Source organism: Nicotiana tomentosiformis, chromosome 3 (genome assembly GCF_000390325.3).
Source record: "Nicotiana tomentosiformis chromosome 3, ASM39032v3, whole genome shotgun sequence".
NCBI classification, from domain to species: Eukaryota; Viridiplantae; Streptophyta; class Magnoliopsida; order Solanales; family Solanaceae; genus Nicotiana; species Nicotiana tomentosiformis.
The window spans coordinates 104469493-104576155 of NC_090814.1; the positions used below are offsets into that span (position 1 = coordinate 104469493).

Here is a 106663-nt window from a genome sequence, read left to right on the forward strand (position 1 = left end):
GGTCTGGAACGTCCATTGTGCGCATCCTCACCATCTGTGAGAGAATTGAAGAAGGAAATTTAGTATACCATCAATTTCACAATAGGAGATGAATAATGAGTGGTTCTGCTAACACCCCATAGCCTCTCGAAGATAAGTGCGAATGACTCCGCACCGATCCGCAAGACTCTACTAGGCCTGCCCATAACTTGTGAGACCTACGTGAACCTAGTGCTCTGATACCATGTGAACAACCTAGTGATTTTCCATCTTTATTTTTTCTTTTGTTTATTAAGAAATTCCAACATTTAGCTTTACTTACATTTAAAGCATCTAATAAATAAAGGATTTTTAAGGCAAACAACGGAAATATCTAAAAGCAGTTTTAATTATCGAATTACAACCCAAAAATCAAAGTCTACTAATACGTGCCAAGATCTGGTGTCACAAGTATGTGGGCAACTAGTAGAATATAAAAAAGATGACTATCCTACTGTCTGAAATAGAATAGATAGATAAAACAAAAGAGAAACTCTGGCATGCTTCTGAACGGCTCAGAAGGGTAGCTCACCGTAAATTCTAGGTCAAAAATCAGGTATGTGCGTCGGGGGGTAACTAGATGCACCACCCTCAGATCCTTTACAATTAAGTACAGAAGCATAGTATGAGTACATAAACAATATATACCCAGTAAGTATCCCGACTAACCTTAAAGAAGTAGTGACAAGGGGTAGACTTGACACTTACTACGCCAATAATAATGTAATTTAAAGCATTATACTAAGTATGGATATCATGAATGATACTGTTAGTTCAACAACAGGAAGAGATAAGTCTTTCTTTCATAATTATAACTTAAATTTTAGTAATACCATTTAGCAACATACATTTCAAGGCATTTAAATAGAATAAACCATGGAAAATTTCCAAATAATTAGCATGCGCAATTATGCCGAGGTCGTACGGCCCGATCCAACAAAATATTTAAAATGTGCACTGCCGAGGGTCGAATGGCGCGAACCATAGATGCATTTATTTTCCCCGCTCGCGAATCATACATGCGACGCGGTCAAACATAAATTTAAGGAATTACCCCGCTTGCGAATCATACATGCAACGCGGTTACACAAAGAATCTCATAAATGTTTATAGTACTCTCCCATTCTTTTCAAAATACAACATTCAAATGAAAACTTTTAAAATCTCGATATTTTTCCTCCATTCCAAATTCCTTTTGAAACATTTAATAAGCACACTCCATTCCACCCTTCTCAAGGCAAACAATATACATAAAGCAATAATCATATCAATAAGGCATGGTGTAAGCCTAAGACTACCCGGACATAACAGGAATAGTAGCTACGTACGGACTCTCGTCACTCCGTGCGTACGTAGCCCCCCACAAACATCAACACATATTCATTTAGTTTACCTATGGGGTAATTTCCCTCTTACAAGGTTAGAAAGGAGACTTACCTCGTCTCAAAGTATACTTCCCAATTCAAGAACGCGCCCAAATCTCCAAATTTGACGCCAAACGACTCGAAGCTAGTCAAACAATACATAAACTAATCAATCTATGCTCAAAGGTTCATAATTCTACCATTTAAGTGATTACCCAACTTAAATTGCAAGATTCCAAAAATTCAAGGGCCCACATGCTCGAATTTGCGGAAATTTTTAAAGAAAGTTATTACCCATAACCTTAGGAATATAAACATATGATTTTTACTAAATTCCATAATGAATTTCGTGGTTAAATCCCGTTTTTATCAAAAACCTAGGTTTTCATCTAAACCCAAAATTTTCACTAATTACATGTTATAATCTACCCATAAACCATGTATTTAACTCACATTTGATAGGAATTACTTACCTCAACTAGTTGATAGAAATCCCCTCTCTAACCAACTCCAAAATCGCCGCCAAGAAGAGTAAGAAGTGAGCAAAAGTGCTCAAAGTCCGATTTAAAACACACTGCCCTACAGCGACTTCCGCACCTGCGGTTAAATTGACGCACATGCGACTCCGCTTCTGCGGACAACTCGCGCAGATGTGGACCAAAGCCAGGCTGCCTCATCTCGCTTATGCACCCAGGTGATCGCACCTGCGGCCACGCATCAGCGACAAACAACGCGCATCTGCGACACTGCCGGCTCCTGCGATGCCTTCCTTCGCACCTGCTCTTTCGCAGGTGCGATCCTTCTTCCGCTTCTACGATGGCTGGGCAGCCTACGCTGGGATGCATCTGCGATCATAGGCTCGCACCTACGAGCTTGCACCTGCATCTGACCAAGTGCAGGTGCGATTATGACAACAGCTAGAGCTTCAGCTTAGGCTTCCTAATTCTAACTTGGTCCGAGCCTCGTCCGATTGACACTCGGGGACCCCCGGGGCCCCGTCCGAACGTACCAACAAGTTTGAAATCAGAAAACGGACTCGCTCAAACTCTTGGAATGCCAAAAACAATATTAAAACTAAGAATCACACCCTAAAACGAATTGAATCAAACTTAAGAACTCCAAGTTCTTCAATTTACTTCCAATGCGCCGAAACATACTTATACTACTCAAAATGACACCAAATTTTGCGTACAAGTCTTAAATGACACTAAGGAACTATTCCCGATCTCGGAATTCCATTTGTACCTTGATATCACCAAAACCCGCTCCAAACCAAATTTTAAAGTACTTCTAAAACCTTCAAGAACCAACTTTCACTATTGGGCGCCAAAACGCTCTCGGGTCATCCAAAACCCGATACGAACATACGCCCAAGTCTGAAATCATCTTACAAACCTATTAGAATCGTCAAATCCCGATTCTGGGGTTGTTTGCTCAAAATGTTGACTGAAGTCAAACTTGACCTTTTCAAACCAACTTTAAGGAACCAAGTGTTCCGATTTCAACCCAAATACTTCCAAATCCCGAACCAACTATCCCCGCAAGTCATAAATTAGTAAAATCATGTACAGAAAGTCTTATTTAGGGGAATAGGGTTCTATAAAGCAAAACAATCGGTCGGGTCGTTACACCGTAGGGCCGCTTTGTATAGCGATTGTGGTATTGTGATACACCTCCACCCGCATATATTGGGATGAGGCAGTAGGGCCGCTTTGTGTAGAGATTGCGGTATCGTGATACACCTCCACCCGCATATGTTGGGGTAAGGCGACAGGGCTGCTTTGTGTGAAGGTGGTTATAGAAGATCCCCGACTTAATATCTATAAATTTTAATGGAAGCTCTTAATAAATTTGCTTGACGTTAATGGCTATCTAAGCCCTTTTATGGTTACCATGATTCATTATATTCATGTTGTATTTACAAGCCCTTGAATAGGTGTATTTGTATTGTGTAAGTAAACACTGTGAATGGTCTATGAAACACACAGGTTATTGTATATGTGATACTATAAACGATCTATGAAACACACAGGTATATTGTATAGGTGATACTATGAACAGTCTATGAGACGCATAGGTGTATAATATGATATGTGAACACTAAGGATGGTTTATGAAATGTATGTGTGTAAAATAAGGGAGGAAGGTGCCACTTTCATTGGCCTTGTTTGTACATGTTTTTACAATTACATTATATTATGTATTCCACGTATAGTTTATATGGCTCAGTTGATCCTAAAAGAAGTTTTGAATGATGCAAGTATAATAAGACTTGTAATGTGATTCTATGGGATGTATCGTAGTTTCTTGATGTACTTTATTTGCCTCTTATTTGAGTTACTGTATTTTCATATGTTGTTTTGACTGTCTTACATACGAGTACTATTCCACATGTACTCATGTCCCTTTTGCCGGGGGCGCTGCATCTTTTAATAGATGCATGTATACTTCTACAGGATGATATGGATCTTTGATAGGGATCTTCTTCACTACTCAGCTTATGGTGAGCCCGCTACAGTTCTAGTGGGTGTTTGGGTCTAGTTCATTTTATGTATTTAGGTATCTATTGTTATAGAAGCTCCATGTACACTGTGGATCATGTAATTAAAGATTTGAGTTTTGTCATGTATTTATGTTCACAGTATTTACAACTATTTATAAAGTTGTGTAACCATCATAAGAAAGAAATTATGGGACATTGAGCCAAATGTATTCAATATGAAAGTCAAGATCTAATTATGTTATGGTAAATCATGCATGAGTAATTATGAGAGGTTAATGTAAATTAGGCTTGCTCGACAAGGTTTACTCGGTTGAGCACCGGTTGCACTCCCTGAGTTTGGGGCGTGACAAACTTGGTATCAGAGCGTGGTTAAGGAGTCCTAAGGTGTCATGGAGCTGTGTTAGTAGAGTCCCTATGATCGGTGTGTTGCGGTCCACACTTATAATAGGGAGGCTACAACGACATTTAGGAAATGTTTCTCTTCTTCTATCCTTGATTGTTCGTTAAGGTTCCGAGTTAGTCTCGGAGTTCCCTTGTTAATTTCATGGAATGTTTGCACGTCATGCTACAAAATGAGAAAGGCCTAAGGATTAAAGGAATGATGCACATAACAGGTATAATGTGTGAGGTTCCCAATTGTCCTCATAATGGAGGAAGGAAAAGTCAAGGATACGACCAAGGTAAGCAAGGTCATAGAGTTAGCCTCGAGAGTCATGGTTGGTGTTGTTTTCATGTATATGGTGCAATGTGGTGTTATTTATGTGTTATTAGGATTGATTTGTTAGATTCTCTGACAGGTGGATAGGCCCAAATACAGGGAAAACTCTGTCAAAATTTCTGGAAATTTGGGGAGTTAGCCAAATTTTGGAGCTATTGGTGTGCGGATAAAGAATTAAGTCACATTAGGTGTCTATGGAGGACTCTAACCCTCATTAGGGGATGAATGATCCTAAGCGGGGGAGAATGTAAGGCCCCGTAAAAATTTCCTAATGACTTAAGATTTTAAAGTGCGTCAGGGGTATTTGGGAATAATGTATTCGAGTATTAAAGGAGACCCATGGGATAGAACCACATCATTTTGGAATGAAAATATATGTTTAAGGTGTGTTGGAACATACTAAGGAGTTTTGTTAATGGCAAGAATTTGTGTGGAACAAGTTGAATACATTAAGTGGAAAGGATGTCCCAATTAGCACAAGACCCGATTTCAAACGAATATAACTCCCTTAATATAAATACATAGGTGGTTATATACCTATATAATTAAAGCCCTCTGAGTCTAGCTTCCAACGCTTCAAACCGTTCGTCATTTGGACATTTCTATAAGAAGTTATGACCAAATTACCAAAGGCTGGCAGAGGAGTGAACTGTGGATGCGAAGCATCCGAGGCCGCATCCGAAAGAAGGGCTGGCAGTGAAGTGCTGCCATAGCATCCGGGGCAGCATCCGAAACCCAGAAATCTGGGACTATAACTACAATTTCGAGGTTCATTTTCCCCACTTCACTTGGACGAATTTTGGAGCTCTTCTCCACTCTCTCAAGACCACCAACTCCCCTCTTCTTCAAGGTAAGCAATCCCCATTATCTTGGTGTGAAATTCCATCATTGCTACACTAGTATTGATGAAATCTACACATAAAATACTTAGATCTTCAAGAAATTTCTTAAAGAACTCAAAGGAGGGCTTTGCAAGATTTTTTCCAAAAGGTAATCCTACACCCTTAGACTTACATGTGTGGATATATTATGTGAATTTGAGTATGAATTAAGTATTGAAACTTATGGTATGGTGATTGGAAACCATAAGTTCCCAATTTAAATACATAACCATTGTAGAGATTGAAAGGTGATTATTTGATGGAATTTTGTTGGTTGGGTGTGGATGGATGGTCATGTATGTGATGTTGGAAGTTATGAATTGTGTAAGAATGATGGTGTGATAAATTTTTGGTTAATGGTAGTAGTTGGATGAACTAATTCTATGATTAAGAGATGTAGAGATTCATGCCTACTAGGTGTTTGATAAAGTGCTTAAATGGCCTAAATTATGGAATTTGTTACTAATATTGGTCACATTGGATGTTGTTATTGTAGATTGAAGTTGCTTAGTGTAGTAGATCATTGTAGTATCATTAAGGGATAAATTTGAGGTATGTTGACTAAACTTCTCTCCCAGAATTGAATCACATGATGTTCTTGTAAGTTCCGAGTTATTCATTATAAATTAACTATTCTGAATAAGCTTTGTGTTGAAAGGTTTATGTTCAAAATGTATTCTGGAATCTCTTATCATAGGATGTTATCCTTCAGGAATGTGTTCAAAGCATGAGTTGGGTATTAAAATGTTATGACTTCAAGTCATATTTCAAGTGAAGGCTAGTATGCCAAATTATGTAAGAAATCTAAAGGTACTTAAGACTCTTAATTGCTCATATGTGTTCTAAATATCGTGATTAGAGATTCTTTGTTGTCGATAATCTATAAAGATGCTTGAAAGTAAAAGTAGTGAATAGTGGATATAAAGTGTGGACAACGTGCCAAGAATGAAAGTTATACATGTGGCCAATAGCGCCAATGAAATGAAATGATGTGTGAAAGATTACGAAATGAGCCTTGGTTCAACTATTCCAAATTGACTCCGAAAATAGAGATTATCCAAAAGCTTATGTACTCAAGTCATGTCCAAATGTGGTTTTTCTAACTAATGCTATGCTTGGTAGGTATTTCCAATATGTTGTGAGTTCTTAGATATTCATAAATTGAAATTGTGTATTGCCTTTTTTGGGGAGAGGTATTTCAAGAGTATTCTATAGGATGATGTTTATGATGATAATCCTTGAAAGAAAAGAAATGAAAGTGTGGAATATGATATACGGCCACAGTTCTATGAATGAAGAATAATATGCATGGCCAAGGGAGCCAATGAAATAATGATGTGTAAGTAGTTGAAAATACTAATGAAGTGATATATTATGTGAAAAGGTTATGAGATGAACGTGTTCGTATTTGTGTTTCCAATGTGCTATAAGCTCCTACGCCCTCATGAAGAGAGGCTAAGGTGTTCCTAAATATTTTAAATGTTCTTGATGTCCTGTGATCACCCATGGCAAGTACAAGTAACTGATAGTATGAACATGAAATGTGACTGTTTGCCAAAATGAGAATTATGAGCGTTTATATGTCCCAATGGCTTCAATCATAGTATGTATGCTTCTAAAATAATTAATGTAAATGACTTCGATGTTAAGTCCCCATGAATCATGAACATAGCTAATGACCTTAAGATGACAAGGGAGTATATAATGAAGTGGAAGAGGGATGTCATATGCTAAGTGACGATAAATGTTATGGAAAATGTATTTGGGCCATGTGCCATTGAAATTGACTTATTTATTTACCATACATGTGCTAATGTAATGAGGTGTATTTCTCCATGATGAGCATGAATATGAACATGAAGTGTTCCAATGATCCGGGAACTTACTTTGATAACCCAAAATGTCATCTTTAAATTTAATGATTAATTTTGCGATCTAAGTACTATTTATCATTACTCGACTTGCGAGCGCAGTCCGTAAAATTTTTTCGGAAAGTTTTTATGTGAAAATGGATTAAAATATGAATTAGAGCTTTAAAACACAACTAAGTTGACTTTGGTCAATATTTTGAGAAAACGGACTCGGATCAGTATTTTGACAGTTCTGGTAGGTCCGTATCGTGGATTGGGACGTGGGCGTTTGCCCGGAATTAAATTCCGAGGTCCCTAGTCCTAGATATGGAATTTTGATGAAAAATCTAAAGTTTAAGGTTAAATAGTGACCGGATGTCGTATTATGTGCAAATGACCCCGGAATAGAATTTTGATGATTCCAACAGCTCCGTATGATGATTTTGGACTTAGGAGCGTGATCGGAATTTTATTTGGAAGTCCGTAGTGGAATTAGACTTGAAATGCTGAAAGTTGAATTTTTGGGAAGTTTAACCGAGGGGTTGACTTTTTGATATCGGGGTCAAAATCCGATTCTGAAAATTTTCATAGCTCCGTTATGTCATTTATGACTTGCGTACAAAATTTGAGGTCAATCGGACTTGATTTGATAGGTTCCGGTGTTGTTTGTAGAAATTGAAAGTTTCAAAGTTCATTAGGCTTGAATCTATGTGTGATTCGTGATTTTAGCGTTGTTTGATGTCATTTGAGGTTTCAAATAAGTTAGTATGATGTTTTAGGACTTGTTGGTGTATTGGGTTGAGGTCCCGAGGGCCTCGGGTGAGTTTCAGATGGTTAACGGATCAAAAGTTGGACTTAGCTGCTGCAATTTTTCTGTTGGAAATGCTGTCAAAATCGGGCTGCCTGCCAAAATCAGGTTGCCTGTCAAAATTGGGCTGCCTGCCAAAATCGGGTTGCCTGTCAAAATCGAGCTCCCTCACAAAATCGAACTCCCTTACAAAATCAAGCTCCCTGACAAAATCGAGCTCCCTGACAAAATCGAACTCCCTGACAAAATCGGGCTGCCTGCCAAAATCGGGCTGCCTGCCAAAATCGGGTTTCCTGTCAAAATCGAGCTCCCTCACAAAATCGAGCTCCCTCACAAAATCGAACTCCCTAACAAAATCGAGCTCCCTGACAAAATCGAGCTCCCTGACAAAATCAAACTCCGTGACAAAATCGAGCTCCCTGTCAAAATCGAGCTCCCTGACAAAATCGAGCTCCCTGACAAATCGATCTCCCTGACAAAATTGAGCTCCCTCACAAATCTATCTCCCTCACAAAATCGAGCTCCCTCACAAATCTGTAAGTTATAAAAACAGGGGACTTCGTCCCATTTGCTTTTTTGACGAATTGGAGCTTGAGGAGAGGCGATTTTGATATATTTTCAAGTAAAAATATTTGGGTAAGTGATTCTAACTTTGATTTGGTCAATATACACGAATATATCATTGTTTTCACCATTTAATTAGTGTTTTGAGATTGAAATTTGGGAACTTTTAGAAATCTCATAGAAATGAATTTTTGAGATTTCGGTGTCGATCCGGAGTCGGATTTGAGTGAAACTGGTATGGTTGGACTTGTAATTGAATGGGTTGTCGGATTTTGTAAGTTTTGTTGGATTCCGAGATGTGGGCCCCACGGGCAATTTTTGAGCTAATTTCGGATTTCATTGAAAAATGTAATATTTTCTTATGAAATTGATTTCTATAAATTTTGTTGACTGTATCGAATTAATTATGAATAGATACGAGTCGATCGGAGTCGAAAAATCCAGGAAAAAGCATAATACTTGGTTAAATTGGAGCAAGTCGAGGTAAGTGACTTGTCTAACCTTGTGTGGGGGAAATTTTCCCTAGAATTGATATTATGTGATTATTGAAATGTGTTGAAAGTCGTGTACACGAGGTGACGAGTATGTACAGGGGCTAAATGTGAAAGATTATATTTTTAAATTGTGTAGATCATTGTTGCGCATTTATTAAATTATTTTATCTTGTTATATTCTTCATCATTGATCTGAGATATATATTTTAAATTTCTTTGACCTTTTCCTGCTAATTGTTTTACATGTTTAATTGAAACTTGGTTTCTTTTATACTGTGCATTATTTGAAGGTTGATTTTCTTTAAATTAAATATTATTAATACGAAAAATTTGACATTTTTAGATTTTGATATTGAAGCGACGTAAAAAAAATTAAAATATTATTTCCTGAATTATTTATTCTTGAATATTTTCGTAAGATTTTTTGGTACTCATTGTGATGGAGCTGTGAGCTCTTTATTGTGGAAAAAAATATTATTGTTGGATTATTCTGGCATGAGCCGTGAGCTCTTTATTATTGAAAAATATTGTTGTTGATTTATTGTGGAAAATTGAAACATTGGGCACTTGAGGTGCAAATTGTGATATATTGTGATATTAATACGCATGCGGTGGTATAAGGTCTGGTTATTGAAATGCATGCGGTGAGATAAGGGTGGATTGATACGCGTGGCTAGTAGGGGTGACTACTAGAAGTTATGCAGTGTGATAAGGGTGGCTAAAACGCGGGATGCTATTTCGGGAAAAATATTTTCTTTAAATAAATCATGAAGGCTCCTGCGATGATATAAGAAAATGAGATATTGTGAAATTATTTATAATTTGGGACTACTAGGCGGTACCTCGGTAGTGCCCTTGTTGATATTGATTTATGGCCATAGTTGCCTTCGATTAATTGTTGTGATTTTTATAAAGTTGAAGAAAATTTTGTTTTGATTCCACGAGATATTATTTGCAATTATTTGGTGTCATTAAATGTGACATACTATTTGATTCATTCCAATGTCATTTTATTTTACTATATTGTTAAACATTTTACCATGCCATTATTATATTCCAGTAGGGCCTCACCTGACCTTGTCACTACTCTACCGAGGTTAGGCTTGGCACTTACTGGGTACCGCTGTGGTGTACTCATACTACGCTTCTGCACATCTTTTTGTGCAGATCCAGGTACATCTTACCAGCCTAGACGTCAGTGAGTTACCTGCGCACGGAGACTTCGAGGTATATCTGCCAGCGTCCGCAGACTTCGGAGTCCCCTTCTATCATTTTATGTTGCTTCCTTATATTTTATTTATACCTTGATATATAGATATATTGAGAATAAATTCTTAGAAGCTTGTGATTTATTTCTACCGGGTTTTGGGAGTTAAAATTGTTTGAATTGTAGTTTATTTATTTCAGATATTTATTATTATTCCACATTGTTAGGCTTACCTAGTTTTAGAGACTAGGTGACATCACGACATCCTACGGAGGGAATTTGGGGTCGTGACACTTACGTCCTCAAAAGTAGCGCTAGTCATGTCGCTTTGGGTTTATATATATGGTCATGTGCATAATGATTCTCTATTTTTACTCAATTATGTTATACCCCCCTTGGGGAGAAAGTTTTCTATGGATTCAATGTGATCAAATTCTAATTCACATATGACGAAATCTTATGAACTTATATTCTTGTTAATATCAAAGGTGCCAAAGGGTATGATTTGAAAGGAAATATTTTGTACTAACTATTATCGTTTGAGAATCCAAATTGTAGTATTGTGGTTGCACCTCCACCCGCATATATTGGGGTGAGGCGGTAGGGCCGCTTTGTGCAGAGATCGTGGTATTGTGGTTACACCTTCACCCGTATATATTGGGGTGAGGCGGTAGAGCCGCTTTGTGTAAGGATAGTAGTATTGTGATACACCTCCACCCGCATATATTGGGGTGAGGCGGTAGGTCCGCTTTGTGTAGAGATTATGGTATTGTGATACACTTCCACCCTCACATATTGGGGTGAGGCGGTAGGGCCGCTTTATGTAGAGATTATGGTATTGTGATACACTTTCACCCGCATATATTGGGGTGAGGCGGTAGGGCCGCTTTGTGTAGAGATTATGGTATTGTGATTCACTTCCACCCGCATATATTGGGGTGAGGCAGTAGGGCCGCTTTGTGTAGAGATTGTGGTATTGTGATACACCTCCACCCGCATATATTGGGGTAAGGCGGTAGGGCCGCTTTGTATAGTGATTGTGGTATTGTGATATACCTCCACCCGCATATATTGGGGTGAGGCGGTAGGGCCGCTTTGTGTAGAGAATGTGGTATCGGGATACACCTCCACCCACATATGTTGGGGTGAGGCGACAGGGCTACTTTGTGTGAAGGTGGTTATAGAAGATCCCCGACTTAATATCTATAAATTTTAATGGAAGCTCTTAATAAATTTGCTTGACGTTAACGGCTATCTAAGCCATTTTACTGTTACCATAATTCATCATATTCATGATGTATTTCCAAGCCCTTGAATAGGTGTATTTGTATTGTGTAAGCAAACACGGTGAACGCTCTATGAAACACACAGGTGTATTGTATAGGTGATACTGTGAACAGTATATGAGACGCATAGGTGTATAATATGATATGTGAACACTAAGGACGGTCTATGAAATGTATATGTGTAAAATAAGGGAGGATGGTGCCACTTTCATTGGCCTTGTTTGTACTTATTGTTACAATTACATTATATTATGTATTTCACGTATAGTTCATATGGCTCAGTTGATCCTAAAAGAAGTTTAGAATGATGCAAGTATAATAAGACTTGAAATGTGATTCTATGGGATGTTTCGTAGTTTCTTGATGTACTTTATTTGCCTCTTATTTGAGTTACCGTATTTTCATATGTTGTTTTGACTGCCTTACATACGAGTACTATTCCACATGTACTCCGTCCCTTTTGTCGGTGGCGCTGCATCTTTTAATGGATGCATGTATACTTCTACAGGATGATATGGATCTTTGATAGGGATCTTCTTCCCTACTCAGCTTATGGTGAGCCCGCTACAGTTCTAGTGGGTGTTTGGGTCAAGTTCATTTTATGTATTTAGGTATCTATTGTTATAGAAGCTCCATGTACATTGCGGGTCATGTAATTAAAACTTTGAGTTTTGTCATGTATTTATGTTCACAGTATTTACAACTATTTATAAAGCTGTGTAACCACCATGAGAAAGAAATTATGGGCCATTGAGCCAAATATATTCAATATGAAAGCCAAGATCTAATTATGTTATGGTAAATCATGCATGAGTAATGATGAGAGGTTAATGTAAATTAGGCTTGCTCGACTGGGTTTACTCGGTTGAGCGTCGGTCACACTCCCTGAGTTCGGGGCGTGACAAGTTGTCCATGCACTTAAGATATGGCGGCATTATTTATATGGTGTTCATGTGGATATATTTACAGATCATAAAAGTCTGCAATATATCTTCAAGCAAAAAGAGTTGAATTTGCAACAGAGGCGATGACTAGAGTTATTGAAAGATTATGACATTAATATTCTCTACCATCCAGGGAAAGCTAATGTTGTAGCATATGCTTTAAGTCACCGATCTATGGGTAGCTTAGCATATGTAGAGGATGAGAAAAGAGAACTATCTAGAGAGCTTCATCAATTGGCTTGTTTGGAGGTTCGGTTAGTAGATTTTGACGATGGTGGAGTTGTACTCCAAAACACTGCAAAATCATATATCATAGCTGAAGTAAAGGAAAGGCAGTGCGAGGACCTGGAGTTGGTCAAGTTGAGAGAGTGTATTTTGCAGCAGAAGAAGCCGCTGATAGAGCTCAAGAAAGATGGGGTTCTCAGATACAGGGGTCGTCTGTATGTCCCAGATGTAGCAGGGCTACGATACAGGATTATGTCAGGGGCACATTATTCGTGGTACTCTATTCATCCTAGGTCGACGAAGATGTATCATAACATTAAGGATGTGTACTGGTGGAACGATATGAAGAAGTGGGAGTAGCCATAATACCGACCGAACCGATAATTTCGGTTTTTTCAGATCGATTTTCTCGATGTTTCGGTTGGTTTGCGGTTTATATTTTTAAAAAGTTCGGTGATAGGTTCGGTTTTCGATTTTAGTGCCCCAATTTTCGGTTAAACCGAAAAATCGAAGCTTTAATGTATAGGTTTTGGGGGGCTCTTCTTCACCTATTAATGTCTATCCCAAGTTTCTTACCCACACTCCAAAGGTTGAAGTCCAAATACCCATTTTTCAAAAGCAAGTACTTTTGTTAGTATAGTATAATTTAGACTATGATTTTAGTTTAACAAATCACATTTCTATTCTCATTCAAGATTAGTTCCAGTTTAGACTAGGGCTATATTCAAGATATCCCTGATGATGGTAGGGGAGAGGGTACATCCATTGGTGTTGAGAGATCAAAGATGAAGGAAATATGAGAAGACATATTTGTTAGTTTGGCTGCTTTAATTGATTTTCGGGTGTGGTGGCCGACGAGATCATTGACGTATGAGAGCCAGTTTTTGTTGAAGGATCTATATAAATACAACCCTGCAGTGTTGAGGCACTTCATATCGAGGAAGGGTTGAATGTTGTAAACTGAGAGAGTCGTGGATGCCAAGGAGCACCTTATCCGCGAGTTCTATGCCAACATTTCACACATCCGCAGGGGGACAAAGGTGACCAAAGTACGCAACCTCAATGTGAGGTTTGATCAGGACACGATGAACGCGTACTTGGGTTTTTAAATTTATTTATTTTTACAATTAGCTTTTTCTAAAAGTTAATTGGACATTTTTTCCAGTTAATTGGTTAAGTACTAATGCACCACAAACTCACAAAGATGAAAAAAGAATGAAACTATACTTTCAACTTTCCTATGAAACTCCTTGGAGAATTTTTAATTTATTCTCATATCTATATAACTAACTTGCAGTACATTTATAACTATGGATATTATTTTAAATATAAATATTTCCATTTCGTCAAAACAAAAATTGGAGACTAAATACGTATCATGAAATATGAATAGAAAGAAATACAACAGTTTGAAACAAAAGGCACAGCTGAATATGTTGTGCATCCGATTATGGAATAGCTGCTGGCTCGAAAGCCTAGCTAGCACTTTCTGAACCCTCAAAAATGAAGTGAGATGATGAACCCACATCCATGGGCTCAGATCTCCCATGTGGCCTGGACTGTGCAACTGCCTGCTCCTCTGGAATAGAAACGGAGTTGCCCTCAGAAGCTTCCCTAGACGGGACATAAGAGCTAGACTCAAAAAGGTCTACACACCTCCCTCTGCCTGATGTGGCCTTCTTCCTGATGGTTTTGGGCATACTGAGGGGCAAGGTACCTCTGACTCGACCCTTAGACGAGTCATCTCTACCTTTTGCAATTTCATCGCGGCCTCGTGATCGAACCATTGTTTGTATCAAAACAAAGAAGATTGTTAGTTGCAAGTCATCATTCAACACAGTCAAGACTCATGTAGGGAAGGGAGACATTGTGGACACAGTTAGGGTACTATAGATTAATATGCTGCGGGAAAATGGGAACTGAGGTCCGCACATTTCTGATGTGCGGCCGCAGAAAGGGAGTGCGGACCGCACAATTTCAAGTGCGGTCGCATTTCTAACAAAAACGTTCAGAGGCTCAAGTGCCTCTTCTCTAAAAACAGTGCAATAGCTAAATGGCGGACACATAATTCATCTGCGGTACGCAGAAATTAAAGTATGGTCCACACTCTTATTTTCTCAAGAGACAGATATCTGATAGACAATGCAGACCTAATGCGTGCATTCTCAGAAGCACTTGCCTTTACCACTTGCCCAAAATAACTAAAATGCGGACCGTACAAATTCAAGTGCGGCCCAGAATTTCAAATTTTCACGAACAATAGTCTTTTTTCACTTAGATTATGCAATTACTTGTACAAATCAGTGTTGCAACATGGTATACACATCAAATCTAACTAACCCAACCTATTTGAGCATGTATTAACAACTACCCATTATAGATCTACCCTATATGAACATATAGATGAACTCTAATAACAGATGGCCTAAAAAGAAACTAAAATTTCAAAAATTAAACTAACACAAAGATTAACATGAGGTGAAGCATACCAGATAAAGTGAGTGTACTATGTGTGTAAGTACAAGTAGGTGTGTGTAGTGAACAGTGAAAATCTCTCAGTAAAGTTTGTAGAGCAACAATGATTGTAAGGAGGGTGAAAAGTGTAAAATGAAATCAAAACTCCTATTTATACGCTAGAGTTATTGAGGTGGAAAAGGACCGAGTGCGGCCACACAAATGCGAGTGTGGTCTGCACTCTTTCACCTAAGCCTGAATTCTCTGTTCCTTATGTGCGGTCCGCACATTTTTTAGTACGGCCGCATAATTTTTCTTGCGGTCGCAGATTAGCCTCGCACTGACAGCCTCAAACTTCAAAGAGTTTGCATTTTGACACTTTGGCAAGCTTCCAATTGTGCGGTCCGCATGTGAAATGTGCGGTCCACATGTGAAATGTGCAGTCGCACAAGCACTTCTGGTGTGCCATACGAAATTCTGTGGTCCGCAGAATTAAAGTACGGTCTGTAGTTCCTTCAACACTTAGCCTTTTTTTTGTCTACTCTTCTTGCGTGTAACACTCAACCCAGTAGCACACTTCAAATCAAGTTATAAAAACAAATAATATCTAACTACAAAAGAAAAAAGAAAAGAATATGAATTGCCTTCCAAGAAGCGCCTGATTTAATATCACGGCACGACGCAATGTCAAAGCATCCTCAATTGAAGTAAATAACTGCCACCACATGGCTATCTCCAACCTTGCCCAAGTAGTGCTTCACCCGATGACCATTGACTCGAAATGCTTCATTGTTCTTGTTCTTCAAGTTTAATGCACAGAATGGTGTCACACCCATAATTTCAAATGAACGACTCCACTTGGATTTTAACTTCCCGGGAAACATCCTCAACCCTGAGTTAAACAACAATACAAGATCGCCCACCTTGAACTCTTTGTTCCAAATGTATTTGTCATGAAGATATTCTATCTTTTCTTTGTACAAGGACGAACTCGCATATGCATAGTACCAGAACTCATCCAATTCATTTAAGTGTGCAACCCGCAAGTTAGAGGCTACATCCCAATCAATATTCAATTTCTTTAAAGCCCACATTGCCTTGTGCTCTAGTTCCACCTGAAGATGACAAGCTTTACCGAACATTAACCGGTATGGAGACATTCCTATAGGTGTTTTGTAAGCCATACGATAAGCTCATAACGCATCATCAAGCTTCTTGGACCAATTCGTCCGATTAGCATTCACCGTTTTTGACAAGATACTCTTTATCTCCCGGTTGGAGACTTTCACTTGCGCACTAGCTTGTGGATGATAGGGAGTCGTGACCTTGCATTTAACACCATACTTGCTAAGTAAAGTGTCAAAATCTTTGTTGCAAAAGTGTAACCCCTCATCGCTTATGATTGCATGTGGAGTACCAAATCTTGTAAAATATTCTTCTTCAAGAAAGTCACTACACTTCTTGCCTCATTGTTAGGTAAGGTGACGGCCTCAACCCATTTGTACACATAATCCATCGCGATCAAGATGTAAGTGTTTCCACAAGAACTCACAAAAGGTCTCATAAAGTCAATGCCTTATACATCAAAAATATCAATATCCAAGATGGTTGTGAGAGGCATTTCATTTTTCTTTGAGATTCCACCGGCCCGGTGACATTCATCACGTCTTTTCACTAAATCACTTGCATCCTTGTAAAGAGTAGGCCAATAGAAATCACAACTAAGAACTTTGGCCGTAGTTCTTTCTCTACCATATGGTAAAGAATGACAATCCCCAAGAATATTGCCTTGCTCTTCTTCCAGTATACACCTTCTAATCATCCCATCCGTACAAATTCGGAAAAGGTATGCTCATCCCAATAATAATCTTGACGATCTCTCTTGAGCTTATTCCTTTGGTTTGAAGAGAACTCATCCGGAATGATTCCACTCACAAGAAAAGTTGCCAAGTCCGCAAACCATGGCACCTTTTTCATTGAAATTGCCAAAAGTTTCTCATCGGAAAAGGAGTCATTGATTTCAAGGCCATCATGCGGCCTCTCCTCCTCCTCCTCCAAACGAGACAAGTGGTCCGCCACTTGGTTTTCGCTACCTTTCCTATCTTGGATATCAATATCCAATTCTTGCAATAAGAGCACCCATCTCATAAACCAGGCTTTAGAATCCTTTTTGCTCATAAGATAGCGAAGCGCCGCATGATCCGTGTGGACAATAACTTTGGCACCCATCAAGTACGGGCGGAACTTCTCAATTGCAAACACAAAAGTAAGGAGCTCTTTCTCCGTAATGGAATAATTGACTTGGGCATTATTCATGGTCTTACTAGCATAGTAGACTGGATGAAAATATTATTGATATGTTACCCCAAAGCAGCCTCAACCGCTACGTCACTTGCATCATACATGAGTTCAAAAGGCAAACTCCAATTTTGAGTGGTAATGATAAGAGTAGTGGTCAACTTGAGCTTCAATAGTTCAAAAGCCCTCATTGAAATGAAACTTGGCACCCTTCTCAAGGAGCTTACACAATGGGTTCACCACTTTTGAGAAATTTTTGATAAAGTGCCGGTAGAAACCCGTATGGCCTAGGAAACTTCGCACACCCTTCACCAAAATCGGGGGTGAAAGCTTAGAAATCACCTCAATCTTTGCCTTTTCAACTTCAATTCCATTCCTTGAGATTTTATGGCCAAGTACAATACCTTCCTTAACCATGAAATGACATTTCTCCCAATTGAGCACCAAGTTGGTCTCTTCACATTTAGCCAACTCTTTGTCCAAATTTGCAAGACAATCATCAAAAGAATCCCTAACCACCGAGAACATCCATGAAAACCTCAAGGTAGTCCTCCAGCATATCCGTAAAAAAAGTTATCATACACCGTTGAAAAATTGTCGGTGCATTGCACAAACCAAATGGCATCCTCTTGAAAGCAAAAGTACCATAGGGACATGTAAAGTTTGTTTTCTCTTTATATTCCAGAGCAATGAGAATCTGGTTGTAGCCCGAGTACCCATCAAGAAAATAATAAAAAGCACGGCCGGCCAATCTATCGAGCATTTGATCTAAGAAAGGAAGTGGAAAGTGATCCTTCCTTGTAACTTTGTTGAGCTTACGATAATCCATACAAACCCTCCAACCGGTCACCGTTCATTTAGAAATAAACTTATTCTTATCATTGGTAACCACCGTCATGCCCCCATTCTTTGGGACACATTGAACCGGAGAGGTCCATGAACTATCGGAGATGGGGTAGACAACCTCTGCATCCAACCACTTAATAATTTCCTTCTTGACAACTTCTTACATAGTCTCATTGAGTCTTCTTTGATGTTCAATGGACAGTTTAGCACCATCTTCCAACTTAATCTTATGCATGCAAAAGGCGGGACTTATACCTCGAATATCCGCCAAAGTCTATCAAATAGCCTTCTTCATCTTTTGTAACACCGCCAATGTGGAATCAACCTGCACGTTAGTCAAATAAGAGGAAACAATAACCGGTAAAGTAGAACAAGGGCCAAGAAATTCGTACCGAAAGTGTGGAGGCAATGGCTTTAACTCCAAAGTAGGGGGCTCTTCAATACAAGGCTTTGTAGGAGGAGTCTTCCTATTCTCAAGATCTAAAGATAATTTCCGGGGTGCATCGTTGTACGACCTCATTCCTTGCAAATAGTTCACATATTTCATGAAATCATCTATATCGTCATCATCAAAATTGAGCAAAAAGGCCTCCAACATATCATAAACATTGATTGTTGCACTTTTATCATCAACAATGACATCGGTCACCAAGTCCTCGAAATAACACACCTCACTGCTATTTGGTTGCCGCATGGACTTACACACATGGAATACCACTTGTTCATCAATAACCCGGAAAGTGAGTTCTCCAACTTCCACATCACAAAGAACATTACCCATAGCAAGGAAAGGTCTACCAAGAACAATAGGCACTTCATAATTAACTTCATAATCTAGAATAACAAAGTCTGCTGTAAGAATGAATTTATCAACCCGAACCAAAATATCTTCAATCACACCCAACGGCCTCTTCATGGTACGATCGGTCGTTTACAATCTCATAGAAGTGTGTCTTGGTTGCCCAATTTCCAAAGTCTTGAAAACCGAATAGGGCATCAAATTTATACTTGCCCCAAGATCACAAAGAGCTTTAGCAAATTCGTCACCCCCAATTGTACAAGGAATCGTGAAAGCACCGGGATCCTCCAACTTAGGGGCCATTGAATTAACAATTGTACTCACTTGATGAGTGACCTTAATAGTTTCAAAATTTATCGACCTCTTCTTGGTCACAAGATCTTTCATAAACTTTGCATAACCGGGCATTTGTTCCAAAGCTTCTACCAATGGCACATTGATTGAAGACTTGTCATCATTTGAATGAACTTCTTAAATTGATTCTCACCGTTTTGCTTGGTAAGTATTTGCGGGTATGGAGGTGGAGGCTTAGGCAATGGTGTCTTCGCCTTTTGCACTACCGATTTTGGTATGTCAATGATGTGTTCCCTAGACGGTTTCACCTCCTCTTGAGTCTCTTCAACACTATCATCAATATCAATCCGAACTTCCTCATTTACTTGAACAACTTTGGTTGGGATCTCTTCTTCTTGCATCACTTGGTCATCATCGACAAGTCGCCTTTCACTTGAGGTGGGTGCATTTTTATATCATTGGTGTTCTTTTTCTCTCTTTCTCTCATCCTTCCATTTATCCACATCTTTTATGTCTAGTTTGCTTTACAACATAGAATCAGATTTCCTTTTTTGTTTATGCAAAAGATTTCAGTTGCTACAAAGATATGACCTACATATCATATCTTGACTGGTTCTTTAGATCCAGATAATGCGAAGTGATGGGTTGGTTATAAGTTCTATAGTTTTTAATTCATACTATGTGGTATGATCTTTTTTAATCCTAACCCTAAAAACCAACGAGTCACACATTAAGCATATCAATTATATCAAATGGTCAATCAAATTTTTATTCAACCTTATAGAATTAAGAATTATAAATATTACCCTTGATTGATTAAAGGACCAAGATCACCTATGAAATATAAAAGATCATTCATACATAGCACAATCCAAGCGAACCCACTTAAAATCTTTACCGAGCTATGACCGTCCATCATATTAGCAAATAAACGTATTTCTGAGTGCGTGCTTCGCAAGTTTTTTACTTTCTTCACACAACAAAATAAAGGCATGATAGTATTGTACTCAATTGCTCGTGTTGTATGGCTCTTCTACATTCTATAATCTATAATATGTTCATTCATACCAATATATGCTAAAAACCCCAATAAATTTTCAACCCCTCTCACAGTCATCGAACTAGCAACACCAAATTTCTCTCTGCCCTCTGTTCGGTAACGCAATTCCTATGCTCACAACCAATTAGAGCAAAAATATCTACCTCCGTCTTTCTCTTAAAACTCACCTCAGTCTCGTAAATGTCCTTCCCAAATCCTAGCGTAAGGTGTATGATCCTCCGAATCCATTGCTGACTTTACCACGATCGATTAGGTGAAAGGTTCTGCAAACTTTGTTTTTTCATACATGCAGCATGGTTATAGTACTCATATTATGCCAGCCATACAATTAGTACTGCATTGGCAGAATTGCTATACACTCTATAAAAAGAGGATTGATAAGCCTTCATGCTCTACAAAAAAATAGAAATTTTCTACCAGTGTATATCGAGAAGCCATGGCCCTCCCTGCTCAAATTCTCGACATTCCCCAGCGACTTGCTGAAATTAACGTTGAAATACAAAATATATAAAAATTTATTTGAAAGACTCGAATAATGTTAAATGGTTTCTTGAGGCATCTTTGCTTCATGAACCCCGCTGCTATTGAAGCCCGAATGGAAGCAAGCCGTCAAAGAATTCGGGAACTAGAAGAAAGACTCTAGGGACTATGCCAGGAGCAGCAGGCACTGATCATGGAGGCAATCTTCCTTGGTGCCTGCACTGATTTCTTTAATTCATTTCTCTTTTATGAATAGTTGGTTGTGTTGGATGATTGATGGGTAGTTTGAAGAACGGTCGGATACTGGAATCTACCCAAAAGTCCTGACGTTTTCGAGGCAGGGCTCCAACCCGTATCTAGACAACTCTGGTACAATAGCACCCTGCCTTAATAATCGCATAGGAATCTGGGCTTGACAAGTTCAAGCAAAACCGTAGAGAGAGTGGGCTACACGAAACCCTACTGCGAGAGGGACGCCTCGCGAGCCGGGCTTTTAGAGATGAGGCCTTTTGGCGAAGCCAAGCATTCCCGCCCCTTCCACTTCTTGTGATAACTGTCATAGCATGCCCCGTATTGTTACCACCCTTTGAGTTCACTACCGTGTCACTTGGTTGTGCACCCTTAGGATGAGAATTTAAAGCTTGAGAGATTTGTCTTATTTGAATTTCTAGATTACGGATTAATGTGTTATGTAAGGTAAGTTGGGCATCTGAATCAGCATTATTTTCCATCATTTTCTTGAACATATTCTTAATACGTCTCATCTCATTGTTTGAAAAACTTGAACTATGGGAAATGATAAGGAGGTGGGTTGTTTGGTTGTTGATACATTGGGGCCTTTGAAAACCCGACCCCTGGTTGCCTTGGTTATTTCCCCAACCACCTTGATTGTTGCCTCCCTAATTTCCTTGGTTGTTTCCGCTCCAATTTCCTTGGTTGTTGTTATTATGCCACTTCCTTTGATTGTTAGAATTCCAATTGCCATGGTTATTTTGTGGTCTCCATTGTTGTTGATTTGAGCCTTGGAAGTTGTTTCTTTGCCCTTAAAAATTGTTCACATATTGAACTTCCTCCACTTGCTCATTATAAGAATCATCTTGATCAAAACTTCCATCATCTTGCACACAGATCTCCACTCGGGGTTGTATTTGTGGACCCTTGGTCCTCTTATTGTTCGCCAAAACATTAACTCCCTCCATAGCATGAACTTGCTTAGGATCTTACACTTGATTGAGTTGGGCCTTTTTATAGTTTAGTCATGGTTATTGTCAATTCAGCAATGGCTTGCCCATGGTCTTGCAACTCTTTGTGGAGGTGTATCATATTCGGATTACCTTGTGGAACATTAGCTCAGAATTGCCAAGCCAATGACATTTTCGCCATCTCATCTAGAATATCACACGCCTCCGCATAAGGCGTTGTCATAAAGTTTCCACCCGTTAGTTGATTCACTACACATTGGTTGGTTGTGTTAATCCCACGATAGAAGGTTTTTTGCAACATGTTCTTCGTTATATCGTTGTTAGGACATTACTTAACCATTATTCTATAGCGCTCTCAAATTTCGTGTAGTGGTTCATTCGGTTCGTGCTTGAATGCCAAGATTTCATCCCGAAGGGTATCCATATAGCCGGGAGAGAAAAACTTAACAATGAACTTGGCCGCCAACTCATCCCATGTATGTATTGAATGGTTGGACAAACGTTCCAACCAATCTAAAGCTTTACCCGTAGAGAGAAGGGACAAAGCCTTAGCCTCAATGCATCCTCGAAAATATTAGTTTGGTTGGTCCCCCAACATGTATCCACAAAGCCTTTCAAATGTTTGTAAGCATTTTGAGTTGGTGTGCCGGTAAAGAAGCATCGTTGCTCAAGCAAAGTGATCATGACATTGGTAATTCGAAAGTTGTCCGCCCTAATACGGGGAGAGACTATTGCACTAGCATAACCTTCGTTGGGCAATATCTGGTGTTGATCCACTTGTGGTTGATGTGGTAGAGGTAAGGGTGGTACGTGCAATTGTCTTGTGGCACCCGACCTCGCCGATTAGGTTGTAGCACTTGAGGTACCTCATCGAGTTGTTCCTCCTCACCTTCCAACTCCCCCAAAGGCATGTTTCTGAGCTCATTGTTTGCCATTTTTGTACCTAAGATTTCTTCAACAAGTTAGTAACACATAAGGGAAAGAAAATATTCCAAAAACACACTCAAATATATAGCTAACACCATTATAAATCCCTGACAACGGCACCATAAATTGATCCACACCCAATTCACACTCAACAATGAGTGGAAATGGTCATTAGAAGAATAGTACCCAACAATGAGTGGGGTTAATTTTCTCAGGTAGTTAAATATGGGTGTTAGGGTGTACACTTGATGAGCGTAGATAAAATAGCTCAATTACACTTCTAAACAAGAGGGTTTTGTGATTTACTTCTACAATCTATACTAGCAATGATTAATTAGAGAAAAGAAACTAGAGATTGAATAATTATTTTTGTTGTTTTTCAAATGGGTAAAAGGCCTAGGGATGTAACATTCACCTAGATGTTAGCCTAATAGGCTAATTATGATAACGCTTGTTTTAGTGATCGGGGTGTATTACAGCTCTCAACTCTAAGTTACCCACTCAGTACCTCTCGGTCATAGAGTGATTTTGCCTAAATTGGCTTCTCAAGCCCAATTGGGTACCAAGTCAAATAGTTGATATGAGCTCAAGTCGGGTTTTTCCTATCTCTAATTCAAACCCTTTAATTAGGCGAGCCAAAATCTTAACTAGCCCAATTTCTTGTTAGCCAAGTTTTTCTAGACTAGGTCCCTCTTTCTCAAGTAAGAACCAAATCAAAAAGGCATGAATCAATATTTGCAACCATTAAATCTAAAAATAATGCATAAACAAGGATAAATAACAAACATCCAATCATAAACAAATATTAGATTAATTACCCATAAGGTTTACACACTAGGGTTGGATAACAACCCTAGAAAATATCTAGCAACTCATAATATAAATGGATGAAAATAAAGAAGAAACACTAATTAAAGTCAAAATACAAAATTAAAATGATAAACTAATATGTTTTAACCCAAATTGGTCACAAATTAGTAAACTACAACGATACAGCTCAAAAACTATAAAACTTGCCCTAAAAAGTGTTTCCCATCTATTTATAGTGGCCCAAATTCGCTAACAAAAATACCTTTCGGGAGGATCGGCGGCCGCACAATTCCATGTGCGGTCCGCACAATTCCATGTACGGTCCGCACAATTTCATATGCGGTCCGCACAATTCCATATGCGGTTTGCACTATTCCATGCGCGGTCCGCACTTTACTTGGTTCTGCAGGTTGAGGAATTCTGCAGCCGCACAGTTTGGTTTGTGGTTGTACTTCAGCTTCTGCGGCTGTACTTTTGGCAAGGCTTCACTCTTTGTTATTTTGCACTCTTTGAACTTTTTGAATTCTTGTCAGCGCGACCATGTTTTGCGGCCACACAATTTGTGTGCGGTCCGCACTTTGCTTTAACTATCATTAGAGCTTCAACACCAAATCTGCAGCTGCAAAGAGAATTCTGCGGTCCGCACTTTCTTCTGCGGACCACATTTTTGGCATGTTGCGCTCCTTCTTGCCTTATGATCTGGAACACTTCTTTTTGAGATAGATTTCTTCATTGAAGTTCAATTCTCCAACATTCCTGCAATTTGCACAATTTTATTAGTTTTGGGAACAGAAATCAACATTTCGGACTAGTTTTCTTGAAAGTTCACCAAGTCCACCTAAATTTGTGAACCTTTCATCAATATCACGTACATCAATAATGTTATTAGCAAGTTCGTTCTCAAGGACACCCAAACTAAATTCATCAAAGTCGTCAGGATATAATTTATCCATTTTCACCATCTTCCTTATGTCAAAATTAGAAAATGAAACAACTGGATTCAGGCAAGCTACTCCTTGAAATAAATCATTTGTCCCCTCACTGAAACCGTCATTAAGTTCTTTAAGTTGCCAATCAATAATCTTAAAAAATACATCCACACGATAATGATCTAAAGTAGTATGATTAACAACTTTACGCCGTGATATTCCATAATTAGCATTGGGCTCATCAAAATTGGGTATTAAAATATCATGCTTGATACAAAATATAGATACCTTATCTTTAAGTGGATCCCATCCATCAACTCTTAACGTCTGAAGTTTTCTTTTTGCTAATTCAACAAGTATCATGGCATTGGCAATATCCTACTCTTTTTTATGGATCGATATATTAGATCATATGCGATTCCCAAAATATCGTTTATCATATGCAACATGAAAGCAACCACAAACGTTTGGCAACTTCTAAGATAACCTGATGCCTTAGCTCTTTCATTTAAAGTTCTTGCATCTTGAACAAGAGTATCGAGTACATCAATAATAGATTCAAATAAAAGTATAAAATTTTCAAACGACTTGTAGTAAGATCCCCAAAGAGAATCACCGGCTCTAACAAGACCGAGCTCTTGATTTAAGCCTTTACCCATTTCTAGCTCACCCATATCTAATGCCTCTTGAAATTTTTCTTTTTGAGATTCTCGAAGTTAATTCATATGTTTAAAAGAAGCCCCTAACACATTCAAAATATTTAAAACCAACAACACAAGTTCTCCCACTTGACCACACTTTTTTGAAACTGCTACAAGAGTTAATTGAAGTTGATGGCCAAAACAATGAATAGAATGAGCCGATCTACTTTCTTGTTTAATCAATATTTTAAGACCATTAATATCACCTTGAATATTGCTTACTCCGTCGTAACATTATTCACATACAGAAGATAAACTTAATGAATGATGAGCAAGTACGTCAACAATTACTTTCTTTAAACATAAAACACTAGTATCAGGAATATGAACAAGCCCAATAAATGCTTCCATCACAAATCCCTTTATATCAACATTTCGTAAAACATTATCAATTTTTTCTCTGCGTGACACATCAAAAGATTCATCGGCTAATAGAGAAAACTAATCATTATTTAGATCCTTTATTATATCCTTAATTATTTCTATTTTACATGCAGTCGCAATTTCTTTTTGGATGTCTGGAGAATCCATTTTATTATTTTTTGGAGCATTCTGCAACACAAAAGGCTTAATCTTTTCACATCTATCTCGATACCATGAAAGAACTTCAAGAAAATTACCCCATTCAATGACGATTCACTTTCATCGTGATCACGGAGTGCCAATCTTGATTCAAGAGAAGTCTTACCACATCAATTGAAGCATTTAAGTTAATCCAATATTCATGTTTCATTTGATCAGATTGTTCGTCAAATGCAACATAAATGGACTGTTGTTGTAACAACCCGACCTGTCGTTTTGAGAATTAAAGTCTTGTTCGATGGTATAAGGTCTCGAGCAGCTCTGTATTATATGTTATGACGTGCATGCGTAGTCAAGTTCGGACATCAGATGATTCGGGATTGATGTGGAAGAAGGATTCGTGTTTTAGAAACTTAAGCGGTAAGAGTTGACTGGAATTTGACTTCTATGTAGATGACTTTGGAATGGAATTTTTATGATTCCAATAGTTTTGTATGGTGATTTTGGACTTAGGTGTATGTCCGGATTTGAATTTCGAGGTCCGTAGGGTAATTTGAAGCATTTCAACGAAAATTGGAAAGTTAAAATTTTTGGAAGGTTGAGAGGTTTGACCGAGAATTTGACTTTGGTGATATCAAGTTTGGAATGCGATTCCGGGAGTTGGATTAGCTCAATTATGTCACTTGGAACTTGCATGCAAAATTTGACGTCGTTCCGGGTTGATTTGATGTGTTTCAGCATGAGTTTACAAGTTGGAGTATTCGAAATTTCATAAGTTCGATTCATGGTGTAATTCATAGTTCCGACGTTATTTGATGTGATTTGAGACCTCGAGCGGGTCCGTGTTATGTTATAGGACTAGTTTGTATATTCGGACGGGGTCCCGAGGGGCCCGGGTGTGTTTCAAACGAGTTTCAGATCTATTTCATATTTTAGGACATGTCTGATTCTGGTGCTTCGCACCTGCGACATTTTGGAGCGCAGGTGCGGCTCCACTTCTGCATGAGCCTGGTCGCTTCTGCAATCATAGTGGCCTGGGAGCTCGCTCGCTTCTGCGAAGGCTGGCACACAGGTGCGAAGGACGCTTTTGCGGTCCAGCGATCGCACCTGCGAAGTGGTTCGCTTCTGCGGTCCTTTGGCGCTTCTGCGGTGTCGTTGGGGTGACTATATTTGACGCAGATGCGCTTCCATGTCTGCAAATGCGGAAGTCCTCGGCAGAATCATATAAGTCGAGGGTTTGGCCATTTTCTTCATATTTTGAGTTGTAAATCTCGGTTTTGAGAGATTTTTCGTGGGATTTTCAAGCAACTCATTGGGGTAAGTGTTCTCCACCCGAATCTTGTTATATTTCATGAATCAATTGCTATTTTTTATCATTTAATTAGTGAATTAAGTTGGAAATTTGGGGAAAATTTGTAAAATCTTTCAAAATGTAAAATGATGATTTGAAGGACGAATTAAGGTCGGAAATTGATAATTTTGGTATGATTAAACTCGATATCGAATGGGTGTTCGGTTTTGTAATTTTGATTGGGTTCCGAGACGCGGGCCTAGGTCAACTTTTTGGAGCGATTTTTTAATTCTTAGCTAAGATCATTATTTAAATTAGTTTCCTATAGTTAATTATAGTATGAAATAGTTTGGGCTAGATTCAAGTTGTTCGGAGTTAGAAATTGAGGGAAAAGGCCTACTAATTGATTGATTGAGCATGGTTTGAGGTAAGTGTCTTGTCTAATTTTGTGGGGTGGGGGGGGGAGGAAACTACCCTTAGGTATTGAGTCTTTGGTGCTGATTGTGTCATGTGAAGCCCGTGTACGCGATGTGATGAGTATGTGCTCGGGCTTATTTGTGGAAAGTTGATCGTTTAGGGCTCTTAGGTTCTTATGTTCATTCGATATGAAGTTGTTTTGTTATGTTAAGTTCCCCCATTTACTAGTTTCACCTCTATGTGTCTTAATTGGAATTATTTGCTTCATGTTCAATCCTTATTGCCTATTTGACTCTTCTGTGCCTTAACCGAATTTGTTGTCTCTTCGATTCCCATGCTATCCTTTCCTAGTTGTTTATCCTTAATTGAATTTGTTGTACCTCTTTCGTAATTGCTCAACCCTAAATGAAGCTAGTCATCCTTGATCGTAGTGGCCTCATCCTTATTTGGAATTATTGACTCATGTTATCTCCCTTGATGTCGGATTGTACTTTCGTGGAATTATTTGTTACATATCATTTCTCCCTTGTTGAGCTATTCTTATTGAAACTAGTATTTTCTATTGTGTTTATTCTTTGTGAGCTCATTCTACTGCTTCTTTGTGATCCAAAGCTCTTGAGTTGATTTACTTGTCGTATTCTAGTGATATTGTTGTTGTTGTTATTGTACTCAGTTTGTTGAGCCGAGGGCTATGCGCGATTGTGGTATTGACACTGTTTAGATGAAATGTTGTGGTATATGGGTACATATTGTGAAAGTCATTCTATCGTGATGTTGTATTTTTGGCACGTGATATTGTTGGGAGGTTTGTTCGGATGACTGCATGAGGTTTCTGCCATGCTATTGTTACCATTGATATATGTACAAGCGGCGTGACAAGGCAGGCTATATATGTGGGTTTGCGCATGTGGCGAAATAAGGTGGGAATATTAGTATGTGCGTGCGGAAAGACAAGGTGGGCATTTACTTTATTATTGCGCATGTGGCGAGACAAGGTGGATTATGCCGGGGATTGATTTGTGATGACTTGTGATGGCCTGGGGGCATTGTTGTTGTTGATATTTGTGTAGTGGCGTGCCTCTCCTGTATGAGTTTTACTTGGTGCAAATTATGGGGATCGCTCCTTATATGTCGTTCATTTTTTTCTCTACTCATATTCGTTGGCCCGAACTGTGATAGAACACTTACACAAGCATACACGTACTTTATTACCCTATCGGTTTAAGAAGATGAACATTGAAGCAACCGATCATTTGTACATACTTCGTCTACTTGTCTTATATGTGAGATTTGTTCTATTGGCACGTGTCGTCCGTGCAGTTATCAGTTGTAATTAGGGCACAATATGCCAAGTGATTAGGGTTCATGAATTTGGACCCGTGAATTGTGTGTGTTTTGAGATTTGGTACCTCGTGGGGATTATTGAATAAACCTGGTGCGAAAGTGGTTATTCTTATCAAGTTGCTACATGTCTTTTCTTTATTTGTTTTTCACCGGATTTAAACTGTGTCCAGCTTACTCTAATGTGATATTACTTGTGGTGTCCCGCTGCAAATTGTTGCTTATATTTCCTATTGCAAGCACCGTATTATTGTTGTCATTATGCGTAGTTCTGTAGATATATCATACTCTGTTAGTCCTATACCTATACTTGTTAAGATTATCTTGTCCAGTAGGTGTCTTGACTCTCCCTCATCACTACTCCACTAAGGTTAGTCTTGATACTTATTGGGTACCGATGTAATTCGGAGTCAGTCGATTGCTAGCTAACCATACGGGTCTTGTTGTGGAGACTCAAGTAAACCTATTGTTGCGTTCACAGGTCTCGGAGTCACCTTCTGTATTGTACTTGCACTGTTTATCTCTATTTTGAAACAGTTGTATTTAGAGATTTTTGTAGTAAACTCAGTAGAGCTTATGACTTGTACTACCGAATTTGGGAATTGTAAGTTGTATAATAAAGTTCTATTTCCTAATTATTAATTATTGGTCAAATTCTTCTATTAATTGAGTAACTGTTAGGCTTACCTAGTCTTAGAGATTAGGTGCCGTCACGATATCCGACGGAGAAAAATTTGGGTCGTGACAGTTGTTGTTGCATTCGATCTTTAAAATTTATTTTTGCTTGATTATGAATGCTATTGGGACCACCAATATGCTTTGAAAAACTGTCTTTGATCTTATGCCAATTTTTGAACCCTTTACTTGAAAATACATCTTCTCCACATTGATGAATATTATCACCTATAAACAAATAACAAGGTAAATAATATGACGCATTTGTACACACACTATACTCCAACCAGTCACCATAATCTTCAAACCATTTAAAAACAAAATGACGCATTGATCCAGAAATATTAGATTGAGGGAAGTCATGATTTCGAGGTTGGCAAGGACCAATTCGAAGGTATTCCCTCCTTATTTCATCACGAATGTTTGGATGATAATTTAAAATTGGAGTCCTCAAGTTTTTATCATGATTTGGAGCATTTAAATTAAGTTTTTGTCTTTGAGCAGAATGCGGCGGTACTTCTGATTGGTCTAAAGTTTTTTCTCACTCACGTTGATTTTGAGATTTCAACCTTATTTTTGGTACTTTACTAAAAATATTCTTCAAGTCCATTGAAACTTCAAATCAAACTGAAATAATAGTCAAGTGCATCACTTATGAGAAATATGAAGAACATCTTTTAAAAAAATACTTTATAAGTGGGTTGTAGCAATGCTTCTTTATGAGTAGGCTACAATACATTTACCTTACAAGTGAAAATCTCAAGCTTCTTTAAAAAAAAATCTTAAGTATAAAATATTTTATTTTAGTTGCAAATTATTTCAGAGATTTAGAAATATTGAAAAAAATTTCAATCTCAGACTTCAACAATAAAATCAGCCATAAATACACCGCCCACAAAAACAAATTAAGAAAAGGAAGAAAGACAAAAGAGAATCAAACCTGGAATTCAACAAGCTAGCAACGAGACGAAGACGGAGAGCAAAATCCTCACAAAGTTAGGTTTTATTTGTTTTGATAAAATTAGGTTTCTCTTATTTGTTTTGATAAAGTTAGGTTTAGCAGTTCTTTTTTTATTAGTAGCTTTTAATATGCAATGTCTTTTAATATTTATGTAGTAAAATAATAAAATAAATGTTAGTCAAAATCGATTAGGATTTGGAAATTGGGCCGGCACTCTTATTTTTGCAAAAGGAAAAGGTGAGACAACATTGCAGTTCGACTGTTTTTTTTAAATGTGTTGTAAAAACGCGCTCACTGGTGCTCGACCCCGCGTTTGTTGAAACATTTTGTACATCCTTCGCCACTAGGCCACATCACTCAGTTGTGTCAAGGGTGCGCACATAGTGATATATATTTAAATAGAACATAATTTTACTTATATACACAATGTAATTTTCCGATAAAGGTTGTTTGTCTGACCACCCTTGGAGTACTGTAGTTCGGTCACTCTATGAGAAGGGAGATTTGCCCTTTTTTTGAATAGTATTTATTGAATATGTTTTTAAAATTAAAACAACTTTCATAGTCAAATAGATGATTGTTAGTAGGTGCTTATTGAGAAGGCAAGTGTGTAGTGCTTATTGGGAGTACTAGTATTGTATGCCCGTGAGAACTAGAGAGACGTAACGTCACTCTTTCTTGATCATGACATTCGTTTTTCTCCTTTTCTATTTACTCCATGCCTTTCATCTTTGTTTTTCTTTGAATCCCTTCAATTTTTTACTTTATTCACTTTCTTTTTGGCATTTTTCTTTTTATTCTTTCTTTCTTTTCTTTGTCTTCCCTTTTCTTCCTTTCTTTCTCTTCTTTGTACCTTTTTCACTTTCAAACTCCTCGTCTCTCCTCCAAACTTATATTTTTATCAATTGTTTCTCAAGAATGCTAAGGAAAGATTGGGTGCCAAGAAAGGGTCATTACAAAACGGATAAAGGCGTGTAACGTGGTTATTGAAATAAAGAAGGCCTAGGCTCAAATAGGTTGACTAGGCATATCACATTGGTAGGCTATGGAAGATTTCAAACTTCAAATCGGATCAAAGAGAGCCTACAATCATTTCTCAAGCCAAGCTACACTTAGAATTTCGCCTAAAAAAATATTCGGGGCAAGTTCTAGACTATTAGCACGGGTACTTGGACTTGCAATTCAATACCTCCCCTTTCACGCTGCTAGATTGCTAAAGAGAACGGAGTCGAGGACCCACAATAACCCTAGTTGAGATTGAGAATTATAAATGGCTCGACTGAACCACTCGATGACTGCTTAAGTCAACACAAAAGTCAAAAGGTCACAACTAGAGCTAATTTATGTCAACAACTTGTTTTTAACCATAAAGTCGTGGGTAAATGTGTTGTTTTTATTCATTACTATTATTTTTATTTTTTATTCATTACTACTAGAGCTACTATTTTGCCTAAACATAAAAAAAAAACGGACTCAATTCCTTAAGAAGGTTGTCACGCCATCTATAATTGGGAAGAGCCACCCGGTTCATACAAAATCCACATTTGAAAAGAACTATGGTATTAAGAAAATCAAAGGTTTATTGTTCACTCAAACGTAAAAAAGAAGCTAACAAATCAAAAAGAGGTTACTAAAATAAATAAGAAGTTATACTACTAAGAAAAACATACTAAAGAAGCTAAAGTACGGAAAGTAAGGCAAACGAATATACAAACCGGGGGGAAAATGAATATAAACATCAAGGGAAAGGGAAGAATATATACATAACCAAAGAGAAAATAAAGATAAAAGAAAAAATAGTATAAGAGCTATTACAGACCAAATGTCAATGTCAAATCAATCAAAATAGACTACCCCCCGAATAAAAATGAGAATTGTCCCCAATGCTTATCAAAATTAAGAACAAGAAGGGGTAGAGAGTTAAGAGAACTTCCTATGTGGTCTCAGTCTGCATGGCATCCTCAGTACTCTCGGTCTCCTCTAGCTGTATCTCATCATTACCTAGCTGAGGGACAACAGGGTTGCTGAGCATTTGTATCATCTCCTCAGCGGTGTGGGCAGTCGCAACCGGCTCCTCAAACTGGCTGGTTGCTGCCTATGGTGCTGTTGGAACTGCTCGTGCTGCCTCCATGAGTAAATCCAGTAGTAGATCTCCGGCATATGCAAGCTTGGTAATTGTTGTTGTCAACTTATCCACTGACTTCTTCGAAGATTGAGACTTCTGCATTTTCTTTACATGCTTGCCCAACTCCTCAATGACATCCCCATGTGCCACCAGAGTCTCCACAATGGTCTTTTGGTTGTCCAAAATCTTCTTCAATGTTTCCTCCACTGACGAAGGTACCTGTGGTGCTGTTGGGGCTGCTGACTATACTGCAACAGCACTGGATATGTCAGATAGCTTTGAAGTAGTTGCCTACATCCAGTTGTTGAGACTCGCCAATGTCTGGGAGACTCGCAGCGCAGTCTGTGGATAAGTGGATGAAGTTGGAATTGATAATGGCACTAATAATGAAGTCGGTGGTCTAGAAGACGACAGCGGTGGCATGGCTACTGTCCCGGTGGAAGGACCAGCTGTTGTGGAAGGCTCAGCAGCTGAATCAGTAACTACTATCGCTGGCTCCTCAGACTGCTAGTAGAGGTAGTTGCCTTACCTTTGAACTTTAGGTTGTCAGCACCCTGTAGGTGGTACCATGAGAAAGGCTTCTTGGTCTTTACCTTAGTATCATACGGCCTCGACTCCGCCTTTTGATCATTGAAGTACTCTGTGAGGAAGTTCGGGTAAGGGTAGGATCTTTCATCCTTCTGGACAGCCAAAGTGATATTGGTTGACATTATAGCACCCACATTGATCGGGTACCCAGCCATAATCGAAGCCACCATGATTGCTCGGGGAAGTGGGAGGTTGTTTTCATTTAGGCATGGATCAATGCAACTGCACATAAATGTTTTCCACCATTTTGCTTCAAAGTTTAGGGTGGCACGAACTATGGGAACCCCTTTGTAAGCCACGGAGGTGTTGATCCTCGAATAGACAAAATCTCAGCTATCCACGGGCGAGCTACGTCACCCATAGCAAGCTTTTCAAGTATTGGGCTCCCTCCACCTCTACAAATCCCACATACCCTTCTTAATGTGAGCCATATTGGCATAAAATTCTTTAACCAAGTGCTCATTTGCATCGAGGGCGCTTTGGGTGAACCATTTCCATCCTTTTCTCTCCTGGAACTGTCTGAGGACATTTGGATTGTGCTTGTCCAAATCCTTCATCAAGAATTATCGCTCAAGAGTGAGCGATCTCTGGGGCCACCACTCTCTAAATCTGTTGAAGGTAGTCAAGCTGACAAATATGTCTTCCAACATCTCCCTTTTCCTCGACCTCTCTAAACCACCCACTTGAGTGTCTCCCCCTCTACCGTCATCCGGGATGTCATCATCATCATCAACATTGATTGGTGCAGCCGCAACATGTGAGGAAGAGGGCTCAGAGTTTGGGCAACCCTCTTCCGAACCTTCAGAAGAACTAGTAGCGGAAGATGACTCATCTACCAAGTGGAATCTACCCGGTACTTGTTGTGATTAGGCTTTCGGTTGTGCTTGCACGAAGTTACCCTCAGAAACTTCCCTAGACGGGAGATACTCACTGGTGTATGATGATTCAGGGACTCTGTTGGTCGTAACCTTCTTGCTTATCACTCTCTAGATGGCTAAAGGTAGGTTACTCTTACCTCGTCCACGGGAGGGTTCTACTTCCCTTTTGATATATCTCCTCCACCACTTGATCTAACCATTGTTTGTAATTATAACAATAGGAATCAGTTAGAGTTCAGGTTCATAGGACTCAATTACATGCATGACAGTTGTAGGCCAGTTGTGGATAAACAGTTTCAGGAGAGGCAGTGCGGACCGCACAAAAGTGAGTGTGGCCGCATATTGCTAAGTGCGGACCGTACAAAAGTTAGTGCGGCCGCACAATCAAAAGTGCAAACTGCATAATTTTGAGTGTGGCCACACAACCCCAGGTTCAGACTACTGGGTCTCTGATCATTTAACAGTGCGGACCGCACAATTTTGATTGTAGACCGCATAATTTCACTATGGACCGCATATTTTTGAGTGCGGTCCGCACAATTCAAGCATACAGATGCCCTAACTTAGAGACTGCGGACCGCACAAAAGTGTGTGCGGCCGCACAGTTTGGATTAACACGGCACTGCTTTACGATTCATACAAGTTTTGCAAGAATTAGACATGGCCCTAATAATTAAGCATGATTAGCTATTTACCTAGGCCCCAATTAACAATTATGCAGCTACCCTCATAACTTTTAGCAAAGATGACTAACTATTGACATTTATAGGCATGAAATTAACCCTAGACAAAAGAACAAAACTAAGAGAAGATGAAATAAACATGCCAATGATGGAGGATGCAGGTGAGAATCTAAGAGATGAAATGCTTGACGTTTGAGAATCTAACAAATTAACCCGTCAAGCTCAAACCTACCTGAGTGCGGCCGCACAATATTGAGTATGGTCCGCACTCATTACATGTTCCTTCAAAGATGTTCTGTGGACCGCACAAAAGTGAGTGCGGCCGCAGAATTTGTGCGGATCACACAATTTTGTGTGCGGCCGCACAATTTTGTGTGTGGCCGCACTTTGTTAAGGATTTTTGATAGGCCAAACTTCAGAGAGCATGTAATTTTGATCTTCTAGTTGTGTGACCGCACACAGAATTATGCGGCCACAGAGGAATTATGCAGTCTGCATAATTTTGGTGCGGTTCGCACTTTTGTGACACTTAGCCAAAAAAAAATCTTGCAAAGTCCATGCAATGCACACCCATTCCTGCATACACTTCAAAACTAGTTAGCACAAAACAAAGCTATCTAACAAAGAAGAAAAACAAGAAAAAGAAAAGATACATGGGTTGCCTCCCAAGAAGCGTCTGATTTAACGTCGCGGCACGACGTAAATTACCAATCATTTGAAATGAAGGACCGCCACAATGTGGCCATCATCAACATTGCCAAGATAATGTTTAACCTGGTGCTAATTGACTCTAAACACTTCGTCATACTTATTTTTCAAATCTAGAGCACCAAAGGGGGTTACATTCACCACTTCAAAGGGGCCACTCCGTTTTGACTTCAACTTGCCCGGAAAAATCCGTAACCGGGAATTGAACAATAGCACTGTACTTGTCATGGAGGTACTTCATCTTCTCCTTGTAAAGGGACGAGCTTGTGTAGGCATGATACCAGAATTCAGCAAGCTCATTCAATAGTGACACCCTTAGATTTGCCGCGACATCCCATTCAAGGTTCAACTTCTTCAAAGCCCATATGGCCTTATGCTCAAGTTCTACCGGAAGATAGCATGCCTTCCCAAACACTAACTGGTATGGAGACATCCCGATCGGTGTTTTGTAGGCCGTTTTATAAGCCCAAATAGCATCATCAAGTTTTCTTGACCAATCTGTCTGGTTGGCATTGACTGTCTTTGACAAAATACTCTTTATCTCCCTGTTGGAGACTTCAACTTGTCCGCTTGCTTGAGGATGGTAAGGAGTTTATACTTTGTGAATGACACCATACATTGTGAGTAAGGTATCAAAAGCCTTGTTTCAAAAATGTGAACCCCCATCACTAAGCTCTTGGGGTACCAAACCTTGTGAATATGTTCTTTTTCAAGAATGCCACCCCACTCCTTGCTTGATTGTTGGGCAAAACAATGGCCTCAACCAATTTAGATACATAATCCACCGCAACTAGAATGTAGGTGTTCCCACAAGAGCTAACAAATGGACCCATAAAGTCAATACCCCACACATCAAAAATATCTATCTCCAAAATGGTGGTGAGAGGTATTTCATTATTCTTTGATATCCCACTGGCCATTTGGCATTCATCACACTGCTTTACAAGCTCACTACCATCTTTGTAGAGAGTAGGCCAATAGAATTCACAACTCAAAACTTTTGCCGTCGTCCTTGCTCCACCATGGTGACCACCATACGGTGAAGAATGACAAGCCTCAAGAATACCTATTTGTTCTTCCTCCGGCACACATCGTCGGATCATACCATTTGTACATATCCGGAAAAGATACGGCTCATCCCAATAATAGTCAAGGCAATCCCGTTTGAGCTTCTTCCTTTGGTTTGAAGAGAAATCATTTGGTACAATGCTACTCACAACATAATTGGCAAAGTCGGCGAACCATGGCATCCTGGTCATAGAAATCGCTAGGAGTTGCTCGTCGGAAAATGAATCATTTATCTCAAGGACATCGTGTGGCCTCCCCTCCTCCTCCAATCGAGACAGGTGGTCCGCCACTTAATTCTCACTACCCTTGTGATCTTGAATCTCTAGATAAAACTCTTGCAATAGAAGCACCCACCACATCAACCTTGCCTTAGAATCCTTCTTGCTCATCAAATACCGAAGCGTCGCATGGTCAGTGTGAACAATCACCTTTGTACCCATCAAGTACGGGCGGAACTTCTCCATAGCAAAGACAATAGCAAGGAGCTCTTTTTCGGTCACTGTGTAGTTGACTTGTGCATCATTCATGGTCTTTCTTGCATAATAGACCAGATGGAAGATTTTGTTGATACATTTCCCCAACACCGCTCCAACCACCTCATTACTTGCGTCGCACATGAGCTCAAAAGACAAGCTCCAATCCGGTATGGTAATAATAGGAGTAGTAGTCAACTTGAACTTAAGCAACTAGAATGCCTTCATGCAATCTTCATTGAAATAAAACTTGGCATCCTTCTCCAAAGGTTTACACAAAGGGTTCACCACCTTAGAAAAATCCTTGATGAATCGGCGATAGAACCCCGCATGACCCAAAAAGCTACTCACTCCCTTCACAGATGTAGGGGGAGGGAGTTTGGAGATCACTTCAACTTTGGCCTTATCAACCTCAATACCATACTTTCAAATCTTGTGACCGAGGACAATGCCTTTCTCAACCATGAAGTGACATTTCTCCTAATTCAAAACCAAGTTAGTTTCCTCGCATCTTGCCAATACCTTGTCCAAGTTGTTCAAGCAATTATCAAAAGAATTCCCAACGATGGAGAAATCGTCCATGAAGACCTCAAGAATATCTTCCACCATATCGGTGAAAATAGTCATCATACACCGTTGAAAGGTCGTCGGTGCATTACATAACCCAAATGGCATCCTCGAGAATGCAAAGGTACCATATGGACAAGTGAAAGTGGTCTTCTCTTGGTCCTCACGAGCAATAAGAATCTGATTGTAGCCGAAGTATCCATCCAGGAAGCAATAAAAAGCACGTCCGGCCAACCTATCCAATATTTGATCAAGAAATGGAAGCGGAAAATGATCTTTCCGAGTGACTTTGTTGAGCTTCCTATAGTCCATGCACACCCTCCACCCGATGATAGTTCTTGTGGGGATCAATTCATTCTTGTCATTAGTTATCACAGTCATGCCCCCTTTCTTTGGGATACATTGCACCGGAGAAGTCCATGAGCTATCGGAAATGGGGTAAACAACCCCGGTATCCAACAACTTTATGATCTCCTTATTCACTACCTCTTGCATTGCTTTATTCAATATTCTTTGATGCTCCACGGAGAGTTTGGAATCCTCCTCCAAAATAATCTTGTGCATGCAAAAGGTGGGACTTATACCCCGAATATCCGCCAATGTCCAACCTATAGCTTTCTTCCTCTTTTGGAGCACCGCCAAAGTAGAATCTACCTGCACGTTAGTCAAGCAAGAGGAAAGAATAACATATAAAGTGGAACAAGGTCCAAGAAACTCATACATTAGATGTGAAGGCAAAGGCTTTAACTCTAAAGTGGGAGGCTCCTCGATTGAGGGCTTTGTTGAAGGAGTCTTCCGGTTCTCAAGATCTAAGGACAATTTTCAGGGTTCATAGGTATATGACCCAATTCCTTGCAAAGCATTGACACATTCCACAAAGCCTTCCTTCTCATCATCATCATGGTTGAGCAACACAGCTTCCAGGGTATCCTCAACATTCATCACAACACTAGTATCATCAACAATTACTTCGGTCACTAAATCCATGAACGAACATACTTCGTTGCTATTTGGTTGCCTCATCGATTTGCACACATGGAAAACCACCTTTTCGTCACCCACCCGGAAAGTGAGCTCACCGGCTTCCACATCAACAAGAGCCTTCCCCGTAGCAAGGAAAGGTCTACCCAAGATAATAGGCACCTCATAGTCAACCTCACAATCAAGGATCACAAAGTCCGCTGGAAGGATGAACTTATCAGCACGAACTAACATATCATCAATAATTCCCATTAGCCTCTTCATAGTCCGATCTGCCACTTGCAACCTCATAGATGTGGGTCTTGGTTGCCCAATTCCCTAAGTTTTGAACACAGAGTAGGGCATCTAGTTGATACTTGCCCCCAACTCACATAAAGCTTTGGCAAAGTCGACGCTCCCAATAGTGCAAGGGATTGTTAAAGCACCCGGATCATCCAATTTCGGAGCCATTGAGTGCACAATAGCACTCGCTTGATGTGTCATCTTGATAGTTTCACAATTCATCGATCTCTTCTTGGTGACCAAGTCCTTCATGAACTTTGCATAACTCGGCATTTGTTCCAACGCCTCATCCAATGGTACATTGATAGACAAACTCTTCATCATGTCAATAAACTTTTTGAATTTGTTCTCAATATTTTGCTTTGCAAGCCTTTGAGGGTATGGAGGAGGAGGCCTTGGCATTGGTGCCTTAGCCTTTGGCACTACCGATTCCGGTATGTCAATCATGTGCTCCCTAGACAGGTTCACCTCTTCTTGCGTCTCCTCCACATTTTCAGCAATATCAATTCTCACTTCGTCATTAGCTTGAAACACATTGCTTGGAATTTTATCTTCTTGAACTACAACATCATCATCCACAATTCTTCTTTGATTTGAGGTGGTTGCATCTCCACATTTTCCACTTCTCGTAGTTACGGCCATAGCATGTCCCGTATTATTACCCCCCCTTTGGGTTCACCACCATATCACTTGGTAGTGTCCCCTTAGGATGAGTGTTCAATGCTTGTGAGATTTGGCCAAGTTGAACCTCCAAATTGCGGATTGAAGTGTTGTGGGAGGCTAATTGAGCATCGGAGTCGGCATTTTTCTCCATTATTTATTTGAACATACTTTCAATTCATCCCATCTCATTGTTAAGAGCTCGGGCTCGGGCCTTCAGAAGGATAGGGGTGGATTGCTCAGTTGTTGGAACATCGGGGGCCTTTGAAAACCCGACCCCCGGTTGTTGTTATTGTTACACCCTCCTTGATTACCTCCCCCAGTTACTTTGATTGTTGCCACCCCTATTGCCTTGGTTTCCTTGATTATTCCAATTGTTTTGATTGTTCTTGCCACCACTCCAATTGCCTTGGTGGCCTTAATTATTCCATTGCTTTGAATGTTGTTGCCACCACTCAAATTGCCTTGGAGGCCTTGGTTGTTCCAATTTCCTTGATTTCCTTGTGATCTCCATTGTTGTTGATTTTGAGCATTGTTTCTTTGACCTTGATAATTGTTGACGTATTGCACTTCTTCTTCTTGCTCACTATACGAATCACCTTGGTCATACCCACTATCATCTTGCATGAATTGTTCCGGACGGCTTTGCTCTTGTTGACCTTTTTGCCATCTCTTGTTCATCATCATATTTACACCTTCCATCGCATTCACTTGTTTCAGCCCTTGAATTAGTTGCAGCCGAGCTTTGGCCAATTGGTTTATTGTGGTTGTTAACTCCGTGATAGCTTGCCCATGATCATGTAGTTCCTTGTTTAGGTGAATGACATTGGGGTCACCTTGCGGAACATTGGCCCTACTTTGCCATGTCGATGAGGTATCTGCCATCTCATCCAAAATTTCACAAGCTTCGGCATAAGGTGTGTTCATGAAGTTCCCGCCAGCGAGTTGATTTACCACACATTGATTTGTTGTGTTGATCCCCCTATAGAAGGTTTGTTGGATCATGGCCTCGATCATATCATTATTCGGGCACTCTTTAACCATGGTACGATATCTTTCCCAAATCTCATGCAATGGCTCATAGGGCTCTTGCTTGAACGCTAGAATTTCATCCTGTAGTGCAACCATGTGCCCCGGAGAGAAGAATTTGGCAATGGTTTTTTCGGCCAACTCATCCCATGTATGGATGGAATGATTGGGCAATCTCTCTAGCCAGTCCAATGTTTTTCCCCGTAAAGAGAAGGAAAATAGCCTCAACCTCAGCGCGTCCTCAGAAACATTGGTTTGCTTGCTCCCCCAACAAGTATCGACGAACCCCTTGAGATGCTTGTAAGCATTTTGATTTGGAGCCCCGGTGAAGAATCCCCGTTGCTCAAGTAGTGTAAGCATCACGTTGGTGATTTGGAAGTTGCCCGCCCTAATGCGGGACATGACTATAGCACTTGCATAACCCTCGTTCGGCAACACTCGGTGCGCTGCCGCTCTTGTTGGAGGTGGGGGAGGGACGAGAACATTATCATTAGGCGGTCGACATCGCCTATTTGCTTAGGTTCGGGAAGAACCTCATCTCCTTGATCATCGTCCACTTCCTCCCCTAATGGCAAATTACCAATGGGCTCGTTGTTGAGAGCCATTCTCGTACCTATAAGCAATTCAAAAACAAAATTAGTGACTCGGAAGGAAAAGAAGACAAATCACACAAAAACCTAGATATATAGCTAAATCCGTTTAACTCCAAGGCAATGACGCCAAAAATTGATGTTGCCCAAACTCACACCACAAATATAGGTAGTGATGCGGTCGAAGCAATAATAAAACCCAACGCAAGTCGGGGTCGAATCCTCAGGGAGTTAGAATTAAGATTAGGTATATATTTAGTGTAATTGTACAATATGCCTTAGATTACACTTTCACATTCTTGTTTGTTGTTTCTACTTCTACTTTAAACTATTGATTGCAATTATAAAACTAGGAGACAATATTTTTGGTTTTGGTTATTTTTCAAATGATAAAAGATCTAGGGTCGTGACTTCCACCAAGGTGGTTACCTACTGGGTTGAAAAATCTAGGACAAGCCTGATTGGTCAGGGTTGTAATATAACAATCACACACAATTTTCCACTATATACCTCTCGGTAGTTTGAGTGGTTTTGCCCAATTTGGCTTTTTCAAGTCCAAGTGGGTATTGCACAAAACAAGTGATAAATGCTCAAGTCGGGTCTTACTATCTCTAGATTCAGCCCTTTAATTGGGGCTATCAATTTCTTGGTAGCTAAGTTTTCCTAGACTTAGTCTCTCTTTCTCAAGTTGAGTTTAAGTCAATTAGGCATGAATCAATGTTTGTAACCATTAATTCTTAAATTCAAGCAAGAACTAGGCTAAATATCACTAACCCAATCATAAACAAGTCCTAAATCAAATACCCATTAAGTACCCACACTAGAGTTGGGCCACAACCCTAGCTAAAAATTTAGCTACTCAGGAAAAATGAAGAAATACAAGAAGAAATTAAGATAGAATGCATAATAATTGATTAGAGAAAGAAAATCTAATGTTTAGAAGCTAATCTGGTACAATATTATTCAAAACAGTAAATAAAAATGGCTCAGGTGCTCTTCAAAAACAAAACTTACCCTAAAAATGACAAAAAGTTCTATTTATACTAAGTTGAAAATATCTGACAAAAATACCCCTGCGGAGGTTATGCGGCCGCATAATTATGTGTGCGGTCCACACAACGAGACTTGGCTTGACAGGTTCTAGTTCTGCGGCCGCTCAATTCTGGATTGCGGCCGCACTCCTTTAACTACTGCGGACCGCACATTTGTGAGTGCGACCGCATTCTTGCTTCTGCGGCCGCATAATTATAGTGATGTCTGCACTCATTGATCTTAGGCTCTGGTTGTGTGAGACTTCTGCGGACCGCTTAAAAATGAGTACGGCCGCGCTCTTGATTATGCGGCCGCATAAAAATGGTGCGGTCCGCATTTCTTCTTGAACTTGAAATCCCATCTCTCTGATCTTTGTCTTCTGCGAACCGCATAATATTGAGTGCGATCGCACTTAACATTCTGCGGCCGCACAATTATGGTGCAGTCCGCACTCCTTCAGCTTGCCCAAAACCAGCTCTCTGAATCTCCTCTTCTGCGGCCGCACAATATTTGTGCGGTCCGCATACTCTGAAGAAGAACTGTCATGGCTTTTCCCTTGTTTTGCGGCCGCACACAGTATTGTGCGATCTGCACTGTGGGCCTTTTGCCTTGTTTTGGTCCTTATCTACTTTTGACTCATTTATGAGTTGATTTTGACTTTTTTGGCTCGTTTTCCAATGTTCATGTATAAAAGCACATTTCATTAATTTTCGAGAATACCTTTACGCATTTTTGAGCTAAAACGCAAGTAAAAGAGAGCAAATAAGTGATCAAAATACCTACTTATCAAGTACCATCCAGCTCATAAGTGCAACACCAAAAACAAGAACAAATTATGTACTTCTAAGTACATTGCCAATAAGTATAAAGATAGGATTATTTTCCAGCCAAATATTAAGTTGTGGGAGATTCAGGATTTCGGCAGGGATAAGTTAGGTTTGTATGTTGGAAGGACTATATGTTACAGGGCTAAGTGTAGGGTGATAAGTCAATTCATGGGTAACTGGAGGATGAAATTTAACAGACTTGCTGATTATGCTGATATTATTAAGCAAACAAATCCTGGGAGTTCATGCTGGATCAAAACAGATAGTGAAACTCTTCCTCGCAAGAATCTGTTTATCTATTTCTATCTATGTTTAGATGCTTTGAAAAGAGGATGGTTAGAAGGGTGCAGAAGGATCATATGATTTAATGGTTGTTTTCTAAAGGGAAGCTGCAAGGGTGAGTTACTTGGTACAGTTGGTAGAAATGGGAACACTCAAATGTTTCCTATTGCATGGGTTGTAGTTGATCAAGAGACAAAACACTCTTGGAGCTGGTTCATCACATATTTGATTGCAGATTTACAGTTAAGATATGGTGTTGGCTTAACTATTATGTCAGATATGCAAAAGGTAAAGTTACAATCAACTTTTAATTTTTCTTTTTCCAAGTATGTCTACTAACAATTTTTACTATTTTTTGTAGGGACTAGTACCAACTATAATGGAATTACTACCAATGGCAGAACACAAAATATGTGCTAGACACATTTGGTCTAACTGGTCCAAAAACTAGAGAGCTGAAAAAGGAGGAAACAATTATGGAGATGTGCCAAAGCATCTTATAAAGTGAAATTCAAGGAAGAACTTTGAAGTAATGAATAAGCTTGGTTATAAGATATGTGAAGACTTGTTGAAGTATGATAAAGAGTATTGGTGTAGGGCATACTTTAGAGAAGATTCAAAGCGTGATGTCATTGAGAATAACATATATGAAACATTCAATTCTTGGATAGTAGGTCCTAGGCAAAAGTTTGTTATAACTATGTTGGAAGAAATTAGACACAAAATCATGAATAGGACCATTGAAATGAGGAAGTTTGCTGAGACTTGGGTTACTGACATTGTACCAATGGCTAGGATGATACTGGAAGAGAACAAAGCCCTCTCTAGGAGGTGTGAGGTTATGTGGAATGCAGAACATGGGTTTGAAGTTGATGAAGGTGTGTACAGATTCATTGTTAACTTTATGACCATGACATGTACTTGTAGATCATGGATGTCGAGGGGCATTCCATGTTAACATGCAATATGTGCATTATATGATAAAGAAATGGACCCAGATGATTATGTTGCCCACTGGTATAGGAAGAAAAGTTTCCTTAAAGCTTACTAGCATTTCATTCAACCAATTCCCAACATGAAGATGTGGCTAGATTCAACAAATCCATGTATAGAGCCTCCGTAACCTAAACCTATGCCAGGTAGACCAAAGAGATGTAGGAGAAAAGCCAAGGATGAACAAAGGAAAAAGTATGGTAAAGATAAACTATCAAAGAAAGGGGTAAAGATGACTTGTTCAAACTGCCAACAAACATGTCACAACAAATCTGGATGCAGGAATATGGTAAGTTCTCATATTTATAATTCTGTCTTTTACATTCTTATTTTGCAATTCTGATATTCTTTTCTTTTACTTTTGTCAGCATGTTCCAAGAAGTGCTACTCAACAAAGTCAAAATATATCACCACCTCTACCAAGATCATCTCAGGAAATACTATCTCAACAAAGTAATCCATCATCTATATGCGATGATACAAGTATTGTCAAAAGATAAAGCAACAATCAATCAACTGGGCTTGGTATGGGAAGAGGAAAAGGAAGATGAACTACACTTGGCATTGGTAGGGGTGTATTCATATCTGCTACAAGAAGCTCTACTACCACACAACCTTCAATATCTCAATCTACAGGAGGCCCTGGACTAGGCAGGGGAAAAGGAAGAGGAACTACACTAAGAAGAGGCTCGGCTAATGCAGCATCCATTGGACATAAAAGGCCAAGGCATACCGGTTTTGGGATTTTCACTGACACTATGACTGGAACTACTATCCTGAATGTAAGGGTGTATAGTTTATTGTAATGCAGTTTTGTGGGCTAAAATTATTCTATTTTTACTAATTCATTGTATTTTACAGCCTGGTATATCATCTGAGAGAGTCATATCAAGTGGGACATTCAAGGATACATCTGCAACTAACATAGACATTGGATTTAAGCCCCCAGATTGAAGTTTAAAGGAAGAAATGCAGTGACAAGGTCACAACTTCAGCAGATGAGTGCAACAAGGAAAAAAGGCCCTTAAAGTCAAACAAGTTCAGCTGCATCTACACTGTGAAGCATACCAACTTTTGTTTATGTTATCTAAGATGTCACAACCAGTTTTTTGTTTGGGCAGTTATGCTCTATTTGATACATTATGCTTTGTTAGAGTTTACTAGTTTGGGCAGTTATTTGTTTGGGAAAACAATGCTCTATTTTTATAATTTGTAGACCAAAATAATGCTCTATTTTTTTTAGCTTCGATGTAATGCTAGTTCATCACATTATGCAATTGAATGTTTGGGCAGTTATGTTTTCAATTCATGAATATGTTTGGACAATTATGTTTTCAGTTCGTGAATATGAATTTGCATTTCATTCATAACACAATATGGAAGTGCAGCTGAACTTTAATTTGCATAAAAAAATTGGTCATTGACATTTCATTCATAACAATATAGTGTACATTAATAAAAAGGCCAAATTCCTAGTACCCACTTCCAACATACTACATTATTCTTGAACTAATAGCAACAACTACAACACCATTATCACCAACATATCATAAAAATAGTACATTGTTCTTCAAACCATCAGCATCAGCAAAGCCAAATCCATAGAAACAGCACCACCACCACAACAAATAACCACTTCAACCGTGCAACTGTTTTCTCAGTTCTTTCGACTCTCTTCAACAGACCCCGTATAACCCTCTTAGCTTGGTCGGGCATTTCATCATCATGCCATCTGAAGTATTTGCATCCACCTCGACCCAACAAAATTAAAAAAAGAAATGCGGCCAATTTTTTTAAAAACATATTTCTTTTTTAAGAAATTCAAGGGTCTAAGCAATATGATCGACTTACCAATTTACAACCATAAAATCGACGACCTGGGTTTGCAGGTGACCATAATATAGTCAGTGGCGCATTCAATCCACAGTAGCAAATATCCATTCTATTGCGTGAAGTTGTTGATTTTTGTGACATGGAATTGATAAACGAGAAAGATGAGGAAGAAATCAGATAAAGATTCAAGCTTGGGTACCTAAGCTTCAATTGAAGGGAAAAATAGCGACTTTGAAAGGGAAAGAAGACGAAATAGGAATTAGGGCTTTTTTGAGAGAAATAATGAAAAAATCGAGTGTTTTGAAGTGGGTCTAACGGGTGGTTTTTTTTTACCGTTGGAATATCCATCTAAGCAAATATTAATAACATTCACACGTACTTACCATGTGTGGACATAACGCTCCTTTGGCCGGTCATGCGTTTTGTTTAAATGATATAGAACAAAATAGAGTTAAATGTTCAATAGGAAAATCGCTAAATTAAGGTGTCAAAATGGATACTGGAACCAAGTTTAAGGGGCGTCTATATATTTGCACTTTAAAATATTTAAAAAGTGTTTGAAAAAGGAAAAATCATAACTAATAAAGATTTAATTACGGAGGGAGTACATTTACTTATTTATCAAACCATGTAAAACCAAAAAATTGTTACTTTCACGACTACTACAAAATCAAAAGGAAAAGAGGGTGGAAAATAATGGGAAAACTTTGTAGCACCGTCAAACAGAGGTAATGACTGACATATATGTATGCCATAGGCAATTAAAGAGAGATTCAAGGACGAAATTACCCTCAACACATCATAGAACAGTCTTATTAGTAGCGGGATAATAGAGTCTTCTCATTCTGGGTTTAATCAGACGCCTTCTCCTTGCATCTTCTTCTTCCTCCTCCTCAATGTCTTAAAACCCTAGCAAACAAAACACGATTCAGATTTAAACATTCGGGTTAACTTCTCCCGGCGGGAGTACGCGGAGACAAGGAATGGGTCGCCCGGAACCCTGTGTACTCTTTGCCCAAACTTTCGTCCACCCTCAACTCGATGAGTATGTTGACGAGGTAACTACTATCCTCTTTTCCAGTCCCTAGGGTCATGTTATGTGGATAATTGTTGTGTTATGTTGTTTCAATTGTCTATCTTCTTGTTGTGGATGCTTTTTATTGTTTATTTTTATTTATTTGATGTCATTGCTGTATCATCTGTGTTTTTGCCAGGTGCTATTCGCAGAGCCGGTTGTAGTCACTGCTTGCGAGTTTCTTGAACAGAATGCCGCTTCTGCTTGCTCTTCCCTCAAGCTTGTGGGGTACGGTTTGCTTTTTCTATTTGCTTATTATTTACCGCAGTTTGAAGTAACATTGCACAAAGCTATATGTAAGTTGTAGTCCAAGTGTGAATTCAAAAATTTATAGGCCCTAGTTGCTATTGCGGTTTTATTGCATTAATGTTGGTTTAAATGTTCAAACAACGCATTAAAGTTTTTGATACGCCATATATTATGCTTACAACGGAATGAGGTATTTTTGGGACCATCAGCCAATCAGGTTATCATTGTTGACAGTGAGACGTAGAGAAGCAAGACAAAAAGGATTTGTCTGAGATGTGACATTGTTTAGAAAATCTTAGGAGCATATTTGTCAAAGAGTCGTTAAGATATAAATATTTGCCTAGGTTAATAAAATAAACAGGAGGCTGAAGTTTTAGGCCTTGGTTCTTCTCAACTTTGAAGCCGAATAGGGTGAAAATGGTGTATTTACAGGTCAAGGACTTACAAAAGGAAATTGAAAATCTCAGACTGGGCTCTGTGAAGTGTTAACAGCAGTTGAAACTTGAGAGTAGTTTCCAAAGACTGGGATTCCACACCAGGAAGTTGTTAACATCCCTATTCGGAAGTGCTTTCTTGTACTTATTAAGTTTGTTCAAACTGGTAGATCCTTTGACTGTGGAACTTTTGATGAGTGGATGACTAAACGTACAATCACGTATATTGGAGAATCTCAAAATTTACATGTGAGTTTTCTGTCCATGGCAGGAATTTCTCTTGCTCAGTTTTGACACTCGTGAGTCTTGGCCAAGTGTGCTTACAAGTACATGTACAGTGATGGTAATCCCCAGCGAACATCTCTGGTAAACTTCCAATTGTGACAGAGAGTAAGAGAAATAGAAGGAGGTGGGGAACTTTGGGCGTACAAATTCCGCTGCTTATTAATCACAATGGTACAGAGAAAAATAGATGATAGTTAGTAGTAATACTAAGTTCAGGTGAAGCTAGGAAAAAAATCTTCATTGCTTCTCTTATTACGAGTCTTAAAGTGGATATTTATGGTTAGTTTTAAATCTATATGTTTGAGGTATTGTTGGTGGAAGTCACTTCCCCAGGTATCTTTTCCAGTGGTATTGGAACTTCTAACTGATCAACAGCCTTACTTATTAAAAAGAATTTGATAAGCAGCCTGACTTGCATATCACTCTTCATGTCTGACTGTGGCTATAGATTTAAGAAGAGCCTATTGGATGAGAACTTAATAGATCATGGCCTTCAATCTCAGTGCATGGTCTTCACTTTAATGGAAGGGATGTGATACTTTTCATTCTAAAGAAATTGGTTGAATCTACCATGCAAGATAGAGGAGGTTATAATTATATTTTATCGATATTGAGTGGAAATACAGTTTACCCTATTAAGTCTTTTACCGAGTCTGGAAAGTTTTGTGCCGTGTTCTAGCAATTTGGAGAGTGAAGGACTTCCTCATGTATCGTTCTCGGCTATGACTATGAGAATAACTTTACTTGAGTTTTGTACCAAGGGTGTGGCCTAATGGTCAATGATGTGAGCGAGAACCATGAGGTCTCATATTGAAATCCCAGTGAAAGCCAAAAACACTAGGTGATCTCTTTCCATCCATCCAAGCTTTGGTGGATAGAGTTACCTGGTACCTGTTGCTGGTGGGAGGTAGCAGGTATTCGTGGAATTAGTCGAGGGGCGCGCAAGCTGGCCGAACACAACGGTTCGTCTTGATGGAAAAGTGAAGTGGAAGCTTTTTACTATGTGTTATAGAAAATTAAAATTAGCAAAATTTTTTTCTGCTTAGTCTGTTTGAACATGTTTTACTCTCTTTGATGCATGTGTGAGTGCAGGGAGAATGTTTTCATCTCAATTCTTAGTTTTTATTAGAGTAATTTTTCAATTTTAATAGGGAAATTAAGGAAAGACCTTTACATGATTGGCTGGTTCGAGCGGAAAACATTTTTTCCCTATGGATCTGAGAAGCCAATGTCAAATATCATTGATCTGCGTTTTTGTTATAGGAACAATCACCTATATATAATAACCAAAAGAAGACCCTATGTGTCGAAGACTGATTAGCTTATGTTCTTCTCTTTCATATAAAAGAAACCGTTGTAAGGATGTATACAGAAAAAAGAACAATTTTTCTGTGCAACAATACAACTAATAACAAAAGCCTCACAATTACTTCGGAGGTTAGTGAACTAGATCTCTTGAAGTAGGTATAGTGCTCTATCCTTATCGCAGAGAAAGTAACCTTCAGTCCCATGGAGAAATTCTGGATAAGTCTAGTTTAATGCTTTTCATAACTAAAACAAATCTAGTGTAATGTTCTAAGTGGAAGATATGATCGCACTTCTCAACCAGATTATATAGGATCTTGCTGTTATTTCTTTAGCAGACGCTTTGTATTTAGAGTGGAAGACAAAGCAAACCTGAAAGGTACCACATCCTCTCCATAAATCTGCTTTTATGCTGTTAGGACAAATTTACCACATTATTGGTTGAAGACGCATATAATCTTCTTATGAATTTGTTATCATCTTGATTTTCTGGGAGCTAAGTGAAATTATGATTGAATGAGTTTTGTATGTGTTATCATGATTGTTATGGCTTATGAATACCCCTTTAGACCCTTCTATAAAAGTTTATCTAGTTCTCCCTAAATATGAGAATACTTCTTGATGTATGTTTTGATATTACCTTTTGGTTTGCTCAGGGCCACTTCCCCACCCTCATTTGCTTTGGAGGTTTTTGTCCAATGCGAAGGAGAGACAAGGTTTAGGCGTCTATGTCAACCTTTCCTGTATTCTCATTCTTCGTCAAATGTGCTTGAAGTTGAGGTATCAAGTAAAATTTGTGTAATTCTTGTCTTATTCATACAGTGGTCTTGGAAAATGGGGTTAGTTCTCAGGATGTTGTTCGAAGAACTAATCCACATTGTTTGCAACCCTTGTGCTATTGTGCGTGTATAGGAGAAAGTAGTTTTCTATTTCATTTCTTTTCTTCAGGAGTAATTATTGTTTGTATGACAACTCCATTTAGAAATTCTCTTTTTGGTTTGAATAAATCATTAGGACATTGCCATTAATAATGTCCTGCTACATTTGCTTGTTCTTTTTTACTTTTACAACTGAAGCTTCCCTTTATAACTGGTTGTTTCAATTCTAGCCACAGCGAATTTGGAGGAATTTATTCTGAATTCCACTGTTATAATTTGAATGTCGTGGTTTCTGTTGTAGGCTGTCTTGTAATGCTAGCCTTTTTCCTGAATGGGATGTGTTGTTGATTAGTTCCCAAATGGAATGTTTTACCTTTTATTGCATATATCCAAAATCTTTTACGTCTATAAAATTGAGAAAGAATTATATTAACCCATGAGCTCTCTGATAATGTTCCGAGTGCACACACTTCCTTTTTCCTCCTCCTCCTCCTCCTCCTCCACGGGATTTGGGCTGTAAGGTTAGATCTTTGGCACTGAAAAGCACCGAAAGACCTCTGGCAATTGATCAACTATAGTTGAGACTCTGCAGAAAGAAGTGGAGAATAACATTTGGTATGTCATTACCCATTGATCATAAAGCTGCTGTTGCAGTCTCTCCTGAGTACTTGTCTAAATTGGAAAGGTCAATAGGTGGTAGTGTTCTTTTATGAAGGTCTAATAGTTTTCCCAAGTTGGCTAGGTAAGACTGGTCCGTATCAGTACCAACTGAAAGATAATTGAAATACTAATTTGTCCCCCCCAAAAAACAGAATATGGCTTGCTTTTTCAACTTTAAAATTCAATTTTGGAGTTAGTGATCCCATCGATGTATAAGCAACATTTTTTCCTCAATGACTTGGTGAATGAGCCATCAGGGTCAGTTTTGCTAAAATATCTCCTAAACGAGCTCTTTTGAGGCTCCTCTTTATGCACAAAAATAACAAACAAAGCCAGTTATCTTCTTGTGGCTCAGTATCTGTTAAGTTTTGTGAACGCCTCTTGTGTTTTGGTATCTCTCACTTTATAGATGTGTTTTCTACCATTTTTTTAAATATTTTAAAGTAACAAGATCCAATCTTTTCAGAAGTTCCAAAACATATATATATTTCATGATATTCTAAGTTTGATCAGCTTGAATTGGATCGTTACAGACATTTTTCTGATATTTAGATTTCATTGATGAAGCACTAAGGGTGCTAACCATATAAGACAGGATATATAAAACGATAACTGTAGAAGAAATGAGCTAAAAGTCATTCGATCTTAACGCATCCAAAGGCTTCATATTTCATGGTGGGAAATAGGATATTTATCCTTGCTTCACCTGTCAACCAGTATAAATATTGAACAGAGATGGATCTGAGCCTGTTCAAAGACATATTCTTCCCCTGAAACGTCCTTCTAATTCTTTCCAGCCAAATAAGCCCAGACAAACATGTGTATAATATCCTCCAAAATTGTCTTTTTCTTCAAACAAGGCAGCTGCTTAAGCAGATTGCAGTTCTAGGCATCACCAAGGCATATTACCAAGGGACAAAATAAGACATAAGACTTCATTTTTTATTTTTTTTATTTTGATAATTAAGAGGCAGGCTTAAGTGTCCACTAACAGTAGGGAAATGTGATAACTGTCTTCTCTTCTGGCTTACAGAAATTCTGGGTGTGTTTGGACTAGGAAACAGTTTGTTTTTGTTATGTTCTTCTTCTGTTTTGTTTTGTCTTTTACCAGTGATTGGATTTGGGATTATTCTGAGAGAATGTGTGTTCTGATTGTTCTGTTTTTGTTTTCTAAAACAAAACAAAACATGTTTGGATTTGAAAAACCAAAATAACTGAGCAAGAAAACAAAACAGTTCTGTTTCTAGAACAGCATTTTATGCCGTTTCTTTCCCTTTTCTTGTTGTTATTACCTGTGAGGTGGTTCCCATGCCTGATGGGAAAAAGATGCATTTTGAGGGCCCCTTTCTATTTGCAACATACTCATGGGGCTCTATGAGTGTTATTGCTATCATATGCAACTACTATTTCCTGTATGGTGCATTCTAGACTTCAATTGGACAGATCCTAATCTGAACTTATTTTCCATTGTTACTTTTCTCTTTTCTTTCCTCGTTGAATTCCTATATATGTCTTTATTGCCACACGTTTCGCCCTCCTCTGCTTACCTCTTTTAAAAGGTTTAAACTGGAAAGAAAAATGAGAATCTTTAGTATTTTACTATTTGTTAAAGTGAATATGACGTGTGCAGGCAATTGTAACCAATCATTTGGTTGTGCGAGGCAGCTATCGAAGCCTTAGCCTGGTTGTGTATGGAAACACCACTGAAGATCTTGGCCAATTCAACATAGATGTTGATTTAGATGGCTCTTTGGCCAATACTATTAGTGTTGTAGAAGGAGACCTTGAAGACCTCCCACCTGCATTGCGTCCAAATAATCTGTCAACTGAGCAAACATTGTCTTCTTTGAAATCATTATCCCTAAAAAATATTCCTCAGGATATTCCTCTCGAGCTCAGGCAGTTTTTACAACTTATTCTTAAAATGTTGGAATCACCAAAATTTGGACTCGTGAAAAATAAGGTTCTTACGTCCTTGTTATCAGTGGCCTCAATCTATGCAACTCCATGCTTTCCTTCTATGATTACAATGCAAGAGCAACTTGGGCTGGATAAGTTGGTTTATAATCAAGAAGTTCAACTTGCAATTGCTGAAGCCAAAAAGGAGCTCCTGGAGATACATGATAGCTTTATTTTTCAAGCTGGGGACCAGTCTGCTGAATTTGTAGCAGATGCTATGTTGTTGGAATCTGAGAATGAGACTCCTGCTCCAAAGCAACTGCTGGACTCCTTAAGCCACTACTTCAAATTTGGCAGTAGTACTAGAGATGTTGTTCATCGTGAGCTTTCAAAGGTGATTGGATATCTAGCTTGTGTGTGTATTATGATATCATATCCTCATTATAATATGGCTAGATGTTTTCTGTCTCTTCTTTTTCTAAATGTGTCTAGTTTTCATGTGTAAATTTTGTAATATGATTCTGATTTTGATTTCTCCTTTCAGAGAGAGAACATGGTTCTCTGTTTGAGTCTGGCTCTTTTAGTGTCTTCGGCAAGAGAAAGCTGCTATCATTTTGTTAACTGTGGTGGCATGGAGCAGCTTGGTTATTGTTTTGTTAGTAGCTTGCAGAACTCTAGTGCTCTCAAATTGCTGCACCTTGGAGTTATTGAACAGGCAACTCGTCATTCAGTTGGCTGCGAAGGTTTCCTTGGATGGTGGCCTCGTGAGGATGAAAATATACCTTCTGGTACTAGTGAGCGATACAATCTATTGTTGAAGGTATTATTGCACAATCAGCGGCATGATGTAGCCTCTCTTGCCACTTATATACTTCATCGTTTGCGGTTTTATGAAGTTTCTTCCAGATATGAGGTACATCATTTTGTTAATGTCCTCCTTTATGTCTTGTTGTACACTCGATAAACATATTCATATGAACTCTCTTTTTATTTCACTTCTCAATAGTGCTCCATATTGTCTGTCCTGGGAGGTCTATCTGGCTCTGGTCAAGCTACTAGTGCCACCATGGATATACTTGCCAATGCTAAACTTCAACTCAAGAACTTCTTGGTCAGTTAAAATTTTATCTACTCGTTACCTGTTTATTGTGGTATTATAGTTGGTTTATCATCCATTTTTGTGACAAGTATTGGTGCAGAAATTAATAAATTCCTCTGGCCCAATTGAAGATCCTTCTCTGGTGGCTTGTGCAAGTAAATCTTTGGTTCTTGGTGATGCTGGACAATTATCATATAATTCAACCAGTCACTTGATAACTCAGTCAAGTTGTTGCTTTTCTAACAATGACATGGATCAACATTTGCTTTCCCTTCTGAAGGTATATTTTAACCAACTCATAGTGGTCAAGAAGTGTTATCTATGCCTGTCTCCCCGTATTTTGGTTAAACTTTTTTAGTAACTCAGCGAAGAATTTGAGACCGTAAAGGAAGATTTTTACTTCTAGACTACTCGAATGCCTAGACAAGAATAGAAAAAGTTGTGCTTCAGAGTTGACTTTCTTAGATCCATTGCTTGATTTTGCTGCATGCTCTGATCTTAGGCCCTCATCTGGCCAATTGCCTAGTTAAGAACTTTGTAAAAACAGATCTACTCTAGGACAGCAAAGGATGGTTCCTTTATGAACTCTTTCAGAAAATAGAACAATTTTTGGCTGGATTGTTTCTTTTGCCTTCCCTGGTCCTGAATGATGGCGGTTATAAATAGACATAGGCATTAATCCATGGTTGCTGTGACCTATGACTATTTTGCCTATTTGCCTAATCCTTCATCCTAAAAAGACAGAAGCGGCTAGCAATGTGAATGATTCTGTTAGTTTTAATTTTTTATTCTTGCTTATCACAAAATAGAGTTTTGGGTGATAGTTCTCATACAAGTTTGTTCAAACTTCAAACTGGTTGGTAATATAAGCATTTTCAGTTCACTTGCGTTATTGGGAATAATAAAACTTCTCTATATCTGACCATCATGGTATCAATTCATTTTTTGACAACCCTGGAATTGATTCAATTGCCTCATTTTCTTTATAAGGTTCATAATTCGTCATTCTTAGGGCAATGTCATTTGCTTTTTTTTGTTGGATGGGGTAAGGAATTGAAATGTCATTTTTTAAAAACCAATATCAATAGGCAAACATTTCTGCACTTAAAGTGCTATGTTTTTTCTCAAAAGAGTGAATTTTACATGTATAAAGATCAGAGTTCACACAACTTGCACAGAGCATGATTAGTCTATTTACAATCATTCTTTGGTCTGGTAGTTAAGCTGTTTCAATTGTTGACGAACGAAACCATTATGGATCTAGAAAGAAAATCTAGACCATGACTCATTTGAATAGGGATTAAGCTCAAAAAGGAAGGGTGTAGGACCCCATTTAAATTATTGTTTGTGATCAGTTATATTAATACCATATAATTAGCTAAGGCTGAACTCTCTTTTTTGTCCATCTGGTGGTTATTTTGATGTTGTTGTGACTTCATTTACTGCTCTTTCAAGTATATTTAAGCTGCTTTTGAAGCCTGATTAATCATTGATCATCACAAATTTTACAAAGCTAGAAAATTATGGGTTAAGATTTAAAATGATCAAGCTTTGGGCCTATGCAGGTTAAGATTGAAGTCCAGAAATATAATATGTGCAAATCTAGTTCCTTTTTTCAAAAAAAAAAAAGAAGAAGAAGACAAAAACCAAACAAATGAAATTCAGACTTGTAAAAAAACAGAGGTTTTTAATCTCCTTACCAAGTTCCATATTGAAGTCATTCTTAGAGTTGTCATGAACGCGATCCCTCTGAGGTTACCGCTAGGATCACTCTGTTGGGTTATGTTTCTCTTTGCTTGTACCTTTCTTTGATTTTCCTGAAAATCTTGTTCATTGCCCTTGTTAATAAAATTTTGTATTGATAACTAATTTTGTCAAATCTTTGTTCTTTTTTTTTTGTTGTGAGCAGGAAAGGGGTTTCCTCCCTTTGTCCATTGCGCTGTTGTCATCTTCTGCTTTATGGTCTGACACAGCCAGCACGGTGGACTTGTTTGTGGATATTGTATCATACTTTCAGGCCATTGTTCTTTCTCTTCTTTCTACTCGCTCAGGTTTGATTTATATTAGTTGATAGGTTCGGTTTTTCTAACTCAGTTCCGTGGCAGTGTTTCTTCAAAAACCTCAAAATCTTTTGTTATATACACTTATTCTGTTTTCAGGGTTGATTTTCCTTGGTCGCGACCTTGAAGTTGCCACTACAATAATTCATGCCTTAAAGGGTGTTGATAATTGGAAGAAGGAAGACTCCATTTCCCTTCGACATGCATCTGTCCTAATCTCCAAGGGTTTCTTTTGTCACCCACGTGAAGTTGCGCTGATCATTGAGATGCATTTGATGGCAGTGAGTTCTGGTTATTGTTGCAATCAATATGTTCATTATTTCTCTGTTCCTCTAAACCCTGCTGCATTATAGAGACAAGAAAGAAAGCAACGAAACAAATCTTCTCCTCATTCCTCAAAATTCTTTGTGTTTATATTTTCTCTCCAGTAATCAACTGTATTTCCTCTTGTACATGTCGCAGATTAATGCCATAGACCGTTTAACGACATCAAGTCCAAACTCTGAAGATTTGTTGTGGGTAGTATGGCAGCTTTGCGGTCTTTCCAGGTAGGAACTTTTTATTATATTTTATCTGAAGGTTTACAATCTCTCAGCCTTTTGACTAATGCTTTTGAGATGTTCTTCAGATCTGAATGTGGGCGCCAGGCTTTGTTGGCTCTGGTTCATTTCCCAGAGGTAATAGGCTGTTATTCTGCATCAATCTAATAAAAAATGGAAATGTTTCAAAAGCTTCATGTGTGAGTTTTACTGGCTAACACAATTATTATCGTCAACCTTAATATCTATAGCTTATCATTTAGTGATACATTTTGAAACTCTAAAATCAAGTTTTTCCTTGCGTCGAGTGATATGCATTTGCCCATCTCTGGTATTATATTTCCATGACCTGGAATTTCTTTTGTCTTGTGTAGGCTCTTTCAGCTTTAATTGCAATACTTCACTCAGTCAGGGAATCGGATCCAGTTGCCCCAAATAGTGGTACTTGAGAACTCCATTTAGCAGCAATTTTCACCTCAAAAATGGAACTGATGCTACTTTACTTTTTTAAAAAGGGAAAAACTGGAATTGATGCTACTTTATGCTGATTATATTGAATTTTCAAAGTGTTCACCTCATGTCTATTAACTTCTTGATTTTTTAGGAGCGTCACCCTTGAACCTTGCTATCTTTCACGCTACTGCTGAGATTTTTGAGGTCATTGTTTCGGACTCAACTGCGTCTTCTCTGGGGGCTTGGATTGGACATGCTAAAGAACTTCATAGAGTCTTACATTCCTCCTCCCCAGGATCCAGCAAAAAAGATGCTCCTGCAAGACTTTTGGACTGGATTGATGCTAGTGTGGTGTACCACAGGAGTGGAGCAATTGGTCTTTTACGATATACAGCTATCTTAGCTTCTGGAGGAGATGCTCACATGGCCTCAACAAGTCTTTTGGCATCTGATGGCATGGACGTTGATAATGTCATTGGGGATTCTTCCTGTGCTGATGGTAGTATCATAGAGAATATGCTTGGGAAACGCATCACTGAGAAGGATTTTCCTGGTGTTGTTCTTCGTGACTCATCTGTTGTTCAGCTGACGACAGCATTTCGAATTTTGGCGTTTATTTCCGATAATTCGGTATGACATTATAGCGGTATCATTCTTATCATATTTTACGTCATTAGGGAAAACTCATCCGTAATATTGTTGTTTGTTGGTGAAGGCTGTCACTGCTGCTCTTTATGATGAAGGTGCAGTCATGGTTATCCATGCAGTTTTAATCAACTGCAGGCTCATGCTTGAGAGGTCCTCAAACATATATGGTCAGTTTTTCCAACCATTATGTTTGCTTGAATTAGAAGATTCAGCTATACTTCGGCACCTAAATATTTCTTTCCTAACTTCTGACCCCTTGTTGGATGTAAACTTTTCATAACGTACTCTGGAAATTCTATCATACACTGAAATTATCCGAAAATACAAAAGAAAAAGAGAATAAAATAAATGTTCGACCATATTTTGTGATATGGAACACTAGTAAAAACCCCAATCAGTAGAACCTAGGTTTATGATGCACATAATCTATTTAATGAATTGGTTATGCTTTGGAATGAAGTATCAACTTCCCTTATGAAAGCAGAAGTTTTACATTGTTTAATCAAATCAAGTATTTTGTGCTTTCTTTGTGTTGCTCGGAGTTTTTTCGTGTTAATTTGGTTAAAACATTTGATATACGAACTTCTTTTGGGTAATAGTGGTGTCCAGGTCAATCAGTGTGCTGGTACCTGCTATTTCCCATCAGTATAGGGATCGGATAACCCTGTCTATCAAGACTTAGATTGAAAGAGATCACCTAACTTTTTTTTTTGCCTCTACTAGGATTGGAAGTCTGATCTTCTATGGTCCAATCTAGCTTCATTGGCCGCTAGGCTACACCCTTGCGTGCGGCACAAGGACTTCTATAGTCGCATATAGTGCAACTTCATGATAAGTCTTGATATGGACTCTTGAACTCAAGTATTTGAATGAGTCTTATTAGGTTTTCCTAGGGAAGGCTCCCCCAACCCTCGTGAGTCCCATCGTGCCTTAAGTGGAGTTTCATGATCAATCTTAGTAGAGCTCAAAAGGATGTGTATATCTTTTTGGATTTAATGCTCTATTTTGATGTCAAGAAAGTAGCTATAAGATGTGTTTCCCAAAAAAATGCAGGGAAAACAAAAAGTCACCATGAATGAGCTTGTTAGAAGCCGAGGGTCTTTTAGAAACAGTTTCTCTACCTCCCCATACACATTACCCCCCATACTCACTTGTGGGATTCCACTAGGTTGTTGTTGTTGTTGAATGAGCTTGTTAGAGGGGAAAACTATGTGAAGAAAGTTTGCCATTGTAGATTTTGTTGTTAAAATCATACAAGATGTTGGAAGAATGCTTTATAAAAGTTTATATTTTTTGGATTGATTGCTTCACTGCACAAATGTAAGGATAATGTAGGAAAGCTTATGTTGCTGCTCTTTCTTCTCATTTTATATATCATTTTCGAGCCCTTCTAAAAAAAAAATAAAAAAAAAATATCATTTTCGAGAAGTGACTAACAGGGTGTTTGGCTAAGCTTATAAGTTGGTCAAACTGGCTTATAAGTACCTTTTGGCGTATTTACGCGTTTGGTAAGCACCCAAAGTGCTTATAAGCTAAAATCAGTCATAAGTCATAAGTTGGTCATCCCCAACTTATGGCTTTTTAGCTTATAAGCACTTTAAGTTTGACCAAGGCTTTTACTAGTTTATCCTTAATAATATTTTCTAATACACAATATTTTTCCCAAAATAAATTTTCTAACTTTCTTTTCATTCTATATTCGTTGTTTATCTTTTTCTTTACAAAGAAACTTTTTAATTTATAATCTTTTGTAAAGTTTTTAAGGATATTTTAGTCATTTTAATAAAAGAACAACTTATCAACACTTTTCTATCAAACACATCAACTGCTTATTATCCGTTTCAGCATGTCTATCCAAACACGTAAATGCTTATTTATAAAATCAGTTTCAGCACTTAAAAATGCTTTTCAGCATTTCAAACTTATCGGCTATTTACAATCAGCTAATCAAAACGGGCTCTAAGTGCTCAGTAGTCATTGTTGTGGTTTCTTCGCAAAGTAATGCTCAATTTACATACCGACTCCTCCACATAAAGAATCTATGGGTTCTGTTCCCCATTGGATTCTCTTATTATTTAAGAATGCTTTTTTTCAATACTTCTGAATTTTATACAATATGCTAAGAATTAGTACAACATGGTGTGTGGTAAGCGTACCCCACAAGTCTGAAACATGGCTGTTGCATTATGTCTGGTCTGGTACTTAACTGGACAAGGGTAGAGGAATGAGCTAATTGCCCACTGAGTTCCGAAGCTGAAATAATAGATCTCTCTGTCACCCTCTAAAAAATTAGTGAGAAACTATTTTTGACAAATTATTTTTCAATATATACTTCAATGTAAATTGTGATTGCCTTATTTCCTGTCCTGACATCAAGTTTTTTTTTCCTTTTTGAGACAAATCCTAGCTGAATTATCATTGAATACCATCTAAATAAAAAGTACATAAACCATTTGAACTTTTAAGAGAGCTCGTTTGATTATCTTTTCTTCTTTTACTCTCTCAACTGCACCCTTGGAAACAAGTATTTGCCAAGGTGATTTGAGCCTCTACTGGGCTCAATCCTTAGCGAAGGCAAAAAACACTAGGTGACTTCCATCTACCTAAACCTTGGTTGACAGAGTTACCCGATACCTGTGCTGGTGGGAGGTAGTAGGTACCTGGTGGATTAGTCGCAGAGGCGGATCTAGGATTTATATGGGTTTAACATTTAAAGTTATTAGTATAGAACCTATTATATTTTTAAAGTTATGGGTTCAGACCCGCTATGTGTTGCAATTTTAGTGAATTTTTACACTAAATTTATACACCACGTTGAAAGTACTAGGTTCAGATGAACTCGGTACTATAACACTACATACGCCTCTGAAAAGTCAAGGTGCCTAAAAGCTAGCCCGAACACCACCTTCAATAAATAAAACAATTATTTGGAAAGGTTACTTGAAAAAGAGAGAATTCCTAAGATGCTATATAAAATTTACCATCAATCTCCTCACCAACTAGAACTCCTTAGTCATTATCCCCTCTTCCTTCTCGTTGCTAACACATCAGACTACGACTTGTCACATCCTCTTCTTCAGCGGCTCCACCAGCCTGTCATTTGTTTTAAGCCTGGATGCTCTTGCCGCATTTGGCCTTTCCTTTTTTCTGCCTTTGCTATCTAAGACTAAGGAGCTTTCACAGCAAATCTGTTTGTTTGCAGTTTCTGCCAGCAGACGAAATACATGTGTAGTTCTTGATGCTTCTCCTTTTACTGCTTCCTGAACTCCTCCATGAAAACGAAAAAATTGCTGGCAGGCCTCATAGGACTGTTAGGATTATTGGCAATCTTCTTGGCTTTTCTAGTTGCGGTAGCTTGCTTTTTCTTGGACGACCGAGGAATCCGTTTGGGTCCAACCATTAGGACCAACCGTAGCCTTTGAAACTCGGGGATAATGGGCCTGCTCCTCTAACCTTCTCCACTTAAATAACAGGCTTAGTTGGCATGGCGTAGGGCTTGAACCTTTGACCTAAGTCATAAGTGCCTCAACCTTTGCCCCTTGAATTAAGCCACGGGGCTAGTCGCAATAGCTTTATTCATGCTGAACTTGTTATCAACTTCGGCTTTGGATAATTGGATATATCTCCTATCATAATGGATATAATGTCACACTACTATCACATTGTTTTCAAGCTTGAGTAATTAAATTCGGGAAATTGTTTAAGGCTTGCAAGCTAAGTTTTCGGTTAAGCCCATATATGAAATTGAGAGATATTATACCCGAAAGGACAACCCTCTACGTCCAACCTCGAGATTTTGGTTTGAGTCACCAATGGGAAAGTGAGAAAAGCCACCATTGCCTTGTGGAGTTGGGAAGGGAGATAGGATTTACCATATCCAAAAAACAAAGAAGGAATGTAAATCAATCTTTATTTTCATAGGTGGGATATCGGTTTGAGTGGTTGTGAGATGGAAACTATGGGAGAGAAATATTGACGGGGAAGAGAAGGTTTGCAGTGGTTTTAGTTTTTGGTAATGCTACTCTTCATTTCTTTTTCGGTTGTTTTTCCTTTATTGAAGTGGTCAGGACTCAGGAGTATGATGGCCAAATAATTGAAGACTGGCCGATGACCCATCAAGTATCCAAAAGGGAAAATAATGTTGGAAGTGTCTATTGGTGTAGATGGCCTCTTCTCCTACCTCCACCTTCCTCCCTCAAACGCTTGGTAGTTGATCTTACCGTGGAACTGGGGAGATGATTGGTACTCCCTTATGCCAAAAGAAAAAGATAGTGGAACTTGTGGATGCACCAGTGTTTCCTGGATATGGTCCATGCTTTGTTGAGAGGGGATGGTGTCCAGTAGAGAATTTAGATCTTTCTTGATTGTCAAAAAAGTGTGGACCATTTTTCGGTTTGTGTCTGTCATCCTTGCTCCAAGTTCATATTTATCGTTTTTTCCATCTTCTCGATGCCATTCAATGAATCTACTTCATAAGAAAAGGTCATATTAATCTTCTCTTTATCGTTCCAATTTTATCTGACATCTTGAAGGGACAGTAGAAAATATGGATCTTAAATCTGTTTTTGGAGTCGCTCCTCATTATGCAGTGACACGTGAACAGGACCGAGCTTCACATGGTCTTAACACAGTGCTTCTGTAGAAAATACTAGACAGCAGTTCCCCTAATTCTCTTCCACTGTGAGCAAGAGTCCCAGAAAAACAAAAGAGGAAAAACCATCCAGCTTATTTGTCAGCTCTATCGTTCAAATCATATTAATATGCAAATTATATGCTTTTCTTATTTGATGGTAGTAAATGGGCATGCTTTGGAGCTTCTGTTTCTGACAGATGTCTGTCACTTTGACCCTAATGCTCTATAGATTTCGTTCTTGGAGAACCATGTAGGAAGATCAAACTTATGAAATCCTTTCTCATGAATATTTTGCTTTTATTTAATTGTGACATCTATCTTCAATTCCCTTCTCTATTTTACTTTCTGCTTTTTCCTGACTTCAGAAAGTATATGTTGTCATACGTTACAATATTTTCGTGTTTCTATTTTTCCTTGAGCAGATTACCTAGTTGATGAGGGTACAGAATGCAATTCGACTTCGGATTTACTACTGGAACGTAATCGTGAACAGACCCTCCTTGATTTGCTAATTCCCTGTCTGGTGCTGTTGATTAATCTGTTGCAGAAGCTAAAGGTTTGTAGTGACTATTTTAGGGGAGAAAGTACTTGCTGTTATATTTTCAAGTTGTTTCCTCCAGTGCTGGTCTTCAAATGCTTGCGCATTATCTCTTTGGTTCCTCATCGAAACTTGGTCGACCTTCCGAGACATTGCTGTATTTATGTCTTCAAACAAGGACATCTCCATCCTTCATAAACTATTAGTGAGGGCTTATATTAGGACAATTAGAGTTTAGCTCCTGTCAATTATAAAGCAGAAGTTTTACAGAATGTTTGGGATTATTGCTGTCTATAATAGTGTTAGATCTAATTCTTTGAGCAGCATCCCTTTTTCTGCACATTTGTGGTTTGGTGGTTACCTTTTTATAAGCTAGATGATCATTTATCTTTTCCCAAGTTCTGCATTGCACAACATATTCCTGACAGAGGCAAGTTGTTCTCTTACTCAACTTGTAGGAAGCTAAGGAGCAGCACAGGAATACTAAACTAGTAAATGCTCTTCTACAGTTGCACAGAGAAGTGAGGTAAGGAAACGGCTTACACTTTCATCTAAGTTCCAGCAATTATTTTCACCTAGTTTCTCCTTCTTACTTTATTTAACTATTTTTATTCCTTTATTGCAGTCCAAAGTTGGCCGCCTGTGCAGCAGATGTATCCTATCCTTACCCCAGTTTTGCACTTGGGTTTCAAGCTGCTTGCCATCTTCTTGTTTCTGCATTAGCATGTTGGCCAGTTTATGGTTGGACCCCTGGCCTTTTTCATTTCCTCCTAGATAGTCTTCATGCAACTTCAGTATTGGCATTAGGTCCCAAGGAAATCTGTAGTCTGCTTTGCTTATTGGTATGTGACGCTTGATAACTCGGATTCTTGGGCAGCAAGCTTGATATTCATTTTTTTTTCCTTGATATGTCATATTTGAAGCTGACTGCAAACTGATTATCTCTTCTCCGGATCATATATGTACATTCAAGAACGACTTATTCGCAGAGGAAGGTGTCTGGCTCTGGGAAAATGGAACACCCACATTGAGTGTCCTTAGAACCTTGGCCGTGAGGACGTTATTAGGGCCTAAGAAGGAGAAGGAGATTAATTGGTTCTTGCAGGCTGGATTCCGGGAGAAGCTGCTTACCCAGTTGAACCCGCACTTGAGCAAAATTGCTCAGATTATTCTATATTGCTCTGCCAGTGTATGTAATTATTTGTCAGTCCCTAGTTTTCTTTCTATTATTACATCTGGATTTAGTGATTCAATGGGCAGTTCGGAGAAAATTTCCATTTATCCTTTTTTTTTTTTTGGAGAATGAATATTTTCATTTATCCTTGATCTGCAATTTGTCTAATGATTAAGGTGCAATTTATCAGACATTGGTGGTCATCCAAGACATGCTTCGAGTGTTCATTATTCGTATTGCATCTATAAGCGGTGATAATGATTCAGTACTTCTACGGCCAATGATATTGTGGATTCGTGATCGTCTTTCTGAAAAATTTCCATTGTCTGATTTGGATTCTTACAAGGTCATATTACTTTCCCTCTTTACATGCGTCTTGGCAACAATATTGTTTCTGATTTTTTTCCAGGATGTGAACTTCAACTTGTTTTCTTATGATTGCAAACCGTTTTCTTTCAGGTTCAGCAATTGCTCTCCTTTCTGTCTCTACTGCTAGAGCACCCACATGGAAAGGTGTCTGCATTCACAATAAATTGAATCTGCTTTAATAGTTTTACATATGTATCTGTTACTAAGCAGCTGAATGTTATATGCTTAACACATTTCTTGTGTTCATCAGCGATTATTCTTGAAGGAGGGTGGCCTTCAGATGCTAATGAAGGTTCTTGAAAAGTGTTCAGCTGCTGCTAGCTTAGATGCGAAACAGTCAGCTCAGAAAGGGTTTTCACCACTTAGTTGGTGTGTCCCTGTATTCAAGTCTATTCGACTAATTAGTGAGTGCAGGGCTTCTCCGCAAACCCCAGGAATAGTTGAGAGGTTAGCTAGGGTTGCATGTACAGCAATCTGGTTTCTTGTTTAGCTCTTTCTGTTGATGCTTATGTTTCTAGTGTGCTTGTTGTGATTTCCAGACACATCCCTGAAGATATGACTGCTGAAGAAAGTTGCTTGCTTTTGTCATTGCTCCTTAGATTTTGCAAGGTATTTCCTTTTTTGTTATCTGTTTAATTTATGGCTTAGATGTGGTACTCATGGGCAACTGTGCATCTATATGAAACCGTGGTTTATGCACTATTTGTTATTTGCTTTCTGGATATCAGTTCAAGATTTTGGTTAAGCTTCTGAAGTTTGTGGCACGATTCAAATTTCTTTGGATTTTGATTTGTAGGTTATGTTGCACTGTATCTAATAGTAGGTACCATCGACATTTTCTTCCTTTTCTCTTGTTTGATTGGGCTGGATGGGGACCATCAGTTTTAGTTTTCTTGCAATTTATTTCGCTTTGTAATTAGTGCATTATAGTATTTGCTCCTTCCTCGGTCCTTTGGGAAAATTAAAGCATTTCGATTCCTGAACCAGTACTAATAGTTGCTGTTTTTTTCTAATTGAAAATCTTGATTCTGCTGATATGACTCTATTTAGGTTGATATATTGATACAGGGGTCTTTTTGGTTGACAAACTTTCTTTTTTTCATTCTCACACTATTATATTTTTAAATTTTCTGTATTTATTTTCAAAATTTGCAAAGCTTTTTAGTAATGGTTGCAGACTTCTCTATTTCTGATTCCTAAAGGAGGGGGTTTAGGATTGGGGGAAAACAAAGAAGGTAAATAAGATTCAGATTTATGCCTTTAGATGTAAGCTCCAAGTTAGAGCAAAAGGTATTATAAGACGGAGTACAAAGAATAAGATGTAAGGGGTGTGGTGTTCTCGAATAGAAACTGATAAGAAACTGTTAGTATAGTTTGTAAGCATCCCCAAGATATTTAATACCATATCGCCATCAAGCATCTCTTTCCCTTCATTTTTTCTATCGTAAATATGCCTCACATATATATAAAGAAAAAGAGATATCAGCCGTTGTGCATAACCAAACCCGCAGAAACTGATTTTCCTAGGTCAGCCATTTTCCACACATGATTCTTGATGAACGCCCTCGAACAAATTTTCAGAGAATAGTATTTTGGCCTTGGGGACTTATTACCTTATAAAAATTTTTTGGCCTTGCGATTGGTTTCCAATAATCACAACTTATTCTGTAGGAAACCTTTTTATGTCATTCGGAACTCAGCCCATGTAAAATATAATTGGTTTGTTATGGGTGTCCCCAACCTGTGTTAGTATTCTTGATTAATTTCTAACTAGTTTTTTAAGATGATGTGACTCGACAAGTACTTTTCTTGCTTTATTTTTTGAGTGTAAGTTAACAAGTATATTTCTTGCTTTCTTTTGCTCATTCGTGAATCTTCTGACCTTACTTCCTTCTCCTGGATAAACGTATCAGGTCCTTCCTGCTGGAAAGGAATTGCTTTCCTGCCTGCTAGGTTTGAGATTATTGTGGTCATCTGCCAAGGGAAAAGATGCTCTGCTTTCACTTTGTCTGCATGTTCAGTCCTCTAACATTGAGGATCAGGAATTTGAGAAACAATTTGAAAATGATCTAAACCGTGATTTCAATCTTGACTGGAAGGAGCATCCTCCATTGCTATGTTGCTGGGAAACTCTGTTAAGGACAACTGCTTCAAAGGATATTCCACCAGCTTATACTGTTCAGAGCATTGGGACATTATCCTCGGGTGCCTTGTCCTTCTGCATGGACGGGGAAAGGTCTGTTTGTTCATGTACTATTTTTACATTTGTATGCTGGCTCTGCGGGTGCTTGGTTAAGTGTGAAGATTCCACCTGTTTCTCTGGTGCATGGCCACAGTTGAAATCCTTCTAGATGCATGCTTATCATTGTAAACCTTAGATCACATGGAAGAAAGTTGTTTCGAAAGACCTACAATATCTTAAAGTCCATATAGACTTGGCAAAAAATGGGAGATAATTGAAGAAAAAAGATCTTTATATAGGCGATACAAATTAGTTGGGGTTAAGCTTTAGTCATGTTAGCTTATTTAATTTAGGTCCAATATTTGCTATGTGTCTTTTGTCTTGTTATAAATTTATACGCCATTGAGAACTCCTAGTGCTAAAGAATGTTTTTTCTTTTTGTTATAGTTTTTTCTTAATTTTATTCTATATAACATAGAACTGAGATGAGCTTAAATATAGCAACTGGACAATGAGGATCCATATAGCTGACCCTAACTTGATTTGTTATCCTATGCGGACAAATGTTGTTAGTCAAAAGCGGCAACATGACCTGTTAAGCTTTGCATGAGATGTCACTGTTGACCAACTTTTCTTGTAATTTGGTGTGCATTTTGTTCTTAAAAATTGTTAATTCTTTAGTGTGAACTTGGAGAGGGTTGCTGCAATCAAGTACCTCTTTGGATTTGAAAATGGCAATGTCGTCATGGACGGGCTTGTTGAGGGGACCATTGAATCTATAGAGGAGCTTGTTAATTTGTTGAAGGCAAGTGACAGTTCCTTCTTGCCTGGATCGGACAAGACTTTGGACCAGGTATACTTTTCCTTTCCTGTTGATGGTTTGTTCTAATTTTTTACCTCCAAATGTATGTAATTGGATTTTTATTGGACAGATCAAGGAGTCAGCAAGATCATTAATGCTTCTGCTGCACAAACCTACCGGCACAGTTGAGGCAGATGATATAACGAGCAGTATTATTTTCCCTTCACCAGCTGGTACTCCATGTTCCTCAAAGATACACACCATTGTAGATGGTGGTACTGAAAGGACCGAGGATTATGACTTAAATGAATTTGGAGTCAAGTTTTTGTGGGAGTGCCCTGAAAATTTGCGTGATAGGTTGACGCAGACAGGTCTTACTGGTAAAAGGAAGATCTCCTCAATGGAAGGGCCAAATACTAGGCGCGCCAGGGGAGATGGTACCTCTGCTGAGAACACCATACAGGGTGCATTCCCACGGGGATCTATACCTACCATTGTCCCTTCAGGTCCTACTCGTAGGGACACTTTCCGCCAGCGCAAGCCAAACACGAGCAGGCCTCCTTCTATGCACGTGGATGACTATGTTGCAAGGGAAAGAAGTGCGGATGGATCTAATAATCCTAATGTTATAGCAGTCCCGCGAATAGGATCTACTAGTGGGAGACCACCGTCTATTCATGTGGATGAATTCATGGCTCGGCAAAGGGAACGCCAAAATCCTCCAGGGATGGTGGTTTCTGATTCGGCTGCTGCACAAGAGAAAGCAGCACTACCTGAAAACAAAACAGAGGCAGAGAAATCAAGTAAATCTCGTCATTTGAAGCCTGATCCTGATGATGATCTCCACGGAATAGAAATCGTATTTGATGCAGAGGAATCAGAACCTGATGATAAACTGCCTTTTCCCCAGCCAGATGATAATCTACATCAACCTTCATCTGTAGTTGTTGAACAAAATTCTCCCCGGTCAATTGTTGAAGAGACAGAAAGCGAAGTGAATGAAACTAGTCAGTTTTCTCAGCTGGGTACACCGGTGGCTTCAAATGCTGATGAAAATACCCAAAGTGAATTTTCTTCGAGGATGTCAGTTTCTCGTCCTGAGCTGCCGTTGGCTCGGGAACCTAGTGTTTCTTCGGATAGAAAATTCAGTGATCAGTACGAGGACATGAAGAATTTCCCACCTAAAACCTCCACTGGGTTCGCTTCTCCTGCAGCAGCAGTTAGTTCTGGTGTAGGTGCTTCTGCGTTTACAAAGGCTTCTCCATCATCTGTACAGGCAGCTGTTGATTCTCGAATGCCACCTAACTTCTACTCTAGAGCCACTGTACAGAAAATTGGAGTTACTCCGCAAACCGTCGGTTCTCAAGGATATTTTGACCAGAAATTGCAGCCACCATTACCTCCAACTCCGCCTCCTGTGACCATGTCACCCTTATTGTCTCAAAGTGCAGATCGTATAAGCCAATCTTCTCCATTTGTTAGCTCTATGATAGATGTCCAGCCACATTTACCACCAGGCTTCCATGTGAGGAAAAGATGCAATATTTGTGTTTCTTAATTTTATTATTAATTATTATTGTTATTGCTACTACTACTACTAGTCTACTACTGCTACAACTATTGTTGTTGTTATTATAATAATAATAATTATTATTATTATTATTTTTATTAGTTGACTAAAATATGATGTTTTTTCTCTATAACAGGTTCAAGCTGAGTACTTTTCAACTGGGGCTTCAGCCTCTATGATATCCAGTCCTTTGCGAGATTCAAAGTTTGGACGGACATCCCTTTCTTCACCTGGAGGGTCTGTTAGGCCTCTTCCACCACTTCCTCCGACGCCTCCACCATATGCAATTAGCCTTTCTAATTTATCCTCATTAAAAAATCCAACTTCCCAGTCTCAATTTTATAATCAAAGTGTTGGAAGTAATGAGCTTCAGCAGACCTCTCTTACACATTCAAGTGATGTTCGACCAGGTAACCTTTCAGCATCTGGTCCTATCCTAACATCTTATCCTCCACCTCCATTAGCACCACCCTTGCTATTCAATAGGCCTGGATCAGTGCCTGTCAGTCTTTATGGAAGTAGCTCAGTTCCATATCACGTTGAAAAGCTCCCTAGTATCTCACAGCATCTTCCTGCCATTCACTCTATACCATCTGTCACCCAGCTGCAGCCACTCCAGCCCCCTCAACTTCCTCGTCCTCCACAACAGCATCTTAGGCCACTTGTTCCAGCTTCACCCCAGTCAGAGCAAAGTGGTCCTTTGCTACAAAGCCCCCTGCACATGCAAATGCAAATGCAGCCACCACAGGTGTTGCATCAAGCCCAAGTTTCTCCAGCTCATGTATACTACCAGACCCAACAACAGGAGAATGTCTCGCATTCATTACAACAGCAACAAATAGAACATTCTCTCGCTCAAGTTCCACAGCTGCACGGTGATAGTGTCACCCAGCAACAAGATTCTGGGATGTCATTACAAGAGTTTTTTAAATCTCCAGAAGCTATTCAGGTACTTACTGTACACTGGCTTGCGTGTCCCATTGCAGTTGTGGCAATCAATTCAATTCTCTAAAATTGATATTATTAGGAGACTGCAAATTATGGGAAGTTAGAAATAATTATAAAGTTCATTAACTAATTGGATCAACTGTAATGTCTTTATTTCATAAGAAAAATGTCTGTTAAAGCCCATATTTGTACTTATATTTTTGTAATGAAAAAAATTAAGGAAATAATAGATTTTGGATGATGGGATAACACAATAATATGATTGATATATATTCAAATATTTCGTGTATTATGAATATAATGCACAATCACCATTAGAATATCTCGCTATAATTAGACTCCAAAGGGATTTTCTTAAAAGAATATTAGTTATTTAGTATTAGAAATATTAGTTTTGCTCGACGGGTTCATCTAAATTTTAGTAATTGTGTCTTTAAGTGTAGAGTATTAGTTGTACTTGTATCAGATGGTTATCTAGTTGATTTTGATAATTATCCATCATTGCAGTCTCTCTTGAGTGACCGTGACAAACTCTGCCAGCTATTAGAACAACATCCAAAGTTGATGCAGATGCTTCAGGTGTGACTGCTATCTGCTTATTGTGCTGTTAAATGCATTTATCTGTTGATTCTCTTGTTCTGCTGCTGTGCACTTCACATTTGAGAGGTCCTATTTCTTCTGCAACTTGTCAGGTTGATAATTGATCACCCATCTTTCTGTCTGTGTGTGTTGGTTTGGGGGGGGGGGGGGGGGATAACTGTTAATTGATTTGCTGATATGACAAATTAATATTGCTATACTGAACCAAGTTTTTTTCCCCTTACTTTTACCTTTTCCGTTTTCATTTTGTGACAATTATTTGAGTTGATAAATTCATCCAGTGTCTCTTGGATACTGAATTTAACAAATCGAAATCAAGTATTTTTTAAGTTCAATATTTGTTGGAATTGATACTTTAGATCCAGATAGATTGTATCTTGTAAATTATAAATTCTTTCTTTTGTATTCATTAATGACCACCAATTGAATTTCTTAATTAAATATTGAGAACTAGCCAATTTATCTTGTCTCGTAATATCTTTCCCTTTACTTTAACATACCTGTAGTAAGAGTGTAGTCTAGTACTTCCTATTCTTAGATTTCTATTACTACTTGTTGTTTCTTTGGCTTTGGTTATCTTATTTTTCTGGCCGTGGTTACTGCTTTTCTTTTTAAATCTGCTATGATTATGCTTTCCCTGAGCCGAGGGTCTATTGGAAACACTTTCTACCTTGTGAAGGTAGAGGTAAGGTTTGCGTACCCCAGACCCCACTTGTGGGATTACACTGGGTATATTGTTGTCGTGTTGTTTTGTAATATCTTTCCCTCATTTATTCTCTTCCTGTCTATGGGTGAGCAGTGAAATTTTTATTTTCTCGAAATATTGGATATCTTGATCAATATTGTATTTATCTTTTGAGTGGTGGTGATGGTTAGGTGGGGGAGTGCTTCATTGTGTTTCTAGATGCATAAGTTTCGTGGTATTTACAAAGTGTAAGTTTCTAATAATGCTCCTGGTTGGCAGGAGAGGTTGGGCCAACTCTAAGCGGGATCAGTGGTATCATGGCTACGCTCTGGCTTCTGTCTTTGCTGCCTGTAGAATATGGAACTCAACATGGCCATTATTATTTGCGAGCTGCTAAATGCAATTGAAGAAGTTTTGTAGAAACTGCAGTCACCTCTTGTACAGTAAATGTTGTATTAATGGCTCAATCAATGTTTATAAACCCGTATGTCATTGTACATTATTTAGTCAAGTTAGCTTTTAGAACTTGTAATCGTTGGAATGTGTACAAGTAAATTTTATTGCGGCTAGCATTGCTCCAGTTCTATGAGTTTGCATTCATCATTTGTCTCTTTTCTTCATCTTCTCTCTTGTGGTTTAATTTCCTTCTACTGAAACCAAAGGTTGGTGATGGTTGGGCTTCGTGTTACCTGAATTCATCAATTTCAGAACATAAACCTCATTGAGACTACAGGTAAAAGCCTAAAGACTGTTGCCATCTTCAAGTATGAAGATGTCGAAATACCTTCGCATATGTATTGTCTTGGCATTTCTGAGCAAGGTGGGACACGTTGATGGAAAATTGTAGAAGCATTAATCTCTATATTAAGCTGTTTACTGCTGCTTCGGCTGCCAGTGTTTGTTGTTACATTTTTTTTAAAGTGTGGATAACTAGATGTCGGAGCTGCAGCTTCATGGAAGACATTTTTTCTTTTGTTGTATTTACCTTTTTTTTTCTCACCATATCTATCTATATATAGTATAGGAGAAGCAAATCAATGTGATGATTTCAAGTTCCACAACAAAACTTCAACAAGTGTCAAATTTTAGGACAAAATTAGGTAGGTTAGTTAATAATTAGTTACTCTTTTTGAAAATATCTATATATATTTTAAGGAAACTATTCTAAAAAAAAAGAAGCAAAAAGTATATAAATACATATAACTTCAAGGTAGAGATATATAAAATGATAAGACTGATTTATTTTTTGAAAGGAGAAAGTTTTTGAATAATAGTTCATATGGTCATGCTACATGCTATATGGATAAGATAAAACTAATGTATAAAGAGGAGAATATATATAATGTGATTCTATCCACACTTTAAATTTATTTGATAAAATTAAGTAAATAAATAATACTCGAAAATATTATTGATAAATTTAAATATCAAAATAATTATGAGAAAGTCATACGGGATAAAGTCAAGTTAAATTTCAAGAGTAATACAAAATTATATTCATTGTATTATATTAAATTAAACTGCTAATTTATTAAAAATTCATATGATAATTTAATAATATTAAGTAATGGATAATACAATTAGATAAGCAAGGGAAAAAAAAAGAAATAAAATATAAATTAATAGGAAAATATAACTTATAATTTGAATTATGATAAGAAAAGTTGTACATATACACATAAATAAAATCATAATAAATAGTTATAAAGTAAGAATACTAAATATAAAAAAATTCAAGCGATAGCGTAAAAAAGTATATAACAACAACATACCCAGTATTATCCCACACCGTGGGGTCTGGAGAGGGTAATGTGTACACAAACCTTACCCCTACCTTGTGAGGATAGCACAAAAATAGAACAGCGTAAAAAAGTATATACTAATTAAATTTCCCATGTAGGAAATTTTAGTTAAAAAATAGAACTCATAATTTCATAATAAAAAATACAAAAAGATAAAGATACTATTAGAATATTATACACAAGATAAGCATATTTTATATATAACACAAATTAATAATTATTAAAAATATTGGTAGGTTTTCTATAAAAATAATAAAAAGCTAATCTCTTTATACTTTTGATGAATTCAAAATTATAATTTAATTAAAAATATTACATTATTTAAATTTTCATTAAACTACAAAATGAGAAAACTAATCAAATATTATAGTAGAAAACAATATACGAAAAGGGGGGATAGAGATAATTTTTGTGATATTTATATTTTAAATTAATTAAAAAATAAAATATAAATAAGTAACACTCAAAAAAACTATTGATAAACTTAGACAATTAAAGAACTTTGAACAATATAACATAAGTTTAATAAAAATAAAAATATTCCAGAGTAAGAAAATATATATCTATGATATATAAAAGAGAAGTAGTATCAAAATATTAAGCCAATTGACAAGTTCATAAAAAGTCACATTAGAAATGTATAGTATTAAGTACTTGCTAATTTAATAAAGAATAAATAAGGAACAAATAATTTATTTGATTACTATATGATGTGTATTATTCGGTTTTGTATAGATTTTGTTATATTTTTGCACACAACATTAAATAATAAAATAACAACGAATCTTTATAAAAATAATATGATGTATTAGATCATAATTATATGATCAATATTCTGTCAAATTATCCGCACATAGCGCGAGTTCTAACACTAGTAATAAATATAAGAAGGGAAGCAGAAATCATAATTTATAATATTAATTTTTTTTGGTTTCATTTTCCGTCTCGATTTCCTAAATGAAATCCCGCTGGAGTTTTGATTTAAAAAGTCACGTTTCCAATTTCCATTTTTTATTTTGTTTCCTTCTTCTTATGGGTTTCCTAAATGCAAGTCCCATTTGAGTTCGAATTAGGATTTAAAAAGTCACGTTATTTAGTTTCCTATTTGTGTATTAATTTCCTAAACGAAGAATCCAACATAAATTAGGATTAGGCTGCCACTTTATATATATATATATATATATATATATATATATATATATATATATATATATATATAATAGTTTAAAGAGCAATAGTTTTATTTTTAATTCTACGATCTCTTTTTCTTCCTTTGATAGTCCAAAAAGAGTTTTATAGTGCAATCTTGTGGTATCTAAAAAGCTATGGCATCATTTGCTGGCAAAGTCATCTTCCAATCGGCCCTAGGAGTGCAACTAATTGCCATATTCAATCAACAAAAGTTCAACGGAGTAGTACTACACATATTTTCATTAGTTGGTCGTCTCCTCCGTTAGAATTTATCAAAATCAACACGGCAGTTTTATGCCTAATTCAGGACTAGCAGGTTTTGGAGGTGTTGGTCGAGATGGTAAAGGAAGGTGGATAAGAGGATTTTGCGGGCGACTTAGCATGAGAGTGACATCAAGTCTTATACTGGAGTTAAATATTTTCTTATTTCTTCGTGGTCCTTATTTTTTTGAACGTCTTTTGTTGATATATGGTTGAGTTGCTCAGATGCTAAATTGTTTTTAAAAAAAAAGAGAGAGAAAAACCAGTGTTATTATTATCAATATGTATTAGTATTACGGTATTATTAGGGGTATAAAGGGAAAGAATAAAATAATTTGGTACAAAACAATTTCCTGGTCCTTTATGAGTTCATGTGTCATACTTTTTGACTGTTCCTGTAATTCCATGCTCTTTATATTACATTCATTTCAGTCATCTTTATAGATTTTAATCCCTCTTATTTTGATAAAGAGGATCTTTTGATAAACTGTTAGTTTATTCAAAAGCAAATAATACTTTTCAATTTTCATAACTTCACGAATAATAACCCTGTCAGTGGGAACTTGTGATGGTATAAACCTACAAAAGGAAGGATATATATCTTTTTATTTTTATTTTTAAAAAAGGTGTTATCTGTGTCAATTTATACGTATCGCATTGAACAAGTACCGGATAGTTTTTATCTACCAAGGCTTAGGTGGAATTCAGCTAGTAAACTGAGAAAAGAGGTGGTATAAGAAACAGACTATGCTACAATTCCAAGCTAGATTATATGATTAATGGATCATGCTGCTCTATTGAAGCTAATTGTAGACCTATATTATACAATAAAAAGTTATAATAATAAAACAGTAGACGTGTTTAATATTTTCTATTAGTATATAAATTTTTGATAGGACTAGAAGACGAGAGAAGATAACCTAAAGTCAGGGAAATTGGATTTTCTTATTAAATTTTCTTTTTTTAGATTAAGATATCACTAGGCCAATATCCTAAAGAAGGAATGCTTTGATTTTGTGATTCCTTCTTTCCGCTCTCAGCTTAGCTACTAACTAAAATATAGTCCCAACAGCTTATAGAGATATTTCTTACATTGTGCTCAATTTTTGCTAGGTCTGCATGGATTTAAAGAGCTTGTAGTTCTTTCAATACGGCCATGTTTTCATGTGATTTTAGGTTTGCTTTGTTCCCTTTTAACACTCATGTCAAAGCGATCTAATCTCATTTTATCCTTGATTTATACTGCTACTTGTACCTTTTGTTAGATGTGATCATTCAAAAAACATTCCTCTTTTCTTCAAGTTTGTTCGTGAAAACAACAGTTACTTTAATATTATAATTCGTCAATGCCTAGTGATAATCTAGCTTTTATTTAAGAATTCTTATCTTGAAGCTCTACTGAAATTCCCCCTCCATTCCCTGTTCCACACCCAAAAGAAAAAGGAAATATCTAAAATACATGCCGATTAACACGACGATTTAGCGTTTCAAACACTAAGATGAACGTAACGAGATATGATGATAATCGTGTGATAATGCTGTTAAGTGTTATCACTATTTTTGTTTCATGTGTTACTATTACATCTTCGCTTAGAAGGGAGTAGGAAAGAAAAATAAAAGTTCATCATTTGAAAAGTCGCGACATTCCTCGGCTTCACAAAAGGAAATACAAGTAAGTCTTAGTAACTATCCATGAACCAAAATGATTCGGACTTGAATTTGTACGCAATTCTTTGATCAGCTTAAGATTGCTTGATAAGTTGGAGTTTGGGAGATTATGATAAAATAAATATGTTTTACTTCTTTATCTAAGCTTTCATCCTAACAAATCCGCAGAAAGAAAAATAAAACATAAGCTCTTTGCATGGGAAATAATAGACGACATTCACAATACAAGGTGTAGTATTAGATCAAGCTCGTTATATATGCTTCTGTTATTACTTACTACATTCAACAGAACCAAGAAATTCAAATACATCAAATATCAACAATGTCTAAGGCCTAACGAATCGAGCCTATAAGCCAAGAAACAACATATATTAATCAAAAGAGTACACGACATAAATAAAATACACACTTGTTTTTTTTAAATTACTTTTGAAGCTCGTGCTTCTCTTATTAGATGAAATACATATGTGGTTTTCTTGAGTTTGGAAGCTCATGCTTCTCTTATCACTAGTACTTCATTTCAGCAAATCAGAAATATTCGAATAAATACAAATTATTAAGCGACTAGTTTGTTACTTCATTTTTCTTCTTCAATCCTTGAAGACTTAAGCATTCTTAAACATAACTTTAAATGGGACATCACTTAAAGCCAAACGTCTAGTCCCATCCTGAATGAAGATTCCAACATCTTTGCAAATGACCTTGCAGAAATTGCATACTGTAGGACAATATACCAGCTTATAATCACGTTCAAATTTATCAATCTTGAACCAGTTGCTTATTGTTTCCCTACCAGGATTTCCTTCATTTCCACCAATCGTAATAAAATATTTCCCTGTCGCTTCATCAAAGTCATCTAGCTTCCACAGCGTTGTCTGAACACAGATTGAGGCTGCAGAGAACTTTATGTTTAAATCAGTGGACTCGCGAATCACGCCTTTCTTTGGATTAACAGGTGTAAAGGTCAAAGGAAGGCCATTTTTGATCTCATGATGTTCTTGGACAACAGCATCAAGTGGACAAGATTCATTGCCAGTACTATCTAAGGTGAGTCCACCACCTCGTCCACGGACCACTGGCAAGATGTAGTAATCGACGCCTGTCCGGAGTTTCTTTCCAGCAATGTCGATTACTGCTGGAGGGGCTTCGGCTGCCGAGGAGAGGAAAGAGTTAAAAGAGATGGTAAAGATGAGGAAGGGAAGGAAAAGTTGATTGGTCTTCATTTTGAGCTGTGTTTGGTATGTGGAGTTAATGTAATGTTAGCAAATGGATTGAAGGCTTTTGGGGTTTTTATAGCTGTGGGAATTCAAGAAATGCACATGGCCATGGGATTAAAAAATTGTGAAGGTTGGGAGATCTGATCTCAACGAAGAATCGTTTTTGACTTTCACATAATTCAAAAATTTCTAATTCTAGATCAATCTCAGCATTAACTTACTACTTTCTGACGAATTGATAAGATACTGAGAAAATGATGAGCATGTATAGCCTATTAAACAATGCGTTGCTTTACGGCATGTTACAAGTTTATGGTTGCCAAATCGTTCGAGACTTTCCTCTAGCTTCATTTTGCTTATAACATGTACTACTACTTTTTTGATTCGTTTCAAAAAGAATGACTCCTTTCTAAATTTGGTAATAATTTAGCTTAAACTTATAATTCTACCCTTAATGAGAAACTTTTATAACCACACAAATACTTTGGGCCCCTTTTTGATTTGTTTAGGACCACAAATTCCAAAAGTCTTTCATTTTTTCTTAAACTCTGTGTCCAGTCAAACAGGTTAACATAAATTGGAACGGAGGGAGTATAAGATACTCTTTTTCGGTCAAAGTTTCAACATTCAAAGGTCAAACTTAATAAGGTCAACATTATTTATTAGAGTTACATGCTGATCGCTAGTTCTGCGCAAAGGTATACATATTCAATTTATTGACAATATTTTATTGAGGTTACGTCATACATTAGCTAGACATGAAGATTAAATGTGGATAGTCTGGATAAGATGATCTGGATGCACCTCACATGATGTGTCAATCAACATCTCTAAACTTGTGATTAGGGGCTGCTGTGGACTCTAATCTTCCTTTTCCAGCTAACACAAAAAAAAATTGAAAAACACACACACACACAAAACAATGATCAGAATCTACTCCCTGCCAAGATTATGACACAAAAGGAGAACTTACTACTCCAGAGGATATTCTAATCCAAAAATGCAATGTGCGAAAGAAAATTATAACACAAGTGCAATAGATGCATTTGCACATAGCCGAAGATAATTAACCGAGGAGCACTTCCTGCATTGTGTTTATCTACCACAAATTAAGTAGTGTCTTCCATAGTTAAAAGAACTGGGACTGGAATCTTTTCTAGGACTCTTTGTCCTTGTCCCAAACATAAATCCAGGGCAGAAAATATTATAGCTGCCAAAAGACTACATTTCTGCACTAATAGTAAAAAGATCCAAATTTGATTGCTTTAGAATTGTATCTAATACCCTGTATATACCATCATAGACATGTTGTTTCGCAGCTTCGGCAACAAATTCATGTAGAATTCCATTAATTTCAACCCAACTACAACCAGGTTTTTTCTTGATTCTTTGATCTCTCATCATCTTCACTGTCCTGGAAGCATCTTCCAACATATTACCAGAGCTATACAAATTCCAAAGAAGTACATACACCCCGTCATCGTGAGGTTCTAATTCAAGTGCTTTCTCTGCAGACATTTCAGCTAATTCCAAATTTCTATTCGCGACACAAGCAGTCAAAAGTGATCTCCATATTACAGCATCAGGTTTCATTGGCATCTGTTGAATCAATCTCACTGCTTCATCTATATGACCCGCCCGACCAAGGAGATCAACCATACATCCATAATGCTCTATCTTAGTTGCACAACTACTGTCATTCTTCAGCCTGTTAAATAATTCTTTCCCCTCGTTAACTAATCCAGCATGGCTGCAAGCAGATAGAACGGAAAGGTACGTAATCTCATTTGCAGCTACCCCAGATTCCAACATCTCATCAAAAACCTCTAGGGCATTTGTTCCTCTACCATGAAGTGCCAAACCTAAAACTATGCTAGTCCACGTGAAAGCATCCTTTTTTATCATTCCTCTAAAAATCTTTGTAGCAAAATCAAGATTCCCACTTTTAGCGTACATATCAATCAGCGCATTATTTACACCAACGTCGACAGCAAAACCAGCTACCTTGTTAACATACCCGTGAATCGACCTCCCAAAATCCAGAGCTCCAATATCAGCACAACCAGATAGCACAGCAACTATTGTGATTGTGGTCGGGCTGTCATCGCCTTCCTTCCTCATTCTCTTAAACAGTTCCAACGCCCTAACCGGTTCTTTGCGACGTACACATCCCACAATCATCACAGTCCACGAGATGGCATTCCTGTGGGACATTTCCTCAAACAACTTCCAAGCAGACTCAATCTCCTCGGAAACTACAAACCCATTGAGCAAACTAGTCCAAGTAGCAATGTCCTTAACGTGCATACTATCGAATACACGTTGAGCCAAGTGGATCCTCTCCGTTCGGCTATACATATCGATCAGAGCATTACCCACAATGGGTTCAGGTTGACAGAGAAATTTATAGACCATAGCGTGCACTGTTTTTCCATTAAGCAGGTCTTGCGTGCGAGCACAAGCTGAGAGAGCTGCAACTATGGAATGGGAATCAGGTTTAAGAGAAATTGAAACCAGTAAACGGGTGAACAGAGAGAAGGCTTTAGTAGGTTGTTGTAATTGCAAATGCAGAGACAGAAGACAAGTCCAGGAGACAATATCTGGATGGGGAATTTGATCGAACACTTTGTGGGCAGCAAATGGTTTGTACAGTTTGGCATATGCATTGAGCAATTTGCAGGGAAAAGATTGATGAGATTGCGCAAAGAGACCACAGGTGATGGATTGAGCGTGAATTTGCTTGATCAAATGCTCATGGCTTACGCATTTGTCAAGTAGACGTTTCAAGGTTGTAGCTGTCGCTGCCAGTATCTCGCTGTTTTGGATGACATGAAAATTCATTAGAGCTCAAATATAGTCCTAACAGAAAAGAAAAAGATTACAAGGCAAAGAGTTCTCTAAAATTTCCTTAAAATTAATTACAACAATAAATTGTTAAAGAAAAGTGATTATCAGTACCAAACACTAATAGGTACAAGTGACATTGAAACCAAAGAAATGAGGTAGTTTTACTCTAACTTCCAAAACTTGTAGATTTCCTAAGTTTCAGATGTCTAATAATATTTGATGCGTTCCCACAAATATACAGAATTCCTCAAATATTTGATCCGTTTTTCGCAAATATTAGTGAATGAGTGAAAGAGAGTTTTTGTAGGGAGAGGAAAAACAGTGATGACTCGCAGGGGAGGAAATGCCAACACCAAGGTAAATGCCAGTTAAATATCCGATCAACTGCATGAGCTACTAAAAACTCCATCAATCAATTAGGTGAGTTATTCAAATGGATAAGCAGCTCAATCTTCATTTACACTAATCTACTTCAGAACAAATTACAGGGCTATAGTATGCCTTCACTACATTTTTGGACAATCGCCCGTCCCAAATACTCCATAAATGCACCAAGTTCTTGTATATGATGCGCAAGGACCAGAACTGAGTTTATGAGTTACTATCTTGAGCATCTCCAATGACATGCGCCCTGGAAAAGAGCGATAAATATCAGAAGCTAGCAGAGAAGAGTACACATAGAGCCTTAACGGCACATTTCAAAAACATGTAAGGTCAGGATGTGCAAGAATAGGACACTTACCTTGTAATAAATCGATCACACACCTATAATCCTTTCGCAGACAGAGCTCAAGTCAGGAACTTTCTTGATACTGCATTCAAAAAGAGTATTAAACATATCAATAATTTAAAAACCATAATAATCAAACCTAGTACAGCCAAAACTTAATAAGAAACAAAAGACAACCAACCATATACTCTTCATCAAAAGAAGCCACGCAAATAGACATTATTGTCCAAAAGTTTTTTGGCAACCATATACTCTTTGCCATAAGAAGCCACTCAAATGAACATTCTCTAAAGGTTATGGGGGTTTAAAGGCATTCTAATGATGGCTTACATGACAACCAAGAATTAAAACTCAAGCCATAAAATTGAGATTTCTAGAATATTCTTAGTGATTTTGTCATTGTTGAAACGGAAAAGGGCCTGATATACCCCTCTACTTTGCTTTATTGTTCAATCATGTCCTCCATTATACTTTCCGTTCAGATTTACCCCTGCCGTCCATCAAAATTCTAAATTTGCCCCTATTTTAACGGCGGAGACACGTGGCACATTCTGAACAAAAGACTCATCCCCAATTTTAAAACCCGCCCCTTAATTCAACCCATTACCCGACACCCATTCCCAACTCACTTCTCTTCCGTGAAGATCAGAACTTGGACTCATTTCAATGATAAATATCAAAATGATGATACTCGAGCAAATACACATTCCAAAAGATTGAAAATCAAATCTTGATCATCAAATTTACGTACAGAGAAACATATCTTTGTTCCTCTTCTTTCTTTATGTTTTTTCCTCAAAAGTAACCCACACAACTCAATTTGTTGATTCAAATGCTTTAAATCCACTAATCATCTCAAAACCAAGAAAATATGGAAGTAATGTGTAATTAATTAAAAGAAGAAAAATAGTTACTGCTGGGTTGTTGTTGTTGTAAGAAAAATAGTAACTGATTTTGTGTAATAGCAGCAGAGAGAACGACCCAAAAATTTCTTTCATTTCTCCAACACTTTATTTGTCAAAGGCCCTTTATATGGTGTCAGGTGGTGCTCAAACAGTGGCAGTTCCGGCGGAGCTGCCACCACCGCTTGACCGGGAAAACACCTCAACCACCTATACTTCCAATTCTAGCACACCCATTTAGTAATTTCCTCTGATTTTGGTGCTGAATTCTTGCTCTGTTTTGCCTTCATGACTAACTTTATCACCAAAATCTTTACTTTGTGGCTGATTCTTTACAGTTGATAATTATTGATTCGATCTGGAAGAAGGTATGGGTGCTATTGCTAACTTATTCACAAAAGGCTTCAAGGGACTTTTCAAGATTTCAACTTTATCATGTGACTCATTCTTTAGAACATAATTTTTAGCAATATCCAATTCTCTTTTCAAACTAGGAGCTCAATAGTGATATTTTGAGATCTGAAAATAGTAACGTTTTGATCTTGATGTGAAAAACTGGGGGAAAAGTAAGAGTGAATTGGAGAGAAGTGAGTTGGGGAATGGGTCGGGTTGGGTTATTTTCTGAGTTGGATTGGTTCATTCTTTTAGAATGCGCCACGTGTCTCAGCCGTTAAAATAGGGGCAGATTTAGAACTTTGATGGACAGCAGGGGTAAATCTGAACGGAAAGTATAACGGAGGACAGGATTGAACAATAAAGCAAAGTAGAGGGTTATATCAGACCCTTTTCCGTTGTTGAAATAATGATTAGGAATCTCAACAAGTAGGAAATTTTCCTTATTTCATCTCAAACATAAGGAGCCCATCTGTACATTGTTAACCAACCACTTCACTTAGAGCAATTCTCTCTTTCTCTATTCGTAGTAAGCAATAACTAAAATGGTTCGAAAAACAAGTGTCAAGAAACAGCAGTAAGTATGCCAGTACCAAGCCAATTGAGCAAACTAAGCAATAACTAAAATGGTTCGAAAAACAAGTATGCCAGTACCAAGCCAATTGAGCAAACTAAGCATTGGCAAGTTATCTTCACCTTTATCACTAATGTTGACATAGCCTTTAAGAACAAATTTCAAGTATATAAATAAAATGGACAAAGGTTTTAAAGGAAGCAGTCTGAATCCACAAGTCACCTACATAGCAGTAGAAAATAGATTAAGCGAAGATGTCTTTGGAGACTGGACCTGTGACCTCTAAAACAGAACAAATCCTACCACACCATGCTCTCACATAGTAAAATCAAATCAAAATTTAGTATAATGTTTTACATGAGAGATACCTGTACAAAAGGTCTCCAGTGGGAGCAGACTTCTTGCATAGCCAATCTGGAACTAGTCTCTCAAGAAGTTCTATCTGCCCTTCCACATCAGCTACATTAAGACAAAATGGTTTTAGATCTATCAAAAAGTAAGAAAAGAAAGGATATAGCTTTTGAGCATACTGTTCTCATCAATATCATAGTCATGCACTATGATCTTGTGAACAAGCTCCACTTTAGTCATTGAACGGCAGCCAACAGACTGGAAAATGCGGTGAATTAGACGAACAAGATCGGATAAACCAAGAGATTCCTGCCGGGCCGCAGTCAAATGACTTTGATAATTCTTCTCTTCCTTGCTAAAGGAGCAACTCCTTTCCTGAACTTACCAGAAGATTCACAATCAATTTCATGGTAAATCATATTAATAAAGCAAGTCAAACTAAAAAGGCAATAGTCCAAGTTGCCTTTAGCTCTGAACATGCTTAGTAGGCAGAAAGCAATCCAACCATACACTTGGATAACGACCCAGGTAACAATGGTACCTCATGAGGGCATATATCAGCATTAACATGATCTTCCTTTGAAATCGACTTCCTTTCCATTTTAAGGGCATTATCTACATCTTCATGATGCTCTATACTGCCAGAACTCAAATCTGAAGATATCTCTTCACCACCCAAGGTGGAAAAATCCAATGACCTTTTGACAATTAGATTGGAAACAACAGAGTTTTGGCATGTCATACTCTTGTACTTATTTTCGGTAATTGGCACCGATCTCTTTGGTGTGGGCTGAGCAGGTGTTTCAAGCGTTACTTCACTTTCAGACAGGAGCTTCATAGGAGTTCTTTCATTTGCAACCAAACTACAACCTGGTAGAGGTTGGCTCTCTTCAACATTGTTCAGGTTGATGGAGGATTTGGGTGACTTAGGAGATCTCCTTTTAGAATCAAGATCCTCATTCAATGTACATTCAGATACACAAGGTAAGCATGCCGGCGAAGGTGCTGAGAGATGATCTATCTTTGCTTCTGTAGAAACAGCCTGCCGAGAAAAGCGTGGACTGAAGGATGGACAGAGATGAGATGATGATAATAATTCAGACTCAAGTGGACTTGGTAAGTCCATAGGCAACCGGTCTGCATTGCTAGTGAGGCAGCTTTGGTTAAACGGACCAGGAAGTATGGCTTCGGGTATGTCACAATCCTGCTTTACAGTTAGCAAAATGAAAATCTTTGAGTGTATTTATGACGGAAATAACTTAGTTACACAAATAAAGATGCATAATCAGTGTCTCGACCTCCAAATAGCGGGATATCACACATTCTAAGCCTCAAATAGCAATTTAAAGAACAAAATTACTTCAAGAAAAGAGTTAATAGGTTACAGCAAGAAATCTAATGCACAGACTTATAATACATTATTCGGGGTTAAGATGATTTTATCAGGAAAGGAAGTTATGTTATTGCAAGAAATATTCTTGAACAATTACCTCTTTCTGGTCATGATATAGCAATTTTTGCTTCAGGCATTAGAGGAGGAAAGGTCTATGCACGGAAAAATAAATTAAAAAAACAAAGAGGGTATCTTTCAATTAGATACTTCTGTTTACTGAAGCATCAGATTCTGTATATCCAATTCTACTTGTGTAAAGACTAGTTTGAAGAATTCCTCGGAAGCCGTTAAATTCCAAAACTTTAAGGGTTATTACCTGAGCATGTTTATGGAGAAAATCCACAAGCCTGGACGCAAAAAGATTGCTGAGGGTCATAAACATTGAGTGTTCTTTGTGATCTTCAACAGCATCGAAATGCAAGGTAATTTTAACATCTGGCTTCATGCACATGGTCTTCTCATCGTGCACAAGTAATTTATCTATCTGAACAGCTTCAGGAACTATGTATTTTATCTGTGCGAGATGCCTGTGTGAAAATTTTCTGACAAAAGAGAATAGAGGATTAAACACTTAATTGCTGAACCATGGTCCAACTAAGTACTGAAAATGAAAATGATACTACTATACTCTTGTATGATACATTTTGTGGCTGCAGTTGGTCAACAGTAGATATACTAGTGAACTAAGGCCTCATTTGTTTTTCTTAAGATTAAGACGTTTGAATCTGAATACATATCTGAATATCAAGATGTGTATTAAGATTAAGACATCTGAACATTAAGATGTGTTTTAAGATCTGAATGCAATTAAGATTATTTGTTTTTTAACATCTGAATATATAGAATTTATCTTTATTTAAAAAATAATAAACATAAATTCAAATAAAATACTAAAATCTAATATATATATATATATATATATATATATATATATATGGTAGTTGGTGCTGGTGATGGCAAACAGAGGTGCTTGTGAGTGCCGACTAGAGGCGGCGGTTGGTGGTGATTTTGGTTGATGGTGGTGGTTCTAGGTAGTAGCTAGTGGTGATTGATAGCGATAGCGATTATGGTTGAGGATGGTGGTAGTAGTTGTGGTTGTGATTGAGGAAGGTGATGGTGGGTGGTGGTAGTTTATAATGGTGGTAGTAGTTGTGGTCTGTGAGTGTGTGGTTATGGTTGAGGATGATAGTGGTGAGGGTGGTGGGTGGGGGTAGTGGTGGTGGTGGTGGTGGTGGTAGTTAATAATGGTAGGCGGCGGCAGTTAGTAATGAATGTGGATGATAGCATCTTAATAAAATTAAGTTTTGTTATAGATATTAATCATACAGACAGATTCAGACCCATTAAGTGGTTGTGAAGTAAAAAAAAAAACACTTAATGATTAAGATTAAGATTTTAAAAACAAACGCACTTAATGTCTGAGGTCTGAATGATTAAGATTCAGACCTCTATTAAGTGCAACCAAGTGAGGCCTAAAACTGATTAGAGTAAACAAAATCATAATAATTCAGTTCATAATACTTCAGTTTATACAAACTCTTCTTACACATGGTAGAGTTTAAGTAACAAGACAAACTGATTTCTATGACTCACCAATGTTTACCAGTGAGCTACTTGCTCCAGGTAATAGAACAAACATCGCATATCCCAATCTCATGGCTTACGCCTCATGGTCAACAAACAATTGTTATAAATGCATTGATCTTGTTTGAGAACAGAAATTTTCAGCAGATAAAAAGCAATTAGTTGTTCCCAAGCTCTCTATTGCCACTGCATGTTGCTTTTTGCAATATCAAAGATATACTCTTCCAATATTATATGGCTCAATTATATTTTTTACAGGATAAATCAGAAAAAGACTCTCTTTAGACTAAATGAGAGTTCGATAAACCAAACAAATTTAGCTGGCATTTCATTTCAAAAAGTGTTAAAATTGTTTAATTTTTTTCTTTTTTGGGAGAAAACATTTTTCAATTTTTCCAAAAAAATCCAACCAAATACAAGAATGGCTTGTCGAGAAAATTTTCACCAGTTTTTGAAACAAATGCCACCTTAAAAGCTTCAAATTGGTAAACTATTTCTCGATGCTTTGAAGATAATAATTCAAACACAAGAAGTACTGAAAGAAGAGAAATGCCTAAGAACTTGAAGAAGCTAATATCATTCATGTAAACTAGAACATTTTCTTCTAGATTCAAGACCCTTTTTTTTTTTCCTTCAAGAATGATAACCAGATAGAGAGCTGCCACAATCAACAAAAATTGCAGAGATAAGAACGATTACCATATACGGGAAGGCAATTTAAAGAAGAGAACAGATATAAAAGAAAATTTGGACTGACGAGATAGTTAAGAAAAAAGAGTAACGAGATAGGTGAGATCTGCAACCACCCAGCTACCTTCCTGTCAGAACTTCGACTTGACTGGACACATTCTGAAAAGTAGGTGACCTTTTTCGCAGACCAAGCAACCTCAACGAACAAAGCATACGATCAAAGAACTCTGACAAGTTTTTGTATCTGAAGACCAATACATACTCACTGTTAGAGTTAGAAACAATTACATGGATAATGGAATAATCTAGTTTAATGAGGAGCAGACTTTTCAGGAAGCTCAGCAATATCTATTTCATGTTTAGTGTGTGATTGCTCATTCTTTTTCTCTGGTGTCCAAGATGAAAAATCTGTTCCAATAGAGTTGCCTACAGCGATCCCCCTCTTCTGCAAAGGTAAAGGAGACAGCACACTTGACTTCTCTTCCCCGAGCAGAAAACTTTGATTTTTCACATCCAAAACTCTTTCTTTGGTTACTTCATGGTCTATTTTCTCCATGTTTTAATACAAAAGCAGTTTGATCTGGAAGAAGAAAGCTCGTGTTAGAAGCACAATCTTAGCAGGACAAAAATAATTCAATAAAATAATATAGGAGCCTAGTGCCTTAATTTGATGAAGTAAGGGATATCATAAATGGCATCAAGTAGATGCAAATAGTACAAAAGATAGCAAATGCAAAAGTGAGTTTGTTAACTCAATTACAATGTGCCCTATACTAAAGATAAGGAGCTAACAAAGTCCAAAAACTTATCAGTGGAGTTTAGCCTAGTGCCTTAATATATTGCAAGGACGTCAAACAAAAATTTTACAACACCGAGAAATGGATGCATCCACTTAACTGAACTAGTAACAGCATGTAACTAAAATAAATGTTCAGTAAAGAAATTGATTGTCCAAAGACCAACACCTGCAATAAAATATAAAAGCCTACTGATGACTAATTTTATTTGGAGGACTATCTACATGAAGCTGATAGGCTCCTTTGCATGGACGGAATAAAGTATAATTCAAATCACAATTTACTTTAACAAGATTGAAAGAAAAACAACAAAAACAACCATAATTAGGAAGCAAAAGAGTAGATGTGAGCTACAATTTCATAAACTTTCAATTACAACCACAATTTCACATCACTTGACAAGTATTCCCCGCAAAAGGAATATAACCAATTGATCTTCGAATAGGTAAGTAAAACATGGCTGCCGTAAACTGCATAGTCCAGTAGTCACCAAAAAGGAAAACTAACCTAAAACGGCCCGAGTAAAGTTTAAATGTAAGAAATGGAAAAACCGCTACCTTTAAATCTACCTTCAGAAATTTGAACTCACTCTTTCCAGCTATTGATTTTGTTGAATAGTAAACCGATAAGAACAAATAAGGTGAATTGCAACAATCAATTGGAAACCCTAGTCAAATTTTTCCGTTGTAAGAGGAGGGAAAGAGCTGTTGGATCTTCATTCAAATATCCACTGGTCGGGGATTATCAGAGAACTTTGGGCTACAAGGCCCAGAGCACGTTCGTTTCAGGGAAGATGGGCTTTCCCATGTACAGGTTTGGGTAGGCAATCAACAGGCTTTTTGGTTTCAAGACCGTATCCGTGGCCCATCTCAACCAGAGTTCTCACTTTTCCGGATTTGCGTTCCTTTGGCTCTCTTTAACGTAACAAAAGATTTCATTTTTTCGGCAGAAATTTAAAAATAGCCAGATTTACAAGTGGTAACTGAAAAATAGCCATAGTTTCAAAAAAAATTAAAAATTAGTCATTTTTCATGTAAAGATAAATCTGAATGAAAACACTGTTCAAAATTCGAAAAATATTCCAATATAATATACTGGAACTCCAGTATATTATGCTGGAGATCCAGTATATTATTCTGAAATTCCAGTATAACTCCAGCATAATATACTGGAGTTCCAGTATAATATACCGGTCCAGCATAATATGCTGGAAGTTCATACACCAATCTTCAGTATATTATGCTAGATCGGTCCGTGTTGCAGCAAAATAGTGACTATTTTTCAATGACTTTGCAAACAATGACTATTTTTGAATTATCAGTCCGAAAACTGAGTAGCTCATGCTATTTTTACTCATTTTTCTGTCAAACAAATTTCTCGATAACGGATTTTCAAAAAACTTCAACAAAAAATAAGGCAACTCTAGAAAATATTTTTTTTAAAAAAATTTTAGAGAAAACATTTCTCAAAGGCAGATTCCACGTAGACTTTTGCGCTGCTTGATTAAAATAATAAAAAAACACTTTTGTCCTACTGTGGTCCTCTTTATCCTTAATGATTTTATTATTAAATCGGCTCACCCCAAGAATGGGAATGAACTAATGTAAGTTTTTGCTTCTCTTAGGTACACGTTTGATTGTTATGTTATTATCAGTAGCCATTATTATAAAGCTACAACGTAGTTCAATTGTCAAAGTGTTGCCTGATATTATGATTAATACAGCGACAGCCTTTTAATTAAACAACACTGGTCTCAATCATCATATGTAATTAATGTAAATATGTCTTTATGGACAAATTACAAAAGGCGTAACAAATCATTCGAAACAAACCGAGACTATTGTATTTATGAAGTATAAATTCGCACCTCTAATACTGTATTATACTGGAAATTGCGAAGAAGACTCAGGGGCGGCCCAATCTCATCGGAGGCCTAAAGCAAAATCTTAATAAGAGGCCTTAATATATATATAATGAACATCGTTTTTAAAAAAAATTAAATAAGTGAGGATGTATAATTAAAAAAAATGAGAACTTAGTTTTATAAAATACAGAAAATTAAATGAATTTAACGTTGATTGCATCACAACTGAAATGGGAGAATCCAGAAAACATAAGTGACTCCTTTTTTTTTAGTAAGTCCCTTTTTATATTTGGTAGCAATTCAACTTTAGATTTTTTTTTACCATTATTAAGATGATTTCTAGCCCAAAAACTTCTATGATTTATTTAAGATTACAAGTTTCAAAAGTTTTTCTTTATTTCATAAAATACATGTCCAGTCAAACACTTTCATATAAATTGGGACGGAGAGAGTATAATTTATGTATGAAAAATAAATAATAAGTTAGATTATTAGATATAGTTACGTGACCAACTAATGAATAGAGAAATATAATTAAGTAAAAAAGTAAAATAAGATTGACAGAAAATTATTTTAGTTATATTAATTAGTGGAAGAAATCGAATTATTAAAAATTAATATGACAATAAAGAAATAAATTTATCAATAATAAAAGATAATTATATAAATAATATACTACTATATATAAAGAATACTAGTAATTTTGGAGCCTTTAAATTTTTGGGGCCTCCGCCCCTGAGAAGACTATATATAGCGAAACAAGATTTAGCATTTCTTTTTGGGATTGGACAATTCCTACAAGAGAACAATTTCTGTTTTAGTGAGTTTTACATGGCACTAATACGAATTAATCGAAATAGCGAAACATATATTTAGCCACTCTAATTGAGGATTGAGTTCAACTTGTGTTTTTCACTATTTATTTTTTTTTAGGTTGAATCATCTGAACTAATTACTAGCCCAACTAATCCCATTCCAATCAGGCAGAGCCTATTAAAGGAAAAATATTTTTTATCAGTATTCTCTATGGCATGGCTCAAATCGAGATCTCTATTAAAAATGAAATAATATCCGAAATTATCTAGTAAAGTCATCTTTTTTCGTTTGTAATAGAAAAGTCACTTAACTATACATCTAGCACTCAGAATGTGACTCAACTAAATTTCTTATACTTTTGATTGTCAAATACCTATTTTGCCCTCTAAATTATCAACTTTGTCTTTTTTTTATTTTTGTAATATTATAGTTTTTTTCTCTTTTTAATCTACGGACTTACCTATAGAGAAAATAAATTTATTTAAAAATAAAAAATAAATATTCTAGCATATATAATATCAGAATAATAAAATAATTGAGCATAATTTTCAAGAATATATAATATATAATATAAAAATACCTTTATTTTAAATAATATTTTTTATATTACGTGCATAGAATATATATTTTAAATTTTTTTATTTTCTTTCATTTTCAATTGTGTAAATAAATTTTTTAGTTTTTGTTGCTAACATCAAAATTGTTATTATGAACAAATTGTTCTAATTAAATTATTTACTCTCAATATATTATTATTCAAACATTATATATGCTTAAATATTATTTTATTTTTTTATTTTATAAATAAAATTTATGTATTCCATAGGGAAGTCCATAATTTAAATTAAAAAGAGAAAAAATCATATATAATTAAAAAGAAAAAAATACAAAATATGTATTTGGCAAAATATGTATTTGGCAATCAAAAAATTGAAAAATCTAGTTGAGTGACCTTCTGAGTGTTATATGCATAGTTAAGTGACTTTGTTGTTATAAACGAAAGAAAAATGAGTTTAGTAGATAATTTCGGATAGTAGAGTGACCATTTGAGTAAAATTTTATTAAATCCGATACAACTAGATCTAAAATTGTGCTACATTGCTTATTGCCCACGTTAGATAATCAAATCAATCAACCTACAAAAATCTGAATCATGACATGAAAGAAAGGTAGTACAGTATCATTTTCTAAGTTTTTTTTTTTTTCAATCTCAGATATTGAATATGAACTTCTTTTCAGAAATCTTGTAGTGTCCCTCTTCAAATCTTTATTGATAGCAGCAAACTCATAAGGGCCCACCTAACAAATCATAGTGGGTCCCCGGCCGTCCAGTCTCCATATTCCTTCCACGTATACCCATACACGTGGCGAGGCACCAGCATGACGTAAGCAACGTAAACTAAGCAGCGACCTTTAACCAGAGATGTTGATTGGTTCATAAAAAAAATCTAAGATTATATATTTGCAAAAAATATGTTTTGAGTTATTTATCTTGTTTTGAAATCACAAATACAATTATTTACTGTTATATATAATTTGATAATGTATGTTTTTTTTTCTTATAATAAATCTTACACTCTTAAAGATATAATAACTGAATCTATAGAACGAAGTTCTAATAATGGAGAAGGGAAGGCAAACTGGAACACGTGTCAACATATCAAAAGGCAGCTTGGCTTAGACAGCACGTGATGTTGCCTTTTATGGGCAAATAGAGAAACGGTTGTTACTTTCCGTTGCCGCCCCTGCCTCACATGATATTTCTTCATATCTGTCTCTGCATTTATATATTATCACAGTCAAACCATGACACGTAGCTGCTGTGTTTTTTATTTTTATGTAAGTAATAATGTGAGGTTTGCGTCGTTCCCTTTTTTCGGTCCATTTCAGAGTTCCTACTCATTGAAATTCTGCATTCATCATTAGATATTTATAACTCGTTTTCGCCTAAAAATTGAACTCTTTTCTTTAATTTGTATAGAATTTTTTTGTGTTGTTTGAAAGATCAAATCTGAGAGAATTTGTCCTGCACAAATGACGTTATTGTAAGGGAAGGAGGAAACTGAGAAAGAATACTTCATTGAATATTGAATCTGAATGTATGATTGAGATTTGAATAATCCATCAAGTGACCTATTAATCACATCGATTCTCGAAATACCTTCCTGATTTTTTGACATTTTCTGTACAAACTATTAAAAAATACTCCTACATATTTAAAGTTACAATAACGTCATTTATTTTTGAGAAAATTTTACGTTTTTATTCATTAATTGATCAAGTCATATGTTAAATAACATATAAGATCCCAATATATGAAGAAAAAAAAAGAGTATTATTACTAGAAAGTGATAAACGTACTTTTTAAGATCGATACAATTTGTTGTTCAGTTTGTAGTGATACCACTAGGTCACAACTTGACACGTATTGATTAGTTGCTTGTTTGATACATTGAACAACCATGACTAAAAGTTTGGACCACATAAGAATACAATAATTTCTTCTCTTATTTTTCGCATTTTCTTGACCAACATGAATCGAAGATGATTATGGTCTTATGAATCTAAAAGAGTTGGAAGAATAAAATGTTTAAAATAAAGGACCACCTCTTCCTCACATGATATTTCTAAATTCCTCTCTGCATTTAGTCATTACAACAGCCGAACCTTGACACGTAGCAACTGCATTTTATATGTTAGATTTCCTACCTTCCCTTCATTTCAGTTTTTTCCATTACATTGAATTCTCAATCATTAGACATTTAGGACTCGTTTCACTTAAAATTAAACTCCTTTCTCTCAAATGAAAATCTGTGTTGTTTAAAAGGATCCAAACTCATAAACAATGAAGTTACAAAGTTACAATAATATAGTAGTCTAATATTTTCAGAAAATTAAAAATCACACGATCTTATGAATAACCCCAAGTCCTAATAAATCGCATGCATAATTCTAACAATTGAGGTAAGCAAAATTTGATCCAACGTGAAAAACATTGCTATTACATATAACTACATCACAAATTGTTGTTCGGTTTGTAGCTAGCGTGAATCAACTACAAACTATAGTTCACAACTTTGGACATGTATTGCAGTACTGATTAGTTGCTTGGTCGATACATTGAACAACCATGATTAAACGTTTGGACTACAAAAGATCAGTACCATTATTTTCTTCTCCTTTCTTTTCACATTTGAGTGACCAACCTAGTCTATGAATTTAAAAAGAGAGTTGGAAGTCAAAAATAAAATGACTAGGTGACCAATAAAAGTGACTTTATTGCCCGAAAGAAAGGAAAGACAATCTACCTTCATATATAGTTCAGAAATAATGGACGGCGTGGCCATTTAGAGTTATTGATTGGTCATGCTACCGTCATAAAATCATGCACTGTCTCATTGTTACCTTCTCAGGCTAGCGTAAGATTACAAAGTCTTCTAACGTTTTTTTATTCTATTCTTTGTTTTTCATTTTTGTTCTCGCCTGTATTATAATATTATGTTATATTCGAAGTTGCATTACCTGTAAGAGGTGCAGTGGAAAGGATGTAATACCCCCACCTTAACAAGGTTATGGAAAGCAAGGAGCCTTTTTATCCTTAACGAACACTATGCAATATAAATCTAAATTAATCGGACTAGTAAATTTTAAATACTATATTTATAAAAGGAATATTGCATCACTAAAAACATCATACATGGCCTATTCCGTTTGTTGTGGCAATTGTAGGTTTTATATTATTTAATTAATGCGCACGTTTTGTCTTCTTAAAAAAAAAGTATTATATCAAAACAAGGAACACGCTGCGTAGCATCACATTCAGAAGGTCGCCATGACGAGAGGTTCACTCCACATCCTGTTTAAATCCTTTTTTTCCTTTTATATTATTCTTAAGAGGGGAGTGTAGTATAAAAGCAAAAAAGCAATTCAGAATCGAACACACTTAAAATTGCTAAGAAGGTATCTATGGACGTTTTACGGTTTTAGCCCAAAAGTGGAATTAAACTCTAATAATTAAATTGTCAATGATTACTTGTTAGATAGACCATATGTAAAGGGAGGGCCACTATGCAATACTTTCGCCTATTCTATATCATGCATTATTTGATACATTTTAGATGTACCAATTACCAAATAGCAAAGCATAATCGGACTGACCAAAAAACTTTAATTACTTGCAACATGTTTACACAATTTAATAAATACTTGAATGTATGTGTTTTACATGCACTATTATTACTTAACTATATAATAGAATTAATACATATTTTCTATTCTATCACTTGGTTTGATGTAACTATTATGTACACGAGTTAAAAAAAAATCCAAACTGAATTGTGTCCATATTTCTTCAATAATGAATTATGAAAACAAATACCACGTGCTATATAAATTCTAGAGTAATTTGCTGAAGCAACAAGGTATATTAAACTGACGTGCACTCCTCCGTTTACACACTGAACAACACGTTAGACCATGTGCAGCGGAAGCAAGCATAAAATCTAGGTATCGCAAAATATGTAAACTAAATAATGATTTAATTACAGAGATTAGAAGCACTAATCTCTCGAAACTTTTGCACAAGTCTTTCACAGAACAAGAATCCAGGGCTACAGTCTTCGGTTATCTTCCTCTAAAACCTTAGACGAAATTATTTGAGGGGGCAAACAATACAACTCTAAAGAGTGTCATTAGGTAAATCTAGTCTTCTATTTGTAGACCCGAAATTAAGCCAAAAAATATACTAAAGATTGTGTAGGATTCTGCTAGTGCAGTAGAATTCTACTCTAACTCAAACAGATAACTTTTCTCTCAAGTTACTTTTTATCCAAGTCTGTCCATGTTTTTACTAGGTATAGCAGGGACCACAGAAGAGGCTACCAATTATAGTATTAATTCGAAATTCTAATGAATTAAATCCTATTATAATTAATCGTAGTTTATTCCACTAAAAACTACAATTAAACTCCTCAATATGAATTTTAAAATTCACTAACACTTATTTTAACTCTCCATGTCAAGATTACAAATACCAGTTAATTAAAATAAGTCACTGATAATTTAATTTAATCAACTAATTAAATCTTTTATAATTCCGCTTGAACTATTTCATGTGACGGATATAAAATACACCAGCCGAGTTTTCACATGAAAACTTATAAGCTTACATAAATGGGTATTATCAAACTCAAAGCCGAGTCATGGATTCTATCAAAATTATTATTATTTCACAAATGTTATTCATTATTGTCCAATCTATTAGGCATAAGCTAACTCTGAATTGAGTTGTACCTTTTGATAAATCAAAACAATAAACAAATCACAATGATCATAATAACTATATCAAGATTAGGAGTATAAGCTCATTTAATGAATCAGATAAAATATTTTGTATATATTCGGTACAAAATATCTTTTCTCTATACTTGGTCCGTTCAATATATATTAAGTATACTAGCACAAGAAGTTGGAGTAAAACCACTCCCATAATCAAGATAAATTATACTTCAATCTTGTGCTACAATCATCAAGATATTTTGCCCAATAATATCTTCGATTGTGAACATTGTTTATTAATTATGAGAACCGATAATTTAATCTTTTGTGCCTGAGCTAAGACTTCATACACTAAATTGTCTACTACATAACTAAAGAACACACATGTAACAAATGATCTATTTAAAATAATATTTTATTGAATTGAATAAATCAAATAAATAATTATTTCATATAGAATAAAATACAACACTACAGCTAAACCGCATGGTTAATAGTATATCCCAACACAACATACACCAATGGAGTTTCTTTTGGGTATATATTACATAGAGTCCCCGACTTTAGGGAAGCATATACCTTTTGTCTGTAATTCTCATATTGGGGAAGCAAATTCGGATCTATACATATTTGGTCGGATTGAAACTCTTCTACTTTGTTGTCAACAAATTTAAACTCGTGTCTTTTGTCCCTTTTGCAATGTGTTTACCTTTTCTTCTAAATTTGTTATTCATGAGAACATGACATATTTTTTATTAAGAAAACTCTGATCGAACAGGAATGGTAATTACACATATGGTCCTACATAGTTTTCTATTCACTTTATTTATGCTTTAGAATCCTTTGCTCATATAACTACAGATACAAATTACAATGACTCCATCCTCAAATTATTTGCTCTTTTGTTAATTCGTCCTAGCTATTTTATCGTTTTATAGTGTTCAAAGATCCCGCCTAAGCTCGAACAGTAGTACGCCGTTGGAACTTTTGGCTAATGCATTGAAAGAGTAAATCTATATATTTGTATATGGTCGAAATCGAGCATGTCCGATTTCATAGGCACAAGGAGCTGCCTCGAGAGTAAGCTCGTAATAGACCAGGCTCGAGCTCAATGCCAGAGTATGGAGCATGAAGATCGAAGTGCTCGCTGAAGATCGAGACCAAGCATGACCGACTTCGAGTAAGGCATAATAACGGAATGGCGAGATATTAGCAACCGACCGAAGATCTCGGCGGAAATTGCGGAACAGATAGAATCAAGCGGTTATTGATGCCAATCATGGAATTTGTGTTAGTTATTAGAATTGTACCTTATTTAGAATTCTTATACTACATAAAGAAGGACCCCATTCATTTGTAAGGGAGAATGATTCACTAATAAACATATACACATACACTGCTTTCTCTATTTCACTTACTATCTATTACTGCTCATCACTGTTTATTTTCTGTTCTTTATTGTTTTTGTTACCCAACCTCGAGACCATCTCGAATCGAAGTCGAAAGCACTGCCAGAACACTGGTTTGATTTATTTTACTATTCAGATTATCTATTTAAATTTCTTGTTTATCAATTAGTATTGGATTAAATCACGTATTCCTGAAACCACTAAATAAGTTCAATTGTTACTCGAAATTTTGGGTAAACAGTTTGGCGCCCACCGTGGGGCTAAGGATAATAGTGATTGTTCAATACTGATTCTGGTAAAACACATTATTTTATGCTTGTTCTTGTCAAGTATCTTTGCTTTCTAGTTAAAACATGTCAAACTCACAAAACGCATCCACACACGGTGACAATGGCCTCAGATTCCATGGTGAAAACGAAAATGTAATTGCTCCAGGAGTCGAGGTGCCACAGGTTAATCTCGGGGAAGCACCGGCTGCCAACCCAGTCAATGTTAGTTCGCATGTTGCGCTAAATGCGGACCAAGGCGCAGGTCTCGATGGAAGCATATGCAGAGAAGGCCGAACTAGTGACCAAGGAACACATGGGAGAGTAGACGAAGGAGTTAGTCTCCAAGTGATACTCGAGATGCTTCAGGCTCAGCAGGCCGCTATTGCTCAGTTACAAAATCAACATAGGGCTCCAAATAGGGTCGAGCCGAAAATTACTCGTCGTACCGAGGCAGTACCGAAAAGGTCAAATGGTAACAAAACGGGGACTGATCCTGCGGTAATGAAAATGTTCGAGGAGCTCACCAAAAGAATTGAATCAGGGGAAAAGAGAATTGAAGCCAACGATAAAAAAGTGAAGACATGCAACTCTCGAGTTGACTAGATACTGGGGTCACCACCAATCTTAAGAGGGATAGATTCCAAGAAGTTTGTACAAAAGCCATTTCCTCCAAGTGCGGCTCCGAAGCCTATTCCAAAGAAGTTTCGTATGCCAGACATACCCAAATATAATGGGACCACCGATCCCAACGAGTATATTACTGCATACACATGCGCCATCAAGGGTAACGACTTAGAAGATGATGAAATCGAATCTGTGTTGTTGAAAAAATTCGGAGAAACCCTTTCGAAGGAAGCAATGATTTGGTATCACAACCTGCCACCAAATTCTATTGACTCATTTGCCATGTTAGCAAATTCTTTCGTAAAGGTACACGCCGGAGCCATAAAGGTCGCAACGAGGAAATCGTACATTTTCAAGGTAAGACAAAGGGATAATGAAATGTTGAGGGAGTTTGTGTCCCGATTTCAAATAGAATGCATAGAGTTGCCACCGGTTACAGATGATTGGGCCGTTCAAGCTTTCACCCAAGGGTTGAATGAGCAGAGTTTGATAGTATCATGTCAGTTGAAACAAAATTTGATCGAGTATCCAGCTGTAACTTGAGCAGATGTGCACAATCGATATCAATCGAAGATCAGGGTCGAGGACGACCAATTAGGAGCCCCTTCCGGTTCAGTACATCCAAACAGGTCGGCAGTTAAAAACCAAAGGGATGTTGACAGGGAGTCAAGATCGAACAGAGACCGGTATCAATCATATACTACAGATTGAAGGAACAATGATTCAAGACGCAATTCCGCCCGGAATGATAGAAAAACAGATCGAAGACAAAATTCTCGGAGACTTATGAGCAAGAGTGGTTTTGAAAAGTATGTTGATCCCACAGACGCACCTCGGTTATCGGAATATAACTTTAGCATTGATGCATCGGGCATTATATCGGCAATCGGAAGGATAAAAGATACTAGGTGGCCCAAACCCATACAAACTGATGCTTCCCAAAGAAACCCAAATTTTATGTGCAAGTATCATGGTACGCATGGTCACAAGACTCAGGATTGTAGGCTATTAAAGGATGAGGTAGCCCGTCTATTCAATGAGGGCCATCTTCGAGAATTCCTCAGTGATCGAGCCAAGAATCATTTTAGAGAAAGGGATGCCAATAGGAAAAATGAATAGGAGGAACCCCAACATGTCATTCATATGATCGTCGGTGGGTTCTATATCCCACAGGGACCCATATTCAAACGCACTAAGGTATCAATCACTAGGGAAAAATGAACCCGAGATTATGTGCCTGAAGACACTTTATCATTCAACGACGAAGAAGCAGAAGGCATTTCTCAGCCCCGCAACGACGCTCTGGTAATTTCTATCTTATTAAATAAAGTTCAAGTTAAGTGTGTTTTAGTGGATCCAGGTAGCTCAGCGAATATCATCCGGTCGAGGGTTGTGGAGCAACTCGGCCTACTAAATCATATTGTGCCCGCAGCTCAGGTCTTAAACGGCTTTAATATGGCCAGTGAAACAAGTAAATGGGAGATTATTCTACCGGTGAACGTGGTTGGAACCATTCAAGATACCAAGTTCCACGTAATCGAGGGCGACATGAGGTACATTGCCCTACTCGGAAGGCCTTGGATCCATAATATGAGGGCAGTCCCTTTGACTCTTCACCAAATGATGAAATTCCCGACGTCGACCGATGTAAAACCAGTATACGGGGAGCAGCATGCTGCAAAGGAAATATTTATGGTCGATGAGGTAACGCCGATATAGACACTATTAACCTCGGAAAAGTCGAGCATCAAAGGTAAACAGGAAGTCAAATAGCAATCACAGCCACCAGCCTCGACCTAATCAGGGACGCAGGAGATAGAAGAAGAGGAGGATTTTCTGACACCTCGAACTTTTATTGTTCCCGAAGATTCTGACGCCACCAAATCAACGGTCGAAGAGCTGGAACAAGTTATATTGATCGAGTACCTGCCTGAGCGAAAGGTATACATGGGATCAGGGTTAACCCCCGAACTTATGATAAAGCTTATTCAATTTCTTATTGATAACATAGATTGTTTTGCTTGGTCCCATTTAGACATGACAGGGATCCCACTGGAGATGACGACGTATCAGCTAAGCCTGGACCCTAGGTTTAAACCGGTAAAGCAAAAGAGAAGACCCTAGTCTGAGGCAAAGCACACATTTATAAAGGACGAGGTAACTAAACTTCTCAAAATATGGTCCATTCGGGAAGTGAAATATCAATAATGGTTAGCCAATATAGTTTTAGTCCCTAAAAAGGGAAACAAACTTAGAATGTGTGTAGATTATAAGGATTTAAACAAGGCGTGCCCCAAAAATTCTTTTCCACTGCCTAACATCAATCGCATGATCAATGCCACGGCCGGCCACGAGATCCTTACTTTTCTCGATGCCTATTCCACGTACAATCAAATCCAAATGAACCCGGATGACCAAGAGAAAACTTCATTTATCACCAAGTATGGAATCTATTCGATTTTTCCCAAGCTTCATATTTTCTATCCAAACATCATATATATGCCATATTATGACTTTAAAATCATTTAAATCATGATTAACAAGTCTCATATTTATTATGTCACCTTGGGACGCACATGGTGTAACAATCTTCCCCCTAGAAATATTCATCCTCGAATGTTAAACTCCCAGAAATCTATAGAAATTTTGGCAGAGTCTCCTCTGTAACGGTACTACTACTAACATTCCACACAGAAAACCCAACAATACAAAGCCACACAGGGCCACAATCATCAATAACACCAATGGTCTCACACGACCAATAATAATAACTAACATAAGAATCAAGTACCATATACGTACCTAAAGGCTGTGATGTCTCAGTCTGATCCTTCTCTGGAAGTGGAAACAACTGAGGATTCCTAGTCTTCATTTCTTCTTCAGCTTACCAAGTCATCTCCTCCACATTATTGTTAATCCAAAGTACTATAATCGAAGCTACATCCTTAGTTCTTAATCTTCGAACTTGTCTATCTAGTATAGCAATGAGATCTTCCTCATATGATAGTTGCTCTGTAACCTGAACATCGTAAACTTGAATGACTTTAGAGGGATCTCCAATACACCTACAGAGCATTGACACATGAAATACTGGATGTACATACTCCAATTTGGAAGGCAAGTCTAACTCATATGCTACTTGGCCTACTTTGCGTATTATCTTATAAGGTCCAATGTACTGAGGGCTAAGATTTCCTTTCTTACCGAATCTCATAACGCCTTTCATCGGTGATACCTTTAGGAATACCCAGTCGTCTACCTTAAACTCTAAGTCTCATCGTCGATTAACTGCATAGGACTTCTAACGACTTTGTGCTGCTAATAGCCTTTCCCTTATAAGCTTAATCTTCTCAACTGCCTGTTGTACCAACTCCGGTCCTACTAACTTAGTTTCCCCAATCTCGAACCATCCTATAGGTGACCTACACTTCCGTCTGTAAAGAGCTTCGTATGGAGCAATCTGAATGTTGGAATGATAACTATTATTATATGCAAACTCAAAAAGTGGAAGATGATCATCCCAGCTACCAGCCTACCACTGAAGTCCATCACACAAGCCCATATCATATCCTTCAGTGTCGGAATAGTACGTTCAGCATGACCATCTCTCTGGGGATAAAATGTTGTACTAAGACTTACCTGAGTCCCCAATCCTTTTTGGAAGGACTTCCAGAAATCAACTGTAAACTGAGCACCTCTATCTGAGATAATAGATATAGGGACACCATGAAGTCGTACTATCTCCCTAATGTAAATCCTTGCATAATCCTCTGCTGAGTAAGTAGTCCTGACAGACAGAAAATGGGCTGCTTTTGTAAGTCTATCGACAATCCCATATAGCATCGAATTTACGTTGGGTATGAGGTAAGCCTATGATGAAATCCATATTAATCACTTCCCATTTCCAAGTCGGAATCTCTATAGCCTGTAACAATCCACAGGGGTTCTGATGCTCAATCTTAATCTGCTGACAAGATCTGTTCCGCCCAAAATGGGAATGGGCCAATTAGGGCGCTAAGTAACAAACTCTGCTATATCCTTCTTCATTTCATCCCACCAGTATATTCCCCTGATATCATGATACATCTTCGTCACTCTTGGATAAATAGAATAACGAGAATAGTGAACTTCTCCCATAACCTACTGGCGCAACCCTACCATATTAGAACACATAACCGACATCGATATCTGAGGACTCCATCTCCTGTAATCTCAAATGGTGTATTCTCCTTTTGAGGGGATGTATCTCTGTAATGAGCTAGCACAACATCCTCATACTGGCATTCCTTCACTTTAGTTACTAAAGAGGATGTTGTCGTGTCCTGAATAGTAACTCTTGTATCACCTGAGTCCAGTAATCGAACTCTAAGACTAGCTAGCTAATGAATCTCATGGGCTATCCCATACTTCTCTGGCTATAAATATGACAGGCTACCCATAGATCCACGGTTGAGGGCGTCGGCTACTACATTCGTCTTCCCCGGATGGTATAAAATATCGACGTCATAGTCTTTTAGTAGCTCCAACCATCTCCTTTGGCTTAAATTCAATTCCTTTTTATTAAATCTATATTGAAGGCACTTATGATCCATATAGATTTCAACATGAATGCCATACAAATAGTGCCTTCACATCTTTAGTGCATGAATCACCGCAGCCAACTCTAAATCGTGGGTCGGATAATTCTTCTCGTGCTTTCTTAGTTTTCTATAAACATAAGCAATTACTTTTCATGGTCGTTCTGCCACTTGTTACATGAATACATGGCTTATATCATTGCCCACAAATACTGGCATTTCCTGTAACTCATATGATCCCAAATATCATCTTTTGATTTTTTTTCTTCCCGTTCATTAGCCACGATAGGTGCCACTTTCTTATGGAGTGCATACAATGTTGTTGTGAGACTGTTGTTACAAGACCATCTCTTCCTTATGTCACTATGCTTAAGTTGAAGCCTTCTTCCTTATTCCCTCAGCTAGTCTTTCTTTGTAGTACATAAGAGAGACCCTTGACTTCTGTAAAGCTGCGAACTTATTACATCGTATATCCGAAAGAATTTTTTGACATTCTTACTCGCCTATAATTATCCTTAATTACTTACCTCCACGCCCTTGTACTTATAAGGTTGATTCTGAACTGAAATTTTGTGACTGTCTTCTTAGTGGCACCGTTTGTTTTCGTAACATTTATGTGGTACCTTTAATAATCCCAACTCGTATCTGAATATTTCTCAAGGATTACGATGTCATCATATTTGCGAGACCGAATTCCCTATGTTGGGTTTCGCTATGTTTATTATGCACAACCTGCTGATTTGTCGGTACCCTCTTATTTAGCCATGGCTAGGTTCTTCCTGAATCAACTACTAACTACACGTTAGTGCATTCTCATATCTATATTCTGCGTAATCTCTCTTGGGTTATATCCTTTGTCTTAACTTACCCCACACACTTGCTCCTTACGTATCCAATGTTCATTTGCACTTATTTATCAATAATGTCTAGTGATGAAACCCTTACTGCCTCTCTCAGTCGTCATGCTTACATAATGTTCTGGAGTCGTATCATATCTGTAGGATCTGAATAAATGCAATCTCATTCCTTTCGCCTTTCTACCACCTTCTTCCTTTACTATTTCATAGTTACCTTAACCACATAACTTCGACTTAATATTATATCACACCATCTTCCCCCTTTAAGGAAGTACTAACATTTATTGCTATGAAGATTTACCTATAAATGTTTCACCTATTCATATTTGGCGTCTTTTCACATCTTCACGGACTCTTACTTGCCTTGCGGTAACTTTTCTGTACTAGGGATAATTTAATTTCTCACACACAAAGGTGACACCTAGTGTAACTGTCACACTTAGTCCCTTAACTTAACTCTGCTCACAACACTTGTTTTAGGGAAGCGTCTTCCTGAATGGCCTTTAAAGGTTATTCTTCTGTTGTCCATTTAATTATCGTCGAAATGCGACCTCTGAAATTCTCACGATGTCAACTATTATCAAATCCTTCGGTCCCGAATTCATGTTGAGTTTATCGTATTCACTTGCCCATACTAATTTCTATTACTCCGGGATCTAACTTTTCCTTCTGATAATCATGTATGAGTCACCAACTCATTTCTCGAAATGGGGACATGACTTTATGGCTTATACTCTTTTATTGTCTCAAGGCTTGTAACTTTTTGTCTTTTCCTTCACTTGACTATATAATTTGTAGTCTTGTCATGTTTTGATTTATCATTATCACCCATATATCACATCTTACTCATGATGCTTCATTTACTCTCTTCTTATTCTCCGGATAATATTTCTGTCTATCACCTTATTATGAAAACTTCTTCAAAATATTCTTTCACTTTTAGCCCCCCTTAATTCAACTCATTGACTCTTCGGGTCGCCTAACACTCTCTCTTTACTAGGGACGAGAGCCATACAAAGATAAATATTTATCCCTTCTAGGATTCCAATGCCAATCTTCTGAAATTTCTAAACATTATAGTATTCATATCTGATTGTACTATTCTAGAGTGCACTATCTGGGTGTCTCACAAGGAGAACCATTACTGCATTTGCAATATCCCTCGGAAATGTGAGCTAATGATAACAATCCATCCACAATTTTGGGTTACTCTAACCCCAGCTGGATGTTGATATCTCAGCCTTCTCTTAAATTATATATGTTAGCTCCCACAGGGCATAACTGAAATGGGTGTTGTCAAGTGAATATATCTTTATTTTTGTTGAAAGTAACTCAGAATGCTTATATTTCTCTTCCTGAATTGTAAATATAGATAATCTTCACTAACTGCGTACCTCGTATCCTTCTTCACCTAGCTTCTTTTACTTGTTGAAACTTGTATCTACCTTCTGATTCTATCGTTGCTTTTTTACCATATGGGTAGATAGATTTCCATGCCTTAGGGCTCCTTATCAAGAGGCTCACATGTCGTAGTACACACATATCTACTGAAGTCTTTACATTTACTCATCATAAGCATGACGCAAAATCGAGTTCCTCTGACTCAACTCTTCCACAGCCACATTCAATCTCTTACCAACTGTCTTTCTGGATGTAGATGTCGTTGTATAACGAATAAAATAGAATTTAGGAATTTGAATTTCTTACAACTGAGCTCTACCACACGATCTAGAGTAAGAAGAAAGAGTGACAGTCCTAAATGCCATGTAGCCTCCTGATTATAAGTGTGGTGCACAACACACCCATAAACAAGACTCTACTAGACACGGCTTGTAGACTCCCTAGGACAGAACTGCTCTGATATCACTTCTGTCACGACCCAAACCGATGGGCCGTGACGGGCAACAGGTACCTTACTCAACTGAGTACCAACGTAATGTATCTTTCGTATCATACTATCATAGGTAATTGAGCCGGAGAGGTTGTCGTGAGATAAGTAGAATAAAATATGAGGAAATACTCAATATAGGGTGACTCAACTTGATATACCGACTTATACATATGATGTACTTGCCTATAAGGCCATACCGGTATCCGTATACAAGCCTCCAAGAGTACATAAATATCATAAAGTTTGGGACAGAGCCCCGCCATACCATACAATACATATTTAAATCATACTGACCAAATAGGCAACTTCGGAGCAAGTGGAGTGCACAAACACTTCTGCTGAGCTGATAGCCTACTAGGAGAACTCTCAACCTGTCTATCGGGACCTGCGGGCATGAAACGCATTGTCCCCAGGAGAAAGACACGTCAGTACAAATAAAGTACCGAGTATGTAAGGCATGACAGTAGTATATAAAAGACATGAAAGAAACATGGAGTAAAGAACTCAACCTGAAATTTTACATAGCTCTATGAATCATGAAAGTTTATAATGTCATGCATGTGTGTATAAATGCCATACTATGCATAGGTATATGCGTACATAACATCATCAAGCCTCTGAGGGCATCCCAACATATCATCTCAGCCACTGTGGGCAAAATCATCAACGTATACCAGCTGATCAGGTGGTGGTGCGTATATAACGCCATAACCTTTTTCCATATCCCATATACATATAATATACGCGTATATAATGCCTTCTGGTCATGGGTCAATGTACATATATAAATGCATGAAATGCATAAGAAATACGTTAATAAGATTTCTCGAATATCATAAAATTAATATGCATTTCAGACAAACTTTATCAAATACGTATTTTTCTTAGACCCATGAATAGAGGATATAATAATAATTCATATGGGGAATCAAGAATATAGAAACCCCTAGTATTTCTATGAATAGAGTCATTTATGAAAGTTGCGTATTTTGCTCGTTTCGTTTGTATTATTTGGATCATGCCAAAAAGAAAGAAGGGATAGTCTTAACATGCCTTAACTCCGTTGAGTCCTTAATACCTTCCAAGAATTTCTTCAAACAACTCAATTCAATCTACCACATCATAA

At 37.4% G+C, this 106663-nt stretch overlaps 8 protein-coding genes across 12 annotated transcripts; 2 read left to right on the forward strand and 6 right to left on the reverse strand.

Annotated features, from left to right (window-relative positions):
* Positions 1–8176: 8176 nt before the first annotated feature.
* Positions 8177–10729, reverse strand: LOC138908284 (uncharacterized). Its single transcript, XM_070198942.1, has 2 exons — positions 10706–10729; positions 8177–8614 (listed from the first exon to the last, which is right to left on the reverse strand). Exons 1-2 carry the CDS (start codon positions 10727–10729, stop codon positions 8177–8179), a joined length of 462 nt encoding a protein of 153 aa, XP_070055043.1.
* A 2082-nt stretch (positions 10730–12811) lies between these two features.
* On the forward strand, positions 12812–13222 carry LOC138908285 (uncharacterized). The gene has a single exon (XM_070198943.1). It carries the CDS (start codon positions 12812–12814, stop codon positions 13220–13222), a length of 411 nt encoding a protein of 136 aa, XP_070055044.1.
* A 2792-nt stretch (positions 13223–16014) lies between these two features.
* Positions 16015–16500, reverse strand: LOC138908286 (uncharacterized). Its single transcript, XM_070198944.1, has one exon. It carries the CDS (start codon positions 16498–16500, stop codon positions 16015–16017), a length of 486 nt encoding a protein of 161 aa, XP_070055045.1.
* Positions 16501–24724: 8224 nt separating this feature from the next.
* On the reverse strand, positions 24725–25324 carry LOC104121083 (uncharacterized). The gene is made up of 2 exons (XM_009632976.2): positions 24885–25324; positions 24725–24788 (listed from the first exon to the last, which is right to left on the reverse strand). Exons 1-2 carry the CDS (start codon positions 25322–25324, stop codon positions 24725–24727), a joined length of 504 nt encoding a protein of 167 aa, XP_009631271.2.
* Positions 25325–47293: 21969 nt separating this feature from the next.
* Positions 47294–72153, forward strand: LOC104121081 (protein virilizer homolog). Of its 3 annotated transcripts, XM_009632974.3 has the most exons (28): positions 47295–47526; positions 47683–47771; positions 50473–50596; positions 52985–53647; positions 53798–54166; positions 54260–54364; positions 54453–54632; positions 56262–56403; positions 56512–56693; positions 56875–56960; positions 57041–57089; positions 57326–57392; positions 57556–58034; positions 58120–58219; positions 63108–63241; positions 63682–63749; positions 63849–64065; positions 64197–64412; positions 64588–64743; positions 64857–64910; positions 65017–65213; positions 65306–65375; positions 66680–67002; positions 67630–67801; positions 67881–69275; positions 69457–70269; positions 70776–70847; positions 71833–72153. In XM_009632974.3, the coding sequence occupies exons 1-28, from the start codon at positions 47452–47454 to the stop codon at positions 71851–71853; spliced, it is 6618 nt and encodes a 2205-aa protein (XP_009631269.1). In that variant the 5' UTR covers positions 47295–47451; the 3' UTR covers positions 71854–72153. The 3 variants fall into 3 exon arrangements, with proteins under 3 accessions (XP_018621996.1, XP_009631269.1, XP_018621997.1); XM_018766480.3 differs by lacking the exon at positions 64857–64910 and having other exon boundaries at positions 47294–47526; XM_018766481.2 differs by lacking the exon at positions 52985–53647 and having other exon boundaries at positions 47296–47526.
* A 4672-nt stretch (positions 72154–76825) lies between these two features.
* LOC104117699 (kunitz trypsin inhibitor 5) lies at positions 76826–77759 on the reverse strand. The gene has a single exon (XM_009628772.4). The coding sequence runs from the start codon at positions 77696–77698 to the stop codon at positions 77081–77083; it is 618 nt and encodes a 205-aa protein (XP_009627067.1). The 5' UTR covers positions 77699–77759; the 3' UTR covers positions 76826–77080.
* A 1154-nt stretch (positions 77760–78913) lies between these two features.
* Positions 78914–80533, reverse strand: LOC104117701 (pentatricopeptide repeat-containing protein At2g22410, mitochondrial-like). The gene has a single exon (XM_009628773.2). The coding sequence runs from the start codon at positions 80531–80533 to the stop codon at positions 78914–78916; it is 1620 nt and encodes a 539-aa protein (XP_009627068.1).
* A 345-nt stretch (positions 80534–80878) lies between these two features.
* On the reverse strand, positions 80879–88697 carry LOC104117702 (CDT1-like protein a, chloroplastic). Of its 3 annotated transcripts, none has more exons than XM_070197387.1 (9): positions 88523–88697; positions 87483–87736; positions 87281–87400; positions 85199–85424; positions 84031–84696; positions 83669–83864; positions 83507–83597; positions 81282–81351; positions 80879–81170 (listed from the first exon to the last, which is right to left on the reverse strand). In XM_070197387.1, the coding sequence occupies exons 2-8, from the start codon at positions 87710–87712 to the stop codon at positions 81297–81299; spliced, it is 1584 nt and encodes a 527-aa protein (XP_070053488.1). In that variant the 5' UTR covers positions 87713–87736; positions 88523–88697; the 3' UTR covers positions 80879–81170; positions 81282–81296. The 3 variants fall into 3 exon arrangements, with proteins under 3 accessions (XP_070053488.1, XP_009627074.1, XP_070053489.1); XM_009628779.4 differs by having other exon boundaries at positions 88511–88690; XM_070197388.1 differs by having other exon boundaries at positions 84031–84693; positions 88511–88678.
* Positions 88698–106663: the final 17966 nt, after the last annotated feature.

Excerpts from the sequence above, each read along its gene's own strand:
- LOC138908284 (XM_070198942.1), bottom strand. The coding sequence starts at position 10,729 with ATGACTAGCGCTACTTTTGAGGAC. Across the intron at positions 8,615-10,705 it reads CTAGCGCTACTTTTGAGGAC|GGAGATCGATTTGTCAGGGA; the intron begins GTAAGTGTCACG and ends CAATTTTGTCAG.
- LOC138908285 (XM_070198943.1), top strand. The coding sequence starts at position 12,812 with ATGGGTAGCTTAGCATATGTAGAGGATGAGAAAAGAGAACTATCTAGA.
- LOC138908286 (XM_070198944.1), bottom strand. The coding sequence starts at position 16,500 with ATGGCTTACAAAACACCTATAGGAATGTCTCCATACCGGTTAATGTTC.
- LOC104121083 (XM_009632976.2), bottom strand. The coding sequence starts at position 25,324 with ATGATACTTGTTGAATTAGCAAAAAGAAAACTTCAGACGTTAAGAGTT. Across the intron at positions 24,789-24,884 it reads GTACGTGATATTGATGAAAG|GAATGTTGGAGAATTGAACT; the intron begins GTTCACAAATTT and ends TGCAAATTGCAG.
- LOC104121081 (XM_009632974.3), top strand. The coding sequence starts at position 47,452 with ATGGGTCGCCCGGAACCCTGTGTACTCTTTGCCCAAACTTTCGTCCAC. Across the intron at positions 63,750-63,848 it reads CAGTTGCACAGAGAAGTGAG|TCCAAAGTTGGCCGCCTGTG; the intron begins GTAAGGAAACGG and ends CCTTTATTGCAG. Across the intron at positions 67,003-67,629 it reads TTCTGCATGGACGGGGAAAG|TGTGAACTTGGAGAGGGTTG; the intron begins GTCTGTTTGTTC and ends TTAATTCTTTAG.
- LOC104117699 (XM_009628772.4), bottom strand. The coding sequence starts at position 77,698 with ATGAAGACCAATCAACTTTTCCTTCCCTTCCTCATCTTTACCATCTCT.
- LOC104117701 (XM_009628773.2), bottom strand. The coding sequence starts at position 80,533 with ATGAATTTTCATGTCATCCAAAACAGCGAGATACTGGCAGCGACAGCT.
- LOC104117702 (XM_070197387.1), bottom strand. The coding sequence starts at position 87,712 with ATGGAGAAAATAGACCATGAAGTAACCAAAGAAAGAGTTTTGGATGTG. Across the intron at positions 85,425-87,280 it reads GTCGAAGTTCTGACAGGAAG|AAAATTTTCACACAGGCATC; the intron begins GTAGCTGGGTGG and ends CTCTTTTGTCAG. Across the intron at positions 81,352-83,506 it reads ACTGGAGACCTTTTGTACAG|TATCAAGAAAGTTCCTGACT; the intron begins GTATCTCTCATG and ends TTTTGAATGCAG.